General features: G+C 40.1%; 2 protein-coding genes and 1 pseudogene across 3 annotated transcripts in view; all 3 read right to left on the reverse strand.

Moving 5' to 3' along the window:
• Window positions 1-42578: 42578 nt before the first annotated feature.
• LOC309613913 (protein phosphatase 1 regulatory subunit 3G pseudogene) lies at window positions 42579-115961 on the reverse strand (annotated as a pseudogene). The gene is made up of 2 exons (XR_014249784.1): window positions 115808-115961; window positions 42579-49374 (listed from the first exon to the last, which is right to left on the reverse strand). The product of XR_014249784.1 is annotated as a protein phosphatase 1 regulatory subunit 3G pseudogene (transcript).
• On the reverse strand, window positions 67435-104032 carry LOC309613915 (signal-regulatory protein beta-1-like). The gene is made up of 6 exons (XM_082361460.1): window positions 103904-104032; window positions 85396-85749; window positions 79319-79639; window positions 78404-78733; window positions 68203-68311; window positions 67435-67578 (listed from the first exon to the last, which is right to left on the reverse strand). The coding sequence occupies exons 1-5, from the start codon at window positions 103974-103976 to the stop codon at window positions 68205-68207; spliced, it is 1185 nt and encodes a 394-aa protein (XP_082217586.1). The 5' UTR covers window positions 103977-104032; the 3' UTR covers window positions 67435-67578; window positions 68203-68204.
• Window positions 115962-143168: 27207 nt separating the features above from the next.
• LOC309613918 (tyrosine-protein phosphatase non-receptor type substrate 1-like) overlaps window positions 143169-144179 on the reverse strand; it is a 24224-nt gene continuing 23213 nt past the window's right edge. The window contains exon 4 of the mRNA XM_082361465.1: window positions 143169-143851. Within this exon, the coding sequence (XP_082217591.1) occupies window positions 143433-143851 (419 nt within the window). The 3' untranslated portion in view covers window positions 143169-143432. The remainder of the gene's footprint in view (window positions 143852-144179) is intronic.

Here is a 144179-nt window from a genome sequence, read left to right on the forward strand (position 1 = left end):
CTTTATTATGTTGAGGTAGGTTCCCTCTACACCAACTTTCTGGAGAATTTTTTACCATAAATGGGTACTGAATTTTGTCAAATGTTTTTTCTGCATCTATTGAGATGACCATATGGTTTTTATTCTTTAATTTGTTGATGTGATGTATCACACTGATTGTTTTTTGGGTATTAAGGAATCCTTGCATCCTTGGAATAAATCCCACTTGATCATGGTGTATAACTCTTTTAATGTGTTGTTGGATCCTATTTGCTAATATTTTGTTGAGGATTTTTGCTCTTATGTTCATCAGTAATTTTGGCTTGTAATATTCTTTTTTTGTGACATCTTTGTCTGGTTTTGGTATCAGGGTGGTGGTGGCCTGGTAGAATGTCTTTGGGAGTGTTCCTTCCTCTGCAATTTCTTTGGAAGAGTTTGAGAAGGATAGGTGTTAGTTCTTTAAATGTTTGATAGAATTCGTCTGTGAAGCCATCTGGTCTTGGGCTTTTGTCTGTTGGAAGATTTTTAATCAGAGTTTCAATTTCAGTACTTGTGATTGGTCTGTTCATATTTTCTATTTCTTCCTGGTTCAGTCTTGGAAGGTTGTACCTTTCTAAGAATGTGTCCATTTTTTTCTAGATTGTCCATTTTATTGGTGTATATTTGCTTGTAGTAATCTCTTATGATCTTTTGTATTTCTGTGGTGTCCATTGTAACTTCTCCTTTTTCATTTCAAATTTTATTGATTTGAATCCTCTCCCTTTTTTTCTTGATGAGTCTGGCTAAAGGTTTATCAGTTTTGTTTATCTTCTTAAAGAACCAGCTTTTAGTTTCATTGATTTTTGCTGTTGTTTTCTTCATCTCTATCTCATTGATTTTCACTCTGATCTTTATGATTTCTTACCTTCTACTAACTTTGGGTTTTGTTTGTTTTTCTTTCTCTAGTTGCTTTAAGTGTAATGTTAGGTTTCTATATGAGATTTTTATTGTTTCTTAGGTAAGATTGTATTGCTATAAACTTCCCTGTTAGAACTTCTTTTGCTGCATCCTATAGGTTTTAGGTCATCGTGTTTTCATTGTCATTTGTCTCTAACTATTGTTTGATATCCTTTTTGATTTCTTCAGTGATCCATTGATTACTTAGTAACATGTTTTTTAGCTTCCATGTGTTTGTGTTTTTACATTATTTTTCCTGTAATTGATTTCTAATCTCCTAGCGTTGTGTTCAGAAAAGATGCTTGATACAATTTCAATTTTCTTAAATTTACTGAGGCTTCATTTATGACCCAAGATGTGATCTATCCTGGAGAATATTCCGTGTGCACTTGAGAAGAAAATGTAGACTGCTGCTTTTGGATGGAATTTCCTGTAAATATCAATTAAGTATATCTGGTCTCACATATCATTTAAGGCTTGTGTCGTCTTATTAATTTTCTGCCTGGGTGATCTGTCCATTGGTGTAAGTGGGGTGTTAAAGCCCCCCACTATTATTTTGTTACTCTCGACTCCCCCTTTTATGGCTGTTAGCATTTGCCTTATGTATTGTGGTGCTCCTATGTTGGGTGCATAAATATTTACAATTGTTATATCTTCTTGGGTTGGTCAATTGATCATTATGTAGTGTCCTTCCTTGTCTCTTATAATAGCCTTTATTTTAAAGTCTATTTGTCTGACATGAGTATTGCTACTCCAGTTTTCTTTTGATTTCCATTTGCATGGAATATCTTTTTCCATCTCCTCACTTTCAGTCGTATGTATCCCTAGGTCTGAAGTGGGTCTCTTGTAGACAGCGTATATATGGGTCTTGGTTCTGTATCTAAGCAGCCAGTGTGTCTTTTGGTTGAAACATTTAATCCATTTACAGTTAATGTAATTATCAATATGTATGTTCCTTTTACCAATTTCTTTAATGCTTTGGGTTTGTTATTGTAGGTCTTTTTCTTCTCTTCTGTTTCCTGCCTAGAGAAGTTCCTTTAGCATTTGTTGTAAAGCTGGTTTGGTGTTGCTGAATTCCCTTACCTTCTGCTCTTTGTAAAGCTTTTGATTTCTCCATTGAATCTGAATGAGATCCTTGCTGGGTAGAGTAATGTTTGTTGTAGGTTTTTCTCTTTCATCACTTTCAATATATCCTGCCACTCTCATCTGGCCTGCAGAGTTTCTGTTGAAAAATCAACTGATAACCTTATGGGGGTTCCCTTGTGTGTTATTTGTTGCTTTTCCCTCACTGCTTTTAATATTTTTTTTGTATTTAATTTTTGTTAGCTTCATTAATATGTACCTCAGCATGTTTCTCCTGGGGTTTATCCATTATGGGACTCTCTGCACTTCTTGGACTTGAGTGACTATTTCCTTTCCCATGTTAGGAAAGTTTTTGACTATAATCTCTTCAAATATTTTTCTCAGCCCCTTTCTCTTTCTCTTCTTCTGGGACCCATACAATTTGAATGTTGGTATGTTTAATGATGTCCCAGAGGTCTCTGAGACTGTCTTCATTTTTTTTCATTCTTCTTTCTTTATTCTGCTCCATGACAGTTATTTCCACCATTCTATCTTTCAGCTCACTTATTCGCTCTTCTTCCTCAGTTTTTCTGCTATTAATTGCTTCTAGTGTGTTCTTCATTTCAGTTGTTGTGTTGTTCATCACTGATTTTTTATTTCTTCTAGGTCCTTTTTAAACGTTTCTTGTATTTCCTTGATCCATGCCTCCATTCTATTTCTAAGATCTTGGATCATCTTTACTATCCTTACTATGAATTCTTTTTCAGGTAGATGCCTATTTCCTCTTCATTTATTTGGTCTTGTAGGTTTTCACCTTGCTCCTTCATCTGCAACATATTTCTCTGTCATCTGATTTTGTCTAACTTACTGTGTTTGTGGTCCCTTTCCACAGGCTGCAGGGTAGTTGTTCCTCTTGCTTCTAGTGTCTGCCCCTGGTGGGGAGGTTTGTCCAGTGGCTTGTGTAGGCTTCCTGGTGGGAGGGACTGGCGCCTGCACTCTGGTGGGTGGAGCTGAGGCTTTTCCCTCAGATGGGTAGGGCCACATCAGGTGGTGTGTTTTGGGGTGTCTGTGAGCTTAGTATGATTTTAGGCAGCCTGTCTGCTGTTGGATGGGGCTGTGTTCCTGTCTTGCTGGTTGTTTAGCATGAAGAATTCCAGCACTGGCACTTGCAGGCTGTTGGGTGGAGCTGGGTGTTGGTGTTGAGATGGAGCCCTCCAGGACATCACATGCCATTTAATATACCCTGGGGCTGGGAATTCTCTGATGGTCCAGCATCCTGGACTTGGCACTCCCACCCTGGAGGACCAGGCCTGACCCCTGGTCAGGGAACCAAGACCCCGCAAGCCACAAGGTGAGGCCAGAAAAAAAAAGGAAAAGAAAATAGACAAAGAAAACCAAGAGAAATAGCAAAAACAAAACCATAAAACTGCAACAACAACAAAGAAAAAAAAAAGAAAGAAAACAAAGAAAACCAAAGAGAAACGATAAAAGCAAAACCAAACAGAACAAACAGAAAAAACAAAAGAGAAAAAAAAGAAGAGAACACCCAAACAAATGAATGAACCTCCAAATGAAAACAATCAATAAAGACTAAATTAACAAAAGCAAAAAATAAACAGAACAAAAACAGAAAGCAAACTAAAAAAAAAGCACAGAAAACAAAAAACAAACACAAAAACAATAAAAAAAGATAAAAGCAAAACAGAACAAAGAACAAAAACAATATAAAAAACACAACGGAACAAAAAAGTAAAGTGAAATAGAAAAATTAAAAATATATTAAAACTTAAAAAAAGAAAAATAAATAAAAAATAATAACAGCAACATAACAATACAAAACAAAGAATAATATTAATAATAATATTTTCTTGGTGCCTCTGCTCTCAGTGTCCTTGCCCCCACAGTGAGTCACAGCCAACCCCTGCCTACCCAGGAGGCTGTCCAATACCTCCAGGTAGGTCTCTGGACCCACTGTGGGCACTGTGGGGGCAGCTCAGACTCTCACCTGGCTCAACTCCCTTGTGTACCTATCCCCAGAGTCCACCAGTCTAGCTTTAGACTTGTCTAAAGCTAGACTGGTCTTAGCTGTGGGAGCACTTGTTGTCCATTCAGATATACCACAGACTCAGTTTTTACCATTCAGATTGCAGGGATTTAATCTGCAGTTTGTGCAGCTGCACAGAGAGATTTCCATTCCTCTTCTTTAGTCGCACCACCTGTGGGACTCAGCTTTGGTTTTGGCCCCACCTCTGCATATGGGCCACCCTCAGTCATCTGTTCCCTGTCCAGGTAAGAGGGGGTGAAAGTAGCAGCTGATTTGGGCACACTTACTCACTCAGGCTGGGGAGGCATAAGGCAGCCACATTTGGGGTGTGCATGAAATGCCTGAGGCAGCAGAGACCTGAAGGTAGTTGCAACAGACTGGGGTGTGCTCGATCTAGTGGGAGTCCCTCCCAGTGCCCATGGTGGCAGGGGCTGGTGTGTGGCAGCGATGGCAGACCCACCCCTTGCACACCACTAAACAGTGGTGTCTCATTTCCAAGGCCGACCACGCTTCCTCTAGGAGCATTCCTGACCATGGAGCCCTTCACTTCCTTCCCCTCAAGTTGTCTCCATGCAGCCAGCATCGGTCCTCTCCCCAGATCTGATCTCTTAACCCCACGTTTTAGCACTCAGCCCCTGCCAGCACTGATAGATTCTTGTCTCAGGCTGGGGTGCCCAGGGCTGATTCCCGAGGAGGCTTTGGCATGGGTGACACTCAGGACCCTGAAGCCTGCATGGGAAGAGGAGGCCTTGGTTTGAGGGTCAGGTGAGCCTGCTCAGATGGGTGCCCCTCTCAGTGCTGGCAGAGGCAGAAGCAAGAAGTTGGGGGAGGGGGTTCCAATGGTGGCCCTGCCCTTTGCACACCACTCAACAGTGGTGCCTTGCTTCTGTGGTGGTCGGGGCTTCTTCCACAAACTTTCTTAGTTGTGGAGCTCTTACTCGTGTCCCTTCAGACTGTCTCTTCACAGCCAACAGCTGTCCCCTCCCTGGGTCCACGTTCCAAACCCCACTTTCCAGCACCCAGCCCCCCTTTGCAACAGGAGACACACAGCTCAGGCTGAGGTGTGCAGGGCTGCAGCTCAGACCATGTGTGCAGTTCTTACTTTGCCCTGCCTTTCACAGGCCGGCCACTGCATTCCCCTCTGATCTCTCGAAGGTATCTTTCTGCCCCAGCTGATTTCCCCACTGTGAGGGGGTTTTTCTGAGTGCAGGAACCTCTAATCACCTTCAGCTCCATGCCAGGGTGCTGGTCCCTTCTCATTTCCTCTTCTTTTTTTTTTTTTCTGTCATCCTACCCAGTTGTGTGGGGATTTTCACTGTCCTTTTAGGTGTCCGAAGTCTTCTGCTAATGTTCAGCAGGTGCTCTGTGAGAATTGTTCCATTTGCAGATGTATTCTTGATGTACTTGTGAGGAGAGATGAATTTCACATCCTCCTATTCCACCATCTTGACTCCTCCCCCCTTGGTCCCCATTTTAAAGATGAGAAAACTGAGGCTCAGAGAGGGGAGGTGATTCCCTCCAAGACCAAGGTGTAGTCTTGGTACTTGAGTCTGGGGTGGACTGAGCCTCCCTGGTGGTTGAGTGATGGGAGCAGGAAGCCAGGTTCATCCTGATATCTTCCTGTCACCAGGTGCCAGAGCATCCAGCTCTCTCTTTGGGACCCTCTTCCTGCTTGGCTGGAAGTTGTTTCCCCTGACTATAATTTCCATCATCTATGCCTTCAAGAGGACCCTCCCTTCCAGGTAAATGGGGGACCCCAGATAAGGCTTGGGCTCCTAGGGGTGGAACTGCAGGCCAACAGGGGGCACTATGAGGAGAAGACATGAGGTGCTCCCATTTCTCCTCTGCCTTGAAGGCATGTTGGATCCAGAGGATTCCTGAGAGCTGCACCCCAATTCCTTCAACCTTCCTCTGCCTCTCATAGCTCCAGTCTGAGGATGCACAAAGATGCAGGCTCTCCTGACCTGGGCAGTTTTGGTGGGGGGGGGGAGCATTTAAAGAGGGAGATAGAGAGGGAGAGAATATTGATGAGGTGGTCTCTGAGGAGAAGTTTGAGAAGAACAAAGGCTTTGCCCAGCTCCCTGCTTACTCTGCAGGTCACTGACACTGCAAGTCCCTCCTCAGTGACATGGGACCCTTGTCCCCTCCTGTCTTATTCTAAAGGACCGATCCAGGAGGCCCACTTCCCATGATGCCTGTAGCCTCTGCCCCAGCTTCTCCTGCCTCATCAGCCTTCTGAGACCTGTCCAGCACTGGCTGCCCCTCCCTGTCTCCTGCAGCCCTGGAGGAGCTGAGAGCCTGGACCGGGAAGGTCAGCAGTGAGAGGTGGCCTCTCATGCCCTACCAGGAAAGAAACTTCTGTGGACACCCGACCCTGAACAAGAAACCCAGCAGAGGCAGGACAGGCTCTTATCTAGGAGGAAACATACCTGCATTTCTGAAGGCCTCTTTCAGCTCCTCAAGGAAAGCTCATTGTGGGCACCCAAGGTAGCATGAAACCTTTAAAGTTCCTTCATTAAAATGGGATCAAAGAAAACATGTATGACCAATAGAGATATGCAGTCTCATTAGTGATAATAAAAAAGCCAAAGACCATGCTGAGATGCCATTTTGTCCCTATTCAAATAGTAAAAACAAAGAAGCGACTGACTCTTTCTTACATTGCTGATGGCCATGTAACTTGACACAGTTGCTTTGGAAAACAGTCTGGAAAATTTTAAGTTGAACATTCACATACCCTACAACCAGGCATTTCCTCACTTTGGTCGTACACCCCCTTCCAAAAAGAAAAAAAAAAAAAACTCCTGTACGTGTACACAAGGAGATATGTACAAATATATACATGGTAACATAGTTTAAAATTACCAAAACCTGAGAAAAATCCAAATTCTCATGTACAGGAAGATGATCAAGTATTTAAGGAAAATCACAGAATTAAGTTTACTACAATAATAAAAATAAATCAACAATAGCTACACACAATAATATGGATAAATCTTAGCAAAAATATTAGGTATGTAAGCCTCAAAAGATTTTATACAACATGATATATGATAAAACCATATTTTCAAAAATGGAACAATGAACCCAAGATTTTAAATAGTAGTTGTTGAGGTAGAAAAAGGCAGAGGAATGAGAAGGGTGGGTACATATAGGTAAGTTAAGTTAATATCAGGATTCTAGATGACAGGCTGGGTGCTGGCTTTATGAATATATATATCATTATAAACAACAACAACAACAAAACAAATAGAGAGAGTAAGAGTAAAAGATTAATAAACAGGTATGTAAGTAAATTGGTACATAAATGGATGGATGATTGGAAAGAAGAGATGAAGAGAGTGATGGAGGAAGGATGGATAGATGGATACATAGGTAAGTAGATTAATAAATGAGGGTCAAGCCTGGATCAATGATGTGGGTGTCATGAAGCAAGAGTTATGAGAAACACAATTGTATGTACTCAAGATCCAAGGAAAACAATAAGGGAAGGAATAAATGTCCTGTAAATTTACACAGAAAATGCAAGTAGATCTGTTGACTAAAACACTAATGGATTAGAAAACCCACATATCCATGGGAATTTGGGAATCACTAAAAAAAGTGGGCCAGCCACCAGCGGTGCTGGGGACAGTTATTTTTTTAAATAAATCTCATTGAACAAGAAATGAATTCCAGACAGATTAAATTCTTAAATCTAAATCTGATAAACTATTAGAGTAAAACTAATAAAAATTTTATGTCTTTAGGATGAGAAAAAACTTTAAGATCCTAAAAACAAAACTCATTGAGATTTGTAAAGTTGATTTTAAAGATTTATAAAGATGACTATAACAATGATAAAAATTATGTATGATGGAAACACCAAAAACAAAATTTAAAAGTATGCAATAAATAGGGAAGAAGAAGGAAATAATAAATATGAGTAAAAATTAATATAACAGAGAACAAGTGTAAAACAGAGAGATTCAATTTAACCAAAAAGTAATTCTTTAACTTTGTATAATCCTCTGGTGTGATGAAAAGAAAGGGAAAGATAAAGAGAGAGAGAGAGAGAGAGGAATCTACATGAGGAATGGAAAAGGGGCATTACTATAGATCCTGCAGTTAATAAAATGGTAAAAGAGGATATCATGAACAACTTTGCCAATATAATATATAACATTTAGATGAAAGGGAGACCACCTGGAAAATGTAACTGATCAAAACAGAATAAGAGAAATAGGAAACATGGGGAGTCCTAAACCATTAAAGTAACTGAATCAGTAATTAAATAAAAATCTTCCTATAATGAATACTGTAGATATACATGACTTCACAGGCAAGATCTGCCAAACATTCAAGTAATACAATTTTGGTCTTACACAAGCTTTTTTTAGAGAATAGATAAAGAGGGTACACTTCCCTAGTCATATTTTTGAAGCTAGCATAACCTCAATAATAGAACTCCAACAAGAATAATATAAAGAAGGAAAATCATTGTAATTCTCACTTATGAATATGGATGAAAAATCCCAAGCCAAATTTTAACAAAACCAAATATTATACCATCACAAGTGAGTTTTATTCCAGGAATGGAAAATTAGAAAAATCAAATTATATAATTCATCACATTTACAAATTGAAAGAAAGACAATAGAAACCATATGATCATCTCAATAGATGCAGGAAATCATTAAATTATCAATATTCATCTTTAAATAGTCTTGGAAAATAGAGTGAATTACTTAATCTGATAAAGCTAATCTGTTAAAATGACACAATTTCTATTTCTGTTAAAATGGTAGAATATTGGTTATATCATGGTTCATTCTAATTTAAAAAATATAGCAAAGCAAACATCATACTCAGTGGTGAAACATTGAAGGCTTTGTAATCAGAACAATATAATCTGGTTGCTACCACTTCAATTCATTGTTTTATCAGAGATTCTAGGTTGCTGATTAAGTCATGAAGGGGATATAAAACTATAAATATTATGATATTATTAGTGATATGACATCACTGTACATTGAGAAAGTCCAAAAGAACTCATGGAAGAATTTTTAGAAAAATGTGAAAATTTAGCAAGGGTGCTAGATACAAAATCAATACACATAAATCAATTGTAACAAACATTAGAAAATGAAAAAAAGTTTTAATGATGTTATTTTTAATAGTATCAAAATATCAAGTATATTTTAATCAATTTAACAAGTGTCTATAGGCAAAACCTGCAAAACATTATTGAATGACATTATAGAGGACTGAAATGAATAAAAAGATATATTATGTTCATTGATAGAAAGATGACATTGTAATGATATGTATGATATTGTAAAGAGATATATGTTTAGCCATATATAAAGATATAAACATTTCAATTGTTCCCAATTAATGGTCAATGTAATCCCAATTAAAATACCAAAAGTTGTTGTTCTTGTTGTTGTGTGTGTGTGTTTGTGCTCCATTTGACAAAGATATTCTAAATTTTTCATGTAAATGAAAAAGTCCAAGTGTAGCTAAGAAGAAAAATGAGGTGGAATGAATTGTTCTACCAGGTGTGAAAACTTACTATAGAGCTGTAGTTATCAAGATAGTGGTGTTAGTGCAGGAATGAACATAGAAAACACGGAAAAAATTACAGAGTCCCAACTCAGACACACTTATCTGTAGATGCTTCATTTCTGACAAGTTTGCACCACAGAGTAGTGAGAAAAAGGACAATTTTTTCACTAAATGAGAGTGGGACAATTCGATATTCATATGGGAAAAAATACAATTGGACTCCTATGTTACATCACAAACGTGCATTACAGACATGTTTCACAGGCACAACTATAAGGCTTTCATAAGTTATATAAAAGTGTTTTCGGGACTTTGTTTGTAAGGAAAGTTTTCTTAAGCACTAAAAGCTGTAACCATAAAGGAAATGATTGATAAGGGAACAATGATTCTCCTCGTTGTCAGTTTACTTGGTTGTTGCAGGAACAGCAGGGCCTGTGACTAGCTTGAGCAGTTAGTCTAGATTGTTTTCAACAGAGGCACCTGACTTACATGTAAAACACAAGTCTACACTTACATTGGCTTTTTTCCCCCACTGGCAAAAATAGAACTTTGTAAGACAACAGCTTCTTCATTGTTTACAACAAAATGGAAAACCCAGTAAGCAATTCTAGGGAAAATCTTCAACGTCATCAATAATAAATAAATATCATTTAAAAAATAGCACTACTGTTTTTTATAATCCACGTTTATCTCCATTCCTTTCTCTGTTCTTTCCTATCAGAGGGCTAAAAGCCTGGGAACCACATTTTCTAGAATTCCTTTCCAGGTTTGCTCTGGATTCCATTCTACTGAGGAGAGATGCTTGCAGTAGATTTGGAAGGTGAAAGAGAAGGAGAGGCATGATTTCTCCTCTGGAAATGGAGAGGGGAAGACGCATGGGCATCAGAAGATGGAAAATCTGAAGTTTTACAGTGGACTCCACCATAAATCTTCCATAAATCAGAGGCAGTTGTGATCATTGGTGACGGGTTCCTATGAATCTTACAGATTCTAGATTCTCCAAGTGCTAAGAGTAAACTTGGGAGTTAAAGCAGTGAGGATTTCCAGTGGTCTGTAAACACCAAATTCCACGATTCCCATGAGAACAAAGCAGGAGTGCATGGGTTTTTATGACCTGACCTTGAAGTCACCTTACATCATTTCAGCCATTCTCTTTATTTAGGAGAAACATTTGGTGTCTCATTAATACTGAAGTCTCTAGGTCCTTGAACCTGACTTTCTGCTGTTTGTCAGTTGCCCTGTCATGTGGCTTGTTTTGCCTTTCTTTTCCATTTTTTCCTATTTTATGTGAAATCCTATGACATGCTTGTTGGTGTTGTTTTAATTTTTATTGAGGTATGACATAAAATACTGTATGTAATTGCACAAATATTATGCATGGCTTACTACATGTTTAGACATTTTATGTCCTTATACACCCATGTAATCACCACCTCAAGACATAGAAGTTTTTCTTCTTGCTCCTTTTCATTCAATCTCTTCCCCATAGGCAACCACCAATCTGATTTCTATCACCATAGATTGGTTTTGTGGTTTCTTGAATTTCACATAAGTAAAGTCTTACAGTGACTTGTGTATGGCTTCTTTCACTCCTCTTAAGGGTTTGTGTGTGTGTGTGTGTTTCTTTATTGTGGTAAAAATAGCTCACAAAATTAAATGTACCACATTAACTATTTTTAGTGTACTGTTAAGTAGTGTTAAGTATATTTATAGTGTTGTGCAAAAGATCACTAGAACTTTTTCATCTTGCAAACCTGAAACCCTAGATCCACGAAACACTAGTTCACTCTCTACTCTCCCCTTAGCCCTGGAAACCATCTTTCTTTTTGTTTCTATGATTTGGCTACCTTAGATGAGTGGAGTCATGCAGTAATTGTCCTTCTGTGGATGGCTTATTTTATTTAGCATAATGTCCTCGAGGTTCATCCATGTCCTAGCATGTGATGGGATTTCCTTCCTTTATAAGGCTGAATAATATTCCATTGTATGGACAGACCATGTTTTCTTTATCCCTTTATCGGTAAGTGGACATTTGGTTTGCTTCCATCTCTTGGCTATTGAGAATAATGCTGTGATGAATGTGAGTGTGCAAATATCTCTTTAAGATCCTGCTTTGAATTTTTTTGAATATATACCTAAATGTGGGATTGCTGGATCATATAATAGTTCTATTCTTAATTTTTTGAGAAATCTGTATACTGTTCCCTATTTTACAATCCCATCCACAGTGCCCAAGGGCTCCATTACTCCACATCCTTGTTAGCTCCTGTTATTTTTTTGTTATTTTAATAGTCGCTATTGTAGAGCCTGTGAGGTGATATCTCATCGTGGTTTTGATTGCATTTCTGCTTGGTGATGTTGAGCATCTGTTCATATGCTTTCAGGCCATTTGTATATTTTCTTTGGAGAATTGTTCATTCAAGTCTTTTACCCATTTTTGATCAGGTTATTTTTGTTATCGTTGAGTTGTTGGAATTCTCCTATAGTCTAGATATTAACACTTTAGTAGATTTATGATTTGCCAATATTTCCTTTCATTCCATAGGTTATTTTACAACTTGTTGATTGTTTTCTTTGGCATGATGATGTTTTAAAGTTTACAGTAGTCCCATTTGTCTATTTTTGCTTTCTTTTTGCCTTGGATTTTGGTGTCATATTCAAAAAGTCATTGTGAAATCCAGTGTTATAAACATTTTCTTATATTTTTTCCTCTAGGAGCATTGTAGTTTTAAGTCTTACTCTAGTCAATTTTTGTATATGGTGTAAAGTAAGGGCCCAACTTCATTCTTTTGTGTTTGGGTTTGCAGATTCCCTAACTACATTTGTTGAAGAGAATATCGTTTCCCCATTGAGTGATCTTGGCACCCTTGTTGAAAATCACATGGATATGTGTGGAAGAGTATATTTTTGGTGTCTCTATTCTATTCCATTGTTTTATATATCTATTTTTTTTGTGTGCCAGTACCACACTGTGTTACGACTGTTGCTTTGAGTATCTTTTGATATCAGGAAAAGAGAGGTCTGCTACTTTATTCTTCATTTTCAACATTGTTTTTACTTTTCAGGGTCCCTTAAGATTCTGTGTGAATTTTATGATAGTTTTTTCTATTTCTGCAAAAAAAAAAAGAAAGAAAAAAAAGAAAAGGGCCATTGCCATGTTGATAGGAATTGCGTTGAATCTTTGGGTAGATTGCTTTGGGTATTATGGACATATTAACAATATTAAATCTTTCAATCTATGTGTAGAATGACTCCAAGTATTTGTACCTCCTTTGATTTCTTTCCACAATGTTTTGTAGTTTTCACTGTGTGAGTCTTTAACCTCCTTGGTTAAATGTATTTGTAAGCATTTTATCCTTTTTGATGCTATATTAAATTCATTTGTTTACTTCATTCCCTTTTTGGATTGGTCATTGTTATGTTATAGAAGTGCAATCAATTATCGTGCATTTATTTTGTATCATTTATTAGTTGTAAAGTTTTTGTGTGTGTAGTCCAGAGGGCGTTTACGTATGTGGTCAAGTCATGTGAGAATAGAGATAATTTTACATCCTCGTTTACATATGGATTCCTTTTTTTTTCTTTCTTATCTAACTGATCATCCTGTATTATGTTTCAATTTAGTGGCAAGAGAGTGTGTCCTTCCTTCCTTCCTATCGTGGAGGAAAATATTTTAGCCTTCAACATTGAGTATGATGTTAGCTTCAGCTTTTCATATATGACTTTTAATTTTTTTCTTTTTTTAAAGTTTTATTGGAGTACAGTTGATTTACAATGTTGTGTTAGTTTCAGATGTACAGCAAAGTGATTCAGCTATACATATACATATATTCATTATTTTTAAGAATCTTTTCTCATATAGGTTATCACAGAATATTGAGTAGAGTTCCCTGTGCTATACAGTAGGTCCTTGTTCATTATCTATCTTATATATAGTAGAGTGTGTATGTTAATCCCAAGCTCCTGATTTATCCCTCCCCCTCCACCATGCACATTTCCCCTTTGGTAACCATAAGTTTGTTTTCAATATCTGTAAGTCTATTTCTGTTTTGTAAGTAAATTCATTTGTATTATTTTTAAAAATTAGATTCCACATATGAGTTATATCATATGATATTTTTCTTTCTCTGTCTGACTTACTTCACTTGGTATGATAATCTCTTGATCCATCCATGTTGATGCAAATTACATTATTTCACACTTTTTATGGCTGAGTAATATTCCATTGTATATATGTACCACATCTTCTTTATCCATTGTTCTGTTGATGGACATTTGGGTTGCTTCCATGTCTTGACTATTGTAAATAGTGTTACAGTGAACATTGGTGTGCATGTATCTTTTCGAATTATGGTTTCCTCTGGATATATACCAGAGTGGGACTGCTGGATCATATTGTAGTTCTATTTATAGTTCTTTAAGAAACCTCCGTACTGTCCTCCATAGTGGTTGTATCAATTTACATTCCCGCCAACAGTGTAGAAGGGTTCCCTTTTCTCCACACCTTCTCCAGCATTTATTTTTTGCAGACTTTTTGATGAGGGCCATTCTGACCAGTGTGAGGTGAAACCTCATTGTAGTTTTGATTTGCATTTCCCTTATAATTAGTGATGTTGAGCATCAAAAGAATGAAATTAGAAATTCCCTAACACCATACACAAAAATAAACTCAGAATGGATCAAAGACCTAAATGTAAGGCTGAACACTATAAAACTCTTAGAGGAAATCATAGGCAGAACACACTTTGCCATAAATTGCAGCAATAACTTCTTTGATTCACCTCCTAGAGTAATGAAAATAAAAACAAAAATAAACAAATGGAACCTAATTAATCTTAAAAGCTTCTGCACAGCAAAGGAAACCATAAACAAAATGAAAAGACAACCCACAGAATGGGAGAAAATATTTGCAAATGAAGTGACCGACAAGGGATTAGTCTCCAAAATATATAAACAGCTCATGCAGATCTGTATGAAAAAAACAAACAACCCAATCAAAAAATGGACAGAAGATCTAAATGGACTTTTCTCCATATATGCCTTTTATTATGTTGATGTAGTCTCTTCCTGTTCCTAGTTAGTTTAGTGTTTCTATCATGAAAGGGTAATGAATTTTTTTCAAATGATTTTCTCCCTCAGTTGAGATGATCATGTGGTTTTTGTCCTTCATTTGTTATTATAGTGTGTTTCATTGATGATTTTCATATGTTGAATCATCTTTGCATGTCAGGTATAAATTCCACTTCTTCATGGTGTATACTCCTTTGCTTTCCTGTTGATTTGGTTTGCTAGTAGTTTATTGAGAAGTTTTGGCATAAATATTCCTCAGGCATATTGGTCTGTATTTTTCATGTTGTGTCTTTGTTTTGGTTTCAGACTAATGTTGGCATCATACACTAAGTTTGGAAGTGTTTCCTCTTCTCGAATTGTTTGGAGAGTTTGAGGAGGATTGGTATTCATTCTTTTTTATATATTAGGTAGAATTCTCCAGAGATACCATCTGGTTCTGCGCTTTTCCTTATTGGGAGGTTTTGACTACTACTTCATTTTCCTTTCCTTCCTACTTGTTAGAAGTCTGTTCAGATTTTTTCTTTCCTTATGATACAGTCTTGGGATGTTGTATATTTCTAGGTTTTTTCTATTTCTTCTAGGTTATCCAATTTGTTGGCATATAATTTTATACTAGTCTCCTGCCATCTGTTTTATTTTTGTGACATCAGTTGTAATGTACCTTCTTTCATTTATAAATTTAGGTATTTGATTCTTTTCTTTTGATATTTTTATTTATTTATTTATTTATTTTTTAAGGAGGAAATTACATTTATTTATTTATTAAACGTCTTTATTGGAGTATAATTGCTTGACAATGGTGTGTTCGTTTCTGCTTTATAACAAAGTGAATCAGTTATACATATACATATGTCCCCATATCTCTGCCCTCTTGCATCTCCCTCCCTCCCACTCTCCCCATCCCACCCCTCTAGGTGGTCACAAAGCACTGAGCTGATCTCTGCATTCTATGTGGCTGCTTCCCACTAGCTATCTATTTTACATTTGGGAGTGTATATATGCCCATGCCACTCTCTCACTTTGTCCTAGCTTACCCTTCCCCCTCTCCATATCCTCAAGTCCATTCTCTAGTAGGTCTGCATCTTTATTCCCTTCTTGCCTCTAGGTTCTTCTGATCATTTTTTCTTCTTTTTTTTAGATTCCACATATATGTGTTAGCATACTGTATTTGTTTTTCTCTTTTTGACTTACTTCACTCTGTATGACAGTCTCTAGGTTCATCCACCTCACTACAAATAACTCAGTTTCGTTCCTTTTTATGGCTGAGTAATATTCTATTGTATATATGTGCCACATCTTCTTTATCCATTCATCTGATGGTGGACACTTAGGTTGCTTCCATGTCCTGGCTACTGTAAATAGAGCTGCAATGAACATTTTGGTACATGACTCTTTTTGAATTATGGTTTTCTCAGGGTATATGCCCGGAAGTGGGATTGCTGGGTCATATGGTGGTTCTATTTTTAGTTTTTTAAGGAACCTCCATACTGTTCTCCATAGTGGCTGTATCAATTTACATTCCCACCAACAGTGCAAGAGTGTTCCCTTTTCTCCACACCCTCTCCAGCATTTATTGTTTGTAGATATTTTGATGATGGCCATTCTGACTGGTGTGAAATGATATCTCGTTGTAGTTTTTTTTTTTTATTTTTATTTATTCATTTATTTATTTATTCATTCATTCATGGCTGTGTTAGGTCTTCGTTTCTGTGTGAGGGCTTTCTCTAGTTGCGGCAAGTGGGGGCCGCTCTTCATCGCGGTGCGCGGGCCTCTCACTATCGCGGCCTCTCTTGTTGCGGAGCACAAGCTCCAGACGCGCAGGCTCAGTAGTTGCGGCTCACGGGCCTAGTCGCTCCGCGGCATGTGGGATCTTCCCAGACCAGGGCTTGAACCCGTGTCCCCTGCATTGACAGGCAGATTCTCAACCACTGCGCCACCAGGGAAGCCCTCTCATTGTAGTTTTGATTTACATTTCTCTAATGATTAATGATGTTGAGCATTCTTTCATGTGTTTGTTGGCAATCTGTATATCTTCTTTGGAGAAATGTCTATTTAGGTCTTCTGCCCATTTTTGGATTGGGTGGTTTGTTTTTTTGATATTGAGCTGCATGAGTTGCTTGTATGTTTTGGAGATTAATCCTTTGTCAGTTGCTTCATTTGCAAATATTTTCTCCCATTCTGAGGGTTGTCTTTTGGTCTTGTTTATGGTTTTCTTTGCTGTGTAAAAGCTGTTAAATTTTCTTAGGTCCCATTTGTTTATTTTTGTTTTTATTTCCATTTCTCTAGGAGGTGGGTCAAAAAGGATCTTGCTGTGATTTATGTCATAGAGTGTTCTGCCTATGTTTTCCTCTAAGAGTTTGATGGTGTCTGGCCTTACATTTAGGGCTTTAATCCATTTTGAGTTTATTTTTGTGTATGGTGTTAGGGAGTGTTCTGATTTCATTCTTTTACATGTACCTGTCTAGTTTTCCCAGCACCACTTATTGAAGGGGCTGTCTTTTCTCCACTGTATATGCTTGCCTCCTTTATCAAAGATAAGGTGACCATATGTGTGTGGGTTTATCTCTGGGCTTTCTATCCTGTTCCATTGATCTATATTTCTGTTTCTGTGCCAGTACCATACTGTCTTGATTACTGTAGCTTTGTAGTGTGGTCTGAAGTCAGGGAGTCTGATTCCGCTAGCTCCGTTTTTCTTTCTCAAGATTGCTTTTGCTATTCGGGGTCTTTTGTGTTTCCATACAAATTGTGAAATTTTTTGCTCTAGTTCTGTGAAAAATGCCAGTGGTAGTTTAATGGGGATTGCATTGAATCTGTAGATTGCTTTGGGTAGTAGAATCATTTTCACAATGTTGATTCTTCCAATCCAAGAACATGGTATATCTCTCCATCTGTTGGTATCATCTTTAATTTCTTTCATCAGTGTCTTATAATTTTCTGCATACAGGTCTTTTGTCTCCTTAGGTAGGTTTATTCCTAGATATTTTATTCTTTTTGTTGCAATGGTAAATGGGAGTGTTTTCTTAATTTCACTTTCAGATTTTTCATCATTAGTGTATAGAAATGCAAGAGACGTCTGTGCATTAATTTTGTATCCTGCAACTTTACCAAATTCATTGATTAGCTCTAGTAGTTTTCTGGTAGCATCTTTAGGATTCTCTATGTATAGTATCATGTCATCTGCAAAGAGTGACAGCTTTACTTCTTCTTTTCCGCTTTGTATTCCTTTTGTTTCTTTTTCTTCTCTGATCGCTGTGGCTAAAACTTCCAAAACTATGTTGAATAATAGTGGTGAGAGTGGGGAACCTTGTCTTCTTCCTGATCTTAGTGGAAATGGTTTCAGTTTTTCACCATTGAGGACGATGTTGGCTGTAGGTTTGTCATATATGGCCTTTATTATGTTGACGAAAGTTTCCTCTATGCCTACTTTCTGGACGGTTTTTATCATAAATGGGTGTTGAATTCTGTTGGAAGCTTTCTCTGCATCTATTGAGATGATCATATGGTTTTTTTCCTTCAATATGTTAATATGGTATATCACGTTGATTGATTTGTGTATATTGAAGAATCCTTGCTTTCCTGGGATAAACCCCATTTGATCATAATGTATGATCCTTTTAATGTGCTGTTGGATTCTGTTTGCTAGTATTTTGTTGAGTTTTTTTGCAGCTATGTTCATCAGTGATATTGGCCTGTAGTTTTCTTTCTTTGTGACATCTTTGTCTGGTTTTGGTATCAGAGTGATGGTGGCCTTGTAGAATGAGTTTGGGAGTGTTCCACCCTCTGCTGTATTTTGCAAGAGTTTGAGAAGGATAGGTGTTAGCTCTTCTCTAAATGTTTGATAGAATTCGCCTGTGAAGCCATCTGGTCCTGGGCTTTTGTTTGTTGGAAGATTTTTAATCAGTTTCAATTTCAGTGCTTGTGATTGGTCTGTTCATATTTTCTATTCCTTCCTGGTTCAGTCTTGGCAGGTTGTGCATTTCTAAGAATTTGTCCATTTCTTCCAGATTGTCCATTTTATTGGCATATAGTTGCTTGTAGTAATCTCTCATGATCCTTTGTATTTCTGCAGTGTCAGTTGTTACTTCTCCTTTTTCATTTCTAATTCTATTGATTTGAGTCTTCTCCCTTTTTTTCTTGATAAGTCTGGCTAACGGTTTATCAATTTTGTTTATCTTCTCAAAGAACCAGCTTTTAGTTTTATTGATATTTGCTATCATTTCTTTCATTTCTTTTTCATGTATTTCTGATTTGATCTTTATGATTTTTTTCCTTCTACTAACTTTGGGGTTTTTTTTTTTTGTTCTTCTTTCTCTAATTGCCTTAGGTGTAAGGTTAGGTTGTCTATTTGAGATATTTCTTGTTTCTTAAGGTAGGCTTGTATAGCTATATACTTCCCTCTTAGAACTGCTTTTGCTGCATCCCATAGGTTTTGGGTCATTGTGTTTTCATTGTCATTTGTTTCTAAGTATTTTTTGATTTCCTCTTTGTTTTCTTCAATGGTCTCTTGGTTATTAAGTAGTGTGTTTTTTAGCCACCATGGGTTTGTATTTCTTACAGATCTTTTCCTGTAATTGATATCTAGTCTCATAGAGCTGTGGTCAGAAAAGATACTTGATATGATTTCAATTTTCTTAAATTTACCAAGGCTTGAGATGTGACCCAGGATATGATCTATCCTGGAGAATGTTCCATGAGCACTTGAGAAGAATGTGTATTCTGTTGTTTTTGGATGGAATGTCCTATAAATATCAATTACGTCCATCTTGTTTAATGTATCGTTTAAAGCTTGTGTTTCCTTATTTATTTTCATTTTGGGTGATCCGTCCATTGGTGAAAGTGGGATGTTAAATTCCCCTACTATGATTGTGTTACTGTCGATTTCCCCTTTTATGGCTGTTAGTATTTGCCCTATGTATTGAGGTGCTCCTATGTTGGGTGCAAAAATATTTACAATTTTTATATCTTCTTGGATTGAGCCCTTGATCTTTATGTAATGTCCTTCTTTATCTCTTATAATGGTCTTTGTTTTAAAGTCTATTTTGTCTGATATGAGAATTGCTACTCCAGCTTTCTTTTGATTTCCATTTGCATGGAATATCTTTTTCCATACCCTCACTTTCAGTCTGTATGTGTCCCTAGGTCTGAAGTGGGTCTCTTGTAGACAGCATATATATGGGTCTTGTTTTTGTATCCTTTCAGCCAGTCTATGTCTTTTGGTTGGAGCATTTAATCCATTTACCTTTAAGGTAATTATTAATATGTATGTTCCTATTACCATTTTCTTAATTGTTTTGGGTTTATTATTTTAGGTCTTTTCCTTCTGTTGTGTTTCCTGCCTAGAGAAGGTCGTTCAGCATTTGTTGTAAAGCTGGTTTGGTGGTGCTGAATTCTCTTAGCTTTTGCTTGTCTGTAAAGGTTTTAATTTCTCCATCAAATCTCAATGAGATCCCTGCTGGGTAGAATAATCTTGGTTGTAGGTTTTTCTCTTTCATCACTTTAAATATATCCTATCTCTCCCTTCTGGCTTGCAGAGTTTCTGCTGAAAGTTCAGCTGTTAACCTTAAGGGGATTCCCTTATGTGTTACTTGTTGTTTTTCCCTTGCTGCTTTTAATATATGTTCTTTGTATTTAATTGTTGATAGTGTGATTAATATGTGTCTTGGCATGTTTCTCCTTGGATTTATCCTGTATAGGACTCTCTGTGCTTCCTGGACTTGATTAACTATTTCCTTTCCCATATTAGGGAGGTTTTCAACTATAATCTCTTCAAATATTTTCTCAGTCCCTTTCTTTTTCTCTTCTTCTTGTGGGACCCCTATAATTCGAATGTTGGTGCATTTAATGTTGTCCCAGAGGTCTCTGAGACTGTCCTCAGTTCTTTTCATTCTTTTTTTCTTTATTGTGCTCTGCAGTAGTTATTTCCACTATTTTATCTTCCAGGTCACTTATCCGTTCTTCTGCCTCAGTTATTCTGCTATTGATCCCTTCTAGAGAATTTTTAATTTCATTTATTGTGTTGTTCATCTCTGTTTGTTTGCTCTTTAGTTCTTCTAGGTCCCTGTTAAACGTTTCCTGTATTTTCTCCATTGTATTTCCAAGATTTTGTATCATCTTTACTATAATTATTCTGAAATCGTTTTCAGGTAGACTGCCTCTTTCTTCTTCATTTGTTAGTTCTGGTGGGTATTTGCCCTGCTCCTTCATCTGCTGTGTGTCTCTCTGTCTTCTCATTTTGCTTAACTTACTCTGTTTCAAGTCTCCATTACACAGGCTGCATGTTTGTAGTTTCCATTGTTTTTGGTGTCTGTCCCCAGTGGCTAAGGTTGGTTCAGTGCGTTGTGTAGGCTTCCTGGTGGAGGGGACTAGTGCCTGTGTTCTGGTGGATGAGGCTGGATCTTGTCTTTCTGGTGGGTAGTTCTACATCTGGTTGTGTGTTTTGGGGTTTCTGTGACCTTATTATGATTTTAGGCAGCCTCTGTGGTAATGCATGGGGTTGTGTTCCTGTCTTGCTAGTTGTTTGGCATAGGGTGTCCAGCACTGTAGCTGTCTGGTCGTTGAGTGGAGCTGGGTCTTGTTGTTGTGATGGAGATCTCTGGGAGATTTTCACCGTTTGATATTATGTGGAGCTGGGAGGCCGCTTGCGGCCCAGTGTCCTGAAGTTGGCTCTCCCACCTCAATGGCACAGCCCTGATGCCTGTCTGGAACACCAAGAGCCTGTCCTCCACATGGCTCAGAATAAGAGGGAGAAAAAAAAGAAAGAAAGAAAGAAGATAAAAGAAAAATAAAATAAAGTTATTAAAATGAAAAATAAAAAATAATTATTAAGAAAAAATAATTTTTTTAAGTAATTAAAAAAAATGCACAGAGAGAACCCTAGGGCAAATGGTAAAAGCAAAGCTATACAGACAAAATCACACACAGAAGCATACACATACACACACAGAAAAAGAGAAAAAGGGAAAAAAATATATGTATCATTGCTCCCAAAGTCCACCTCCTCAATTTCGGATGATTCGTTGTCTATTCAGGTATTCCACAGATGCAGGTACATCAAGTTGATTGTGGAGATTTAATCCGCTGCTCCTGAGGCTGCTGGGAGAGATTTCCCCTTCTCTTCTTTGTTCGCACAGCTCCCGGGGTTCAGCTTTGGATTTGGACCCGCCTCTGCATGTAGGTCGCCTGAGGGCGTCTGTTCTTCGCTCAGACAGGACAGGGTTAAAGTAGCAGCTGATTAGGGGGCGCTGGCTCACTCAGGCCGCGGGGAGGGAGGGGTACGGAGGAGGCGGGGCGAGCCTGCGGCGTCAGAGGCCGGCGTGACGTTGCACCAGCCTGAGGTGCCGTGCGTTCTCCTGGGGAAGTTGTCCCTGGATCACGGGACCCTGGCAGTGGTGGGCTGCACAGGCTCCCGGGAGGGAGGTTTGGATAGTGACCTGTGCTTGCACACAGGCTTCTTGGTGGCTGCAGCAGCAGGTTTAGTGTCTCATGCCCGTCTCTGGGGTCTGTGCTGATAGCGGCGGCTCACGCCCATCTCTGGAGCTCCTTTAAGTGGCGCTCTGCGTCCCCTCTCCTTGCGCACCAGGAAACAAAGAGGCAAGAAAAAGTCTCTTGCCTCTTCGGCAGCTGCAGACTTTTTCCCGGACTCCCTCCCGGCTAGCTGTGGCGCACCAGCCCCCTTCAGGCTGTGTTCATGCAGCCAACCCCATTCCTCTCCCTGGGATCCGACCTCCGAAGCCCAAGCCTCAGCTCCCAGCCCACACCTGCCCCGGCGGGTGAGCAGACAAGCCTCTCGGGCTGGTGAGTGCTGGTCAGCACCGCTCCTCTGTGCGAGAATCTCTCCGCTTTGCCCTCTGCACCCCATTGCTGCGCTGTCCTCCGCGGCTCCGAAACTTCCCCCCTCCGCCATGAGGAGTCTCCGCCCGCAAAGGGGCTTCCTAGTGTGTGGAAACCTTTCCTCCTTCACAGCTAGCTCCCACTGTTGCAGGTCCCGTCCCTATTCTTTTGTCTCTGTTGTTTCTTTTTTCTTTTGCCCTACCCAGGTACGTGGGGAGTTTCTTGCCTTTTGGGAGGTCTGAGGTCTTCTGCCAGCGTTCAGTAGGTGTTCTGTAGGAGTTGTTCCACATGTAGATGTATTTCTGATGTATTTGTAGGGAGGAAGGTGATCTCCACGTCTTACTCTTCCGCCATCTTGAAGCTCCTCCTAGGTATTTGATTCTTTCACCTTTTTTTCTTAGTGTAGTTAAGGGTATGTTGATTTTGTTTATCTTTAAAAAATTAATTCTTGGCAGTGTTTATTTTTTCCCCATTCTTTTTCTGTTCTCTATTGCATTTCTCTCTGTTGTAATATTTATTAGTTACTTCCTTGTGCTAATTTTGGTTTGAGTTTCTTCTTTTTACCTTATTTGAGGAATAAAATTAGATTGTTGATTGTGATGTTTCTTGTTTTTAATGTAAACATTCACCACTATGAATCTGTTTACTTTCACTGCATTTCATAAATTTTAGTATATTGTATTTTCATTTTAATTTGTTTTCAGTTATTTCAGTTATTTCAAATTTCCCTGCGATCTTTTGCTTATTTAAGAATAAGTTGTTTTTTTCTACACACTTATGAATTTTCTTGTTTTATTTCTGCTATTAATTTCCTTTAGTTTATTTAAAAATTTATTTTTTGAAGTATAATTGATTTACAATGTTGTTTTAATTTCTACTGTACAGCAAAGTGGTTCATATATATATGAATATATATACATATACATTCTTTTTCATATTCTTTTCCATTATGGTTTATCACAGGATATTGAATATAGTTCCCTGTGCTATACAGTAGAACATTTTTGTTTATCCAATCTGTATATAATAGTTTGCTGCTGTTAATTCCAAACTCCCAGTCCATCCTCCCAACAATCCCTGGCAACCGCAAGTCTGTTTTCATTGTCTGTGAGTCTGTTTCTGTTTCATAGATAGGTTCATTTCTGTCATACTTTAGATTTCACATATAAGTGATATCATATGGTATTTGTCTTTTTCTTTCTGACTTACTTCATTTAGTATGATAATCTCTAGGTCCATCCATGTTGCTGCAGATGGCATTATTTCATTCTTTTTATGGCTGAGTAGTATTCTATTGTATATGTGTATTACATCTTCTTTATCCATTCATCTGTTGATGACATGTAGGTTGTTTCCCTGTCTTGGCTATTGTGCATACTGCTACTATGAGCACAAGGATGCAGCATGTATCTTTTTGAATTATAGTTTTGTCCAGATATATGACCAGGAATGGGATTGCTGGATCATATGGCAACCCTATTTTTAGTTTTTTGAGGAAACTCCATACTGTTTCCATAGTGGCTGCAGAAATTTACATTCCCACCAACAGTGTAGAAAGGTACTTATTTCTCTACACCCTCTCCAGCATTTATTACTTGTAGATGTTTTGATGATGGCCACTCTGACCACAGTGAAGTGGTACCTCATTGCAGTTTTGATTTGCATTTCTCGAATAATTACCTGCTATTAATTTCTAATTTTATTTCATTGTGGTCGGAGGAGATACTCTGTGTGCATTCAATCTTCTTCTATTTGTTAAGACTTGTTTTGTAGCCTAACTTATGTTCTAACTTGGACAATGTTCCATGTTGCAGGAGTATATTTTGTATTCTCCTCTGCTGTGTGGAGTGTTCTGAATATGTCTGTTCAGTCCAGTTTGTCTATAGCATTATTTAAGTCCCCTGATCTTCTGTCTGGCTTTTCTATCTGTAAATGTAAGTTTTGAAGGCTCCTATTATTAATGTATTTCTGGCTAGATATTACTATGTTCTGACCATTATTGCTATATTCTTCAATATGTGCTTTATATATTTGGAGTTTCAAATGTTAGATACATATGTATTTGTAATTATTAAATCTTCCAGGTCAATTGCACCCTTTATCACAGTAAATATCCTTCTTTATCTCTTGTGATATTTTTTGGTCATAAAGTCTATTTGTCTGATATGAATATGGCTACACATACTATCTTTCGGTTCCTGTGTGTGGAATAGCTTTTTCTATTATTGCAGTTTTAGCCTATGTATATCCTTATATCTGAAGTGAGGCTCTTGTAGATGTCATATAGTTGGCATAAAGTTAAAAAAAAATCTATACGGTTAATCTATGTATTTTTTTAATTTAATTTTTTAATTTATTATTTATTTATTATTTTTATTTTTGGCTGTGTTGGGTCTTCGTTTCTGTGTGAGGGCTTTCTCCAGTTGCGGCGAGTGGGGGCCACTCTTCATTGCGGTGCGTGGGCCTCTCACTATCGTGGCCTCTCTTGTTGCGGAGCAGAGGCTCCAGACGCTCAGGCTCAGTAGTTGTGGCTCACGGGCCCAGTTGCTCCGCGGCATGTGGGATCTTCCCAGACCAGGGCTCGAACCCGTGTCCCCTGCATTGGCAGGCAGATTCTCAACCACTGTGCCACCAGGGAAGCCCTTAATCTATGTATTTTAATTAGTGTGTTTAATCCATTTACATTTAAAGTAATTACTCATATGGAAGAACTTCCTACTGCATTAAAAATTTTTTTTTCTGTATGTCTTGTAGCTTTTTTGACCATCTTTTTCTCCCTTGTTGCCATCTTAGTGCTTCACTGATTTTGTTTACTTATGTATTTTGGTTCCCTTCACATTACCCTTTGTGTACATTTTCCATTTTCTTTGTGGTTACCAATGCAACTACATAAAATATCTTAAAGTTAAGTCAAACTGTTTTAAAGAGATGGCCACTTAATTTCAATTGCATATAAAAACTCTACCTCTTTACATTCCTGTCCTATCTTATTGATGACACAAATTACTTCATTTTATATTGAAGTATGTATTTATTAACATAGACTTATAATTACTTTTTATGCTTTTCTTTTAAAAATTCCATTACAGTTAAAAATGATTTACACGCCTACATTACAAACTAAAGGTTTCTATATTTATATATATACTTAGGTATATTAGAGAGTTGTATTGCTGCTCATTGTCATGTCAATTCACCTTGAAATATTTCCTGCAGCATTTCTTTGAGTGTAGGTCTAGTGGTGACGAAGTACCTCAGCTTTTGTTTATCTGCAAAAGTCTTAACTGATCCTATGATTTTGAAGGACAGTTTTGCTGGGTTTAGTATTCTTCATTGGAAATTTTTTCCACTTCTTTGAATATATCATAGTACTGTGGGCTGGCCTGTGAAATTTCTGCTGATAAGTTGGCTAATAGGAACACCTTTGTACAAGTGAGTCACATTTTCTTTTCCTCTTTTTATGAGTCTCTGTTTGCCTGCGACTTTTGACAGATTCATCATCATATGTCTTAGTGTAGGTCTTTTAAATTGTATCCTAGTTGGATTTCTTTGACCTACCTGAATTTGTATGTCCATTTCTCTCCTTAGATTTGAGAAGTTTTTGGCCACGATTTCTTCAAATAGTGTCTCTGCCCTTTTCTCTCCTTCTTCTCCTTCTCAGACTCCCATAATGTTTATGTTGTTCCACTTGATGGAGTTGTATAAGTCTCCTAATCTCTTTTTGTTTTTCCTAATTCTTTTTCCCTTTTGCGCTCCTGCCTTGTTAACTCTGAAAAATAAATCTTGTCTTTGGGTTCACTGATTCCATCTTCTGCCTGGTCAAGTCAGCTTTTGGTCACTAAGTGAATTTTTCAATTCAATTTTTGTATTCTTCAGTTTCAGGATTTCTGTTTGTTCCTTTATAGTTTCTGTCTTTGTGTTGGTATTCTCACTTTGCTCAAGCATCATTTTCCTGATTTCATTTAGTTGTCTCTTTGTTCTCTCTTTTAATTCATCAAGCATTTTATTATTGCTATTTTGAATTATTTGGTTATTCATATGTCTATGTTTCCTTAGGGTTAGTTTCTGGAGATTTAATTTGTTTCTGTGGCTAGGTCACATTTCCATGTTATTTCTGTATCTTGTTATCTTCTGTTGGCACTTTGGAATTTGACAACCCAGCTAACTCTCCAGTCTTTGCAGTCTTGTTTCCTCTAGGAAGGACTTTCTCCACTCAGTCCTGCTAGAGACTCGGGAGACCTCTCAAGCGTTTTCTGGGTTTGTTTCCTCTCTGGGTTTGTGCATGCACTCTCCTAATTGAAGAGGTTGCTTGTGTCTACTCAGGTGCTCCCCCTGGTGTCTACCTGCAATACTGCAGCCTCTCTTTCTGCAGTAAGCCATGGTTCTGGAGCTCCACGTAAGGTCTATTTTTGGTACTGCATGTTCCGGTGCTAGAACCACCTTGGCTGTCTTTCTCTCAAGGGCCCCCATCTTGGTGCCCCTTTCCTGTCAGTATTTAAATTTTGGCAAGATAGAAACCAGTATCTCTGGCAGCACCAAGAAAAGTCAGGCTGTTGATTAGTTCCATTTCTTTCACTTCCCAGGGAAAAGTTTGTGGTTAGGGTTTCCTTCCTCTTAGCAGAAGCAAGATTCTGGTGAGCACATACCAAGAATTTTCTTACAGGCTTCAATGTGGTGAGCTTCCAGCTCTCCTGAGGCACAGGAACCTCTTAACTGCTTCCTGGATTTCTCACAAAGGAATTAGTCCCTGGTTTTCTGTCAAATACGTATCTGTGGCAGAAGGGGAGTCTGAGGTTTCCTATTTCACCAACTTGGTGATGTTGGTCCTTCTCATGTTCAAGTTTTGAGAGTTATCTATGTTGTTAAATGTCACATTTAGGTTAGTCTTTTTTTTCAGTTGTTATATCATTGTGGTGACTATTTGCTTTTCCATAGTGTTAGTGAGGTTCAGCATTGTTTCACATATTACTTGACCAGAACTCTTTCCTCTTCCAAGAACTGCATGTTCAAATTTTTGTTCATTTTTCTATTGGATTGCCTTAATGCTTTTCTTACACTGTTTCAAAATTTTGGGGTTCTTTAAAAAAAACTTTGTAATTTAGAAATAATTATAGATTCACAAGAAATTGCAAAAATACAAAAGGGAGGTTCCTTATACCCTTAACCCAGTTTTTACCAATGGTTACATCCTACATAACTAATGCACTACAGGAAACCAGGCAGTTTACAATGGTACAATGTGTTTTGTAGTTCTTTGTCACATTATCACATGATAGATTCGTGTAACCACCACCCTAGTCAAGGTACAGAAGTATTCCTTCCTCACAAAGATCTCCCTTGTGCTGACCCCTTGTAGTCATACCTACCCTCCACCATTATCCCTAATACCCAGCACCACTAGTCTGCTTTCCATGTCTATAATTTTGTTATTTGATAATGATATATAAATGGAATTATATGGTATGTGAATAGGGACGGGACCTGAACCAGTGGGCGGGAGCTGTGAAGGAGAAAAGGTTTCCACATACTAGGAAGCCCCTTCGTGGGCGGAGACTGCGGGTGGCAGAGGGGGGAAGCTTCAGAGCCACGGAGGAGAGCGCAGCAACGGGGTGCAGAGTGCAAAGCGGAGAGATTCCCGCACAGAGGCTCGGCACCGACCAGCACTCACCAGCCCGAGAGGCTTGTCTGCTCACCTGCTGGGGCAGGCGGGGGCTGGGAGCTGAGGCTCGGGCTTCGGTCGGATCGCAGGGAGAGGACTGGGGTTGGCGGCGTGAACACAGCCTGAAGGGGTTAGAGCACCACAGCTAGCCCGGAGGGAGTCCGGGAAAAAGTCTGCAGCTGCCAAAGAGGCAAGAGACATTTTCTTGCCTCTTTGTTTCGTGGTGCGCAAGGAGAGGGGATTCAGAGCGCTGCTTAAACGAGCTCCAGAGATGGGCGCGAGCCGCGGCTATCAACGTGGACCCCAGAGACGGGCATGAGACGCTAAGGCTGCTGCTCCCGCCACCAAGAAGCCTGTGTGCGAGCACAGGTCACTATCCACACCGCCCCTCCCGGGAGCCTGTGCAGCCCGCCACTGCCAGGGTCCCGTGAAACAGGGACAACTTCCCCGGGAGAATGCACGACGCGCCTCAGGTTGGTGCAACGTCACACCAGCCTCTGCCACCTCAGGCTCGCCCTGTATCCATACCCCTCCCTCCCCCTGGCCTGAGTGACCCAGAGCCCCCGAAGCACCTGCTCATTTAACCCCGTCCCGTGTGAGTGAAGAACAGACGCCCTCAGGCGACCTACACGCAGAGGCGGGTCCAAATCCAACGCTGAACCCTGGGAGCTGTATGAACAAAGAAGAGAAAGGGAAATTTCTCCCAGCAACCTCAGAAGCAGCGGATTAAAGCTCCACAAACAACTTGAGGTACCTGCATCTGTGGAATACCTGAATAGATAACGAATCATCCCAAATTCAGGCGGTGGACTTTGGGAGCAGGATATATTAATTTTTCCCCTTTTCCTTTTTTTGTGAGTGTATATGTGTATGCTTCTGGATGAGAATTTGTCTGTATAGCTTTGCTTCCACCATTTGTCCTAGGGTTTGGTATGTCCGTTTTTTTGTTTTTTATTTTTTACTTAAAAAAGTTTTTTTTCTTAATACTTTTTTCCTTATTTTTTATTTTAAAAAATTAAAAAATTTTTTCTGAATAATTTTTTCCTTTTTTTTATTATAAAAAATGAATAAATTTATTGTAAAAAATTAAAAAAAAATTTTTCTTAAAAATTTTTTTCTTAATAATTTCTTTCTTATTTTTTAGTATAATAGCTTTATTTTATTTGATTTTATCCTCTTGCTTTCTTTCTTTCTATTTTTTCTCCCTTTTATTCTGAGCTGAGTGGATGAAAGGCTCTTGATGCTCCAGCCAGGCATCAGGGCTGTGCCTCTGAGGTGGGAGAACCAACCTCAGGACACTGGTCCACAAGAGACCTCCCAGCTCCACGTAATACCAAATGACGAAAATCTCTCAGAGATCTCCATCTCAACATCAAGACCCAGCTTCACTCAATGACCAGCAAGCTACAGTGCTGGACACCCTATGCCAAACAACTAGCAAGACAGGAACACAGCCCCATCCATTAGCAGAGAGGCTGCCTAAAATCATAATAAGGCCACAGACACCCCAAAATACACCACCAGATGTGGACATGCCCACCAGAAAGACAAGATCCAGCCTCATCCACCAGAACACAGGCACTAGTCCCCTCCACCAGGAAGCCTACACAACGCACTGAACCAACCTTAGCCACTGGGGACAGATCCCAAAAACAACGGGAACTACGAACCTGCAGCCTGTGAAAAGGAGACCCCAAACACAGTAAGATAAGCAAAATGAGAAGACAGAAAAACACACAGGAGATGAAGGAGCAGGGTCAAAACACACCAGACCTAACAAATGAAGAGGTAATAGGCAGTCTACCTGAAAAAGAATTCAGAATAATGATAGTAAAGATGATCCAAAATCTTGGAAATAGAATAGATAAAATGCAAGAAACATTTAACAAGGACCTAGAAGAACTAAAGAGGAACAAAGCAATGATGAAAAACACAATAAATGAAATTAAAAATACCCTAGAAGGGATCAATAGCAGAATAACTGAGGCAGAAGAATGAATAAGTGACCTGGAAGATAAAATAGTGGAAATAACTACTGCAGAGCAGAATAAAGAAAAAAGAATGAAAAGAACTGAGGACAGTCTCAGAGACCTCTGGGACAACATTAAACATAACAACATTCGAATTATAGGGGTCCCAGAAGAAGAAGAGAAAAAGAAAGGGACTGAGAAGATATCTGAAGAGATTATAGTTGAAAACTTCCCTAATATGGGAAAGGAAATAGTTAATCAAGTCCTGGAAGCACAGAGAGTCCCATACAGGATAAATCCAAGGAGAAACATGCCAAGACACATATTAATCAAACTGTCAAAAATTAAATATAAAGAAAACATATTAAAGCAGCAAGGGAAAAACAACAAATAACACACAAGGGAATCCCCATAAGGTTAACATCTGATCTTTCAGCAGAAACTCTGCAAGCCAGAAGGGAGTGGCAGGATATACTTAAAGTGATGAAGGAGAAAAACCTACAGCCAAGATTACTCTACCCAGCAAGGATCTCATTCAGATGTGATGGAGAAATTAAAACCTTTAATGACAAGCAAAAGCTGAGAGAGTTCAGCACCACCAAACCAGCTTTACAACAAATGCTAAAGGAACTTCTCTAGGCAAGAAACACAAGAGAAGGAAAACATCTACAATAACAAACCCAAAACATTTAAGAAAATGGGAATAGGAACATACATATCGTTAATTACCTTGAATGTAAATGGATTAAATGTTCCCACCAAAAGACACAGACTGGCTGAATGGATACAAAAACAAGACCCATATATATGCTGTCTACAAGAGACCCACTTCAGACCTAGGGACACATACAGACTGAAAGTGAGGGGATGGAAAAAGATATTCCATGCAAATGGAAATCAAAAGAAAGCTGGAGTAGCAATACTCATATCAGACAAAATAGACTTTAAAATAAAGACTATTACAAGAGACAAAGAAGGCCACTATATAATGATCAAGAGATCGATCCAAGAAGAAGGTATAACAATTGTAAATATTTATGCACCCAACATCGGAGCACCTCAGTACATAAGGCAAATACTAACAGCCATAAAAGGGGAAGTTGACAGCAACACAATCATAGTAGGGGACTTCAACACCCCACTTTCACCAATGGACAGATCATCCAAAATGAAAATAAATAAGGAAACACAAGCTTTAAATGATACATTAAAAAAGATGACTTAATTGATATTTATAGGACATTCCACCCAAAAACAACAGAATACACATTCTTCTCAAGTGCTCATGGAACATTCTCCAGGATAGATCATATCTTGGGTCACAAATCAAGCCTTGGTAAATTTAAGAAAATTGAAATCATATCAAGTATCTTTTCCAACCACAACGCTGTGAGACTAGATATCAATTCCAGGAAAAGATCTGTAAAAAATACAAAGACATGGAGGCTACACAATACACTACTTAATAACGAAGTGATCACTGAAGAAATCAAAGGGGAAATCAAAAATACCTAGAAACAAATGACAATGGAGACACGACGACCCAAAACCTATGGGATGCAGCAAAAGCAGTTCTAAGAGGGAAGTTTATAGCAATACAAGTCTACCTCAAGAAACAGGAAACATCTCGAATAAACAACCTAACCTTGCACCTAAAGCAATTAGAGAAAGAAGAACAAAAAACATCCCAAAGCTAGCAGAAGGAAAGAAATCATAAAGATCAGATCAGAAATAAATGAAAAAGAAATGAAGGCAACAATAGCAAAGATCAATAAAAATAAAAGCTGGTTCTTTGAGAAGATAAACAAAATTGACCATTAGCCAGACTCATCAAGAGAAAAAGGGAGAAGACTCAAATCAATAGAATTAGAAATGAAAAAGGAGAAGTAACCACTGACACTGCGGAAATACAAACTATCATGAGAGATTACCACAAGCAACTCTATGCCAATAAAATGGACAACCTGGAAGAAATGGACAAATTCTTAGAAATGCACAACCTGCCAAGACTGAACCAGGAAGAAATAGAAAATATGAACAGACCAATCACAAGCACTGAAATTGAAACTGTGATTAAAAATCTTCCAACAAACGAAAGCCCAGGACCAGATGGCTTCACAGGCGAATTCTATCAAACATTTAGAGAAGAGCTAACACCTATCCTTCTCAAACTCTTCCAAAATATTGCAGAGGGAAGAGCACTCCCCAACTCATTCTACTAGGCCACCATCACCCTGATACCAAAACCAGACAAAGATGTCACAAAGAAAGAAAACTACAGGCCAATATCACTGATGAACATAGATGCAAAAATCCTCAACAAAATACTCGCAAACAGAATCCAACAGCACATTAAAAGGATCATACACCATGATCAAGTGGAGTTTATTCAAGGAATGCAAGGATTCTTCAATATACGCAAATCAATCAACGTGATACATCATATTAACAAATTGAAGGAGAAAAAACATATGATCATCTCAATAGATGCACAGAAAGCTTTTGACAAAATTCAACACTCATTTATGATGAAAGCCCTGCAGAAAGTAGGCATAGAGGGAACTTTCCTCAACATAATAAAGGCCATATATGACAAACCCACAGCCAACTTTGTCCTCAATGGTGAAAAACTGAAACCATTTCCACTAAGATCAGGAACAAGACAAGATTGTCCACTCTCACCACTATTATTCAGCATAGCTTTGGAAGTGTTAGCCACAGCAATCAGAGAAGAAAAAGAAATAAAAGGAATCCAAATCAGAAAAGAAGAAGTAAAGCTGTCACTGTTTGCAGATTACATGTTACTGTACATAGAGAATCCTAAAGATGCTACCAGAAAACTCCTAGAGCTAATCAATGAATTTGGTAAAGTAGCAGGATACAAAATTAATGCACAGAAATCTCTTGCATTCCTATACACTAATGATGAAAAATGTGAAAGGGAAATTAAGAAAACACTCCCATTTACCATTGCAACAAAAAGAATAAAATATCTAGGAATAAACCTACCTAAGGAGACAAAAGACTTGTATGCGGAAAATTATAAGACACTGATGAAAGAAATTAAAGATGATACAAATAGATGGAGAGATATACCATGTTCTTGGATTGGAAGAATCAACATTGTGAAAATGACTCTACTACCCAAAGCAATCTACAGATTCAATGCAATCCCTATCAAACTACCACTGGCATTTTTCACAGAACTAGAACAAAAAAATTCACAATTTGTATGGAAACACAAAAGACCCCGAATAGCCAAAGCAATCTTGAGAACGAAAAATGGAGCTGAAGGAATCAGGCTCCCTGACTTCAGACTATATGACAAAGCTACAGTAATCAAGACAGTATGTTACTGGCACAAAAACAGAAACATAGGTCAATGGAATAGGATAGAAAGCCCAGAGATAAACCCCCGCACATATGGTCAACTTATCTTTGATAAAGGAGGCAAGCATATACAGTGGAGAAAAGACAGCCTCGTCAATAAGTGGTGCTGGGAAAACTGGACAGGTACATGTAAAAGTATGAAATTAGAACATTCCCTAACACCATAGAGAAAAATAAACTCAAAATGGATTAAAGACCTAAATGTAAGGCCAGACACTATCAAACTCTTAGTGGAAAACACAGGCAGAACACTCTATGACATAAATCACAGCCACATCGTTTTTGACCCACCTCCTAGAGTAATGGAAATAAAAACACAAATAAACAAATGGGACCTAATGAAACTTAAAAGCTTCTGCACAGCAAAGGAAACCATAAACAAGACCAAAAGACAACCCTCAGAATGGGAGAAAATATTTGCAAGTGAAGCAACTGACAAAGTATTAATCTCCAAAATTTACAAGCAGCTCATGCAGCTCAATAACAAAAAAACAAAGAACGCAATCCAAAAATGGGCAGAAGACCTAAATAGACATTTCTCCAAAGAAGATATACAGATTGCCAACAAACACATGAAAGAATGCTCAACATCATTAATCATTAGAGAAATGCAAATCAAAACTACAAGATATCATCTCACACTGGTCAGAATGGCCATCATGAAAAAATCTAGAAACAATAAATGCTGGAGAGTGTGTGGAGAAAAGGGAATCCTCTTGCACTGTTGGTGGGAATGTAAATTGATACAACCACTATGGAGAACAGTATGGAGGTTCCTTAAAAAACTAAAAATAGAACTACCATATGACCCAGCAATCCCACTACTGGGCATATATCATGATAAAAGCATAATTTAAAAAGAGTCATGTACCACAATGTTCATTGCAGCTCTATTTACAATAGCCAGGACATGGAAGCAACCTAAATGTCCATCATCGGATGAATGGATAAAGAAGATGTGGCACATATATACAATGGAATATTACTCAGCCATAAAAAGAAACGAAATGGAGTTATTTGTAGTGAGGTGTATGGACCTAGAGTCTGTCATACAGAGTGAAGTAAGTCAGGAAGAGAAAAACAAATACAGTATGCTAACACATATATATGGAATCTAAGGGCAAAAAAAAAGGTCATGAAGAACCTAGTGCCAAGATGAGAATAAAGACACAGACCTACTAGAGAATGGACTTGAGGATATGGGGAGGCGGAAGGGTACGATGTGACAAAGTGAGAGAGTGGCATGGGCATATATACACTACCAAATGTAAAATAGATAGCTAGTGGGAAGCAACCGCATAGCACAGGGAGATCAGCTCTGTGCTTTGTGACCACCTAGAGGGATGGGATAGGGAAGGTGGGAGGGAGGGAGATGCAAGAGGGAAGAGATGTGGGAACATATGTATATGTATAAGTGATTCACTTTGTTATAAAGCAGAAACTGACACACCATTGTAAAGCAATTATACTCCAATAAAGATGTTAAAAAAAAAAAAGATTACACTATGATCAAGTGTGATTTATCCCAGGGATATCAGAATGGTTCAATATCCACAAATCAATCAATGTGATACAACACATTAACAGATTGAGAAAGAAAAATTATAAGATCATGGCTTACACATAATTTTAGCATTTGTAGTTCTTATAAAATATTTTATAATGTGCTTTAGTATTGAGGTACTTACTATGTAAACTACGTATTCACTGGTAATGTGTACACCTTATAAAAAGAGTTAGTATTAAAGAGTAAATATGTCTTAAGTAAACAAAAAAAATTATATGATCATCTCAGTAGTTGCAGAAAAAGCTTTTGATAAAAATCAACATCTAGGCCAGCCACGGTCTGCAGCGCCTGCTACGCCACTGCCGCCATCACTGTAGCCCATTACAAAGCCGCCAACTTGAAGGGCGAGCAGTTCCAGGGGTACTTGGAGAAGTCAGGGGTGCTTGACACGCTGACCAAGGTTTTAGTAGCCTTATATGAAGAACCAGAGAAACCTAATAGTGCTTTGGATTTTTTAAAGCATCACTTAGGAGCTGCTACAACAGAAAATCCAGAAATAGAGCTGCTTCGCCTAGAATTGGCAGAAATGAAAGAAAAATATGAAGCTATTGTAGAAGAAAATAAAAAAATGAAAACAAAGGAGAAAGTTCGGTAAACTTATGGTGGAGAGGAAGAAAGTACCTCACTATAAGTCACAACATCTTTGGGACGATATAGATTATTGCATATCAAGTATTTGTGCAGTGCAGTCATGAATGTGAATTAAGTTTTAGTTTCCCAGTAATTTTAAAGGTTTATATAAAAAGAACTTTCACTAGGTTTGATTGTATTAAATATTAAAATCACTGAGTGGTTTAAAAAGGACAGGATTTTAATATAGACTTACTGATTCAGTAATTAAATTGAATATAATAGTTAAACTGTTTTGTTACTATTAAGTTTTTTACCCAATTTAGAATAAAATTCACTTAAACTCCTCTGTCCTTGCCCTATAGCTTGCTCAGTATGAACCACCTCAGGAGGAGAAGCGTGCTGAATAGGATTCTTCTCAGTTGAAAAGACACTGAAAAATGGTTCTGTATTACTTGAATAGTTTGTATAGTATATAATCTTTTCTGAACAGATGCTATAGCACTCTTTTAATATGTTAAATTCACCTATCACACTTTGTTATAAACACATATACTTAGAAGCACCAATAAAAACTCAATATAACTTTCTTTGGGTCTTAAAAGCAGGAGAATCAAAAGGGAATCCTGAAAAAAATCTAAACACAGCCATCTAATTCATTACCTTAGTCTTACTAGGAATGATGGTACTGGTTGTATTTTAGCCAAGGAAGTTTAGCATGGAGTTATTCCTTGGTTTATCTCAGGATATGAACACAGTTATGGTCATTCTTTAAAATGAAGATGACACTGTTGTTTATATTCTCTGTAGGCAGCTGGAGAGATCTGTGTTATTATAAGATACTGTTGCATGGGGTCTCATGAATCTTCTGCTCTTATTTATATAATGTGGAACAAATGACTCTTTTTTGCCACCACTTTGCCTTAGATAATTGTGTGTGTGCCAGTGTGAACTCTGACACCACGTTTCCTTCTATGCAATCATGCCCTACCTGATGATGTTGCCTTGCTTTGCTGTGTGCTTCCGTGGGTCCCAGTTGCACATTGGCCTTTCTGTGTTGTTTTTCAATTTGCTGTAATAGCAGTTACCCTGATTGTAATTTATATAACTTTAAAGAGGATCACACCATTCCTCTGCCTTACTCAGTTGCTTAGCTGAACACAGAACAGAGGCAATATAAAATTCTGGTTCACGCACAACCTGGGACAAGAAGGGGAATGAGCCATACATATATCGTGGAAAATTATAGTTTGCGGGTATAATTATATAGTGCTTTTTTCCCTAAAAGTATTTTTCTAGCCTTGAATTCATTTTATCTTCATTATCCCTGTGAATTAAGTTGGCAAGTATAAGGGGAGGTGGGGTGCTGAATTTTTAGGTCAAAGACTGATATGAATACAAATTATTTACTAAATGTAGAACCTTGGGCATATCAGTTAATTGCTCTGAGATTCACTTACCTCATCTGTTAAATGGGAATAATATCTGTGCTGCCTACCTCACAAGGTTTTGTGAGGGTCAAATGGAATGTATGTGAAAGATTTGTAAATGGTAAGGTACTATATTCTTTTAAAAAATCTATTTATGATAAAAATTCTCAACAAAGTGGGTATAGAGGAAACATACCTCAACATAATAAAGGCCATACATAACAAACATAAAGCCAACATCATACTCAAGGGTGAAAAGCTGAAAACATTTTCTCTAAGATCAGGAACAAGACAAGGATGCCCACTCTTGCCACTTTTATTCAACATAGTATTGGTAGTCCTAGACACAGCAATCAGACAAGAAATATAAATAAAATGAATCCAAAATAGAAAGGAAGGGTGGTGGGGGGCAGTGGTGGGATGAACTGGAAGATTGGAATTGACATATATACACTAATATGTATAAAATAGATAACTAATAAGAACCTGCTGTATTAAAAAAATAAAATTAAATTTAAAAAAAAATAGAAAGGAAGAAGTAAAACTGTTAGTTTGCAGATTACATTGTATTATACGTAGAAAATCCCAAAGATGCCACCAAAAGAGTATTAGAATTCATCAAAGAATTCAGTAAAGTTGCAGGATACAAAATTAATATACATAATTTGTTGTGTTTCTTTGTGCTAATAACATAGTTATTCAGAAGTTTTCTTGATTTCTCTTTCTGAGCACAGAAGTTCAGAAAGAGAAATCAAGAAAATAATCCCATTTACAATTGCATCAGAAAGATTAAGATGCCTAGGAATAAATCTAACCAAGGAGGTAAAAAGTTATACTCAGAAACCTATAAGACATTTTTGAAAGGAGTTGAAAATGACACAAAAAATAATATTGTAATAACTTTGTATGGGGACAGACTTATTGTGGTGATCATCCCATAATGTATGTGAACATCAAATCATTATGTAGTACACATGAAACTAACATAATATTGTACATCAACTATACTTCAATTAAAAAATAAACTGGTCCAGGAAAGCTTACCCTGGGGAGGGTGACACATTTAGCGTCACAGCCTTGTTGGGTGACTGGGCTAACTGAGTGCCTCAGGTTTAATGAAAGGAACCATAGGTCACAGTGGTGATGGGTAATTCTGAGAGGAAAGAACCTTGTTTGCAGAAGATCTTTGAATTTCCAAAGGCTGGGCTGGTAAGATAAGTTCTGGAAGGAGAGAGAACATTTATATTTGAGGTGACAGAAGCCTAAGAATAGGGTGCTGTTTAAATTTATCTGAGATCTATCTCTGGGTGGACAATGTGTTGATTGCTCTCTGCTTGTCACCACCCACAGACCCACTCTGCACCCTACTCCATCCAAGGTGTGCCCTGAGGCCGACGTCTATGCCCTTCACAGATTCCCTTGGTTGGCCTCTGCTTGGGTTCAGTCAGTGGGAGGGGCCAGCAGGCATGGGTGCTGCTGGGAGGTGAGAAAGAAGGCCAGGGTATTTACTCCTCTAGCTCTTTGCCTACTGGGCCACACCACCTGACTGCCTCCTCTCAGCAGCTGCAGCTTTTGCCTGGTTCCAGACACAGGTCCTTCGCTTTGCCCTACTGGGGTAGCAATGGTTCCCCCAAAGAGTCACTTGTGGGTTCCCTTAGCCCTGTCCACACCCTTGCACATGGCTCCTTCCTTAAACATTTTTTCAACTTGGATGGTCCCACTGCTTCCTCCAGGACTCTGCCAATACAGGGCCCGAGAAAGGGCCCAAAGCTTCACAAAACATTCAGCTGTTAACCTCAAGAGTCTTGTTCAGTCTCCATGGCAGGGGAAAGGGGGAACTTCAATTGCAGAGCCTACAAGATGACCATACAGACTGCCAAACATTGAAAAAAATTTAATTAAAAATGGACAATGGTCTTGATCAGATATTTCACCAAATAAAATATACAAATGGTAAGTAGGCACATGAAAAGATACTCAACATCACTGGTCATTAGAAAAATATGAATCAAAACCACAATAAGATACCCCTTCACATCCCTTAGGATGGCTAATATCAAAACAAATGAAACAAAACAAAACAAAATAAAAAACAGAAAATAAGTACTGGCAAAGATGTGGAGAAATTGAAACCCTGTGCCTTGCTGGTAGGAATATAAAAATGATGCAGCCGTTGTGGAAAACAGTGGTGGTTTCTTAGAAAGTTAAACACAGAATTTAGCATATGACCTAACAATTCCACTACTAGGTATATATCTCCCTCCCTCCATATTAAAAGCAGGGACTCAAACAGACACTTGTACATTAATGTTTATAGCAGCATTTTTCACAATAGCCAAACATAGTAGAACAACCCCTAAATTTATCAACAGATGGATGTATAAACAAAAGGGGTTCAAAAGAACATTATTCAGCCCTAATAAGCAATGATATTTTGATATGTCCCATAACATGGGTGAACCTTGAAAATATTATGCTAAGTGAAGTAAGCCAGATACAAAAGGACAAATAGATGATTCCACTTCTATGAAGTGCCTAGAATAGGCAAATTCATAGAGACAAAAAGTAGAATAGAGGTTACCAGGGTCTGACGGGAAGGAGTAATGGGGAGTTATTGTTTAATGGGTACAGAGTTTCTGCTTAGGATGTTGAAAAAGTCTGGAACTGTATACTGGTGATGGTTTCATAACATTGTGATTATACTTAACACCATTGAATTTTATCCTTAAAACTGGAAAATTTCATGTTCTCTGTATTTACCATGATAAACAATACAAACCAAAACAAGGTGATCGCCCCATGTAGAGCCTTTGAATTGGACTAAATGGCTCAAGGTAAAAGATAAAATGGGTGGTTTCAAAGGCTGATAGATATGAGAAACATATACTTGAATGGGGAGAGAGAACCATGGGGGCAGCAAGCAAGGAAACAGCTGACTTCAAAGTTGTGTTTTGAAAGAACTATATTTGGACAATGAGTTATGAGTTGAAGGGACATAGTCACTGCTGGGCCAATCATTTAACTGCAGGTCCAAGAATTTCCAGTTTGATTTCACTGCCTCAGTGACTAGGCAGTTTCTGGAGACAGACAAATACAAAAACATTCTTAAGTGGTCTTTAAAATAGGCATGGGTCTGGTGACATGGATATTAATCAGAGGAGCAGGCTGTTGTGGCTCCAGAAATAAATTCTGTATTCTTTTCTGTTTCTTAGCTACCTCTCAAGGAGAACATTTATGGTTCATCTTTGCAGAGTGTGAGCTGGTAAACCTATCCACTAAGCATGATTTGTCACCAAACATGCCTCCTATGGAGGGTGCATGCTATTACAGGGCAGGTCCAGTGGTGTGCCAAAAACATCAGGTGGTTTGGGTTTTTAAGTCTGGAGAAGATAATTGAGGTCAGGGAAGATGAACTGCTAAGACAAAAATGGGAAGAAATATGAAGGAATGATTCTTGGAAGGAGAATCAGAGGGAATAGAGGAGGGAGGAGAGAAGAGGGATCAGAGATTTGAAAGGAGCCAGGGAATAGCAAAAATTCTACAGTCTGTGTATTTATAATTGTCATATTTACATCTCTGGTCCAGGCCTTTCCCCTGGATTCTGGACTTGTATGTCCAGCCATCGACTCATCATGTTCCTTGGATGGAAATAAACATCTCAGTTAACATGTCCAAAACTGAACTCATTTCCCCTACACCCTCTATATCTCATCTGAGCCACCATTATTCTTCCAGACACTCAGGTTCCAAACCTGAGGAGTCTTTATCTCCCACCCAAAATCCTATGCATCAGGAATTCCTGTTGTCTCTCCTTCAGTGTCCACCCAAATTCTGACCTCCTTCCCCTGGTACTACCATCCTGGTACAAGCCACTTCTTGTTTGCATGAATGAAAAGACCTCCAATGCTCTAGTCGCTTCTGTCTATGTCCTGTGTAGTCTATTGTCTACCAAACACCAGAATAAGTTAAAACTCGTGTTAGATCATGTCACTTCTCCCTTCAAAACTTTGCAATGGCAACCATTTCACTCAGAGCAAAAGCCCAAATCCTTGGTCTCGGGAAGAAGATTCTATTCTCATGGCCTTTGCACATGCTGTTCCCTGTCAGGAAGGCTCTTCCCTCAGATAATCACATGGCTCACTCCAGAACCTTCTTTCAATCTTTGCTCACATTTCCCCTCTTCAGGGATGCTCACCCAAGACTACGGGTTTAAAATACATCCCACCCTACAGATTCTCTCAATTCTCTTATCTAGCTATACTTACATTTTTTCCTTAACTCTTATCACTTTCTAATATACTATATCATTTACTATTACATTATGTCTATTGTTTATTGTCATACCCCTACTAGGATAGATGCTCCATGAGGGCAACTACTTTGTCTTACTCACCAATGCACCCCAAGTTCCTAAAACAGTTCCTGGCACATAGTACGTATCTAACAAATACTTGTACGATGTGTGAATTGCCTAGCATGGCACCTCCCTGATATCCTGAAGTCTATTTTAAGTGGGTAATCTCTGTGGAAATTATGTCAGAAACTGTTTCCCATGTAGATGACTTGGTGAAAAACAGAAGCAACCTGCATACAAGCAGGAAGCAGAAGAGCCCAGGAGAAGAAAACCACAAACCCTCTTCCCCACACCCCACTCTTCTCCACACCCCACCCTTCCCCACACCTACTGTCAGAAGCTGCAGAAATCTCATGGGATGGAAGTGAGGCCACAATACTGAGAAGAGCAATGGTCAAGTCTGTGAGCCCCAGAACCAGACAGCCTGAGTTCAAGTCATGGGTCTTCCATTTACCACTCAGTGACTTTGAAACTCTCAGTGTTTTCATTTTCTTATCTGTAAGGCAAGGGTAACGAAGAGAATATACTTTAGATGTAATAATCACATGAGATAACCGCTGTAAGCATTTCCAACAGAGTCTGGCACATGCTCAGTGTGCAAGAAATTGAAAAGTTATTACTCATTGTATTTCCTGAGGCATGGAGGCTTCAACTGGCATTAGATGATATAGATATAACTATAACTATAGATACAGATCTTATAGGCAGGAGTCTCTATATCTTTATTTTTGTAGCTCAGAGAACCATGAATGATGAGTATATTTTTTCCATCCATATGTGAGTACAGTTAATACAGAACCTATGAAATTTACCTGGAGAAAGCATTAATATACACACATCTAGCATCAGAATAGGCATTCCTGATATTTTTCTGAAATATTTATACTAAAAGGCAAATACCTCCAATAAAATCTGCATTTCACCTAAACAAATAACAGCAAAATACTTTCTTCTAGATCAATAATAAAGAAAAATAACATAAAAATTTTAAACTAAACTTAATGTAGAATCAAGGGAGGAAAGAGATTGAGATATGTATTAGTAGTTTCTTAAAGTCTATATAAAGGTTATGTAAAATCTATTAGTAAACCAGACTCCTCAGTTCCCAGCACATTATTATCATTGATCCGTGCAAGATGCCTCTTACGTATGTATATATGTGTTTAATGTGTATCTTTTTATTTGTATATATTCTTGCACAGTGATTACTGTCTTTGTATTTTAATTTATGTAATGCAACTGTTACATACCTCTCACTGATTCTCGCTTTTGTCATTCAGCTCTGTTTTTAAGATCCATCCATGCTTTGTGTACATGGCTACTCTCTTGCTGCATAGTTCTCCACGGTGTCAATTTCCCAGTTAGGGACACAAGCTTGCTTCCATAAATAATGGCACAATGAACATTCTCAAGATGTATGACAATATCTTTGGGATACTCTTGGGATATATAGCTCCAGGAGAACTGCTCAGTCAGAGACTTTGTTCTTTTTGATATGACAAGGTACTACCAGCTAGTTCTTCAGAATGACTGAACCAGTCTCCATTCCCACCAGTATTTCTACCAGGTTTCCTATATCCCCACACTGTGGATAGACTTGGCATTATTTGCTCTTTACATTTTTGAGAATCCAATAGGTGTTAAGTGGGATCTTGCTTTAATTTACACTTATTATTGGGTTGGAGTATCTCTTCATAGGCTCACTTTTTCCTTTTCTGTCATTTACTGTTCATATACTTTAGCCTATTTTCCGATTAGGCTGCTTTTCCTTTTTTTTTTTTTTCTTTTTCTTATTTTGTTATTGCCATTACTTTTATTTATTTATTTACCTATAAATTTTTATTGGACCCGATGTTTATTGCAGCACTATTTACAGTAGCCAGGCCATGGAAGCAATCTAAATGTCCATCGACAGAGGAATGTATAAAGAAGGTGTAGTACATATACACCGTGAAATATTACTCAGTCATAAAAAGGAACGAAATAATGCCATTTGCAGTGATACAGAAGGACCTAGAGATTGTCAAACAGAGTGAAGTAAGTCAGAAAGAGAAAGACAAATATTGTATAATATTGCTTATATGTGGAATCTAGAAAAGTGGTACAGATGAACTTATTTGCAAAGCAGAAAAAGAGTCACAGATGTAGAAAACAAACTTATGGTTACCAAGGGGGGAAGAGGAGGTGGGATGAACTGAAAGATTGGGACTGACATATATACACTACTACATATGAAATAGATAACTAATGAGAACCTACTGTATAGCACACAGAACTCTACTCAATGTTCTGTGGCAACCTAAATGGGAAGGAAATCTAAAAAAGACTGGATATATGTATATGTATAACTGATTCACTTTGCTATACAGCAGAAACTAACACAACACTGTAAAGCAACTATACTCCAATAAAAATTTTTTAAAAAGGAGTCTCTATATCTTTTATGCCCTTCTTTCCTCCTCACACCTATCCAGCATGAAAGAGGAGCTGGCTCCAAGATAGTAACACAAAATTCTACTCATTCACCAAGCGAGAAGTTTGTTTGCCTTAGAGAGTGGGAGAGGGTAAGGGCTAAATTTAGAGAAGTAGGAAAGGAGGAATGTCAGCTGAGACAGCAAAAAACTAAACATCTATTCATGTGTATTTCTTCTAAACTGAAAAATGCTTTGAAGAGAACAATACAGAAGACTTTAAAAAAATCTCATGTATCTGTGTACACTTCCTCACACCCACTCATACACATACACACATGAATACATGCATTCACAAACATATATAAAAGTGTAGCCTAGCTTGCTTGTATACAGGTGTTTTGAGGATTAAATGAAATTATAACATATATTAAAAGCTCAGTAAAAAAAAATTGGCACATAGGAACCATCCAAACACATCATTAACAAAAGTTTGGGAGTACACACAGCAGGATTTGAACTCTGGTGATCTCTGAGTGACTATTCTTCTAATTGCTTCTGTGTATTTTCTGATGTTTCTGCAATTAGCCCCCACTGAGAAACTGAGCAGCACAATACAGTTCAAAGAACCAACTCAGGAGCTTGTTGGCCTGGGTTTGAATGCGTGCTCCCTGCCTTAGGTAGGTGACATCATGCAAGTTACTCTCTCTGCCTCAGTTTCCCCATCTGTAAATCAGGGGTAATAGTCGTAGCTATCACACAGGGATGCTGTGGGGATTAGATGAGTTATTATGCAGAAAGTTGCTATTTTGGAGGTTGAACTACATCTATTTTGATGCCTCTGGTAACCTGCAGGTGATGGATAGACAAAGAAAACACTCAGGTCCCTGATTTCATGCTCTCAGATAATGTCCAGTCCTTGGCCTTCTGTGGCTCTCCTAGGCGTCATATCCATGTTTGCATGGTAGGGGGAGGTCCAGGGGGCAGGGAGAAGGGGATTCTACCCCAAGGAATGCTCACCTGTGAGTCCCAGCAGTAGAGTCAGCAGCAGGCAAGGAGGAGGAGGGTAAAACCAGGAGGTAGGGATGGGCATCATGCAGGCCTGATGTGCCTGCTCTGTCCAAATGTGTGAGCTGGGGAGAACCTGGACTTCCGTGCTCTGTGGAGAGGAGAGAAGCCCCCACTTCCTGTGATATAAGAAGTACCTATGATGGGGTGAAATCTAGACAGTAACCTGCTTCTAGATTCTAACAGTTCCTCCTTCTAGATGGTGAAATAGAGATCAGGCAGAGAAGGTGAGGAGTTACTTATCTTATGTTTTCAGAGAGATTGGACAATCTTAACAGAAATAAGGTTTCCTCCCCATCTGAAGTCTCTGCTCTCTCCACTGGGCCCCTCACCCCATTCATGGTGATTCCCCATTTGGAAGCCCCAAACCAAGAAGGATCTGTAGTTGTGGGCTGTGTCCCAAAGTCCCAAGCCCAGGACTCTAGGATGTGGCTGGCTTGTGGCCTCATTCTGCACCTGCTATAACCAAGAGATACTCACATGGAAAAAGGAAGAAGGATCGTAAGGGCATCTCAGCTTTGGGATAGAACCAGGTCTGCTCGTGAAAACAGTCCCTATTCCAACCCTTTACTGATGTAGCTGGTAAAACTTAGCCCAAATGCATCATGCAATGTGAACCTTAGAACTTGTGTGGCCTCCATCCAACAAAGGAATCATTTCCTGACTTCTTTCAGGAGAGGAAGTGGGTTATATGACCCAGGAATTACACTCCCAGGCATTTTTTTCAAAGAAATGAAGACTATGTCCACATAAAACCTGTGCATGAATGTTACAGCGGATTTCTTTGTGTTTTTTTAAATGTTTTTAATTTTAAAAACATTTTTACCTTTACCCAATGGAAGTTTATTTCAAGTGGCAAATTTTACTAAAATTTAACTGCTTTATTAAGAAAAACTCTAAACATATAGTTATAAAAATACTACTTCTTTAGAAGTAGGGGTTGGCAGACTTTCTATAAAGGGCCAGATAGTAAATGTTTTAGACTTTGCCATATAGTTTCTCAACTCTGCTCTTGTAGCAGAAAAACAATTATGGATAATATGTAAATGAATGTGCATGGCTGTGTTCCTATAAAACTTTATTTATAAACATTGAAATTGGAATTTCACACAATTCTCATGTGTCACAAAAATAGTATTCTTCGTTTGAATTTTTTCAATTGTTTAAAAATGTAGAAAACATTCTTAGCTCTCAGGCCCTACAAGAACAGGCTTCAAGCTGAATTTGGCCCATGGGCTGTAGGATGTCTACCCTGGTTCTTATAAAGCGGCAGTGAAACCATCCCTCCTTAAAGATTAGCACTACAAAACGAATTGATTGTACTAGTCATGTGCTTGAACATGTGAAAACCAAAGAAAGACAAATTACCAAGGGATGACCTAGGTGTGAAGAAATCAAGTCCTCAGGAGGCTCACGGGCCCTGGTCATGCATGGCCACCTTATCTTGGCATCCACGGTCATCAGCAGTGAATGAAGAAGGCCAGCTGGACTGATGCCCACAGTCCTGACCTGTGCTGGGTGCCCACCGGGTTCCCAGCAGGATTTTCTTGCTGGTCAGCCTTCATCATTCAAGTCACCACTTCCTGCTGTGGCTCCAAGAGGAACAGAAAGCCACCTTTCTATTCCTCATCTCCTGGCTTGGAGTCCAGCCTCGGAGAGTCCAGCTTCTCTGACTGCTAATGGCTCAGGAGTCTAGCAGCTACAGTGTGCTTTGCCTACACAAAGGGGACTGCAGGCCACGGACCGGCTCTGGTGGCTCACAGCCAAGGCCTACAAATTACTCTGGCATTTCAACTCACCAAGCATCTTATCCTGCCGGGGGAAAGAACGACTTCTACAAAATATTTTTAAGAACACTCTAGCCCGTTATGGGAAATCTGGGCCTTTCCACATCAGAGAGGAAGAATGGAAGAATGGAATTTTGAAAATACTGTTGTTTGACTATTTTAAAGTGTAGCATCATCCGCTGAAGAAGATGGCCCGACTGCCAAGACCTCCCAAACTGACAGGAGCTGAAATATCAAGTAGTATCAGACGTGCCTGCGGCCTATACTTTTCAAAAGGACATTTGTACGCAAGCGCACAAGTCTCGGCAAACATTTCCCATATCCCAGTTAAGAGAAAAGGACAGCTCGGCCAAGGCCCCACCTGGTTTTCTCCCGCGGGCCCACAGGCCACACCTTCCCTCTGCGCGATGCAGCGGGATGCTTTGACCTCTCCCTGAGACCCGACGGGTCTCCTGCAGGGTGCAGGGCCTAAAACACGAAGTCCACAGTTGAAAACAAATCCCTAGGGTTTGCAGCCTCGCTCAGGGGTCAGGAGTCTTTTTTCGTGGAGAAAGCCACTGCTCGGAATCTTGAGGATGTCTTCCCATTCGAGGCAGGGTGAGAATTCCAGAGGCCTAAGCCACGGGAAATCGGCCGGGAAGGTAGGGCGCTATGCCTGGGCTCCGTGCCTGCTGGCGGAATCTGGGGTGCGAGCTTGTGGTGAGCGGCTCTTTCTCTCTAGGGGGATAGCGCTCAGCAAAGCGTCGCGGCTGCCTGAGCTCCACGTGTCGGTCGGCCCCTTCCCGCGGTCCCTGAGAGCGCTGCGGGGCTGAGGGCAGCGTGCTCAGAGCGCGTCTGTCAGGCTCACGTAGCGCAGCGTGTAGTTGGCCCCGCGTTGTTGGCCCCTGGGCGCAGCGGTAGCAGACGGCGAAGTGGGCGGTGACTCCCGGCGCGTCCGCGTCTTCTCCCTACTTGGGCTGCAGGCCCGGGGACAGGCACAGTGCGAAGCGGAAGCTCTCGGCGCCCGGCACCTCCTTCGCGTCCCCGAGCTCCACTGAGGGCGCGTCCTGCGGCGGAGGCTCCCCTGGCTCGGGCCGCAGCTCGGCCGGCAAGTCCAGGAAGGAGCGCCCCTCGACGAAGGTGTAGCGCACGGCCACGGCGCACGGCCCCGAGCAGCCCAGCACTCGGCCGGAGCCGGTCACCTCCGAGCCCCAGGGCGCCGAGCAGTGCGCGCGTTCCATGCACACGCGCTGCTACCGCAGTCGCTCGGCTTGGGGAGCTCGAAGAGAGGCCGCAGCAGGGGAGGCGGCACGTGCCGGGGGTGGCGGGGTGGGGGGGCGCGGTCCCCGCCGCCGCGGCCAGCAGGCCCGGGAGGTACTCCAGGTCCTCGGTGCGTGCCGGGAAACTTCGGAGGCGGGAGAGCACGGCGGGCTGTACCTGCGGCTCCTCGGCCTCGCTGAAGTGCTTCATGCTGTCCAGGCTCAGTCCCAGCGCGTCCGCGAACTGCACCCGCTTCTTGCACTTGGCGCAGCAGCCGCCTGGCTGTGCGGCACGCCCTCCGCCCTCTCGCCGCCCTCCGCGCCCGGCCCGGGGCAGGCGGCTGCCAGCTGCTGCAGGAACCTGGCCGCCTGCAGGATCAGGTCGGGGGGCAGGAAGAAGGAGCGCGCGCGGCGGCTGCTTTCCAGCATCTCCTCCTGCTCCCGGAGGGCAGCCTCTTCCTGCGGGGACAGGGGCTCGGCATCTGGGCTCTGGGCCTCCGACCCTCCGCCGCTGTCACCGCCACCTTTTGTGCAGATCCCCGAGGCGGGCAGCTCCTCAGCTGGCGGGGGATCTTTAAAGGGCGCAGGTCCTGGCGTCTTCAAACTTAGCAGCTGCGTCTCCCCCCCCACCCCCCCACCCCCGGACTCCAGGAAGTCATCTGGCCCCAGGGCTTGTCCTCTGGAGACATGATGCCTGGGTGGTGGAAAGAGCGCACCGTAGCAGATTTCTTGTAAAGCAATATACCTGAAGCATCCAAAATACAATACAATGATAAGTGAACAGTTTAATAAACTGTGATGCATCCATACGAAGAAATACTACTCAGAAATACAAAGGAATGAGTTAGTTATATGGACAACAGCTTGTAATTTTCTTAAAGGCATTATGTTGAGTGAACAAAGTCAATCTCAAAATGTCACATACCGTAAGATAAGACATATTACATTCCTGAACTTATATAGAGAACAGATTGGCATTTGCCAGAGTTTTGGGTTGGTGGGGATGGGCATCACTGTAAGGGGCTAGCACATGGGAGACTTTGTGGTCAGGGAATGTTCTGCATCCTGACCATGGTGGTGGTTGCACAAACGTACACATGAGAGGATCAACATAAGTCAAATCTGGGAATGTTACAAACTCAGCTATCAATAACAATCTCACAATCATTATACCATATTTACTGACTATTAAGTTACCAAAATTATAATATAATTATATTAGGGTGATGGGGATAGAAAGTGAGAATGTGTGGCATGAGGTCAGGAGTAACAGAACATTACTTCCACATCTTCCATAGTGGGATGTCAATTAAAAATGCCTAAGTGAGAGACCTTCAAGATGGCGGAGAGATCACCTTCCTCCCCACAAATACATCAGAAATATATCTACACGTGGAACAACTCCTACAGAACACCTAATGAACGCTGGCAGAAGACCTCAGACTTCCCAAAAGGCAAGAAACTCCCCATGTACCTGGGTAGGGCAAAAGAAAAAAGATAAAACAGAGACAAAAGAATAGGGATGGGACCTGCGCCTCTGGGAGGGAGCTGCGAAGGAGGAAAGGTTTCCACACACTAGGAAGCCCCTTCACTGGCAGAGATGGGGGGGTGGGGGGAAGCTTCGGAGCCACAGAGGAGAGCGCAGCAACAGGGGTGCAGAGGGCAAAGTGGAGAGATTTACGCACAGAGGAGTGGTGCCGAACAGCATTCACCAGCCTGAGAGGCTTGTCTGCTCACCCGCTGGGGTGGGCGGGGCTGGGAGCTGAGGCTTGGGCTTCGGAGGTCAGATCCCAGGGAGAGGACTGGAGTTGGCTGCGTGAACACAGCCTGAAGGGGGCTAGTGCACCACAGCTAGCCGGGAGGGAGTCCAGGAAAATGTTGGACCTGCCTAAGAGGCAAGAGAACATTCTTTAGGGGTGCGCAAGGAGAGGGGATTCAGAACACCGCCTAAATGAGCTCCAAAGATGGTCACGAGGCACGGCTATCAGCGTGGACACCAGAGACGAGCATGAAATGCTAAGGCTGCTGCTGCAGCCACCAAGAAGCCTGTGTGCAAGCACAGGTCACTATCCACACCTCCCCTCCCAGGAGGCTGTGCAGCCCGCCACTGCCAGGGTCGCGTGATCCAGGGACTACTTCCCCGGGAGAACACATGGTGCGCCTCAGGCTGTTGCAATGTCATGCTGGCCTCTGCAGCCACAGGCTCACTCTGCATTCTGTACCCCTTCCTCCCCCAAGCCTGAGTGAGCCAGAGGCCCCTAATCAGCTTCTCCTTTAACCCTGTCCTGTCTGAGTGAAGAACAGACGCCCTCAGGTGACCTACAGGCAGAGGCGGGGCCAAATCCAAAGCTGAACCCCAGGAGCTGTGCGAACAAAGAGAGAAAGGGAAATATCTCCCGGTAGCCTCAGGAGCAGCGGATTAAATCTCCACAATCAACTTAATGTACCCTGCAACTGTGGAATACCTGAATAGACAACGAATCATCCCAGAATTAAAGCGGTGGATTTTGGGAGCAACTGTAGACTTGGGGTTTGCTTTCTGAATGTAATTTGTTTCTGGTTTTATATTTATCTTAGTTTACTATTTAGAGTTTATTATCATTGGTAGATTTGTTTATTGATTTAGTTGCTCTCTTCCTTTTTTTAAATATATAGATATATATTTTTTTCCATTTTTCTTTTTGTGTGTATGTGTATGCTTCTTTGTGTGATTTTTTCTGTAAAGCTTGGCTTTTACCACTTGACCTAGGGTTCTCTCTGTCCTTTTTTTTTTTCTGTCCTATAGATTTTAGCACTTGTTATCATGATGGCTTTGTTTTCTGGTTTGATTGCTCTCTTCCTCCTTCTTTTCTTTCTTTTTTAATTAGTTTTAATAATTTTTTTATTTTTTATTTTAATAACTTGTTTTTATTTTATTTTTCCTTTCTTTCTTTCTTTTATTCTCCCTTTTCTTCTGAGCCGTGTGGCTGACAGGGTCTTGGTGCTCTGGATGCGTGTCAGGCCTGTGCCTCAGAGGTGGGAGAGCCGAGTTCAGGACATTGGTCCACCAGAGACTTCCCAGCTCCACGTATATCAAATGGCAAAAGCTCTCTCAGAGATCTCCATCTCAACGCTAAGACCCAACTACACTCAACGACCAGCAAGCTACAGTACTGGACACCCTATGCCAAACAACTAGCAAGACAGGAACACAACCCGACCTATTAGTAGAGAGGCGAACTAAAATCATAACAAGGTCATAGACACCCCCAAACACACCACCAGATGCGGTCCTATGCAGCAGAAAGACAAGTCCAGCCTCATCCTCCAGACCACAGTCACCAGTCCCCTCCACCAGGAAGCCTACACAGCTCACTGAACCAACCTTAGCCACTGGGGGCAGACACCAAATACAACAGGAACTACGAACCTGCAGCCTGTGAAGAGGAGACCCCAAACACAGGAAGTTAAGCAAAATGAGAATACAGAGTAACAAACAGCAGATGAAGGAGCAAGGTAAAAATGCACCAGGCCAAACAAATGAAGAGGAAATAGGCAGTCTACCTGAAAAAGAATTCAGAGTAGTGATAGGAAAGAAGATCCAAAATACTGGAAGTAGAATGGAGAAAATTCAAGGACCTAGAAGAACTAAAGAGCAAACAAACAATGATGAACAACACAATAAATGAAATTAAAAATTCTCTAGAAGGAATCAATAGCAGGATATTTGAGGCAGAAGAACGGATAAGTAACCTGGAAGATAAAATAGTAGAAATAAGTACCACAGAGCAGAATAAAGAAAAAAGAATGAAAAGAATTGAGGACAGTCTCAGAGATTTTGGGGACAACATTAAACGCACCAACATTCGAATTATAGGGGTCCCAGAAGAAGAGAAGAAGAAAGGGACTGAGAAAATATTTGAAGAGATTATAGTTGACAATTTCCCTAGTATGGGAAAGGAAAGAGTCAATCAAGTCCAGGAACCACAGAGGACCAATACAGAATATATCAAACGAGAATCATGCCAAGACATATTAATCAAATTATCAAAAATTAAATACTCAGAACAAATATTAAAAGCAGCAAGGGAAAAACAACAAATAACACCCAAGGGAATCCCCAAAAGGTTAACATCTGATCTTTCAACAGAAACTCTACAAGCCAGGAGGGAGTGGAAGGACATATTTAAAGTGATGAAGGGGAAAAAACTACAACCGAGATTACTCAACCCAGCAAGGATCTCATTCAGATTTGACGGAAAAATTAAAACCTTTACAGACAAGCAAAAGCTAAGAGAATTCAGCACCACCAAAGCAGCTTTACAACAAATGCTAAAGGAACTTCTCTAGGCAGGAAACACAAGAAAAGGAAAAGACCTATAATAACAAACCCAAAACAATTAAGAAAATGGGAATAGGAACATGCATATCAATAATTACCTTAAATGTAAATGGATTAAATGCTCCCACCAAAGGACATAGACTGCCTGAATGGATACAAAAACAAGACCCATATATATGCTGTCTACAAGAGACCCACTTCAGACCTAGGGACACATACAGACTGAAAGTGAGGGGATGGAAAAAGATATTCCATGCAAATGGAAATCAAAAGAAAGCTGGAGTAGCAATTCTCATATCAGACAAAATAGACTTTAAAATAAAGACTATTACAAGAGACAAAGAAGGACACTACATAATGATCAAGGGATCAATCCAAGAAGAAGATATAACAAATGTAAATAGTTATGCGCCCAACCTCGTAGCACCTAAATACATATGGCAAATGGTAACAGCCAGTAAAGGGGAAATCGACAGTAACACAATCATAGTAGGGGACTTTAACATCCTCCTTTCACCAATGGACAGATCATCCAAGATGAAAAAAAATAAGGAAACACAAGCTTTAAATGATACATTACACAAGATTGACTTAATTGATATTTATAGGACATTCCACCCAGAAACAACAGAATACATTTTCTTCTCAAGTGCTCATGGAACATTCTCCAGGATAGATCATATCTTGGGTCACAAATCAAGCCTTAATAAATTTAAGAAAATTAAACGTGTATCAGCTATGTTTTCCGACCACAAAGCTATAAGACTAGATATCAGTTACAGGAAACAATCTGTAAAAAATACAAACACATGGAGGCTAAACAATACACTACATAATAAGCAAGAGATGACTGAAGAAATCAAAGAGGAAATCCAAAAATACCTAGACACAAATGACAATGAAAACACGATGATCCAAAACCTATGGGAGGCAGCAAAAGCACTTATAAGAGGGAAGTTTATAGCAATACAATCCTAACTTAAGAAACAAGAAACATCTCAAATAAACAACATAAAATTACACATAAAACAATTAGAGAAAGAAGAACAAAAAAACCCTAAAGTTAGCAGAAGGAAAGAAATCATAAAGATCAGATCAGAAATAAATGAAAAAGAAATGAAGGAAACAGTAGCAAAGATCAATAAAACTAAAAGCTTGTTCTTTGAGAAGATAAACAAAATTGATAAACCATTAGCCAGACTCATCAAGAAAAAAAGGGAGAAGTCTCAAATCAATAGAATTAGAAATCAAAAAGGAGAAGTAACAACTGACACTGCAGAAATACAAAAAATCATGAGAGATTACTACAAGCAACTCTATGCCAATAAAATGGACAACCTGGAAGGAATGGACAAATTCTTAGAAATGCACAACCTGCCGAGACTGAACCAGGAAGAAATAGAAAATATGAACAGACCAATCACAAGCACTGAAATTGAAACTGTGATTAAAAATCTTCCAACAAACAAAAGCCCAGGACCAGATGGCTTCACAGGCGAATTCTATCAAACATTTAAAGAAGAGCTAACACCTATCCTTCTCAAACTCTTCTAAAATATTGCAGAGGGAGGAACACCCCCAAACTCATTCTATGAGGCCACCATCACCCTGATACCAAAACCAGACAAAGATGTCACAAAGAAAGAAAACTACAGGCCAATATCACTGATGAACATAGATGCAAAAATCCTCAACAAAGTACTAGCAAACAGAATCCAACAGCACATTAAAGGATCATACACCATGATCAAGTGGGGTTTATTCCAAGAATGCAAGGATTCTTCAATATACGCAAATCAATCAACGTGATACACCATATTAACAAATTGAAGGAGAAAAACCATATGATCATCTCAATCGATGCAGAGAAAGCTTTCGACAAAATTCAACACCCATTTATGATAAAAGCCCTGCAGAAAGTAGGCATAGAGGGAACTTTCCTCAACATAATAAAGGCCATATATGACAAACCCACAGCCAACATCGTCCTCAATGGTGAAAAACTGAAACCATTTCCACTAAGATCAGGAACAAGACAAGGTTGCCCACTCTCACCACTATTATTCAACATAGTTTTGGAAGTGTTAGCCACAGCAATTAGAGAAGAAAAAGAAATAAAAGGAATCCAAATCGGAAAAGAAGAAATAAAGCTGTCACTGTTTGCAGATGACACGATACTATACATAAAGAATCCTAAAGATGCTACCAGAAAACTACTAGAGCTAACCAATGAATTTGGTAAAGTAGCAGGATACAAAATTAATGCACAGAAATCTCTTGCATTCCTATACACTAATGATGAAAAATCTGAAAGTAAAAAGAAGAAAACACTCCCATTTACCATTGCAACAAAAGGAATAAAATATCTAGGAATAAACCTACCTAAGGAGACAAAAGACCTGTATGCAGAAAATTATAAGACACTGATGAAAGAAATTTAAGATGATACAAATAGATGGAGAGATATACCATGTTCTTGGATTGGTAGAATCAACATTGTGAAAATGACTCTACTACCCAAAGCAATCTACAGATTCAATGCAACCCCTATCAACCTACTACTGGCATTTTTCACAGAACTAGAGCAAAAAAATTCACAATTTGTATGGAAACACAAAAGACCCCGAATAGCCAAAGCAATCTTGAGAATGAAAAATGGAGCTGGAGGAATCAGGCTCCCTGACTTCAGACTATATGACAAAGCTACAGTAATCAAGACAGTATGGTACTGGCACAAAAACAGAAATATAGATCAATGGAACAGGATAGAAAGCCCAGAGATAAACCCACGCACATATGGTCACCTTATCTTTGATAAAGGAGGCAAGAATATACAGTGGAGAAAAGACACTCTCTTCAATAAGTGGTGCTGGGAAAACTGGACAGGTACATGTAAAAGTATGAAATTAGAACACTCCCTAACACCATACACAAAAATAAACTCAAAATGGATTAAAGACCTAAATGTAAGGCCAGACACTATCAAACTCTTAGAGGAAAACATACGCAGAACACTCTATGAAATAAATCACAGCAAGATCCTTTTTGACCCAGCTCCTAGAGAAATGGAAATAAGAACACAAATAAACAAATGGGACCTAATGAAACTTAAAAGCTTTTGCACAGCAAAGGAAACCATAAACAAGACCAAAAGACAACCCTCAGAATGGGAGAAAATATTTGCAAATGAAGCAACTTACAAAGGATTAATCTCCAAGATTTACAAGCAGCTCATGCAGCTCAATAACAAAAAAACCAACAACCCAATCCAAAAATGGGCAGAAGACCTAAATAAACATTCCTCCAAAGAAGATATACTGATTGTCAACAAACACATGAAAGAATGCTCAACATCATTAATCATTAGAGAAATACAAATCAAAACTACAATGAGATATCATCTCACACCAGTCAGAATGGCCATTATCAAAAAATCTAGAAACAATAAATGCTGGAGATGGTGTGGAGAAAAGGGAACACTCTTGCACTGTTGGTGGGAATGTAAATTGATACAGCCACTATGGAGAACAGTATGGAGGTTCCTTAAAAACTAAACATGGAACTACCATACGACCCAGCAATCCCACTAATGGGCATGTAACCTAAGAAAACCATAATTCAAAAAGAGTCATGTACCAAAACGTTCATTGTAGCTCTATTTACAATAGCCTGGACATGGAAGCAACCTAAGTGTCCATCATCGGATGAATGGATAAAGAACATGTGGCACATATATACAATGGAATATTACTCAGCCATAGAAAGAAACGAAATGGAGTTATTTGTAGTGAGGTGGATGGACCTAGAGTCTGTCATACAGAGTGAAGTAAGTCAGAAAGGGAAAAACCAATATCATATGCTAAAAGATATATATAGAATCTAAGAAAAAAAAAAGGTCATGAAGAACCTAGGGGCAAGACGGGAATAAAGACACAGACCTACTAGAGAATGGACTTGAGGATCTGGGTAGGGGGAAGGGTAAGATGTGACAAAGTGAGAGAGTGGCATGGACATATATACACTAACAAACATAAAATAAATAGCTAGTGGGAAGCAGCCGCATAGCACAGGGAGATCAGCTCGGTGCTTTGTGATCACCTAGAGGGGTGGGATAGGGAGGGTGGCAGGGAGGGAGATGCAAGAGGGAAGAGATATGGGAACATATGTATATGTATAGCTGATTCCCTTTGTTATAAAGCAGAAACTAACACACCATTGTAAAGCAATTATACTCCAATAAAGATGTTAAAAAAAAAAAGAATTTCCTTTGCATACTGACTTTCAAGTGAAGACTGACAATGCATTCCTAGGATCACAGCCTTTTCATCCACTCATACAACCAATATTTATTGAATGCTTTCTGGATGCCAAGTCCTGGGAGCTAAGCAGAAGGACCACAGTGGTGAATAGAATACAGTTGCCTTTTGGCTAAAGCTACCTGTCATTCAGTGTTGTTCAATTCTGCATAATGATGATGCTCTGCATCTGTTCAGAGTAATCTTTCATGTTACTTCCCTTCTGGGCTTGAATGCTACAGAAGATAATTATGTCATTCTTGAAAAATCCATGACAAGATTCTTCTGAGACATTTCTTCCTGGAGCCAAGTGGCTTCTTTGACTTGATGTCTATTTGAGACAGTAGGCATATGAATTAGGCAGGGGCTTTAGACAGCAATTCAGGATAGTGTTCCTGACACCTTCATAATGATCAAGTTTCACTGTTTGGGACAGTTGAAAAGAAATCACCACCTGTGTTTGTAATCATCTGATATTATTTACTTTCTTGCATAAATGCATAGAACATATGTTAAGATATAATTCTCCATGGATCTTTCTGTAGGTTTAAAGCCTAAATCTAATACTTGGGCAATATATTTCTCACTTTGTAATATTATTATTATTACCTCAGATTGCACTCTATTCTAATTATTGCAAACACATCACTTTCCTTTCAGCCTTTTTCAATATCCTCCCATATTAATTAATTCTTCCCATTTGTTACTTCAATCATTTGCTCTTCACAAATGCATCCATCTCAGCCAATGAATATTAAACATACTCGAATTTCCTACACCTTAAAAAAATCCACCTCAACTTATCTTTCTCCTGAATGTGTTGCTTTCTCTCTTTCCTTCCTTGCGCAGTCAACTAACTTTCTTGAATGAGCAGTCAGAACCTAGTGTCTCCATTTATTCACTTTCTGTTTACTTCTCAGTCCTTTGGTATATGGATATCACCAGAACCACTCAACTGGAACTCGTCTTGGTAAGGTCTCTGGTCACCAGTGAGTTTTCTCTGCTGTGATAGTAAATTCTATGTATCAACTTGCCTGGGCAATGAGGGGGTTCAGATATTTGATTAAACATTATTCTTGGTGTGTCTTGGGAGGATGCTTCTAGACAGAAGCAACACTTGAATTGGGAGACTGAGCAAAGCAGATTGCCCTCCCCAGTGTGGGTGGGCCACATCCAATCTATTGAAGGCCTGATTAGGACAAAAAGGCTGAGTACGAAGAAGTCGCTCTCTCTGCTTGACACTATCTTTGAACCAGGGCATCCGTCTTCTCCTGCCTTCAGACTCAGACTGGACTGGACCCTCAGGTCTCCTGAGTCTCCTGCTTGCCAAGTGTAGATCTTGGTACTTCTCACTTTCCATAATTGCATCAACCAATTCATATATATATATATATATATATATATATATATACATACACACACACACACACACACACACACACACACACACACACACACACACACACACTGTTAGTTCTGTGTTTCTGGGGAACCGCAACTAATACAATCACTAGGTCCAACTTAGTTCTGCTTCACATCCTTATGGCATATGAAGTCATTCACCAAACTCTTCCTCTTCAAACTCTTTCCTCTCTTAGTATTGTCACACCCCTTTCTTCTACTTCTTATCTTATCTTTCTGACTCCAATTCTTTGGCTCTCCTTCTCTGAAATGTTCACTAAATTTGATATTTTAAAGTGATTCCTTTTTCTTTTTCTGTACTCTGTTCCCCAGTGGAATATTATTTCAACTTCAACTACTGTGTATTTGCTTTGTCTTCCAAGTCTTCACCTTTGTAAGTATTCATCCATCTGATCCATACACATTCTCCCTGTTGTCTAGGAGATGTTTCTCTTTGGATGCCTGCATGCACTTCAGACTTAACGCATTCAAGAGTAAGCACCTTGCTTTGTGACCACCTAGAGGGGTGGGATAGGGAGGGTGATGCAAGAGAGAAGAGATATGGGGATATATGTATATGTATAGCTGATTCACTTTGTTATAAAGCAGAAACTAACACACCATTGTAAAGCAATTATACTCCAATAAAGATGTTTAAAAAAAAAATTGGCTTGCAATAACTTCCAGCTGAATCAGTCTTCATTAAAGCCTTCCTGGAAGGGATTTTGGTGCACACCTGTCCTTAGTGTCTACTGTTTCCTGCAGTCAAGTGCTAAGACAGAGAACTTTCAACCCAAAGAGTGCACGGACTTGGAGACAGAAGTCTGACTCCTTCTCCTTGAAGAGGATGTAGGGGATGGAGGAATGGAATTTGGGGATGAATGCCTGAGAGTTTTATTATTAGCCCAGCGTGTCCTCCCTTCCTTCACCTTCATCCCTTGCTACCCTGAGTCCTTGACCTACTACTGTCTGCACCCCAGGCATATGGAAGGTGTTTTCACACCAGATATTCCCAGCCATGCTGCCCAGAGGGGCTGGCGAGAGGCTGCATCCACCTTTTCCCACCCTGGGTGCCTGAGCCCTCAGGGTGATGTCGGTCTGGCCTGGGGGCTGCTCATCCTGGACCACCCAGCAGACAAACTTCTTGCCATCCAGAGTAACCTCTGCCTGCAAGGTGTGTTCCAGAGAGTAGGTCCCGTCTGGGCTTCTGATGACCTGAGGGGACTTCATGGTTTGTGTCTTATGCTTGTTCTCCATCTGGGTGATGTGCAGGTTGGAAGGGTAGAAGTGGCTCACATGGGTACAGCCACTATGGAGAACAGTTCGGAGGTACCTTTAAAAACTAAAAATAGAACTACCATAGGCTCCAGCAGTCTCACTCCTGGACATTATCTGGAGAGAACCATACTTTAAAAAGAAACATTCACCCCAACGTTCATTGTAGCACTATTTACAATAGCCAAGACATGGAAGCAACCTGAATGTCCATCGACAGAGGAATGGATAAAGAAGATGTGGTACATATATACAGTGGACTGCTAGTCAGCCATAAAAAAGAACGAAATAATGCCATTTGCAGCAACATGGATGGACCTAGAGGTTAACATACTAAGTGAAGTAAGTCAGACAAAGACAAATATCATAGGATATCACTCATATGTGGGGTCTAATTTTAAAAACAATACAAATGAACTTATTTACAGAACAGAAACAGACTTACAGATATCAAAAACAAACTTATGGTTACTAAGGCAGAAACGTGGGAGGGGGGAGCGATAAATCAGGAGTTTGGGATTAACATACACGCACTACTATATATAAGATAGATAATCAACAGGGGCTTATTATATAACACAGGGAACTCTACTCAATATTCTGTGATAACCTATATGAGAAAAGAATCTGAAAAAGAATGAATATATGTATATGTATAACTGAATCACTTTGCTGTACACCTGAAACTAACACAACATTGTAAATCAACTATACTCCAATAAAATTTAAAAACTAAAATAAAATACAGACCATAACACTAATAAAGACTATTGAAAACACTGGAAAGAAACAAAGAAAAGTGGTTCACATGGCACGTGAGATTCACTCTCTGATGCATATGGATTTGCATCCCAGAGGGCTTGGTGGCGATCTTCAGGGTGGGGACAGCTAAAGACAGAAACAGAAAGAAACATCCATTGAAATTACCCCAGCCTGCCTGCCCTCTATGTCTTCTTTTCCCAGGAACCAGCCACAAGATCTCTCACGCTCAAAAAAGTTACCTTTTTAAAAAAATTAAAGAAATACTTTTTTCTTTGATGCTCAGTGTAAGGCAAATAGAGCTAAATGTTAAATTAATTAAATAGGTGTAGGGTATTAGAGCACTGCTTTCTGTATCTATAATCTTTGGTATGTTGTGTTTTTGTTTTTATTTATCTCAAGGTATTATTTAACTTCCCCTGTGATTTCTTCTTTCACATACTGGTTATTTGAGAGTGTGTTGTTAAATTTGCACATATTTTTGATTTTCCTGTTCTTCTTCAGCTATTGATTTGTAATTTCATTCAATTGTAATCAGAAAAGCTATTTTCTATAATTACAATCTTTCAAAAAATCTTAAGACTTTTCTTGCTGCCTACCATGTGTTCTATCCTGGAGGATGTTCCATGTGCACTTGAGAGGGATGTATATTAGGGTCTTGTTCAGTGGAATGTTCTGTACATGTCGGTGAGGTCCAATTGATCTGTAGTGTTATTAAAGTCCTCTCTATCCTTATTAATATTCATTCTGGTTGTTCATTTATTATGGAAAGTAAGATATTAAAATCTCTTTCTATTGTTTTATTTCTCTGTAATTCTCCCTTCCATTCTGGAAATATTTGCTTCTTATATTTAGAGTTCTGACATTTGATATACAAATATTAGTTATATTTTCTTGGTTGAATTGACCCTTTTACCACTATATAATGTCCTCTTTGTCTATTGTATCCATTTTTTACTTAAATTCTATTTTATCTACTATTAGTATAGCTACCCCTGCTATCTTTTGGTTACAATTTTCATGGACATGTTTTTCCTTTCTTTCACTTTCAGCCTTTGTATGCTCATAGATCTAAAGTGAATCTCTTATAGATAGCATGTACTTGGATCCTTGTTGTTTTTTCCCCATTTAGTCAATCTATGTCTATTTATTGAGGAGTTGAATCCATTTACATTTAAAATAATTACAAATGGGGAAGGACTTCCTATTGCTATTTTGTGAATTATTATCTGTATGTCTTGTATCTTCTCCCCTCCTTTCCTCTCTTAATACCTTCTTTTGACTTTCATTGGTTTTGTTTATTTCTGCTCCAATCTACTCTAATCTTTTTATTTTCTTCCTTCTGCTGGCTTTGTATTCTGAACAGAGGAACATACTCACCTCAGAGTATTTCACAATTTTAATTCAGATGCTGGCAATGGGAAGGACACACTGATTGTCCCCAGAGAATAAAAGAACAGCAGAGCTTGGGGTACAATTCTCAGAGCAGACCAGGTAAATGGCAAGTGGCAGGAGAGTTAATTAACCCCTCCTGGAGGGCTTTTCTGGAAGAAAAGTTCTGGAAGTGGGTGACACTCACAACCCCTCCTTCTAGTCTCATGATTCCCCAGACCTACTCCTGGCCATAGTAGGAAGACACACTCACTCATTGACTTCCTGTGGGTGGGACAAGGTCCCTGACTGAATTGTGGTGACCCCTCAGGTACTTGCCACCATGTTCCAATCACATTCCAGTTGGAAATAGGTGAGTGGAATTGTGCAGGCTAGAAGAGATTCTGCTTGCCTGATGATTCCTTTGTTTTGGCTCAGTCGATATTGGGCATTTGGGGGCAAACTTCACCCAGGTTGAGATTTCATCCTGAATCCAGAAGCTAAGATATAGCTACAAGTATCTGTTTCTAATATTCAGGATCAGAAAATAGGTCATAATAGACACAATGCATATTTCTGAGCCCAGGTTTGTCCTGAAATTTCAGAATGACTAGTCAGCCTTCCAGGTCCCAGTTTTCCAACTTTTTGGACCATGCAATGCACACATTTAGTTGCCTTTTTCCTACCCCCAATTTTTTTACTTCAGAATGTCCATGTCTTATGTTCAGTTTCTGGTGGTGTTGGCCATCACAGAAGGGCCCTAGCCTCTCAACCTGGCTTGATTGAATATTAGACCTAGGACCCCAGAATGAATAACCAGAAGGGTCATCAGCAGGATACCAGCTTACTGGGTTGTTTGTGAATGAAGGGGCCCAGGACCCAGTATGTGATAACGATGTAGTGCATATTGCAGAGTTTGTAAAAGTCTACTTTTAGCAGACAAGGGGATGGAGTTTATCAGATAATTTTCACCGTTCATGGACACATAGTTGCCTGGGCCAGATATATGGACATGTCAGGATGCCCTTTCATTAACTTCACACAGTATAGGTGCTACCATCCCATGTGACACATCACTGATGCAGATGGAATCAATCTGTTTGGTTGGTCATTGTGCTTTCCATTTAGAATACTTTGGGGAATTGTCTTCCACTGAAACCATAGATTACTTATCGTTCTGGCCCAGTCCCATTGAACCACTAGACAGGCGCTTGTGGGGACAAAGAAGACATTTTGCAGCCCCGGTTTACAGTACCTCCAGCTTTGACTGACACTGAACTCTCAGGTTGTTTTACCGGAACTCTTCACCTGAAGTTCCTGTAAGAAATGTCAAATCATTGATCATGTTCCTTGCCTTGGCCCAAGATGTTCTGAGGTTTGGTATAGATCAAGATGAGGTCTCATTACACATCCTTTCAGCCATGTGTACTGGCACAAAACTATAAAAATTATAAATGTGGTTGCCGTATGGGTGAGAAGGAGACCAATGCACAGAAAGGAGGATGGCACCTTCCTTCGGCATCAGGATATGAGGACGGCCAGCAGAATAGCAGGCAATTAAATAAACATATTTACAATGAGGACAAATACATTTCTATTAAATGAGAAATGTCAAATAGAATTTGTGTCAGATTTTTCTTTATGTTCTGGGATCAGAGACAAGGCCTCAAGCTAAGGACAAGGTGTTCATAACCAACATACTGTGTTCAAAGAGTGACCTGGAGAAAGAGCCATCTCCCATTTTCTGCAAGCTCTTTTATGATGCAAAAGCCCACTCATCCAAAATAAGTGTTGATACTTGCATTCTCCATGAAATTGATATTTTTCCTAATGGGTGAAAATTGGTTCTTAGAGTGTGAAAAAATCTTAACTATCACAATGTTTCATGGTAATGTTCAACCCTATCCAACAAAATCTTATTCCTCAGTATTTAATTGCTCTTGGTATGTGTTCTTGGGGATCACACAAGCAGCAGCATTATCACTGAGTTCATGGAAGATACACAGAGTGTATGCAAGATGAATTCTACAAAACTATGGAGGACTTTCTCTTGATGGATTTCTCAAATATAATGCATTTGTTTTCTATTGCTGAATAACTTATTACCAAAAACATAGTGGCTTAAAAAAAAACAAGTCTATTATTTCATAGTTTGTGTGAATCAAGAGTTCAGGAACAGCTTAACTTAGCTGTCATTCACAGAAAGAAGATGAGGTGGAGACACAGGGAAATGCCATCTACAATCCAAGGAATATCTGAGGTTACCAGGGGCTGGGAGAGAGGCCTGGAAAAGATTCTCCCTGAAGTTCATAGTAGCTTTATTCATACTTGCAAAACCTTGAAAACAACCAAGATGACCTCCAGTAGGTGAACTGGTAAAGAAATTGGTAAATCCAGATAATCAAATATTATTCAGAACTAAAATGATATGCGCTCTCAAGCCCTGAAAAGATGTGGAGGAATCTTAAATGCTTATTAGTAACTGAAAGGAAAAATCTATATGCTGCATGATTCCAACTATGCAACCTTCTGGGAAAGGGCTCCACCCCATGACTTAATTCATTCCCAAAGACCCACCTCCAAATACCATCACTTCAGGGGTTAGACTTGAACATATGAATTTCAGGGGGATACAAACATTCGGTCCATAACAGACTTCCTTAAGTTGTACATAAAGTCCTTGTCTGTGGCAAGGTCCCATGCAGGATACCACACACATTTACTTGTCGTGTCTCCTCTCAGCTGTGACACCTTCTCTGACTGTCCTTGTTTTTGATGATTTCTACAGATTTGATGAATACTGCTCAGATGTATTGTAGGATGCTCCTCTGTTACATTTTGTCTGATGCTTTTCTCATAATTAATCTAGGGTTATGGGTTTTGGGAAAGGTCCCAGAGGAGAAGTGCATTTCCATCAAATCTACATGATTTATGCCTATTGATATTGATTTATTGTTGGTGAACCCTTGATGACCTGGCTAACTTGTATTAGTTAGGTTTCCCCACTGTAAAGTAACCCTTTTTCCTCCTTCCATTTGTCCCCTTTGGAGGGGAGTCACCACGTGCAGCCCATACTTCAGGGGTAGTGAATTGGGTTTCCCCTTATTTAGAGTGAAGTGTCTTCACAAATTGAAACTTTCCTGCAAAGAAGATTTTTTTAAATTCTCCATTTATTAATTTATTAAATTACTTATTTACATCTATATGGACTCATAGATATTTATTATATTTTGGTTTATAATCTGTCTTAGTCTATTTGGGTGCTATAACAAAATATCACAGACTGGATGGCTTACAACAGAAATTTATTGCTCACAGTTCTGGATGCTTGAATTCCACTATCAGCTTGGCAGTATGATTGGGTGAGGGCCCTCTTTTGGATTGCAGATTTCTCATTGTAGCTTCACATGGCAGAAGGAAGTAGGATGATCTTGGGGGTCTCTTTTAGAAGGGTACTAATCCCATTCATGGCAGAGGATCCCTTATGAACTAGTCATGTTCCAAATGCCCCAACTTCTAACATGGTCACACTGGGCATTAATATCCTAAAATGTGAATTTTGAGGGGACAAAAACATTCAGAATATGAATATATATATATATACATACATATATATATGTGTATATATATATACTTATATATATATCCAATATTTTATATATTTCTTGCCCAAATTGTTCCAGCTTTGTCCATTGGGGCCTCTTTCAGTTTGTTCCTGAGCCCCTTTGACAAACTCTTATCAATGTCAGTTTTTGCTTTTTGGTTTTGTTTTCTTTTGGTTTTTCACTTCCTTGGTTTCTGAAGAATATTGAATTTTTGATAGGATTTCTGAACACAAAGAAGAGAGATTAGCCTTTAATGAAAAAACTTTAGAACACAAGAGCCAGGTGATTGAATTAGATAATTTTTATTTTGAAATCCAACATCTAGTAAAAACTAATTCATTCATTTATTAAATTAAACAATGGCCTAGTATGTGGCAGTCACTGTTCTAGCACCTGAGGATTCAGAGTCCCTTCTCATAGAACTGGTGTCCTGTTTGAGGAAGAGAAAACACATACATCAGGGTTCATTTTGTCTGGTGCATGAATAACATCAATCCCCCAACACAGGGTTCAGATTTCAGTTACCACAGAAACTTTACTGTGAACAATACATAAAGTACAACTTTGCTGCTAAGTATACTTCATTCCACAAATCATTATGTACTAACAGATGCTCATCGTGATCAGTCACCAATCATATCAATTCTTTGAAAGTCTGTAGTGATTGGTCACTGTGACTCTGTTACACAGTTTAGGCACAGACAGCAAAATAGGTAGTTGTGTTTTCTCCTGTCTCCCAGTGATAAACCCACATGACATTTACAAAAGTGAATAATTATAAAAGGGAATTGGCAACAAAGATGAAAGTACCATGGAGAGACAAAATATCATGATGCGAGAAGTTATATTCAAACAATATAAATGGATTACAGAAGAAATAGCTGACCAAGGAATGGTACCTTAATAGTGTTAGAAAGATTCTAGATATGCAATCAGAAGAACTTAGTAAAGACAAACTTACCACATAAATGAGGAAAATGGTGGTGAGGAAAGGGGTGAAAACGTCCCAGAGGAAGTGACAACAGCAAATACTTTGAATTAAAGAAAGTTTGTAAAGATTTAACAACATTGAGAGTACAAGGCATAAAATGTCGGAAACTGATCCAAACTTCGCAAGGAGCATAATCACCAAGTTGTAAAAAAGATGTTCTTATATTATAAATTATGCAAGAAGAAGAAGGCAAGCACTGTTCAAACACTTTGGATACGTTTTTATAACGAAATAAATTGCTTTAATTCTCACTGTTTCTAATTTGTCAAACTACATATTATTAGTAGCTGACAGTAAGAGAGTTCCTAATATTTTGAAATCAAATTTTAATGATCACAGAACAATCTTTATTTATCCCATTGATTACTGAGATCACTTTCCATGATTCAGTTTACACAGTAATTTTTATGGTCCTTCTCTACCATGCAAAGTGAGAACTGCCTATGCTTTGTATGTCAGATGGTAATAAGTGTTCAGGAAACAAATTAATCAGGTTAAGAGGTCATGGAATGCGAGGCTGAGAGAGGAATTGATACTTTATACAGGGTGGTATATGGAAGATGCCTTGATAAAGTGATATTTGAGCAGAGGCTGGAATGAAGGAAGAGAGTGAGCCAGGCAGACATGTTGGAGGAGGAAGCAGAGGAATGATAGGATTTGACTTACATTCCCAAGGAATCACTGAGGCTGAACAGGAAAGCCAGTCAGAGACTATAGCAATGGTGCAGGAAGAGATGATGGTGGCTGGAACCAGGGAGCAGTGGTGGGGGTGAGAATGTGCAGATTATGGATGCAATTCAGAAGTGTGCTGGAGGGGATTGGACTGGCTCATGAGAGCTGATATTTACGTTTTCAGGAATTTTGCAAACTAGTTGTTAAACTGTTGCTAACTTGAAATTGACCACATTGGGAGTATTTATACCAAGAAATTTTCTTTATTTTTTTTTTCCTTTTGGATAGTCAATTGTTGAAGAGTTCCATCTCACCACTGGACATAAACATTTTGAAGGCAGAATTGAATATGTGATATAAAAGAAAGAGAAATCAAGGATGATTCCAGGCTTCTGGAGACAGTATATTTATCATGAGCAATAGGGTTGGGAAGGATGCAAGATGATAGAAAAACTACTCTTCCTATCACGGAGAGAGGAGGGAACACTACTTTATGGGTTTGAGAAGTTGGCTATTTAGACAACGAGGAAGGAGAATAATTTTTCTTAAAACTAAGATGGGGAGTCATTTTTACTAAATAGGCACCTCAAAGGGTGGGGAGTCAGGTGAAGGCAGGAATCCAGAGGAGAGAATAACTCCTCAGCACAGGGCATTATTGTGTAGTTCATGGCTGAGTCCAAGGTGATGGATAAGAGATAACCTGATCTGTGTTGATCTGACTTATTTCTCACATTCCAGGGAAATATCCTGAGTCAGCCGCCAGAGCTACTTCCCATGATCCTTGCTCAGGACCATGTATGAGACCCAACTCTGGGGGCTTCAGGGGCATGTGGGCAGGCAAGTCTCCATGGAGGGGAGGCATTTGGAGCAGAGTCATGGAAGCTCCCAGCTGAGTCCTTCTCCTGGGCTGGGCCCCTCAGGAAGGGAAGGAGGCAGCAGACACTGAGGGTGACACCAGCAGGGAGGAAGGAAGGAGCTGTGGGAAACATGTCCATATTTAATTATCTGCTCATCACTCAGGAAACGTTCCTTGCATGCCTCCTATGTGCCCAAGTGTTCTCCTCCCAGGATGTCTGTCTTGAGAGGATGGGCAGCCCCTGGGATAGCACTCTGACCCCTCAGCCTCCTCCCCAGGTCCTGATGCCCCATCCCCAGCCCTTCTATTCTGTCACACGGAGGGTCAGAGCAGAAGCCACTCTCAGAATAGCCAATCCAGGGTTCTCAACATTACCCGAAAATGTGGATTCCTTTTGCCCCAAGGAGCCCCAGGACTCAAGTGTCTAGAAATGGTCTCCAAGGGAACCACCCACTCAACTCCTCCTCATTCAGCACCCTCTGCCCACTTCCTCCATAGAACTGCTAAGAGACACCCTTTGAAAACCCCTGATCCAGCCCACCTCCTCCAGGACCTTACACACCTCCTGGGAGTTGGGCACCTCTTAGAGGGAAACAGGATACTCGAGGGTATTGAGGGAAGTGTGCCCCCTTCTCTTATCTCCCCGTGGGCCCTGACCATGTGTGACCTGTGAGCTGGCTCCCTTACTGACCTTATTTCATCTAGGACAGATCTTGTCCTGCCCTCCCTCCTACCCCAACTTACAGTCAGGCCAAATGCTTCCTGTGGACAAAGATGACAGAGACACCGACCACCAGCAGGACTTTGGGGCCTAGGAGGAGAACCACCAGGAGAGGAGAAGACAGCTCTGGGCCTGGAAATCAGGGGACAAGAGGAGCGATTAGAGGGATCACACTGGAGCCATTCCAAGAGGCCTCCACTTACTCCATCTGAGGCCCCCTGGGCCTATCAGCACTCTGAGGCTTTGCCCTGCATCCTGGTCTCAAGCTTGAGGCAGAAATCCGCATACAGGAGTCCCTCATTCTCCCACTGTATTTTCTCAGGCTGCAAGGGTGTTATTACTTGAAGAGAAAATGTCAGAAGTGAACATAACTGTGAGACAAGAGAAAATTCAGCAAATCCTAATTGTCTCTCACTAGGCTGCCATCCCATCTTCAACCAGCCACCAGGAAAATTATGGAGAAATAGACAAGGCAGCTAGAGTTATTGGGAAATACCACCACCAATATAAATTTGTCTAAACTTTGAAAATATTGGAAAAGTGTCCTAAGGAGCACAGATCATAGAAAGGGGTTTAAAAGTATGTGTGATTTAAAAGGGTTGGAACAGAATCCCCAGAATCTGTGCATATGTTACCTTACATGTCAAGAGGGATTAGCAGCAGTGATTTGTTAAGGATCTGGAGATGGGCACATTTTCTTAGTGGAGGCCATGTAATCACAAAAATTCTTATAAGTAAAAGATTGAGGCAGAACAGTTGGAGGAGATGTGATGTCAGAAGCAGAGGTCAGATTGATGTGAGGCCATTTGTCAAGGAGTGTGGGAAGCTCTGGGACTTGGAAAAGGCAAGGAAATGGATTCTTCTCTAGAGCCTTCTGAAGGAGCAGAGTCCAGCCACCCATTGTAGACTTCTGACCTCTACAACTGTATGATAATGCATTTGTCTTGTACTAAATCACTAAATGTGGTAATTACTTACACTGACTATAGGAACCTAATTCAAGGAGAACAGATGTGAATAAATGGATATGCATGAGTTAAGGTGCATAACTTCTGGGTAGAAAAATTGAAAAGAAGGAAGACATGCTGATGGCAATTGAGAGGTAAAGGGAAAAAGAAAAAAGTAGGGGGAAGGGATTAGGTTCCTGAAAGACAAAAGAGAACCAAAGTATTAGAGGACTCAGAACATTTCTCCACTATCAAAACCGACCAACCAACCAAAAACTCCGTTAACATCTTGATTTATGCTGTACTAGGGAAGAGAGGTCCATTAGGCTAGAAATATTGTAAAAAAAAAAAACCCTATACCATAAAAACAAACAATAAGATGTGCATCCTCACACCAGACCCACTGGATGCAGGCCTGCAGTGGCTGGAGCCCTCAGATGCCCAGGGTAGGCTTTGGATCTGGGGAGAAGGATCACATCAGCATCTTACACTTCTCTGCAGCCTGCCAACCTAGATGCTCCAAAAAACATTTCCAGCCTTACTACACTAGCAGGCATCATGGGTCAGGCACCCTGCAGCACCCAGAAGTACCAGCCCTGGTTGAGCCTGAGCAGAAGATGGAAGATTAAAAAGCATTTACAGGCCATGCCAGACAAGATGGCATGGACTCTTCTCTCCTACTCTCCTCGTTCAGGACAACTTGAACCCTAGAAATAACACACAGGACAAGCCTAGAAGGACTCTGAGGTGGAAGAGGAGGTAGACTGTCTAGGGACCTGAGGACTGGAGGAAGAACACAGTACTCAGGAACCAAGCACAAGAGGAGACACAGGTGTGGCACTAGGAAAAAGAAAAAGTCTAAATCAATAATCTAAATTCCTGCCTCAAGAAATGAGAAATAAAGGAGCAAAATAAACCCAAAGCAAGCAGAAGGGAGGAAATAATAAAGAAAGAAGAAAAATCAGTGAAAATGAAAACAGATAAACAATAGAGAAAATAACTGAAACAAAGAGTGGGTTCTGAGATAGCCTTATCCACCAGAGGGCAGACAGCAGAAGCAAGAAGAACTACAATCCTGCAGCCTGTAGAACAAAAACCACATTCACAGAAAGATAGACAAGATGAAAAGTCAGAGGGCTACGTACCAGATGAGGGAACAAGATAAAACCCCAGAAAAACAATTAAATGAAGTGGAGATAGGCAACCTTCCAGAAAAAGAATTCACAATAATGATACTGAAGATGATCCAGGACCTCGGAAAAAGAAAGGAGGCAAAAATCGAGAGGATGCAAGAAATGTTTAACAAAGACCTAGAAGAATTAAAGAACGAACAAACAGAGATGAACAATACAATAACTGAAATGAAAACTACACTAGAAGGAATCAATAGCAGAAAAACTGAGGCAGAAGAATGAATAAGTGACCTGGAGGACAGAATGGTGGAATTCACTGCTGTGGAACAGAATAAAGAAAAAAGAACGAAAAGAAATGAAGACAGCCTAAGAGATCTCTGGGACAACATTAAACACAACAACATTCACATTATAGGAGTCCCAGAAGGAGAAGAGAGAGAGAAAGGACCAGAGAAAACATTTGAAGAGATTATAGTCGAAAACTTCCCTAACATGGGAAAGGAAATAGCCACCCAATTCCAGGAAGCACAGAGAGTCCCATACAGGATAAACACAAGGAGAAACACTCCGAGACACATAGTAATCAAACTGGCAAAAATTAAAGACAAAGAAAAATCATTGAAAGCAGAAAGGGAAAAATGACAAATAATATACAAGGGAACTCCCATAAGGTTAACAGCTGATTTCTCAGCAGAAACTCTACAAGCCAGAAGGGAGTGGCATGATATACTTAAAGTGATGAAAGGGAAGAACCTACAACCAAGATTACTCTACCCAGCAAGGATCTCATTCAGATTCGATGGAGAAATCAAAAGCTTTACAGACAAGCAAAAGCTAAGAGATTTCAGCACCACCAAACCAGCTTTACAACAAATACTAAAGGTACTTCTCTAAGTGGGAAACACAAGAGAAGAAAAGGACCTATAAAGACAAACCCAAAACAATTAAGAAAATGGTCATATGAACATACGTATCTATAATTACCTTAAAAGTGAACGGATTAAATGTTCCAACCAAAAGACACAGGCTTGCTGAATGGATTAAAAAACAAGACCCATATATATGCTGTCTACAAGAGACCCACTTCAGACTTAGGGACACATACAGACTGAAAGTGAAAGGATGGAAAAAGATATTCCATACAAATGGAAAACAAAAGAAAGCTGCAGTAGCAATACTCATAACAGAAGAAACAGACTTTAAAATTAAGAATGTTACAAGAGACAAAGAAGGACACTACATAATGATCAAGGGATCAATCCAAGAAGATATAACAGTTATAAATATATATGCACCCAACATAGTAGCTCCACAATACATAAGGCAACTGCTAACAGCTTAAAAGAGAAAATCGACAGTGACACAATAATAGTGGGGGACTTTAACACCTCACTTACACCAATGGACAGATCATCCAAAATGAAAATAAATAAGGAAACAGAAGCTTTAAATGACACAATAGACCAGATAGATTTAAATGATCTTTATAGGACATTCCATCCGAAAAGAGCAGATTACACTTTCTTCTCAAGTGTGCATGGGACATTCTCCAGGAGAGATCACATCTTGGGTCACAAATCAAGCCTCAGTAAATTTAAGAAAACTGAAATCTATCAAGCATCTTTTCCGACCACAATGCTATGAGATTAGAAATGAATTACAGGGAAAAAAACGTAAAAAACACAAACACATGGAGGCTAAACAATACGTTACTAAATAACCAAGAGGTCACTGAAGAAATCAAAGAGGCAATGAAAAAATACCTAGAGACAAATGACAATGAAAACACGATGATCCAAAACCTGTGGGATGCAGCAAAAGCAGTTCTAAGAGCGAAGTTTATAGCTATACAAGCCTACCCCAAGAAACAAGAAAAATCTCAAGTAAACTATCTAAGCTTACACCTAAGGGAACTAGAGAAAGAAGAACAAACAAAGCCCAAAGTTAGCAGAAGGAAAGAAATCATAAAGATCAGAGCAGAAATAAATGAAATAGAAACAAAGAAAACGATAGCAAACATCAATAAAATTAAAAGCTGGTTCTGGAAAAGATAAACAAAATTGATAAACCATTAACCAGACTCATCAGGAAAAAGAGGGAGAGGACTCAAATCAATAAAATTAGAAATGAAAAGGAGAAGTTACAACAGACACCACAGAAATAAAAAGCATCCTAAGAGACTACTACAAGCAAGTCAATGTCAATAAAATGGACAACCTGGAAGAAATGGACATATTCTTAGAAAAGTATAACCTTCTAAGACCGAACCAGGAAGAAATAGAAAATGTGAACAGACAAATCACAAGTAATGAAATTGAAACTGTGATTAAAAATCTTCCAACAGTCAAAGGTCCAGGACCAGATGGCTTCACAGGTGATTTCTATCAAAAGTTTAGAGAGGAGATAACACCTATCCTTCTCAAACTCTTCCAAAAAATTGCAGAGGAAGGAACACTCCCAAACACATTCTATGAGGCCACCATCACCCTGATACCAAAACGAGACAAAGATACTACAAAAAAAGAAAATTACAGACCAATATCACTGATGAATATAGATGCAAAAATCCTCAACGAAATACTAGCAAACAGAATCCAACAACACATTAAAAGGATCACACACCATGATCAAGAGGGATTTATCCCCAGGATACAAGGATTCTTCAAAATATGCAAATCAATCAATGTGACACAATATATTAACAAACTTAAGAATAAAAACCATATGACTATCTCAAGAGATGCAGAAAAAGCTTTTGACAAAATTCAACACTGATTTATGATAAAAACTCTCCAGAAAGTGGGCATAGAGGGAAGCTACCCCAACATAATAAAGGCCATATATGACAAACCCAGAGGAAACATTCTCAATGGTGAAAAACTGAAAACATTTCCTCTAAGTTCAGGAACAAGGCAAGGATGTCCACTTTCACCACTATTATTCAACATAGTTTTGCAAGTCCTAGCCACAGCAATCAGAGAAGAAAAAGAAATAAAAGGAATACAAATTGGAAAAGAAGGAGTAAAATTGTCACTGTTTGCAGATGACATGATACTATACATAGAGAATCCTAAAGATGCTACCAGAAAACTCCTAGAGCTAATCAATGAATTTGGTAAAAAATTCATTGCAGGATACAAAATTAATGCACAGAAATCTCTTGCATTCCTATACACTAATGATGAAAAATCTGAAAGAGAAATTAAGGAAACACTCCCATTAACCATTGCAACAAAAAGAATGAAAAACCTAGGAATAAACCTACCTAGGGAGACAAAGACCTGTATGTAGAAAACTATAAGACACTGATGAAAGAAATTAAAGATGATACCAACAGATGGAGAGATATACCATGTTCTTGGATTGGAAGAATCAATATTGTGAAAATGACTATACTACCCTAAGCAATCTACAGATTCAATGGAAACCTTATCAAATTACCAATGGTATTTTTTATGGAACTAGAACATAAAATCTTAAATTTTGTATGGAGACACAAAAGACCCCAAATATCCAAAGTAGTCTTGAGGGGAAAAAACAGAGCTGGAGGAATCAGACTCCCTGACTTCAGACTATACTACAAAGCTACAGTAATGAAGACAATATGGTACTGGCACAAAAACAGAAACATAGATCAATAGAACAAAATAGAAAGCCCAGAGATAAACCCATGCACCTATGGTCAACTAATCTATGACAAAGGAGGCAAGGATATACAATGGAGAAAAGACAGTCTCTTCAATAAGTGGTGCTGGGAAAACTGGACAGCTACATGTAAAAGAATGAAATTAGAACATTCCCTAACACCATCCACAAAAATATACTCAAAATGGATTAGAGACCAAAATGTAAGACCGGACACTATAAAACTCTTGGCGGAAAACATAGGAAGAACACACTGACATAGATCACAGCAAGATCTTTTTTGATCCACCTCCTAGAGTAATGGAAATAGAAACAAAAATAAACAAATGGGACCTAATGAAACTTCAAAGCTTTTGCACAGCAAAGGAAACCATAAAGAAGACGAAAAGACAACCCTCAGAATGGGAGAAAATATTTGCCAACGATTCAACGGACAAAGGATTAATCTCCAAAATTGAATTCATGCAGCTCGATATTAGAAAAACAATAACCCAATCCAAAAATAGGCAGAAGACCTAAATAGACATTTCTCCAAAGAAGACATACAGATGGCCAAGAAGCACATGAAAGCTGCTCAACATCACTAATTATTAGAGAAGTGCAAATCAAAACTGCAAGGAGGTATCACCTCACACTAGTTAGAATGGGCAACATCAGAAAATCTACAAACAACAAATGCTGGAGCGGGTGTGGAGAAAAGGGAACCCTCTTGCACTGTTGGTGGGAATGTAAATTGATACAGCCACTATGGAGAACAGTATGGAGGTTCCTTAAAAAACTACAAATAGAACTACCATACGACCCAGCAATCCCACTACTGTTTATATACCCTGAGAAAACCATAGTTCAAAAAGAATCATGTACCAAAATGTTCATTGCAGCTTTATTTACAATAGCCAGGACATGGAAGCAACCTAAATGTCCATCGACAGAAGAATGGCTAAAGAAGATGTGGCACATATATACAATGGAATATTACTCAGCCATAAAAAGAAATGAAATGGAGGTATTTGTAATGAGGTGGATGGAGTTAGAGTCTGTCATACAGAGTGAAGTAAGTCAGAAAGAGAAAAACAAATACAGTATGCTAACACATATATACGGAATCTAAGGGAAAAAAAAAAAGGCCATGAAGAACCTAGTGGCAAGACGGGAATAAAGACACAGACCTACCAGAGAATGGACTTGAGGATATGGGGAGGGGGTGGGGTGAGATGTGACAGGGTAAGAGAGTGTCATGGACATATATACACTACCAAATGTAAAATAGATAGCTAGTGGGAAGCAGCCTCATAGCACAGGGAGATCAGCTCGGTGCTTTGTGACCACCTAGAGGGGTGGGATGGGGAGGGTGGGAGGGAGGGAGATGCAAGAGGGAAGAGAAATGGGAACATATTGTATATGTATAACTGATTCACTTTGTTATAAAGCAGAAGCTAACACACCATTGTAAGGCAATTATACTTCAATAAAGATGTTTAAAAAAAAAATAGACAACTGATGGGAACATACTGTATACCACAGGGAACTCTACTTAATGCACTGTAGTGTCCTAAATGGAGGGGATATATGTACATGTATTGCTGATTCATTTTGCTGTGCAGTAGAAGCTAACACAATATTGTAAAGCAACTATACTCCAATAAAAATTAATTAAAAAAAAAAAAAAAAGAACTACCATACTACCCAGCAATCCCTCTACTGGGCATATACCCTGAGAAAACCATAGTTCAAAAAGTGTCATGTACCAAAATGTTCATTGCAGCTCTATTTACAATAGCCAGGACATGGAAGCAACCTAAGTGTCAATCATCAGATGCATGGATAAAGAAGATGTGGCACATATATACAATGGAATATTACTCAGCCATAAAAAGAAATGAAATGGAGGTATTTGTAGCGAGGTGGATGGAGTTAGAGTCTGTCATACAGAGTGAAGTAAGTCAGAAAGAGAAAAACAAATACAGTATGCTAACACATATATATGGAATCTAAGGAGAAAAGAAAAAAGGCCATGAAGAACCTAGCGGCAAGACGGGAATAAAGACACAGACCAACTAGAGAATGGACTTCAGGATATGGGGAGGGGGAGGGGTGAGATGTGACAGGGTGAGAGAGTGTCATGGACATATATACACTACCAAATGGAAAACAGATAGCTAGTGGGAAGCAGCTAGCCCAGCACAGGGAGATCAGCTCGGTGCTTTGTGACCACCTAGAGGGGTGGGATAGGGAGGGTGGGAGGGAGGGAGATGCAAGAGGGAAGAGATATGGGAACATATGTATATGTATAACTGATTCACTTTGTTATAAAGCAGAAACTAACACACCATTGTAAAGCAATTATACTTCAATAAAGATGTTTAAAAAAAAAAAAGACACATGCACCCCAATGTTCATTGCAGCATTATTTACAATAGCCAGGTCATGGAAGCAACTTAAATGCCCATCGACAGATGAATGGATAAAGAAGATGTGGTACATATACAGAATGGAATATTACTCAGCCATAAAAAGGAGTGAAATTGGGTCATTTGTTGAGACATGGGTGGATCTAGAGACTGTGTCATACAGAGTGAAGTAAGTCAGAAAGAGAAAAACAAATATCGTATATTAACGCATATATGTGGAACCTAGAAAAATGGTACAGATGAACCGGTTTGCAGGGCAGAAATTGAGACACAGATGTAGAGAACAAATGTATGGACACCAAGGGGGGAAAGCGGAGGGGGTTTGGGGGTGTTCGTGTGATGAACTGGGTGATTGGGATTGACATGTATACACTGATGTGTATAAAATTGATGAATAATAAGAGAAAAAAAAAGAGTGGGTTCTTTTAAAAGACCAATAAAATTGAAAAACTTCTAGTACAACTGCAAAGAAAAAATGAATGACACATATCCAATAACAGGAATGAAACAGAGGACATCACTACAGACCCTTCAGACATCAAAAGGATAGTAAGGGAATGTTATGAACAACTAAACTATACAAGCATAAATTTGACAACTTAGAGACAATGGAACAAATACCTCAAAAGCAGAACCTACCACAGCTCGCACTATATGAAATGAATAATCTGAATAGTCTTAAACAATTCAAATTGTTTTTCAAATAAAAAAATAGTTTCTCAAGGCCCAGATGGAGTCATGGAAAATTTTTGCCAAGAACTTACAGATGAATTAAAAACAATTTTGGTGCACAAAAACAACAATAAAATATATTTTGGAAAATTTGAATTTATACTCCATTATCAATGATATTAGGGAATTAGTATTGATTATATATTAAGTGTGCACTGGTATTAGTTTTGTAGAAAATCAAGGTCCTTAACCGTATGACCACACAATTGTGGACTCCACTGACAACTGGTTGTGCACACAAGAGTAAGTTAAAGTGAACACAATTATGCAACTTCTCTATATCTCTTGTTTAAGGGAAGTTGTTTGTTCTCCCCTTCCTCTCTTTATTCTTCCAGCAGGCAGGGCCATGGCCACTCAGTGACCCAGCATTGACCCAGAAGATGAGGACACCACCACGGGCATGTTGGAAGGAACGTGGGACATTGAAAGGTCTTCTGGAGGAAAGACTCTTGGATGTGACTCGACCCTGTCTTGATGTTACATGATAGCCTATAAGACATGTTTTATTCATAGAAAGGGGGACTGTCCTTGGGACAATGCCCAGCTGAGGGGGAACCTGTCTTTAATTAGCACATATCTGTTATAAAGGCTGGTGGGTCCTGTCCTCAGGGACTCAGATTCACCTTTATTAGTTTAGCCCAATCATCTGAACTAAAGGCAACAAATCTTCAACAACATCGCCCGTCCCTCACTTCTCCCTGAGTCTCTTCTGTAAACTCCAAACCCTCTGCGTTGTTGAAGCAGGAAAGGAGATCACAGCTGAACTGAGATCTGCATTTAGAAAATGTGCAGTGAGCGACTGTGATCATTGCTGGTCCATTGTCACACATCAGGGGACAAAGGAGCCCTGTGCAGTGACAACTCATGGTCACCTGGGTGCCAGGTTCAGACTCAAACTTCATGTCCTCAGGGCTACCATTCCAAAATTTCACAGAGTATTAGGTGCAGATGTCTACTGGGGTGATGTTACTGATATGGATGGAAAAGTCTAGGCTGGAGAGAGACTAAGCAGAGGTTAGAAAGAACAAGGAGGAGGGAGGTGGGTGGGTGGACAGGGAATGAGGAACATAATTACTGTTAGTTGAAGAAAGTGAGAGGCAGGACTCTATGAACAGGAAGATCTCCCTCCTTCCTACTTTCTTTCATGGATATTTCTGTCAAAAGATCTATAAAGAATATGCCAAACTCTTACCAGTGGTCACTCTTGGGGGTGTGGGATTTGGGGGAGGGAACTTATTTTAAAATTCTATTTTACACCTATTGACTTCTAGATTGTTCTATAATAGACATGAATTACTACCTTTAATATTAAATAAAAAAGATAAAGAACTGGGTCAGTTGGAGTGGAGGCCTCACCCAGAGGTTCGTCTGCATCCTGGTTCTTCTGGTGAGCAGAGGCCTCCAGCGTATGGTTTTTGGTGACCGCCGGCTGTCCGTCATGCTCCACCTGGCAGGTGAGCAGCACAGCCTCCCTGTGGGCAGATGAGTTCACCAGGAGCCAGCTCGTCCAGTTAAAGGTCCCGTCCTTGTTCTCTATGAGGGTCGAGGCCATGTCTATTCGGGACACATTTCCATTCTCCAACCAGGTCAGCTGTAGGCGCTGGGGGTAGAACTTGCTCACCTGGCAGGTGACATTCACCTGGTTCCTCACCATGGGGTGTTGGGTAATCGTCAAGGTAGGCGGAACTGAAACAGCATAGGCAGAAGCTCTGACCTTATGGAACCAGCAGGTCACAGGAGAGGGGCTGGATAACAGCTTCCAGCACAGCAAGGGAGTCACCAGAGGACAGAGTCAGGCATGCAGCAGGTGCTCAAACACCGAGGGTCTCTTTGCATATAAATGAAATCATAAGCACACTGCAGGGCACACAGTAGGTGCTCAAGGACTGGGCTCCTATTAAGTTAATAATGTGTGTCATCTACAAGCACAGCCCCTGGCATGCAGTTGGAATATAATAACCGCAGCAAAATATATGAAATCACCAAGCACATAGGGGCCTGGCTTATAGTAGGAGCTCAGTAGTTGGAGAAACAATTGATAAAGTAAAGGAAACTACTTAGCACAGTGCTTGGCACATGATGGGTGTCCACCTGGCAGCTGCCATTAAAACAGTAGTGAGTGACCAGCTCCCCTAGGAGCCCGGTGATTGGGCAGGACTGTCAGGAAGTAGATTCCAGGCAATTTGAGGCCTGGAGCAAAAAGCAGGGAGGAGGAACAGGCTGGGGCCTTGAGGGCAGGTGCGGGCTTAGGCTGGCGTGAGGGGCATCTACCTCGGATGGTCTCAAACAAGTTGGCTGTCCCACGAAGAGGAGGGTCTCCCTGCAGGGTGATGTGGGTCACCTCGCAGATGACCTGGGAGCGAACATCCCCCGGGGCCAGCACCACCTTGGTTGTGCTGGAGATGCTGTAGGAAGCGCTGTTTTCCTCTGGTTCCACGTTGGTCTGGGAGGCTGAGAGCTCATTGCCATTTTTGAACCATTTCAGGGAGATGTTTCTGGGGGAGAACCCATGGGATTTGCAGGTGAAGCTCACTGTCTGCTCAGGTGTGACCCTCACTGCGGGGCCTGATACCACAGGAGGAGAGGGTTTGGCTACAAAAAGAACATTTATAAATGATGGACATGATTGTAATTATCATCCCTAATGATAAAAATGTGACACCGTTAAGAACCACCACACATATTATTTTTTAAATTCTTCAAATAGTTCTGGGAGGGCAGTGTCATCATGCTCATCTGACAGAGGAGACGCACAGGTTCCCAGAGGTGACTCTGAGTCAGGGGCAGGGCTGACATCGAATTCCAGGCCTGAGTTCAAAGTCCACCTTCTTACATCAGCCAGGTGATTTCCCACCAGTTTGGGCAAAGGAACAAAAGTACTGATTGGTCTTACTCTCCTATTAACTGTTCCTAGCTGGGCTCCCCCTGGAAAACTTAGATAAGTTCGGAGAAGTGTTTACAGAAGTAAATGCATGGGAAACAGGGTCATAGCGGGACCACATGAAAGCTGAACCAGGCTGGCCATCCAACGAGAGGTGTGGCCATGGCACCTCCCAGCTCCTCGTCTGTGAAAGGGGAGAGCAGGCATTATCCTTCCTGGGCTGCACTGAGGGTTAAATCAGACAGTGGGAGCATTTTTGCTATGAGTAAAACACAAGATGCTTCACAAAATTAAACAAACACAGATCTCTCTTTAACCCAGACTGTATTTATATCCAGAGCTGTCCCTTCAGGTGTTTATGAATTTACTTCATAATTTTCATTCTTTCCATGAATATTCCAGTAGGACTAATGTATCAATCCCTGAATTTCAAAGGAAAGGGGCAAATGGATGTTTTTCTGAGTCTGGGTTCTTCTCTTGGTTCAGTTTTGGGTTGAGAAGAAAGATCACTGAGTGCTGAGAAACCAGTGGTGGTTAATTTCTTAATTATTATTAAATCTGTACAGACACAGACACCGGCCTATAAAGCACCCAGAAGCACACAAATCGGTAAATCAAATGTGAGGGTGGTTTCTCTCTTTAGAAAGTTCCTGTAGGGTGTTTCCCAATTGTTCACTGTTACTCAACACCTCCTGTAAAACTCGGCAGACAGCAAACATTACAAATATTTGCACTTGTAAATACTTAACTTGCTTCCTAAAACTCATCAAACCTTTGAGGACATAGCAAGGAGTTACCTTACTATGTCAAATTGTATAAACACCAGCATCCTGGACACCCCTAAAGGGACAAGATACTCTGATCAGTTACCACTTGTCCAGAATTTCCTCAGAGCCTAAAGATGGCCTGATCTCTCCATCACCCTCAGCACTTTAATGCCCTCACCAGCCCTGTGAGGGAGGCCCAAGAGTGACTCCATATATGGGATGAGGCTCAGGGAGGACGAAGCTGGTCAAGGGCATCCAGCAAGTAAAGGTCAGAGCTCATCTCACTGCATGCAGGACAGATTGATTTTAGTGTCACTGTTCTTTATCCTTGATCCTCAGTGTCTGTTTCTGGACAAAGTAGATACAAGCACCACCTGGTAAGGTGAGCGAGGATATATGTAAAACACAGAGCCTGACATACAGTTGGTGCTTAATCAATAACACCCCTAATTTTAAAAAAATGAATAACACCCATGATTGTTATCATAAGATCTGGCCATTCTAGTTCTAAAACTACCCATTTATTTTTTAGGCAGTAAGAAGGCAAAGCAAAAGCACAACAGAAACACCAAGAAGAGTCTCAAATCATGCTCCATGCAGCTGTCATGCAAAAAGCCGCATGAAAAAACTAGTAGAAACACCAAATTGTAAATCTGTTCCCATTTTTAAAAATAATTCCCTCAAGAAACAAGTTTGGGGAATTGGCTTTCAAAACACACAAGAGATCACAGGCATTTTCCGCAGATCAGCTCTTTACAGAAGCTGGAAGCATTTTGAAAGGAGGAAGAACAGATTTTGTCAGTGTCACTGTGGTGTGTTGAGGCAGGAGGTCTCCAGCCTGAGCAGGGAGCATTTGCAGGCATTCCAGAGCCTGTTTACACACACACGTGTGTAAAGATGGGAAGGTTTCCCCAGCGATGAAGGTCGGGTCTGAACAGGGTGGTCTGAGTTGGGAGGATGCCCATCTCAGTCCAGGTGAGCTCTGTTGGAGGTGGGGTGGTGCCTGCCAATCGACCCCGAATGACTTTCTTGGGCATCCTAAGAGCTGTCACTGTCACGGGCTATTCTGAAGCACTCACACCCAGGAGAGCTGTTCTTACAACCCAGGCACCACGGGGGACCCACCTCTGTCCTGGAAAAACCACAGCCTTCCCTCTGACCTCAGAGAACACGTGACTCAGGGCTCCTCTGTCCTAGCTGGGCACCAGCATCCTCTGCAGGAGTGAAAACACTCAGCTGCCCAGGCCCACGTCTGACCAATTAAATCAGAATTCTAGGGTGGAACCAGGGTCTGGGGATCTTTTTACCATCTCCCAGGTGATTCTAATAAGCAGCCAAGGTCAAAAGGAACACAGCTCCACCCCAACCCCAGTTGTACTTAGTCCCGTATAGAAAGCGACCCCATCCGACGTCCTCTGTCTCCAGCACATCAGAGCTCACGTTGGTGGAACACGTACCATATGCCAGGATCTGCTCTAAGCTCTTGACATGCGTCCCTCATTCAGTTCCTGCAGCAGCTCTGTAAGGGCAGTTCTGTCACTGATGGACGAGGACCCCGAGCCCCAATGTGGGGAGGGACTCGTCAGAGGTCCCAGAGCCGGGACGGGGCAGAGCTGGGATGGAGGCCCAGGCAGGGGGGCTCTGCCCGTGCTCTCAACCGCTGTGCACTGAGCTCAGTGATACCCAGCCCACCCCATCCAGGACTTCCTAGATCCCATTGAGTCATCACAGACCCCTGAAAGGCAGCATGATTACCACCATTTTACAGATTGGGAAACTGAGGACTAGACGGAACTGAGACTTGCCAAGATCACACAGTCTGGAAGGCCAGCACCATCACTCCCTGAGGGGCTGTCCTGTCACCAGGTCATTGTACGCTCAGGACATCATGCAAAGGCTGTGTGATTATCCTCTTTCTACACATGAGGAAATGGGACCCAGCACAGGGAACTGGGTCAGAGCCTTGAAATAACACCTCGATTTGGGGGGCCCCTACCCTGTGCTGGTGATTTAGACAGAGCACCTCAAATCCTTCCAACTCTCCTGAAAGGAGAACATGATGATCACCATTTTACAGATGAGAAAACTGAGGCTGAGAGAAATGAAGGGACTGTCTCCTCACCCACCCACCGTGTCCCAGAAGTATTTCCTGTCGCCTCCAAGCTTTCATGTCCGTCAGCAGAGCAAGCGTCCCACCTTCACAAGCCCCCACACTGACCACCACCCTCCCCTTTTTTCCCTCGGAGATTCTTGACTTCAAGCAACTACAGGGAGGAGTGGCCTCTGAGTGCCCAGGCCTGGGGACCCTGTAGCTACAAGGGAAGACATGGGGTCCTGACCCCTGAGTCTAGAATATGAACTCTTGCTCATGCAGGGGCCCCAGCACCCGCTAGGGGACACCTCCCCCTCCTCCTCCTCAGTCTGCAGAGCCAGGAATGGGCGTGCATGGTGCTGATTGGATTGCACTGGTCCCTCTTTGCTCTGTCCATTCTACGCTTCCCAGAGCTGCTCCCACATGAGGCCTAGTGAAGGAGCAAGATCGCAACAACAGAGAGAAAAACTCCTGATGCTTTTAAGTGTGTTGAGCCCTGCATTTTAGGAACATTCAGCACATCATGAGACACTGTAGTATCTGCCTGATCTGTGGTAAAGCTAGACTTGCCTCCCATGCAGGACTTTTTAAAATGCTTATTGCTAAAGAACAGAACAATACAAGGTTTTAAGAGGACAGGCCTGGAGTTTTCTCCACACTTTGACAAGCACAGTGGTGTGTGCAGAGAGCAGGGCCGTGAGTCTAAGTACTTGGGTTCAATCTCGGCTCCCCTACCTGCTCACAAATCAGGTCCTCTCTCTGAGCCTCAGTGTCCTCCTATGTGAAAGGGACAACAGACGACCCTACCCTCAGAGCGCTGGTTATAAGGAGTAAGGGCCATGAGGAGGATTCAGCATCTGACAGGCTGCTGCTCCCCTCCCCCTCCCTCCTTTCTCATCCAGGGAATCCTCTGGGCAGGCGGCCTGGGGAAGAGGATGAGCAGCCTCCTGGGAGGCAGCAGATCTGAGCGGCAGTGGAACCACTTATTAGCTGTGATTGGCTGAGCAAGGAACCGACAATCTGGGAAGTTTAGTAATATCGGCAAAATCAGGATAAAGCCAACTTCCCTGCTAATGCCTGAAGCTCTGGGAAGATTCATTTGCTACCATGACTAGGAGGGAAATTTGGCAATATAATCACACAAATTAAAATACACATACTCTCTGATCTAACAATGCTATTTCCAGTGGGTATTTCCCCTTTGAGGAGAGTGACACATGGAAAGGTTATCCACTGCAGTGCTGTTTCAATAGCCCGAGGTTAGGAACACCTTAGTATCCTTCAACAGGAGACTGTAAAATGAAAACGATTGTCTCCATACCCTGAATGTTAAGTAGCTATTGAAACAATGGGCAGCTCTAGGTGCCAATATGGAATGAGGGATTTGGGATCATGTGGCTGAAAGTAGGGAGAAGTTGCCAGTCACCTCAGGACTTAGGGCCTGAATGCGAGGAGCCTTCTGAACCTATGGGAAAGCAATGAAGACATCATGTTCAATGGTTAATTCAAGGAGCTTTCGTTCTTCAACTTCCATGCACCAGGCTCTTCCATGAAACTAGTTCCAATGCTGGTACAGGAAAGAGCTTGGCCTGGAATCAGATTGGGTTCTGGAAGGATCCCCTCACTCATTGACCATGGGACTGTGGTCTGGGTTCCAGTCACCTCTTGGCCTCAGGCCGCCATCTGTACATGGAGGGTTGGGCAGACAGTGTCAAAGGTCCCTCCTGTGTCACAGTCAGGATTCCGGAGTTAGAAAGAGGATCCAGGGTCTTTGTCAGAAAACTCTTAATGAGTGCCTTTGCTGCCTCAATGGGGCAGCCCCTAAGTCACCCACATGGGGAACCTCTTCCCTGGGGAGGGACCTTCTGAGATGACCCAACTCTGCTGGGAACCTTCAGTGACTGTGTGAGTTGGTCCCTGAATCACAGGAGGGTTTTCCCAACAGACCCCCAGGAAACACCCAACCTCTGGGCATCTCCTCTAGCCCGGGCCATCAGAGTAAACACTGAACCTGTGCCTCTAGGAATTTCTTCTCAGTGTGATGTTTCTGAAGAGGAAATAAAGAAACCCTGCCCTGGAGAGACTTCTCTTTGGAAGGGGAAAGAACATAAGTTTCATGGGAGAAGAGCCCTTGTCTGCTTTGTTCACTGCTGCTTCCACAACATCTGGAGCAGGGCCTGGCACACAGTAGGTGCTCAATAGGTGCTGAATAAAGAGAAGACTCAGCCACATGGAGGGGAGCACTCTCTGGAGGCAGGAGGTGATACCTGGGCTGTGACGGGGCGAGTCACTCAGACTTTCAGTTCCCTCATCCCTGGAACCAAAGGGCCGGACGGGGGGGAAAAGGCAAGGGCTGTGGAGCCAGGCAGACTGGGGTTCCAGACTTTCCCAGCTTTACCAGTTGCGGGGCCTTTGGCAAGTAGCACGACCTCTGCAGGCCTCAGTTTCCCTGATCTGCAGAAGGGAGTGAAATCAGATCATGATATAAGCACCCACTGCTGCACTTGATTCTTTTTTTTTTTTTTCTTTCTTCTCAAAGGGTGGAGGGCATTCTTGTTGACTTGCTGTCACAGACCAGGGGGACAAAGGAGACCCAGGCCATACTCACCACTCACAGCGAGATGAGTGCCTGGTCCAGACTTCATCTCCACGTCAGGGCTTGCTCTCCAGAACTTCACACAGTAGTACATACCGGTGTCTGCTGGGGTGATGTTACTGATGCGGATGGAGAAGTCCGTGTTGTTTCTCCTTGTAGTATCTGCAACATCTGTTACTCGAGGGAAGGCGCCTCCTTTTAAACTGTAGATTAACTCTCGGCCTGGCCCTGTGCCCCTGAACCACTTGACGGGCCCCACGGGGAGCAGGGAGGTCACGTTGCAGTGCAGAGTGGCCGTCTCTCCTGCTGCAACTGAAACTGACCGCTCAGGCTGAATCACCTGCAGCTCGTTCTCACCTGCCACTCCTGGAGGGAAACACAATCCAGTTATTTATTCATCCTTAGGTGATCCAGTAGGTTTTCTCAATTATTTATCAACAACAGTTTTCATTAACTTAGTACACCATGAGCCAGCCTTGAACTCAGCCCATTGCGTGTATATTGCATGCAACCTGCACAATGAGCCTATAACGTGAGACCCTAATACAAGAGAGGAATTGAGGCACAGAGAGGTTAAATGATGTGGCAGAGAATGGGTTTGAGTACTTGAGCCCTCTTTGGAAGTGTCATACTTCACCTAATATTTCTGGCTGTTCACTTTGTGGCCTCCTGGAGAGCTGCACTTCTGGCCTTTGCATTAGGTGGGACCACATGACTTCTTTAGACCACTGAGTTGTGAGGAAAAGTGATGGATATATTTCGTAGGTTATTCATTTAACTGCAAGAGCCTTTATGGACCAACTTCCGTCTTCCACAGAGATCCTCATTCTCATGATGAGGTCGGCTCCAACAACCTGGATACTTGAGTGGCAGTGATGTGCAGAGCTCCCAACACAATGAACATTTAGTTTAAGAAGAAAGTAGAATATTGTTTCAAGTCCCTAGCATTTTTTTCCAATGACATAGTCATGTTTTATTAGTTACCTAAGGCTGCTGTAATAAATTATCTAAAATTTAGTGCCTTGAAGTGACAGCTTTATTATAATTCTGGATGTCAAAGGACCAGAAATGGTATTACTGGACTAAAATCAAGGAGTTAGTTGGGCTACATTTCTTCTGGAGGCTCTGATCATTGTCTCTCCAAATTTTTGAGACTGTCTATGCTCCTTTTCTCATGGTTTCCATCTTCTTATGACTCTAATGTTGCTTCCATTGTCACTTGTACTTCTCTAACTTTGGCTTTCCTGCCTCCTTCTTATAAGATTATATTGGGCCCCCACTGATAATCTAGGATATTCTCCCCATACCAAGAGTCTTAATCACTTTTACAAAATCTCTTTTTCCAAGTAAAGTAAAATATTCACAGGTGAGTATAGGACATAGATCTCTTTGGGGGGTTACTTTCTGTTTATTTTTTTTACTTGATTTATAACTTTTTTGTACTGAAGTATTGTTGATTTACAATGTTTTGGTAATTTCTGCTGTACAAAAATTGACTCATTTATACATATATATATTCTTGTATATACATATATACATTCTTTTTTTAATATGTTCTTTTCCATTATGGCTTATCATAGCATACTGAATATAGTTCTCTGTGCTATATAGTAGGACCTTGTTGTTTATCCATTCCATATATAATAGATTACATTACCCTTACCCTCTCCCCCTTGGCAACCACAAGTTTGTTCTCTATGTTCGTGAGTCTGTTTCTGTTTTGTGGATAGGTTCATTTGCCTCATTTTTTTTCGTGGGGGGCCATGTGGCGTAGCTTGTGGGATCCTAGTAACCCGACCAGGGATCGAACCCAGGCCCCCTGCAGTGGAAGTGTGGAGTCCTAACCACTGGACCACCAGAGAATTCCCTGTGTCATCTTTTAGATTCCACATATAAATATCATATGGTGTTTCTTTTTTCTCTTTCTGACTTACTTCACTTAGTATGATAATCTCTAGTTGTGTTCATGTTGCTGCAAATGACATTATTTCATTCTTTTTTATGGCTGAGTAGTATTCCATTGTATATAGGTACCACATCTTCTTCATCCATTCATCTGTCAATGGACTTTTAGGTTGTTCCCATGTCTTAGTTATTGTGAATACTGCTGCTATGAACATAGGGGTGCATGTATCTTTTTGGATAAGAGTTTTGTCAGGATATACGCCCATGAGTGGGATTGCTGGATCATATGGTAATTCTATTTTTATATTTTTATTTTTCTGAGGAGCCTCCTTATTGTTTTCCATACTTACATTCCTGCTAACAGTATAGGAGAGTTCTCTTTTCTCCATATCCTCTCCAGCATTTGTTATTTGTAGAGCTTTTAAGGTTGACCATTCTGACTGATGTGAGGTGGTACCTAATTTTAGTTTTGATTTGCATTTCTCTAAAAATTAGTAAGCATCTTTTCATGTGCCTATTGGCCATTTGTATTTATTCTTTGCAGAAATGTTGTTGAGTTGTATGAGCTGTTTGTATATTTAGGAAAGCAAGCCCTTGTTGGTCAAATCCTTTGTGAATATTTTCTCCCATTCAATAGGTTGTCTTTTTGTTTTGTTTATGGTTTCTTTTGCTATGCAAAAGCTTGTAAGTTTGATTAGGTCCCATTGTTTGTTTTTATTTCTATTGCCTTGGGAGACTGACCTAAGAAAACTTTGGTACAATTTATGTCAAAAAATGTTTTGCCTATGATCTCTTCTAGGAGTTTTATGGTGTCACGACTTATGTTTAAGTCTTTAAGGTATTTTGAGTTTATTTTTTTGTATGGTGAAAGGGTATGTTCTAATTTCATTGATTTACATGCAGCTGTCCAACTTTCCCAACACCACTTGCTGAAGAGACTATCTTTTTCCCATTATATATTCTTGCTTCCTTTGTCAAAGATTAATTGACTGTAAGTGTGCGGGTTTATTTCTGGGCTGTCTATTCTGTTCCATTGATCCATATGTTTGTTTTTGTGCCAGTACCATGTTGTTTTGAGTACTGTAACTTTGTAGTATTGTCTGACGTCTGGGAGGGTTATGCTTCCTGCTTTGTTCTTTTTCTTCAGGATTGCTTTGGCAATTCTGAGTCTTTTGTGGTTCCATATAAATTTTAGTAGTATTTGTTCTAGTTCTGGGAAAAATGTCATGGGTAATTTGATAGAGACTGAATTAAGTCTGTAGATTGCTTTGGGTAGTATGGCCATTTTAACAATATTAATTCTTCCAATCCAAAAGCATGGGATATCTTTCCTTTTCTTTGAATAATCTTCAATTTCCTTTATTAATGTTTTATAGTTCTCAGTGTATAAGTCTTTCACCTCCTTAGTCAGGATAATTCCTAAGTATTTTATGTTTGGGGGTGTGAGTTTTAAAGGCATTGTTTGTTTTACATTCCCTTTCTGATATTACATTGTGAGTGTAAAGAAATGCAACCAATTTCTCTGTATTAATCTTGTATCTTGCTACCTTGTGGCATTTGTTGATCAGTTCTAGTAGTTGTAGTGTGGAGTCTTTAGGATTTTCTATATATAGTATCATGTCATCTGCATATAATGACAATTTTACCTCTTCCCTTCCAATTTAGATACCTTTTATTCCTTTTTCTTGTCTGATTTCTGTAGCTGGGACTTCCAATACTATGTTGAATAGAAGAGGTGAGAGTGGACATCCTTGTCTTTTTCCAGATTTTAGTGGAAAGTCTTTCAGATTTTCACCATTGAGTATTATTTTAGCTGTGGGTTTGTCATAAATAGTTTTGTTCCCTGTATACCCACTTTAGCAAGAGTTTTTATCATGAATTGATGTTGAATTTTGTGAAACGTTTTTTCTGCATCTATTGACATGATCATGTGGTATTGTTTCTGGGGTGTATCATATTGATTTATTTCTGTATGTCGAAACACCCTTGTAAACTTGAGATGAATCCAACTTGTCTGTGGTGTATGATCTTGTTTGCTTGTTGTTGGATTTGGTTTGCTAATGTTTTGTTGAGAATTTTTGCATCTATATGCATCAAAGATATTGGTTTGTAATTTTCTTTTTTGGTGGTGTCTTTGTGTGGTTGTGATATCAGGGTAATGGTGGCTTCATAGAATGTCTTTGGGAGTGTTCCCTCCTCTTCAACTTTTTGGAAGAGTTTGAGAAGGATCAGTATAAGTTCTTCTATGTATGTTTGGTAGAGTTCACCTGTGAAGCCATCTGGTCCTGGACTTTTTTTTGTATGACGTTTTTAATTACAGATTCTACTTCACCTCTCATGATCAGTCTGTTCAAATTATCTGTTTCTTCTTGATTCAGTATTGGTGGGCTGTATGTTTCTAGAAACTTGTCCATGTCTTCTATGTTGCCGAATGTGTTGGCATGTAATTGTTCATAGTATTCCTTTATGTTTTTTTGTATTTCTGCAGTATCAGATGTAATGTCGTCTTTTTCATTTCTTGTTTTGTTTATTCAGGATCTCTCTCTTTTCTTCTTGGTGAGCCTGGCCAAAGGTTTGTCAATCTTGTTACCCTTTCAAAGAACCAATTCTTGGTATTTTTGATTTTTTCTAATTTTTTTTAATCTCTATTTTATTTCCTCTCTGATATTTATTATTTCCTCCCTTCTGCTGGCTTTACATTTTGTTTGTTCTTTTTTTCTAATGCTTTTAAGTGGTAGGCTATGTTGTTTATTTGAGAATTTTCTTGTTTTTTTGATGAAGGCTATGAACTGTAATGCTATAAACTTCCCTCTAAGGACTGCATTTGTTGCATCCCATAGATTTTGTATTATTGTGTTTTCATTGTCATTTGTCTCAAGGTATTTTTTAAATTTCCTCTTTGATTTCATCATCGACCCATTGGTTTTTTAGTAACATGTTAATTGGTCTCCATGTAATCTTTTTTCTCATTTCCTTTTCTGTGGTTGATTTTTAGTTGAATGCTGTTGTGTTCAGAAAAGATGTTTGAGATAATTTCTATATCTTAAATTCCTTGAGGTCTGTTTTGTGCCCCAATATGTGATCATTCCTAAAGAATGTTTCATGTGCACTTGAAAAGAATGTGTAGTCTGTTGGGTTTTTTTTAGTGTAAAGTCCTGAAAATATCAATGAAGTCTAACTGTTCTATTGTATCATTTAGGACATTCTGTCTAGAAGATCTGTCCATTGGTGTGAGTGGAGTGTTAAAGTCTAAGTATTGTATTCCTGTCAATTTCTCCCTTTATTCCTGTTAGTATTTGTTTTATGTATTTGGCTGCTCCTATATTAGGTGCATATATGTTGACTAGTGTAAAATCCTCTTCTTACGTTGAGCCTTTTATCATTATATAGTGTCCTTCTTTATCTTTAGGGTCTTTGTTTTAAAGTCTATTTTGTCTGATATGAGTATTGTGACCCCCACTTTCTTCTCATTTCTGTTTGCATGAAATATCTTTTTCCATCCCGTTACTTTCAATCTATGTGTGTCCTCTGCCCTAAACTGGGTCTCCTGTAGACAGCATATTGTAGGCTCTTGTTTTTTAATCCAATCTGCCACTCTGTACCTTTTTGATTGGAGCTTTCATTCCATTGATATTTAACGTAATTATTGATAGCTATGTATTTATTGCCATTTTAAGCCTGTTTTCCCATTGATTTTGTATTTCTTCTTTGTCCCTTTCATTTTATTTTTGTGGTTTGAAGATTTTCTTTTGTATTATACTTATTTATCTTCTTTGTGGTTTTTGTGAGTCTATTGTATGTTTTTTGATTTGTGGTTACCCTTTTTTTCAAGTATATTAACCCCATCTATATCTACTTGCCTTAGACTGGTAGTCATAGAGGCTCAAAGACATTCTAGGAAATGAAAACAAATGTACATTTTCTTACTCTCCTCTTCCACATTCTATCAGTATGATTCTGATGTCCTCTTTTACATGTTCATGTTCATCCTTTTGCTGTTCATGGTGGTTATCATCACTTTCACAGAATATTTTTGATTTTTAACATCTGCATACTAGCTTATTTAAGTGATTTGCTTTCCAACTGTGATTTTCTCTTTCCTATATATTCTTACTTCTTTTCTAGAGAAGACCTTTCAATATTTCCTTTGGAATAAGTTTAGTATTGCTGTTTTCTTTTAGCTTTGCTTGTCTGAGAAATTCTTTATCTCTCCTCCTATTCTAAATGATAATCTTGCTGGGTAGACTATTCTAGGTTGCAGATTTTTCCTTTTCAGGGCTTTGAATATATCTTGCCACTTCCTTCTGGCTTTCCAAGTTTCTGTAAAGAAATCTGCTGATAGCCTTATAGGGGTTCCCTTGTAATTAAATCTTTCTTTTTCTCTTTCTGCCTTTAGAATCCCCTCTTTATCAATTTTGCCATTTTTTTACTAGAATACGTCTTAGTGTAGGTCTCTTTGGGCTTACCTTGTTTGGGACCCTCTGTGCTTCCTGTACCTGGATATCTGTTTCCTTCTTTAGGTGCGGGAAGTCTTCAGCCATAATTTCTTCAAATACATTTTTGATGCCCTTTTCTCTTTCTTTCCTTTCTGGAATTCCTATTATGTGTAGATTGGTAAGCTTTATATTATCCCATAGGTCTCTTATATTGCTTTCATTTTTTTTTTTCGTTTGGCTTTCTGTCTGCTGTCTTGATTGGGTGATTTCCATCGTTCTATCTTCCAGATTACTTATTTGTTCTTCTGCATTATTCATTCTGCTCTTCATTGCCTTTAGTTCACTTTTCATCTCAGCAAATGAGTTTTCTATTTTTTCTTGGTTCCTCTTCATAGTTTCTAGTTCCTTTTTACAGTGTACTGCATTTCTGTTGATACCCTTTCTTAATTCCTTCAGTATTTTCATTATCTCCTTTTTGAAATCTGTGTCTATCACACTAAAGAGGTCTGTTTCATTGTTTATTCTTTCAGGAGAATTCTCTTGGTCTTTTAACTGGGATTGGCTCCTCTCCTTCATTTTACTTATATTTTTCTTATTCTGTGAGTTTAGGAGAAAAAATTATTTACTGTGGTCTTTGAAGACTCTTTATATGTGGGAGTGTCCCTGTGTAGCATGTGTGAGTTTAACATTTTTGGTGTGAGGGCTATTTTTAGTATGGATGCCTGCCAACTCTTTCCTCAGTGTGTGTTGGTCATTATCCCCTTGGTAGGGGGTGTGCAGATGCAGTGGTTGGTGCCTGGTCCTGGGGTTCTTGGCAGCAGTGTTGTCTCACACGTGCCTTGGAGCATGTGATGGGAGTGGAGGCAGCTCTCAACCACACCTGTAGCCCCAGGGGGCAGCAGTGACATCTTGTAACTGCTCCTCATGACTGCTCCTGAAGCAAGGGGTTAGTGGTGGTGACTGACAATAGCTCCTAGAGCTTGTGTAGGCAGTGTCCTGCCACCTGAAAGCATGCATGGGGAAAAAGGCTGCAATGGCATGTCCTGCTCCTCCCCTCACACATCCCCCAAACAATGGTGCCTGGCCTCTAAGGTGGCCCTGCCTTCCTCTGCATACACCCTCAGGTGGGGTTGCACCAGGCTCCAGGACCTTCAGGCTGTTTCCACGCAGACCGCCCCAATCCTTTCCCGAGGTTTGATCTCTGAATCCCAAGCTTCAGCACCCAGCCACCCCCCACATGGGCAGATGAACATCTCAGGCTGGGGAGTGCAGGGCTGTGGCACTGACCATCTGTGCCGGTCTCTCTCCATTCTAGCTGCTGTAAACCAGTTGTTGCATTCTCTTCTGAGGCTCTGAAGCTCCTCATCTGTCCTAGCTGATCTCCCCACTTGTGAGGGGACTTGCCAGGGTGCAGAACCTTTCCTCTTTCACAGCTCCCTCCAAGGGGTACAGGTCCCATCCAGATTCCTGTCTCATTTTCATTATTTTTTCTTTTGTCCTACCCGGTTACATGGAGAATTTCTTGCCCTTTCAGAAGTCTAAGTCCTTCTGCCAGTGTTCATTAGATATTCTGTGAGAATTATTCCACATATAGATATATTTTTGATGTATTTGTGTCGGGGTTCGGTCAGATCGCAGGGAGAGGACTGGGGTTGGTGGCATGAACACAGCCTGAAGGGGTTAGTGCACCACAGCTAGCCGGGAGGGAGTCCGGGAAAAAGTCTGCAGCTGCCGAAGAGGCAAGAGACTTTTTCTTACTGCTTTGTTTCATGGCGTGCAAGGAGAGGGGATTCAGAGCGTCGCCTAAACGAACTCCAGAGACGGGCGCGAGCCGTGGCGATCAGCGCGGGCCCCAGAGACGGGCGTGAGACGGTAAGGCTGCTGCTGCTGCCACCAAAAAGCCTGTGTGTGAGCACAGGGCACTCTCCACACCGCCCCTCCCGGGAGCCGGTGCAGCCTGCCACTGCCAGGCTCCCGTGATCCAGGGACAACTTTCCCAGGAGAACGCATGGCGCGCCTCAGGCTGGTGCAATGTCACGTCGTCCTCTGCGGCCGCAGGCTCGCCGCGCCTCCTCTGTACCCCTTCATCCCCCCAGCCTGAGTGAGCCAGAGCCCCCGAAGCAGCTACTCCTTTAACCCCGTTATGTCTGGGCGAGGAAGAGAGGCCCGCAGGCGACCTACACTCAGAGGCGGGTCCAAATCCAAAGCTGAACCCCGGGAGCTGTGCAAACAAAGAAGAGAAAGGGAAATCTCTCCCAGCAGCCTCAGAAGCAGCAGATTAAAACTCCACAAACAACTTGATGTGCCTGCATCTGTTGAATACCTGAATAGACAACGAATCATCCCAAACTCAGGAGGTGGACTTTGGGAGCAGGATATATTAATTTTTCCCCTTTTCCTTTTTTTGTGAGTGTATATGTATATGCTTCTGGGTGAGATTTTGTCTGTATAGCTTTGCTTTATAATAGCTTTATTTTACTTCACTATATTATATCCTCTTTCTTTCTTCCTTTGTATTTTTTCTCCCTTTTACTCTGAGCCGTGTGGATGAAAGGCTCTTGGTGCTCCAGCCAAGCATCAGGGCCGTGCCTCTGAGGTGGGAGAGCCAACTTCAGGACACTGGTCCACAAGAGACCTCCCAGCTCCATGTAAGACCAAACGGCAAAAATCTCTCAGACATCTCCATCTCAGCATCAAGACCCAGCTTCACTCAACGACCAGCAAGCTACACCCTATGCCAAACAACTAGAAAGACAGGAACACAGCCCCATCCATTAGCAGAGAGGCTGCCTAAAATCATAATAAGGCCACAGACACCCCAAAACACACCACCAGACGTGGACGTGCTCACCAGAAAGACAAGATCCAACCTCATCCACCAGAACTCAGGCACTAGTTCCCTCCACCAGGAAGCCTACACAACCCACTGAACCACCCTTAGCCAATGGGGACAGATCCCAAAAACAACAGGAACTACGAACCTGCAGCCTGTGAAAAGGAGACCCCAAACCCAGTAAGATAAGCAAAATGAGACGACAGAAAAACACACAGCAGATGAAGGAGCAGGGTCCAAACACACCAGACCTAACAAATGAAGAGGAAATAGGTAGTCTACCTGAAAAAGTATTCAGAATAATGATAGTAAGGATGATCCAAAATCTTGGAAATAGAATAGACAAAATGCAAGAAACATTTAACAAGGACATAGAAGAACTAAAGAGGAACCAAGCAACTATGAAAAACACAATAAATGAAATTAAAAATACTCTAGATGTGATCAATAGCAGAATAACTGAGAAAGAAGAAAGGATAAGTGACCTGAAAGATAAAATGGTGGAAATAACTACTGCAGAGCAGGATAAAGAAAAAAGAATGAAAAGAACTGAGGACAGTCTCAGAGACCTCTGGGACAACATTAAAAGCACCAACATTCGAATTATAGGGGTCCCAGAAGAAGAAGAGAAAAAGAAAGGGACTGAGAAAATATTTGAAGAGATTATAGTTGAAAACTTCCCTAATATGGGAAAGGAAATAGTTAATCAAGTCCTGGAAGCACAGAGAGTCCCATACAGGATAAACCCAAGGAGAAACACGCCAAGACACATATTAATCAAACTATCAAAAATTAAATATAAAGAAAACATATTAAAAGCAGCAAGGGAAAAACAACAAATGACACACAAGGGAATCCCCATAAGGTTAACATCTGATCTTTCAGCAGAAACTCTGCAAGCCAGAAGGGAGGGGCAGGATATACTTAAAGTGATGAAGGAGAAAAACCTACAGACAAGATTACTCTATCCAGCAAGGATCTCATTCAGATGTGATGGAGAAATTAAAACCTTTACAGACAAGCAAAAGCTGAGAGAGTTCAGCACCACCAAACCAGCTTTACAACAAATGCTAAAGGAACTTCTCTAGGCAAGAAACACAAGAGAAGGAAAACACCTAAAATAACAAACCCAAAACATTTAAGAAAATGGGAATAGGAACACACATATCGATAATTACCTTGAATGTAAATGGATAAAATGCTCCCACCAAAAGACACAGACTGGCTGAATGGATACAAAAACAAGACCCATATATATGCTGTCTACAAGAGACCCACTTCAGACCTAGGGACACATACAGACTGAAAGTGAGGGGATGGAAACAGTTATTCCATGCAAATGCAAATCAAAAGAGAGCTGGAGTAGCAATTCTCATATCAGACAGAATAGACTTTAAAATAAAGACTATTACAAGAGACAAAGAAGGACACTATATAATGATCAAGGGATCGATCCAAGAGGAAAGTATAACAATTGTAAATATTTATACACCCAACATAGGAGCACCTCAATACATAAGGCAAATACTAAAAGCCATAAAAGGGGAAATCGACAGTAACACAATCATAGTGGGGGACTTTAACACCTCACTTTCAACAATGGACAGATCATCCAAAATGAAAATAAATAAGGAAACACAAGCTTTAAATGATACATTAAACAAGATTGACTTAATTGATATTTATATGACATTCCACCCCAAAACAACAGAATACACATTTTTCTCAAGTGCTCATGGAACATTCTCCAGGATAGATCATATCTTGGGTCACAAATCAAGCCTTGGTAAATTTAAGAAAATTGAAATCGTATCAAGTATCTTTTCCGACCACAATGCTATGAGACTAGATATCAATTACAGGAAAAGATGTGTAAAAAATACAAACACATGGAGGCTACACAATACACTACTTAATAACGAAGTGATCACTGAAGAAATCAAAGGGGAAATCAAAAAATACCTAAAAACAAATGACAATGAAAACACGACGAACCAAAACCTATGGGACGCAGCAAAAGCAGTGCTAAGAGGGAAGTTTATAGCAATACAAGCCTACCTCAAGAAACAGGAAACATCTCGAATAAACAATCTAACCTTGCACCTAAAGCAATTAGAGAAAGAAGAACAAAAAAACTCCAAAGCTAGCAGAAGGAAAGAAATCATAATGATCAGGTCAGAAATAAATGAAAAAGAAATGAAGGAAACAATAGCAAAAATCAATGAAACTAAAAGCTGGTTCTTTGAGAAGATAAACAAAATTGATAAACCATTAGCCAGACTCATCAAGAGAAAAAGGGAGAAGACTCAAATCAATAGAATTAGAAATGAAAAAGGAGAAGTAACCACTGACACTGCAGAAATACAAACGATCATGAGAGATTACTACAAGCAACTCTATACCAATAAAATGGACAACCTGGAAGAAATGGACAGATTCTTAGAAATGCACAACGTGCCGAGACTGAACCAGGAAGAAATAGAAAATAGGAAGAGACCAAACACAAGCACTGAAATTGAAACTGTGATTAAAAACCTTCCAACAAACAAAAGCCCAGGACCAGATGGCTTCACAGGTGAATTCTATTAAACATTTAGAGAAGAGCTAACACCTATCCTTCTCAAACTCTTCCAAAATATTGCAGAGGGAGGAACACTCCCAAACTCATTCTACGAGGCCACCATCACCCTGATACCAAAACCAGACAAAGATGTCACAAAGAAAGAAAACTACAGGCCAATATCACTGATGAACATAGATGCAAAAATCCTCAACAAAATACTAGCAAACAGAATCCAACAGCACATTAAAAGGATCATACACCATGATCAAGTGGGGTTTATCCCAGGAATGCAAGGCTTCTTCAATATACGCAAATCAATCAATGTGATACACCATATTAACAAATTGAAGGAGAAAAACCATATGATCATCTCAATAGATGCAGAGAAAGCTTTCGACAAAATTCAACACCCATTTATGATAAAAGCCCAGCAGAAGGTAGGCATAGAGGGAACTTTCCTCAACATAATAAAGGCCATATATGACAAACCCACAGCCAACATTGTCCTCAATGGTGAAAAACTGAAACCATTTCCACTAAGATCAGGAACAAGACAAGGTTGCCCAGTCTCATGACTATTATTCAACATAGTTTTGGAAGTGTTAGCCACAGCAATCAGAGAGGAAAAAGAAATGAAAGGAATCCAAATCAGAAAAGAAGAAGTAAAGCTGTCACTGTTTGCAGATGACTTGATACTATAGATAGAGAATCCTAAAGATGCTACCAGAAAACTCCTAGAGCTAATCAATGAATTTGGTAAAGTAGCAGGATACAAAATTAATGCACAGAAATCTCTTGCATTTCTATACACTAATGACGAAAAATCTGAAAGTGAAATTAAGAAAACACTCCCATTTACCATTGCAACAAAAAGAATAAAATATCTAGGAATAAACCTACCTAAGGGGACAAAAGACCTGTATGCAGAAAATTATGACACTGATGAAAAAAATTAAAGATGATACAAATAGATGGAGAGATATACCATGTTCTTGGATTGGAAGAATCAACATTGTGAAAATGACTCTACTACCCAAAGCAATCTACAGATTCAATGCAATCCCTATCAATCTACCACTGGCATTTTTCACAGAACTAGAACAAAAAATTTCACAATTTGTATGGAAACACAAAAGACCCTGAATAGCCAAAGCAATCGTGAGAACGAAAAATGGAGCTGGAGGAATCAGGCTCCCTGAATTCAGATTATATTACAAAGCTACAGTAATCAAGACAGTATGTTACTGGCACAAAAACAGAAACATAGATCAAGGGAACAGGATAGATAGCCCAGAGATAAATCCACGCATATATGGTCACCTTATCTTTGATAAAGGAGGCAAGCATATACAGTGGAGAAAAGACAGCCTCTTCAATAAGTGGTGCTGGGAAAATTGGACAGGTACATGTAAAAGTATGAAATTAGAACACTCTCTGACAGCATACACAAAAATAAACTCAAAATGGATTAAAGACCTAAGTGTAAGGCCAGACACTATCGAACATTTAGAGGAAAACATAGGCAGAACACTCTATGACATAAATCACAGTAAGATCCTTTTTGACCCAGCTCCTAGAGAAATGGAAATAAAAAGACACATAAACAAATGGGACCTGATGAAACTTAAAAGCTTTTGCACAGCAAAGGAAACCATAAACAAGACCAAAAGACAACCCTCAGAATGGGAGAAAATATTTGCAAATGAAGCAACTGACAAAGAATTAATCTCCAAGATTTACAAGCAGCTCATGCAGCTCAGTAACAAAAAAACAAACAACCCAATCCAAAAATGGGCAAAAGACCTAAATAGACATTTCTCCAAAGAAGATATACAGATTGCCAACAGACACATGAAAGAATGCTCAACATCATTAATCATTATAGAAATGCAAATCAAAACTACATTGAGATATCATCTCACACCAGTCAGAATGGCCATCATCAAAATATCTAGAAACAATAAATGCTGGTGAGGGTGTGGAGGAAAGGGAACACTCTTGCACTGTTGGTGGGAATGTAAATTGATACAGCCACTATGGAGAACAGTATGGAGGTTCCTTAAAAAACTACAAATAGAACTACAATACGACCCAGCAATCCCACTACTGGGCATATACCCTGAGAAAACCATAGTTCAAAAAGAGTCATGTACCAAAATGTTCATTGCAGCTCTATTTACAATAGCCAGGACATGGAAGCAACCTAAGTGTCCATCATCGGATGCATGAATAAAGAAGATGTGGCACATATATACAATGGAATATTACTCATCCATAAAAAGACATGAAATGGAGGTATTTGTAAAGAGGTGGATGGAGTTAGAGTCTGTCATACACACATACAGAGTGGAGTAAGTCAGAAAGAGAAAAACAAGTACAGTATGCTAACACATATATATGGAATCTAAGGAAAAAAAAAAAGGCCATGAAGAACCTAGTGGCAAGACGGGAATAAAGACACAGACCAACTAGAGAATGGACTTGAGGATATGGGGAGGGGGAGGGGTGAGATGTGACAGGGTGAGAGAGTGTCATGGACATATATACACTACCAAATGTAAAATAGATAGCTAGTGGGAAGCAGCCGCATAGCACAGGGAGATCAGCTCGGTGCTTTGTGACCACCTAGAGGGGTGGGATGGGGAGGGTGGGAGGGAGGGAGATGCAAGAGGGAAGAGATATGGGAACATATGTATATGTATAACTGATTCACTTTGTTATAAAGCAGAAACTAACACACCATTGTAAAGCAATTATACTTCAATAAAGATGTTTAAAAAAAAAGACTAAAGGAAAATTGAAGATTATAAAGAAACATTAAATACTTTATAATGTTACAAAAAATAAATTGTGAATCACTATATTGTACACCTGTAACTTATGTAATATTTTACAGCACTTATAGTTCAATAAAAATGGGTAGTATAAACAACCCAAAATTCCATTAATGGATGAAAGGATAAACAAAATGTGATATATATATATATATATAAAATATATACACATATACATATAAAATATATATGAAATATGTATGAAATATATACAATAAATTTCAGCCCTAAAAAACAATGATATTCTGACACCTTCCACAGCATGTATGAACATTAAAAATACGCTCAGTGAAATAAGCTAGATTCAAAAGGAAAATAGATGATTCCACTTATATCAAGTCCATAGAATAGGCAAATTCACACAGAAAAAGTAGAATACGGGTTACCAGTGGCTGCAGGGAAGGAGAAATGGGGAGTTATAGCTTAATGGATACAGAGTTTCTGCTACATATGTTGAAAAAGTTCTGGAAATGTATACTGGTGATGGCTTCACAACATTGTGAAGGAACATAGTGCCACTTTGTAACCTTCTAAATAGTTAAAATGGTAAATTTCATGTTATGTATATTTTACTGCAATAAAAGATGTGAACCAAAATAAGATGATTGCCCCATGCAAGAAAACAAAATGTGTGGTTCTAAACGCTGATACATTTGAGAAACCTACAAGTGAATGGGGAAATAGAACAAAGGAGGCAAGCAAAGAAACAATAAACTCCAAAATCGTGTTTTGAAAAGAATTGTGGGTGGTTGACTATGTTTGGACAATGAGTTATGAGTTAAAGAGACATGAGTCACTGCTGGGCCAATCATTTAACTACAGTTGCAAGTTTTCCAGGTTGAGTTCACAGCCTCACTGACTACCAAGTTTCTGGAGATACAGAGAAATGTAAACACATTCCATCTTCTCTGAAATGTCCTATTACACAGGCATGGGTCTAACTGCAGAGATATAAACCAGAGGAGCAGGCTGTTGTGGCGCCACAAGTAAATCCTGTGTTCTTTTCTATTTCTTCCCTACTCCTTAGGGAGAAAATTTGTGGCTCACCTTTGCAGAGTGTGAGCTGGTAACCCCACCCACTAAGCACTGTTTCTAACCAATCATGCCACCTAAGGAGGGCACATGCTATTACTGGGAAGGTCCTGCGATGTGTCAAGAATATCAAGTGGTTTGGATTTTTAAGTCTGGAGAAGAAGAGTGAGGTCAGGGAAGCTGAACTGCTAAGACAAAAATGGGGAGAAATATGAAAGAATGTTGGAGGGAGAAATGAAAGGAGAGGAGGAGAAAAGAGGGATAAGAGGGTTGAGAGGAGCCAGGGGATAGCAAAAACTCTACAATCTGTGTATCAATAATTCTCCTACTACCTCTCTGGTCTAGGCCTTTATCCTGAACTCTGGACTTGTATGTCCAACTATCCACTCGTCATCTTCTTTGGATAGAAATAAACATCCCACAGTTAACACATCTAAAACTGAACTGAATTTCCCCTACACCCTCTTTATCTCACCTGAATCCCCTTTCTTCTTCCAGATTCTCAGGTCTCAAAACCTTGGAGCTTTTCTCTCCCACCACAAATCCTACACATCAAGAAATCCTGTTGCCTCCTCTTCGGCGTGCATCCAGAATCTGAACTCTTTCTCTTATCTCTACTAGCTACTCTCCAGGTGCAACCCACTTTTACTTTTTTTGCATGAATGTCATGACCTCAAATGCTCTAGTTGCCTCTGTCTGTGTCCTCTGCAGTCTATTCTCAACGAAATGCTAAAATAAATTAAAATTCGTGTTAGATCATGTCACTTCTCCCTTCAAAACTTTGCAATGGCAACGATTTCACTCAGAGCAAAAGCCCAAATCCTTCAACACAGGAGGATGATTCTACTTTCAGGACCTTTGCACATGCTGTTTCCTGTCAGGAAGGCTCCGCCCCCAGATAACCACATGGCTCACTCCAGAACCTTCTTTCAATCTTTGCTCACATTTCCCCTTCTAAGTGATGCCCCCCCACACACACAACACTACCAAGTTTAAAATGCATCCCATGCTACAGATTCTCCGAATTCTGTCATGCCACTACTTTTTTTTTTTTGACACTTATCACTTTCTAATATACTATATTATTTACTTAATTATAAGTCTATTGTTTATTGTCAGTTCTTCCACTAAGATAAATACCCATGCAGGTAACTACTTTCACTTGTATTCACCAAGGCACCCCATGTTCCTATAAGAGTTCCTGGCATATTAGTATGCAAAAAATATATGTATGTTGTGGGAATTGGCCAGTGTGACATCTCCCTGAGGCACTTAATTCTAAGTGGGTAATCTCTGTGAAAATTATGTCAGAAACTGAGTTTCCCATGTACATGAGTTGGGGAAAAACAAAAAGGAACTTGCATGTAGGCAGGAAGCAGAAGAGCTCAGAAAAAAGAAAGCCACAAGCCGTCTTCCTCACACTCCACCCTTCTGCACACCCATTGGCAGAAACTGCAGAAATCTCATGGGATGGAAGCAGGGCCACAGTATCAAAAAGAGCAATTATTAAAATCATGAGCTCTAGAATGAGATTGCTTGAGTTCAAATCATACCTCTACCATGTACCACTGAGTGACCTTGAACTTCTCCTTGCTCAATTTTCTTATCTGTAAGGTAGGCGTGACAAGAGGATCTAGCTTCGATATAATGATTACATGAGTTAACAGCTGTGGGCATTTCCAGCAGTGTCTGGCACACGATGAGTGTTCAAGAAAATGAATAGTTATTACTCATTAGATTTCTTGAGGCATGGAGGCTTCAACTAGCATTCAATGATATAGCTATAGATAGTTATAGATATGGATATAAATATAATTACAGATACAGATATGAATATGGATATGAATATATAGGTCATATAGGCAAGAGTCTCTGTGTCTTTGATACCCTCTTTTCTTCCTCACCCTTATCCAGCATGGAAGAGTGGACTCCAAGTTAGCAATGCACAAAATTCTACTCATTTACTAGGAGAGAAGTTTTCTTGTCTTAGGTGTGGGTAAGGGGTAGATTTATAGAGAAGTAGAAAAGGAGAGATGTTGCTGAAAGGCAGCAAAGACTAAACATCTGATCATGTCATCTCATGTAGACTGAAAAATGATTTAGGGGAAAAATAAGGAAGTCTTTTTGAAATCCAATGTGTCTGGGAACAATTCCTCACACCCACATATACACATACATACACACACGCACACATCAATACATGCATCCACAAACATGTATTAAAGTGTAACCTAGTACGCTAGTGTACTGGTTGTTTTGAGGATCAAACGAAATTATAACACATGTTAAAAGCTTAGTGAAAAAAAAATTAGCACATAGAAAAACCATCCAACACATCATTGACAAAAGTTTGGGAGTACACATTGCAAGATTTGAACTCTGCTGTTCTCTGAGTGGCATGATGGGTGATGACAAATCTATTGTTTCCTTCTCAGAATTTTCTGATTTTTCTTCCATTAGCCTTCTCTGAGAAACTGAGCAGCACAACATGGTTAAAAATATCAACTCTGGAGCTGTACGGCCTGGACAAGAATCCTGTGCTCCACTGCCTTAGATAGGTGATGTCAGGCAAGTTACTGTCTCTGCCTCAGTTTCCCCATCTGCAAATCAGGGATAATAGTCATAGCTACCACACTGGGATGTTGTGAGGATTAAACAAGTTAATACACACAAAGCTGTTATCGTTGGTGTTTGAAGCATCATCTGTTTCAATACCTCTGGTAACCAACTGCTGGCAATGGATCCACAGAGAAAATGCTGAGATCCCTGATTTCATGCTCTTGAATAATGCCCAGTCCTTGGACTTCTGTGGCTGCCCGGGTGGCACACCCATGTTTACATTTAAGACCTAAAAGTGCAGGGGTAGGTGTAGGTCCAGGGGTCAGGGAAAAGGGATTCTACCCCAAGGAATGCTTACCTGTGAGTCCCAGCAGTAGAGTCAGCAGCAGGCAAGGAGGAGGATGGTGGGACAAGGAGACAGGGATGGGCATCGTGGAAGCCTGAGGAGCCTGCTCTGTCCAAATGTGTGTCCTGGGGAGAACCTGCACTTCCATGCTCTGTGGAGAGGAAGGAAGCCCCACCTCCCAAATATGTAAGAGGAAGTGCCTATGATGGGGTGAAATGGCTGTGAGATCTTAATCTGCTTCTAGGTTCTAGACAGTTCCTGCTTCAGGTGGTGAAATGGAAATCAGGCAGAGAAAGCCGATGGAAAGTGAGAAGTTACTCATCTTATGTTTTCAGAGGGATTGGACAAGCCTAACAGAAATAAACTTGCTCCCTACTTGGGGTCTCTGTTCTCTCCACTGGGCCCCTCACTCCATTCAGGGTGAACCCCTATTTGGAAGCCCCAGGCAAACTCACAGATCCCAAGAAGGATCTGTGGTTGTGGGCTGTGTTCCAAAGTCCCAAGCCCAGGAGCCTAGGATGTGGCTGGCTTGTGGCCTCATTCTGGAACCTACCTCAACAAAGACCAACTCAACTGAAAAAAGGAAGAGGGTTCTCCAGGGTATCTCAAATATGGGATGGAACTCGATCTGCTCCTGAAATGACTTTCTATTCCAACACTTTATTGATATAACTGGTAAAACTTAGCTCAAAAGCACAATACAATGAGGACCTCAGAACTTGTATCACCTGCATCTAAAAGGAGCAGTGACCCCATAGGAGACTGAACCAGACCTACCTGCTAATGTTGGAGGGTCTACTACAGAGGTGGGGTGTGGCTGTGGCTCACAGCAGGGACAAGGACACTGGCAGCAGAAGTTCTGGGAAGTACTCTTTAGCATTAGCCTTCCTGGAATCCGCCATTAGCTCCACCAAAGAGTCTGTAGCCCCCAGTGCTGGGTCACCTCAGGCCAAACAACCGTCAGGGAGGGAACTCAGCCCCACCCAACAGCAGTCAAACGGATTAAGGTTTTACTGATCTCTGCCCACCAGAGCAACACACAGCTCTACCCATCACCAGTCCCTCCCATCAGGAAGCTTACAGAAGCCTCTTAGATAGCCTCATCCACCAGAGGGCAGACAGGAGAAGCAAGAAGCACTACAATCTTGCGGCCTGTGGAATGAAAACCACATTCAGAGAAAGATAGACAAAACGAGAAGGTAGAGGAGTATGTACCAGCTGAAGGAACAAGATAAAACCCCAGAAAAACAACTAAATGAAGTGCAGATAGGCAACCTTCCAGAAAAGGAATTCAGAATAATGATAGTGAAGATGATCCAGGACCTTGGAAAAAGAATGAGGCAAAGATCGAGAAGATGCAAGAAACGTTTAACAAAGACCTAGAAGAATTAAAGAATAAACACCTAGAAGAATTAAAGAACAAAGAAACAGAGATGAACAATAAAATAATTGAAATGAAAAATACAGTAGAAGGAATCAATAGCGGAATAACTGGGTCAGAAGAACGAATAAGTGACTGGAAGACAGAATGGTGGAATTCACTGCCATGAAACAGAATAAAGAAAAAAGAATAAAAAGAAATGAAGACAGCCTAAGAGACCTATGGAACAACATTAAACGCACCAATATTCACATTATAGGGATTGCAGAAGGAGAAAAGAGAGAAAGGACCTGAGAAAATATTTGAAGAGATTATAGTAGAAAACTTCCCTAACATGGAAAAGGAAATAGCCACCCAAGTCCAGGAAGTTCAGAGAGTCCCAGGCAGGATAATCCCAAGGAGAAACACTCCAAGACACATAGTAATCACATTGACAAAAATTAAAGACAAAGAAAAATTATTAAAAACAACAAGGGAAAAACAACAAGTAACATACAAGGGAACTCCCATAAGGTTAACAGCTGATTTCTCAGCAGAAATTCTACAAGCCAGAAGGGAGTGGCACGATATACTTAAAGTGATGAAAGGGAAGAACCTACAACCAAGATTACTCTAGCCGGCAAAGATCTCATTCAGATTCGACAGAGAAATCTAAAGCTTTACAGACAAGCAAAAGCTAAGATAATTCATCACAACAAAACCAGCTCTACAACAAATACTAAAGGAACTTCTCTAAGTGAGAAATATAAGAGGAGAAAAGGACCTACAAAAACAAACCCAAAACAATTAAGAAAGTGGTAATAGGAACATACATATTGATGACTATCTTAAATGGGAATGGATTAAATACTCCAACCAAAAGACACAGGCTTGCTGAATGGATACAAAAACAAGATCCATATATATGCCACCTATAAGAGACCCACTGCAGACCTTAGGACCCATATAAACTGAAAGTGAGGGGATGGAAAAAGATATTCCATGCAAATGGAAATCAAGCGGAAGCTGAGGCAAAGTGAGAGTAGCACTGACATATATACACTATCGAAGGTAAAATAGTTAGCTAGTGGGAATCAGCAGCATAGAACAGGGAGATCAGCTCGGTGCTTTGCAATGACCTAGAGAGGTGGGATAGGGAGGGTGGGAGGGAGGCTCAAGAGGGAGGGGATATGGGGAAATACGTATGCATATGGCTGATTCACTTTGTTGTACAACAGAAACTAACACAGTATTGTGAAGCAATTATACTCCAATAAAGATCTATTTTTAAAAGAAGAAAAAGAAAATGAAAAGAAAGCAGGATAGCAATACTCATATCAGATAAAATAGACTTTAAAATAAAGAATGTTACAAGAGACAAAGAAGAACACTACATAATGATCAAGGGATCTATCTGAGAAGAAGATATAACAAGTATAAATATATATGCACACAACATAGGAGCACACCACTACATAAGGCAACTGCTAACAGTTCTAAAAGAGGAAATCGTTAGTAACACAATAATAGTGGGGGACTTTAACACTTCACTTACACGAATGGACAGATCATCCAGACAGAAAATTAATAAGGAAACACAAGCTTTAAATGACACAATAGACCAAATAGATTGAATTGATATTTATAGGACATTCCATCCGAAAACAGCAGATTACACTTTCTTCTCAAGTGCACACAGAGCATTCTCCAGGATAGATCACATCTTGGCTCACAAATCAAGCCTCAGTAAATTTAAAAAAATTGAAATCATATCAAGCATCTTTTCTGACCACAACGTTATGAGATTAGAAATAAATTACAGGGGAAAAAAACATAAAAAACACAAACACATGGAGGAAAAACAATACATTACTACATAACCAAGAGATCACTGAAGAAATCAAAGAGGAAATAAAAAAGTACCTAGAGACAAATGACAACAAAAACACGATGATCCAAAACCTATGGGATGCAGCAAAAGCAGTTCTAAGAGGAAAGTTTATAGCACTACTATCTTACTGCAAGAAACAAGAAAAATCTCAAATAAACAATCTAACCTTACACCTAAAGGAACTAGAGAAAGAAGAACAAACAAAACCCAAAGTTAGCAGAAGGAAAGAAATCATAAAGATCAGAGCAGAAATAAATGAAATAGAAACAAAGAAAGCAATAGCAAAGATCAATGAAACTAAAAGCTGGTTCCTTGAGAAGATGAACAAATTGATAACTTTAGCCAGACTCATCAAGAAAAAGAGGGAGAGGACTCAAATCAATAAAATTAGAAATGGAAAGGGAGAAGGTACAACAGACACTGCAGAAATACAAAGCATCAGGGCTTCCCTGGTGGCACAGTGCTTGAGAATCTGCCTGCCAATGCAGGGGACACGGGTTCGAGCCCTGGTCTGGGAAGATCCCACATGCCATGGAGCAACTAGGCCCGTGAGCCACAACTACTGAGTCTGCGTGTCTGGAACTTGTGCTCTGCAACAAGAGAGGCCACGACAGTGGGAGGCCCACACACCGCCATGAAGAGTGGCCCCCACTCGCTGCAACTAGAGAAAGCCCTCACACAGAAATGAAGATCCAACACAGCCAAATAAATAAATAAATAGCGTTCTCTTTAAAAAAAAAAAAGGAAAAGAAATACAAAGCATCATAAGAGACTACTACAAGCAACTCTATGCCAATAAAATAGACAACCTGGAAGAAACGGACAAATTCTTGCAAAGATATAACCTTCCAGACTGAACCAGGAAGTAATAGAAAATATGAAGAGACCAATCACAAGTAATGAAATTGAAACTGTGATTTAAAATCTTCCAACAAATAAAAGTCCAGGACCAGATAACTTCAGAGGTGAATTCTATCAAACATTCAGAGAAGAGCTAACACCCATCTTCTCAAACTCTTCCAAAAAATTGCAGAGGAGGGAACACTCCCAAATTCATTCTTTGAGGCCACCATCACCCTGATACCAAATCCTGAAAAAGATACTACAAAAAAGGAAAATTACAGACCAATATCACTGATGAATATAGATGCAAACATCCTCAACAAAACACTAGCAAACAGAATCCAACAACACATAAAAGGATCATATACCATGATGAAGTGGGATTTATCCCAGGGATCCAAGGATTCTTCAATATGTGCAAATCAATCAATGTGATACACCATATTAACAAACTGAAGAAGAAAAACAATATAATCATCTCAATAGATGCAGAAAAAGCTTTTGACAAAATTCAACACCCATTTATGATAAAAATGGGTGGGCAGAAAGTGGACATAGAGAGAACCTACCTCAACATAATAAAGGCGATATATGACAAACCCACAGCAAACATCATTCTCAATGGTGAAAAACTGAAAACATTTCCTCTCAGATCAGGAACAAGGCAAGGGTATCCACTCTTACGACTATTATTCAACATGGTTTTGGAAGTCCTAGTCAGCAATCAGAGAAGAAAAAGAAATAAAAGGAATACAAATTGGAAAAGAAGAAGTAAAACAGTCCCTGTTTGCAGATGATATGATACTATACATAGATAATCCTAAAGATGCCACCAGAGGGCTTCCCTGGCAGCACAGTGTTTAAGATTCTGCCTGACAATGCATAGGACACAGGTTCGTGTCCTGGTTCAGGAAGATCCCACATGCCGTGGAGCAACTAAGCCTGTGCACCACAACTACTCAGCCTGCTCTCTAGAGCCCACAAGCCACATCTACTGAAGCCCGCATGCCTAGAGCCCGTGCTCCGCAACAAGAGAAACCACCGCAATGAGAAGCCCACGCACTGCAATGAAGAGTAACCCCTGCTCACTGCAACTAGAGAAAGCCAGGGTGCAGCAGCAAAGACCGAACTCAGCCAAAAATAAATAAATAAATAAATAAATAAATAAATAAATAAATAAATAAATAAATTTTTAAAAAAGATGCCACCAGAAAACTACTAGAACTAATCAATGAATTTGGTAAATTTGCAGGATAGAAAATTAATGTACAGAAATCTCTTTCATTTCTATACACTAACAATGAAAGATCAGAAAGAGAAATTAAAGAAACAATCCCATTCACCATTGCAACAAAAGAATAAAATACCTAGGAATAAACCTACCTAAGGAGGTAAAAGACCTGTACTCAGAAAACTATAAGACACTGATGAAAGAAATCAAAGGTGGCACAAACAGATGGAGAGATATACCATGTTCGTGGATTGGAAGAATCAATATTGTGAAAATGACTATACTACCCAAAGCAATCTACAGAGTCAATGCAATCCCTATCAAAATACCCATGACATTTTTCATACAGGTAGAACAAATAATCCTAAAATATATATGGAACCACAAAAGACCCTGAATTCCCAAAGCAGTTTTGAGAGAAAAGAACAAGGCTAGAGGTATCATGCTTTCTTACTTCAGACTATACTACAAAGCTACAGTAACCAAAACAGCATGGTATTGGCACAAAACAGCCATTTAGCTCAATGGAACAGAATAGAAAGCCTAGAGATAAACCCACACACTTATGGTCAGTTAATCTATGACAAAGAACGCAAGCATATACAATGGAGAAAAGACAGGCTCTTCAGTAAGTGGTGCTGGGAAAACTGGATAGCAACATGTAAAAGAATGAAATTAGAACATTCCTTCACACCATACACAAAAATAAATTGTAACTGATTAAAGAACTAAATGTAACACCCGAAACCATGAAACTCCTAGGCAGAACACTCTTTGACATAAATTGTAGCAATATTTTTTGGATCTGACTCCTAAAGCAAAAGAAAGAAAAGCAAAAACAAACAAATGGGACCTAATTAAAATTGAAAGCTTTTGCACAGCAAAGGAAATCATTGAAGAAACAAAAAGACAACCTACTGAATGGCAGGAAATATTTTGCAAATAATATGACCTATAAGGGGTTAATTTCCAAAATATATAAACAGATCATACAACTCAATACCAAAAAAAACCCGATTAAAAAATGGACAGAAGACCTGAATAGACATTTTTCCAAAGAAGACATACAGATGGCCAACAGGCACATGAAAAGATGCTCAACATTGTTAATCACCAGAAATGCAAATTAAAACCACCATGAGACATCACCTTCCAACTGTCAAAATGGCTATCATCAAAAATTCTACAAATAACAAATATTGGTGAGGATGTGGAAAAAAGGGAACCATAGTACACTATTGGTGGCACTGTAATTTGATGCAGCCACTATGTAAAACAGTATGGAGGTTCCTCAGAAAACTGAAAATAAAACTACCATATACCCAGCAATTCCACTCCATTCAAAGAAAACAAAAACATTAATTTGGAAATATACATGAACCCCAATGTTCATAGCAGCATTATTTATAATAGCTGAGATATGGAAGCAACCTACGTGTCTATCATCAGATGAATGGATAATAAAGATGTGGTATATATATAATATATTATGTATATTATATACATATATATAATGGAATGTTACTCAGTTATTTTTAAAAATGAAATTCTGTCATTTGCAACAATGTGGATGGACCTGCAGGGTATTATGCTTAGTGAACTAAGTCAGACAGAGAAGGACAAATACTGTGTTAGCACTTATACATGGAATGTAAAAAATAAAAAAATGAATGAATATAATAAAACAGAAAGAGACTCATAGATATAGAGAACAACCTGGTAGTTACCAGTGGGGAGAGGGAAGGGGATTAAGAGATAAAAACTACTACGTAAAAAAAAATTAAGCAACAAGGATATATTGTATAGCACAAGAAAATATAGCCATTATTTTGTAATAACTTTAAATGGAGTACAATCTATAAAAATCTTGAATCACTATGTTGTACACTTAAAACTAACATAATATTGTAAATCAACTATACTTCAATTTCTGAAAAGCAGAAAATAAAGTAAAATAAAACACGTGGGGGCCAAAAATAACCATGACAGCTTTGAACAACCAGAAAAGGTGGGAAGATTTACCCAACTGAGGTACTAAAACTTATTATAAAGCTATTCTAACTAAGAGAGGGTAGTTTGGTCAGAGAGATAGACAAGGAGCTCAGTGGAACGAAAACCGCATTAAAAGAACCAGAAATTTATGGAAACTTGATGTACGGCAAAGGGGCAGTGCCGATCAAAATAATAATAATAATAATAATAATAATAATAATAATAATAATAATAATAATAATATCTCAATAAGATCCCCACCTGTAATACACACAAACACACACATACACACACACGAAAAATAAAGTGAGATCAAAGGCATTAATGGAAAGAGCAAAACTTGATCAAGAAGTGAAAACCACTAGGATTGACACATATACTCTATTGATACTACGTATAAAATAGACAAGTGATGGGAACATACCGTATAGCACAAGGAACTCTACCTAACGCACTGTGGAACCTAAATGGGAGGGAAGTCCAAAAGGGAGTGGATATCTGTATGTGTATGGCTGATTCATTTTGTTGTGCAGTGGAGGTTAACACAACATTGTAAAGCAACCATACTCCAATAAAAATGTTTTTAGAAAAAGAATTGAAAACCTTTTTTAAAAAATATATAACAAAATCTCCAAATGATACCAATAGTCTGCTTTGTGGACCGCACCAAAGGAAGAGGGACTCTCCCATATGTGCCAAGGAAGTAAAGATAAGAATATTTGTGCAAAATTGTACTAGCAAAACATTAAAGATTTAATATACATCACAAAAATATCAATACATTGTAGCATACTCTTATAATAGAAGCTATAGAGCAGTGGAAATGAAGAAAATGAAGCTACATATACTAACATAAATAAATCCCACAAACTGTGTTAAGTATAAAAATAAAACTTCAAGGATGCTGTATACAGTATAATAGCATTTATATAAAAGTTAAAACATGCAAGTAGTATTATATATTGCTTAAGGATTTATACATATGTTGTAGAAGTACGAAATCATGATTGAGATTATAAATACCAAATCCAGGACAGTAATTTTAAAAGGAATAACAGATCATAATAAAATGTGAACAGTTTGCAAAGATAGCATGGTAGATAGGTCCATGGATATTTTTATATTATTTTTTATAAATTTCAGAATAGAAAAATGCTTATTCAACTTAGAGGTTTTAAATATATATCTGGTAAAATGAAATCACACTTGCGAAAGCTCTGGATGTAAGTAAGAAGTGCTCTGAAAATTAAAGTTTGTTCACGTTCAGGGGCACAATGGAAATCCATTTTCTGGATCTACTTGTTTCTCTTTTGGGTGCAGGCAGTTTGAAGCTCAATGCATCAGGGTCAGACATTACGGATCTCCATGACCTACGTCCATCCTTGACTCAGCTCCAAAGCTCAGACAGAAGGAACATAGGAGGGTGTGTGGAAGGGAGCATGTGAATGGTAGAGGTGGGGACAGCAGAGTGAAGGGGGTCAGTCTTGGGTCACCTCCAGTCCTTACAGCTTCTCTCCACTTGAGCCCCTTGCACAGGGCAGGAAGCAGTGCATCGAAGAGTATGCAATAACTATTGGGGAAATCATTCATTCATTAATTCCACAAATGTTTTTTGAGTACATACTATGTGGCAGGCACTCAGCACGGCCTGGGTTCATGGCACTCAACAGAAATGAAGTCCCTACTCACTACACCCAACACCACTTTCTAAGTTGTGAACTCTCTCCCGTACCCACATTCATCTGTGTTACTAGTCAGCACATCCAAGTCCCCCAGATAGGTTCCATTAGTTGATTTTAATAATACTTTCCTTATTCATTCCTAGGATATACCATGTGATAACTGAATATACAATGGTTTATGGAGGGACTCTTTGGAGTTTGGGTCTCAAATCTTGGACCTTTATTGCAACTCCATACCTTGGCTCCTCACCTCCAGGGTCCCAACGAACATAATTGTAAAAACTTCAGATTGCAGGGTACTAAATAATGTATGAGAGTTGAAAGCCTCTGAGAATTCCAAGACACATTGGGAGGAAATAAGATTGTTCAGAACTCTTCCTTGAGGCTGGATTGCTGTGTGACTTTTGGGCTCGCCCTGGATTCCTCTTGCCAGCTCAGGAAGGTGGCCCTGATCTCCCTCTCTAAGGATTAAGGCTGCCATCAACTCACCTGTTATAGGCTCCACCACCTGTGGAAATAGGTGACTATGAAACTGATTACCAGCAGAATCGTGAAGGCCAGGAGGAAAGCCACAAAGATAAGGGCAGGCATCTCTGGACCTAGGTGACAATAGGCAGAGAAGATATCAAATGGGACTCTGTGAGTTAATACCTCACTCCACTTGGAGACAGAGGTCACCCAGTTTCTCACAGGTGTAGAGGTCAGCTTACCTGGGCTCCCAGTACATTTGTATGTGCCCGGGGCACATACAATGGGTCTGTATATGCAGTGAACAGTATGAGGCTGGCCTGGATGCGAGACTGTGCCTCATGCTGCACCTTACAGGTGAGCACACGCTCAGACCCCTGCAGCGAGGCATTCACCAAATGCAAGCTTTCCAGGGTGTAGGTCCCATCACTATTCTGCTTTGACTTGGGCTGCTCAGCTCCCTTGAACATATGGAAGTTCTTCAACCAGGTGAGATGCATACTCTGTGGATAGAATCTCTGCACAAGGCAGGTAACAGCCACCAAGTCCAAGGAGGGTGAAGACTGGGAAACGGTCACTGCAAGGGGAAACTGACACAGCCCAGAGAAAGCAGACAATTACTGTAGGACGTTCACTGTGGGAACCTGGGGGCTCCTTGAGCATGGGGTCGTCTGTCCAGGGCCTGCCACAGAGGAGGAGTTAGATATTGGTTAACAGATGCATGCATAAGTAATCTCATGGTTGAATGAGAGTGGGAATGCATGAGTGAATGCATGCTTGGATGGAAGCATGGAATGATGAAGCTGTCCTAATCTTTCCTTTCCTTTCCACTGTGGCCATTAAATAGGAAAAGGTGAACCTGAATTCTATTTAAGGACCTATATATCAGTTGACATACTCTATGACTTTATGAAGATTCCTAGCCTCTAATCTTCATGACTCCACAATACTAATATTTGACAGAGGAAGAAACTTAGGTTTGGAGAAGTTAAGTATTTACGCAAGGTCACAAGTGGCAAAGCAGGGGTTACACCAGACACACGGTTTAACCATTTGCTATTCTGACACCCAAACTATAAGGCTATAAGCACGTATGATTGCAGGCTGCTGGAATTATTACCTAAAATCTTCTGGAATTTTTTTCAACCAGATTTTTCAGCTATGAAGTAGAATATATGTATACTGAAGAACTTTTGGGAGATTTCTAAAGCCATTAAGGGTTTCAGTAGAATTCATAGGAACACACAGCATGGTGCAGTTTTCACACTAAACCAAGGGTTGGGAGAACAAGATTCTGGTCCCTGCACTGACACCACAGCCAAATGCAAGACCCTGTGCAGGTCACCTTCCCTCTGTTTCCAAGACCCTTATTATGAAATTGTCTAAGGTCAGATCAGCTTTCAGGGGTCCAGTTAAGACAGACTTCAGCTCTTGGTCTAGGGTAGAGAAACTCCTTTTATGGAGTGCAATTTGAAAGAACTAAGGGTATGTTTGTTCCCCAAATATTGTTTCTTTATACTCAACCCACCTCGACCTATATGGTTACATCAATGATGCTGCTAATGGGTGGGACCGCCAAGCAAGACACCATCCCCAGAAGGTCACTGTCTGTTCTCAATCATTCCCCTTCAGCACACAGGCAGGGATTCCTACCAAGCAAAGAGCAGAACCCTGAGAACAGATTGTGAAGGTCTGGTAACTAGGTGGTGCCTGTGGAGAACAGGCCAGGGCAAGGTACCACCAAGCAAGTGCCATTGTCTCCAGAGGGTGACAAGGACCAATAAAAGGATGGAGGGTCTCAGCGAGACCACTCCCATCACCAGTGAGTTCTCTGGGCTGTAAGGGGTCCAGGACACTGTTGGGAGGACAGAGACCCAGGCACAGCTGATGGTAACTGCTCCCATGCACTGGGAGAGCAGTGTTTGAGTCACTGCACATGCGTTAGCTTATTTATTCTTCACAACCAAATGATATAAACACATACAGCTATTTGGTATTAGAAAAGACAACAAAAAGCCAATAGAAGGACCCTACAAAATCATGTCCCAGTTTCAGTGAAATTGTCAAAGAGGAATTGATTCAAATTTGAACTTGAAAAACACTTCAATTATAAAAATAATTTTATTTAAGTTATATTTTAATTAAGCATAGAATATAGTGACAACTATGCACCAACTCTTGGAAGGAACAAGTGTTGGGAGGGTAAGGAAGTTGGCATAATTTTTTTCCTAAAAATTTATACCATGTACCATCAAACCCTTCATTTAAAATTTCACATTCACACACAATCATTACAAGGTAATTTTGAGGGAGGAGCTTCAAGATGGAAGAAGAGTAGGACGTGGAGATCACCTTCCTCCCCACAAATACATCTACATGTGGAATAACCCCTACAGAACACCTACTGAACGCTGGCAGAAGAATTCAGATCACCCAAAAGGCAAGAAACTCCCCCACGTACCTGGGTAGGGCAAAAGTAAAAAGAAAAAAACAGAGACAAAAGAATAGGGACAGGACCTGCACCAGTGGGAGCGAGCTGTGAAGGAGGAAAGGTTTCCACACACTAGGAAGCCCCTTCACAGGCGGAGAGTTCGGGTGGCGGAGGGGGGATGTTTCGGAGCCACGGAGGAGAGCGCAGCCACAGGGGTGCGGAGGGCAAAGCAGAGAGATACCCACACTGAGGATCGGTGCTGGCCATCACTCACCAGCCCAAGAGGCTTGTCTGCTCACCTGCCAGGGCGGGTGGGGGCTGGGAGCTGAGGCTCGCACTCTGGAGGTTAGATCCCAGGGAGAGGACTGGGGTTGGCTGCGTGAACACAGCCTGAAGAGGGCTAGTGCACCACAGCTAGACGGGAGTGTGTCCAGGAAAAGGTCTGGAGCTGCCAAAGAGGCAAGAGACTTTCTTGCCTCTTGGTTTCACAGTGCACGAGGAGAGGGGATTAAGAGCACCGCCTAAATGAGCTCCAGAGACCGGCGTGAGCTGAGCGGCAGGTATGAGTGTGGCCCCCACAGACAGGCAGGAGACTCTAAGGCTGCTGCTGCCGCCACCAAGAAGCCTGTGTGTAAGCACAGGTCACTATCCACACTTTCCTTCCCAGGAGCCTGTGCAGCCCGCCACTGCCAGGGTCGCGTGATCCAGGGACTACTTCCCCGGGAGAACACACGGCACACCTCAGGCTGTTGCAACATCATGCAGCCTCGCCCCGCATTCCATACCACTCCCTCCCCCCCCTCCCCCCGCCTGAGTGAGCCATAGCCCACTAATCAGCTGCTCCTTTAACCCCGTGCTGTCTGAGCGAAGAACAGATGCCCTCAGGAGACCTACATGCAGAGGCGGGGCCAAACCCAAAGCTGAACCCCCCCGAGCTGTGCGAACAAAGAATAGAAAGGGAAATCTCTCCCAGCAGCCACAGGAGCAGCAGATTAAATCTCCACAATCAACTTGATGTACCCTACATCTGTGGAACACCTGAATAGACACTGAATCATCACAAATTGAGGAGGTGGACTTTGGGAGCAACAATATATATATATATATATATATATATATATATATATATATATATATATATATATATATTTTCCTTTTTCTCTTTTTTCTGAGCCGAGTGGACGACAGGGTCTTGGTGCTCTGGCCGGTGGTCAGGCCTGTGCCTCTGAGGTGGTGAGCCGAATTCAGGACATTGATCCACCAGAGACCTCCCAGCTCCACATAATATCAAACAGCAATAATCTCCCAGAGATCTCCACCTCAACGCCAAGACCCAGGTCCACTCAACGACCAGCAAGCTACAGTACTGGACACCCTATGCCAAACGACTAGCAAGACAGGAACACAACCTGACCCATAAGTAGAGAGGTGACCTAAAATCATAATAAGGTCATAGACACCCCCAAACACACCACCAGACGTGGTCCTACACAGCAGAAAGACAAGTCCAGCCTCATCCTGCAGACCACAGGCACCAGTCCCCTCCACCAGGAAGCCTACACAACTCACTGAACCAACCTTAGCCACTGGGGGCAGACACCAAATACAACAGGAACTACGAACCTGCAGCCTGTGAAGAGGAGACCCCAAACACAGGAAGTTAAGCAAAATGAGAATACAGAGTAACAAACAGCAGATGAAGGAGCAAGGTAAAAATGCACCAGGCCAAACAAATGAAGAGGAAATAGGCAGTCTACCTGAAAAAGAATTCAGAGTAGTGATAGGAAAGATGATCCAAAATATTGGAAATAGAATGGAGAAAAAAGAAGGAACTAGAAGAACTAAAGAGCAAACAAACAATGATGAACAACACAATAAATGAAATTAAAAATTCTCTAGAAGAAATCAATAGCAGAATATTTAAGGTAGAAGAACGGATAAGTGACCTGGAAGATAAAATAGTGAAAATAAGTACCACAGAGCAGAATAAAGAAAAAAGAATGAAAAGAATTGAGGACAGTCTCAGAGACTTCGGGGACAACAGTAAACGCACCAACATTCGAATTATAGGGGTGCCAGAAGAAGAAGAGAAAAAGAAAGGGACTGAGAAAATATTTGAAGAGATTATAGTTGACAATTTCCCTAGTATGGGAAAGGAAAGAGTCAATCAAGTCCAGGAACCACAGAGGACCAACACAGCATATATCAAACGAGAACCACGCCAAGACACATATTAATCAAATTATCAAAAATTAAATACTCAGAACAAATATTAAAAGCAGCAAGGGAAAAACAACAAATAAAACCCAAGGGAATCCCCGAAAGGTTAACAGCTGATCTTTCAACGGAAACTCTACAAGCCAGAAGGGAGTGGAAGGACATATTTAAAGTGATGAAGGGGAAAAAACTACAACCGAGATTACTCTACCTAGCAAGGATCTCATTCAGATTTGACAGAAAAATTAAAACCTTTACAGACAAGCAAAAGCTAAGAGAATTCAGCACCACCAAAGCAGCTTTACAACAAATGCTAAAGGAACTTCTCTAGGCAGGAAACACAAGAAAAGGAAAAGACCTATAATAACAAACCCAAAACAATTAAGAAAATGGGAATAGGAACACACATATCAATAATTACCTTAAATGTAAATGGATTAAATGCTCCAACCAAAGGACATAGACTGCCTGAATGGATACAAAAACAAGACCCATATATATGCTGTCAACAAGAGACCCACTTCAGACCTAGGGACACAAACAGACTGAAAGTGAGGGGATGGAAAAAGATATTCCATGCAAATGGAAATCAAAAGAAAGCTGGAGTAGCAATTCTCATATCAGACAAAATAGACTTTAAAACAAAGACTATTACAAGAGACAAAGAAAGACACTACATAATGATCAAGGGATCAATCCAAGAAGAAGATATAACAATTGTAAATATTTATGCACCCAACATAGGAGCACCTCAATACATAAGGCAAATACTAAAAGCCATAAAAGGGGAAACCAACAGTAACACAATCATAGTAGGGGACATTAACACCCCATTTTCACCAATGGACAGATCATCCAAAATGGAATTAAATAAGGAAACACAAGCTTTAAATGATACATTAAACAAGATGGACTTAACTGATATTTAGAGGACATTGCATCTAAAAACAACAGAATACACTTTCTTCTCAAGTGTTCATGGAACATTCTCCAGGATCGATCACATCTTGGGTCACAAATCAAGCCTCGGTAAATTTAAGAAAATTGAAATCATATCAACTATGTTTTCCGACCACAATGCTACGAGACTAGATATCAGTTACAGGAAACAATCTGTAAAAAAATACAAACACATGGAGGCTAAACAATACACTACATAATAAGCAAGAGATCACTGAAGAAATCAAAGAGGAAATCAAAAAATACCTAGACACAAATGACAATGAAAACACGATGATCCAAAACCTATGGGAGGCAGCAAAAGCACTTCTAAGAGGGAAGTTTGTAGCAATACAATCCTACCTTAAGAAACAAGAAACATCTCAAATAAACAACATAAAATTACACCTAAAACAATTAGAGAAAGAAGAACAAAAAACCCCAAACCTAGCTGAAGGAAAAAAATCATAAAGACCAGATCAGAAATAAATGAAAAAGAAATGAAGGAAACGATAACAAAGATCAATAAAACTAAAAGCTGGTTCTTTGAGAAGATAAACAAAATTGATAAACCATTAGCAAAACTCATCAAGAAAAAAGGGAGACGACTCAAATCAATAGAATAAGAATTAAAAAAGGAGAAGGAACAACTGACCCTGCAGAAATACAAAGGATCATGGGAGATTACTACAAGCAACTCTATGCCAATAAAATGGATAGCCTGGAAGAAATGGACAAATTCTTAGAAATGCACAACGTTCCGAGACTGAACCAGGAAGAAATAGAAAATATGAACAAACCAATCAAAAGCATTGAAATTCAAACTGTGATTAAAAATCTTCCAACAAACAAAAGCCCAGGACCAGACGGCTTCACAGGTGAATTCTATGAAACATTTAGAGAAGAGCTAACACCTTTCCTTCTCAAATTCTGCCAAAATATAGAAGAGAGAGGAACACTCCGAAATTCATTCTATGAGGCCACCATCACCCTGATACCAAAACCAGACAAAGATGTCACAAGGAAAGAAAACTACAGGCAAATATCACTGATGAACATAGATGCAAAAATCCTCAACAAAATACTAGCAAACAGAATCCAACAGCACATTAAAGGAGCCAACACCATGATCAAGTGGGGTTTATCCCAGGAATGTAAGGATTCTTCAATATATGCAAATCAATCAATGTGATACACCATATTAACAAATTGAAGGAGAAAAACCATATGATCATCTCAATAGATGCAGAGAAAGCTTTCGACAAAATTCAACACCCATTTATGATAAAAACCCTGCAGAAAGTAGGCATAGAGGGAACTTACTACAACATAATAAAGGCCATATATGACAAACCCACAGCCAACATCATCCTCAATAGTGAAAAACTGAAACCATTTCCACTAAGATCAGGAACAAGGAAAGGTTGTCAACTCTCACCACTATTTTTCAACATAGTTTTGGAAGTTTTTGCCTCAGCAACCAGAGAAGAAAAAGAAATAAAAGGAATCTAAATTGGAAAAGAAGAAGTGAAGCTGTCACTGTCTGCACATGGCATGATACTCTACATAGAGAATCCTAAAGAGGCTACTGGAAAAGTACTAGAGCTAATCAATGAATTTGGTAAAGTAGCAAGATACAAAATTAATGCACAAAAAGCTCTTGCATTCCTATACACTAATGATGAAAAATCTGTAAGTGAAATTAAGAAAACACTCCCATTTACCACTGCAACAAAAGGAATAAAACATCTAGGAATAAACCTACCTAAGGAGGCAAAAGACCTGTATGTATAAAATTATAAGACACTGAAGAAAGAAATGAAAGATGATACAAACAGATGGAGAGATATATCATGTTCTCGGATTGGAAAAATCAACATTGTAAAAATGACTATACTACCAAAAGTAATCTACAGGTTCAGCGCAATCCCTATCAAACTACCAATGGCATTTTTCACAGAACTAGAACAAAATATTTCACAATTTGTGTGGAAACACAAAAGACCCCGAAAAACCAAAGCAATCTTGAGAAAGAAAAACGGAGCTGGAAGAGTCAGGCACCCTGACTTCAGACTATACTACAAGGCTAGAGTAAACAAGACAGTATGGTACTGGCACAAAAACAGAAATATAGATCCATGGAACAGGATAGAAAGCCCAGAGATACACCCACGCACATATGGGCATTTTATCTTTAATAAAGGAGGCAAGAATATACAGTGGAGAAAAGACAGCCTCTTCAATAAGTGGTGCTGGGAAAACTGGAGAGGTACGTTTAAAAGTATGAAGTTAGAACACTCCCTAACACCATACACAAAAATAAGCTCAAAATGGATTAAAGACCTAAATGTAAGACCAGACACTATCAAACTCTTAGAGGAAAACACAGGCAGAACACTGTATGACATAAATCACAGCAACATCGTTTTTGACCCAGCTCCTAGAGAAATGGAAATAAAAAAGAAAATAAACAAATGAGACCTAATGAAACTTCAAAGCTTTTGCACAGCAAAGGAAACCATAAACAAGACGAAAAGATAACCTGCAGAATGGGAGAAAATATTTGCAAATGAAGCAATTGACAAAGGATTAATCTCCAAAACTTCAGGCAGCTCATACAGGTCAATATTGAAAAAACAAACAACCTAATCCAAAGATGGGCAGAAGACCTAAATAGACATTTCTCCAAAGAAGATATACAGATGGCCTACAGACACATGAAAGAATGCTCAACATCATTAATCATTAGAGAAATACAAATCAAAACTACAATGAGATATCATCTCACACCGGTCAGAATGGCCATCATCAAAAAATCTAGAAACAATAATTGCTGGAGATGGTGTGGAGAAAAGGGAACACTCTTGCACTGTTGGTGGGAATGTAAATTGATACAGCCACTATGGAGAACAGTATGGAGGTTCCTTAAAAAACTACAAATAGAACTACAATACGACCCAGCATTCCCAATACTGGGCATATACCCTGAGAAAACCATAGGTCAAAAAGAGTCATGTACCAAAATGTTCATTGCAGCTCTATTTACAATAGCCAGGACATGGAAGCAACCTAAATGTCCATCGACAGATGAATGGCTAAAGAAGATGTGGCACATATATACAATGGAATATTACTCAGCCATAAAAAGAAATGAAATGGAGGTATTTGTAATGAGGTGGATGGAGTTAGAGTCTGTCATACAGAGCGAAGTAAGTCAGAAAGAGAAAAACAAATACATTATGCTAACACATATATACGGAATCTAAGGAAAAAAAAAAAGGCCATGAAGAACCTAGTGGCAAGACGGGAATAAAGACACAGACCTACCAGAGAATGGACTTGAGGATATGGGGAGGGGGTGGGGTGAGATGTGACAGGGTAAGAGAGTGTCATGGACATATATACACTACCAAATGTAAAATAGATAGCTAGTGGGAAGCAGCCGCATAGCACAGGGAGATCAGCTCGGTGCTTTGTGACCACCTAGAGGGGTGGGATGGGGAGGGTGGGATGGAGGGAGATGCAAGAGGGAAGAGAAATGGGAACATATTGTATATGTATAACTGATTCACTTTGTTATAAAGCAGAAGCTAACACACCATTGTAAGGCAATTATACTTCAATAAAGATGTTTAAAAAAAAAAAAAAAGAGTCATGTACCAAAATGTTCATTGCAGCTCTATTTACAATAGCCAGGATATGGGAGCAACCTAAGTGTCCATCGGCAGATGAATGGATAAAGAAGATGTGGCACATATATATAATGGAATATTACTCAGTCATAAAAAGAAACGAAATTGAGTTATTTGTAGTGAGGTGGATGGACCTAGAGTCTGTCATACAGAGTGAAGTAAGTCAGAAAGAGAAAAACCAATACCGTATGCTAACAGATATTTATGGAATCTAAGAAAAAAAAAAAAAGGTCATGAAGAACCTAGTGGCAAGACGGGAATAAAGACACAGACCTACTAGAGAATGGACTTGAGAATATGGGGAGGGGGAAGGGTAAGCTCTGACAAAGTGAGAGAGTGGCATGGACATATATACACTTACAAACGTAAAATAGATAGCTAGTGGGAAGAGGCCGCATAGAACACGGAGATCAGCTCGGTGCTTTGTGACCACCTAGAGGGGTGGGATAGGGAGTGTGGGAGGGAGGGAGATGCAAGAGGGAAGAGATATGCGAACATATGTATATGTATAACTGATTCACTTTGTTATAAAGCAGAAACTAACACACCATTGTAAAGCAATTATACTCCAATGAAGATGTTAAAAAAAAAAAAAAAAGAATTTTCTTTTCATATTGACCTTCAAGTGAAGACTGACAATGCATTCCTAGGATCACAGCCTTTTCATCCCCTCATACAACCAATATTTATTGAATGCTTTCTGGGTGCCCAGTCCTGGGAGCTAAGCAGGAGGACCACAGTGGTGAATGGAATAGAGTCGCCTTTTCGCTAAAGCTACCTGTCATTAAGTGTTGTTCAGTTCTGCGTAATGATGATGCTCTGCATCTGTTCAGAGTAATCCTTCATGTTACTTCCCTTCTGGGCTTGAATGCTGCAGAAGATAATTATGTCGTTCTTGAAAAATCCATGACAAGATTCTTCTGAGACATTTCTTCCCGGAGCCAAGTGGCTTCTTTGACTTGATGTCTATTTGAGACAGTAGGCATATGAATTAGGCAGGAGCTTTAGACAGCAATTCAGGATAGTGTTCCTGACACCTTTATAATGATCAAGTTTCACTGTTTGGGACAGTTGAAAGAAAATCACCACCTGTGTTTCTAATCATCTGATATTATTTACTTTCTTGCATGAATGCATAGAACATATGTTAAGATATAATTCTCCATGGATCTTTCTGTAGGTTTAAAGCCTAAATCTAATACTTGGGCAATGGAATATATTTCTCACTTTGTAATATTATTATTATTACCTCAGATTGCACTCTATTCTAATTATTTGCATACACATCACTTTACTTTCAGCCTTTTTCAATATCCTGCCATATTAATTAATTCTTCCCATTTGTTACTTCAATCATTTGCTCTTCACAAATGCATCCATCTCAGCCAATAAATATTAAACATACTCGAATTTCCTTCACCTTAAAAAAATCCTCCTCAACTTATCTTTCTCCTGAATGTGTTGCTTTCTCTCTTTCCTTCCTTGCGCAGTCAACTAACTTTCTTGAATGAGCAGTCCGAACCTAGTGTCTCCATTTATTCACTTTCTGTTTATTTCTCGGTCCTTTGGTATATGGATATCACCAGAACCACTCAACTGGAACTCTTCTTGGTAAGGTCTCTGGTCACCAGTGAGTTTTCTCTGCTGTGATAGTAAATTCTATGTATCAACTTGCCTGGGCAATGGGGGGGGGGTTCAGATATTTGATTAAACATTATTCTTGGTGTGTCTTGGGAGGATGCTTCTAGACAGAATCAACACTTGAATTGGGAGACTGAGCAAAACAGATTGCCCTCCCCAGTGTGGGTGGGCCACATCCAATCCATTGAAGGCCTGATTCGGACAAAAAGGCTGAGTAAGAAAGAAGTCTCTCTGCTTGACTATCTTTGAACCAGGGCATCCGTCTTCTCCCGCCTTCAGACTCAGACTAGACTAGATCCTCAGCTCTCCTGAGTCTCCTGCTTGCCAAGTGTAGATCTTGGTAATTCTCACTCTCCATAATTGCATCAACCAATTCTTTTATATATATATATATAAAATATATATATATATAATATATATATCATATATATATATCATATATATATATCATACACTGTTGTGTGTGTGTGTGTGTGTGTATATATATATATGTATATATATATATACACACATTGTTAGTTCTGTGTTTCTGGGGAACCGCAACTATTACAGTCACTAGGTCCAACTTAGTTCTGCTTCACATCCTTATGGCATATGAAGTCATTCACCAAACTCTTCCTCTTCAAACTCTTTCCTTTCTTATTATTGTCACACTCCTTTGTTCTACTTCTTATCTTATCTTTCTGACTCCAATTCATTGGCTCTCCTCCTCTGAAATGTTCACTAAATTTGATATTTTAAAGTGATTCTTTTTTTTTCCATACTCTGTTCCCCAGTGGAATATTATTTCAACTTCAACTACTGTGTATTTGCTTTGTCTTCCAAGTCTTCACCTTTGTAAGTATTCATCCTTCTGATCCATACACATTCTCCCTGTTGTCTAGGAGATGTTTCTCTCTGGATGCCAGCATGCACTTCAGATTTAACGCACTCAAGAGTAAGCACATTGCTTTGTGACCACCTAGAGGGGAGGGATAGGGAGGGAGATGCAAGAGGGAAGAGATATGGGGATATATGTATATGTATAGCTGATTCACTTTGTTATAAAGCAGAAACTAACACACCATTGTAAAGCAATTATACTCCAATAAAGATGTTAAAAAAAATTGGCTTGCAATAACTTCCAACTGAATCAGTCTTGATTAAAGCCTTCCTGGAAGGGATTTTGGTGCACAGTTGTCCTCAGTGTCAACTGTTTTCTGCAGTCAATTGCTAAGACAGAGAATTTTCAACCTGAAGAGTGCATGGACTTGGAGACAGAAGTCTGACTCCTTCTCCTTGAAGAGGATGTAGGGGATGGAGGAATGGAATTTGGGGATGAATGCCTGAGAGTTTTATTACTAGCCCAGCATGTCCTCCCTTCCTTCACCTTCATCCCTTGCTACCCTGAGTCCTTGACCTACTACTGTCTGCACCCCAGGCATATGGAAGGTGTTTTCACACCAGATATTCCCAGCCATGCTGCCCAGAGGGGCTGGCGAAAGGCTGCATCCACCTTTTCCCACCCTGGGTGCCTGAGCCCTCAGGGTGATGTCGGTCTGGCCTGGGGGCTGCTCATCCTGGACCACCCAGCAGGCAAACTTCTTGCCATCCAGAGTGACCTCTGCCTGCAAAGTGTGTTCCAGAGAGTAGGTCCTGTCTGGGCTTCTGATGACCTGAGGGGACTTCATGGTCTGTGTCTTATGCTTGTTCTCCATCCGGGTGATGTGCAGGTTGGAAGGGTAGAAGTGGCTCACATGGGTACAGCCACTATGGAGAACAGTACGGAGGTACCTTTAAAAACTAAAAAGAGAACTACCATACTATCCATCAGTCTCACTCCTGGACATTATCTGGAGAGAACCATACTTTAAAAAGAAACATGCACCCCAACGTTCATTGTAGCACTATTTACAATAGCCAAGACATGGAAGCACCCTGAATGTCCATCGACAGAGGAATGGATAAAGAAGATGTGGTACATATATACAATGGGCTGCTAGTCAGCCATAAAAAAGAACAAAATAATGCCATTTGCAGCAACATGGATGGACCTAGAGGTTAATATACTAAGTGAAGTAAGTCAGACAAATACAAATATCTTAGGATATTACTCATATGTGGGGTCATTTTAAAAACAATACAAATGAACTTATTTACAGAACAGAAACAGACTTACAGCTATCAAAAACAAACTTATGGTTACTAAGGCAGAAACGTGGGAGGGGGGAGGGATAAACCAGGAGTTTGAGATTAACATACACGCACTACTATATATAAGATAGATAATCAACAGGGGCTTATTATATAACACAGGAAACTCTACTCAATATTCTGTGATAACCTATATGAGAAAAGAATCTGAAAAAGAATGAATATATGTATATGCATAACTGAATCACTTTGCTGTACACCTGAAACTAACACAACATTGTAAATCAACTATACTCCAATAAAATTTAAAAAATAAAATAAAATACAGACCATAACACTAATAAAGACTATTGAAAACACTGGAAAAAGCAAAGAAAAGTGGTTCACATGGCACGTGAGATTCACTCTCTGATGCATATGGATTTGCATCCCAGAGGGCTTGGTGGTGATCTTCAGGGTGGGGACAACTAAAGACAGAAACAGAAAGAAACATCCATTGAAATTACCCCAGCCTGCCTGCCCTCTATGTCTTCTTTTCCCAGGAACCAGCCACAAGATCTCTCATGCTCAAAAAAGTTACCTTTTAAAAAAAATTAAAGAAATACTTTTTTCTTTGATGCTCAGTGTAAGGCAAATAGAGCTAAATGTTAAATTAATTAAATTGGTAGAGTATTAGAGCACTGCTTTCTGTATCCATAATCTTTGGTATGTTATGTTTTTGTTTTTATTAATCTCAAGGTATTATTTAACTTCCCCTGTGATTTCTTCTTTCACATATTGGTTATTTGAGAGTGTGTTGTTAAATTTGCACATATTTTTGATTTTCCTGTTCTTCTTCAGCTATTGATTTGTAATTTCATTCAACTGTAATCAGAAAAGCTACTTTCTATAATTACAATCTTTCAAAAAATCTTAAGACTTTTCTTGCTGCCTACCATGTGTTCTATCCTGGAGGATGTTCCATGTGCACTTGAGAGGGATGTATATTAGGCTCTTTTTCAGTGGAATGTTCTATACATGTCGGTGAGGTCCAATTGATCTGTAGTGTTATTAAAATCCTCTCTGTCCTTATTAATATTCATTCTGGTTGTTCATTTGTTATGGAAAGTGGGGTATTAAAATCTCTTTCTATTGTTTTATTTCTCTCTAATTCTCCCTTCCATTCTGGAAATATTTGCTTCTTATATTTAGAGTTCTGACATTTGATATACAAATATTAGTTATATTTTCTTGGTTGAATTAACCCTTTTACCACTATATACTGTCCTCTTTGTCTATTGTATCAGTGTTTTACTTAAATTCTATTTTATCTACTATTAGTATAGCTACCCGTGCTATCTTTTGGTTACAATTTTCATGGACATGTTTTTCCTTTCTTTCACTTTCAGCCTTTGTATGCTCATAGATCTAAAGTGAATTGCTTATAGATAGCATGTACTTGGATCCTTGTTGTTTTTTCCCCATTTAGTCAATCTATGTCTATTTAATGAGGAGTTCAATCCATTTACATTTAAAATAATTACAAATGGGGAAGGATTTCCTATTGCTATTTTGTGAATTATTATCTGTATATCTTGTATCTTCTCCCCTCCTTTCCTCTCTTAATACCTTCTTTTGCCTTTCATTGGTTTTGTTTATTTCTGCTCCAATGTAATCTTTTTATTTTCTTCCTTCTGCTGGCTTTGTATTCTGAACAGAGGAACGTACTCACCTCAGAGTATTACACAATATTAATTCAGATGGTGGCAATGGGAAGGACACACTGATTGTCCCCAGAGAATAAAAGAACAGCAGAGCTTGGAGTACAATTCTCAGAGCAGACCAGGTAAATGGCAAGTGGCAGGAGAGTTAATTAACCCCTCCTGGAGGGCTTTTCTGGAAGAAAAGATCTGGAAGTGGGTGACACTCACAACCCCTCCTTCTAGTCTCATGATTCCCCAGAGCTACTCCTGGCCATAGTAGGAAGACACACTCACTCATTGACTTCCTGTGGGTGGGACAAGGTCCCTGACTGAATTGTGGTGACCCCTCAGGTACTTGCCAGCATGTTCCAATCACATTCCAGTTGGAAATAGGTGAGTGGAATTGTGCAGGCTAGAAGAGATTCTGCTTGCCTGATGATTCCTTCGTTTTGGCTCTGTTGATATTGGGCATTTGGGGGCAAACTTCACCCAGGTTGAGATTTCATCCTGAATCCAGAAGCTAAGATATAGCTACAAGTATCTGTTTCTAATATTCAGGATCAGAAAATAGGTCATAACAGACACAATGCATATTTCTGAGCCCAGGTTTGTCCTGAAATTTCAGAATGACTAGTCAGCCTTCCAGGTCCCAGTTTTCCAACTTTTTGGACCATGCAATGCACACACTTAGTTGCCTTTTTCCTACCCCCAATTTTTTTACTTCAGAATGTCCATGTCTTATGTTCAGTTTCTGGTGGTGTTGGCCATCACAGAAGGGCCCTAGCCTCTCAACCTGGCTTGATTGAATATTAGACATAGGACCCCAGAATGAATAACCAGAAGGGTCATCAGCAGGATACCAGCTTACTGGGTTGTTTGTGAATGAAGGGGCCCAGGACCCAGTATGTGATAACGATGTAGTGCATATTGCAGAGTTTGTAAAAGTCTACTTTTAGCAGACAAGGGGATGGAGTTCATCAGATTATTTTCACCGTTCATGGACACACAGGTGCCTGGACCAGATATATGGACATGTCAGGATGCCCTTTCATTAACTTCACACAGTATAGGTGCTACCATCCCATGTGACACATCACTGATGCAGATGGAATCAATCTGTTTGGTTGGTCATTGTGCTTTCCATTTAGAATACTTTGGGGAATTGTCTTCCACTGAAACCATAGATTGCTTATCGTTCTGGCCCAGCCCCATTGAACCACTAGACAGGCGCTTGTGGGGACAAAGAAGACATTTTGCAGCCCTGGTTTACAGTATCTCCAGCTTTGACTGGCATTGAACTCTCAGCTTGTTTTACCGGAACTCTTCACCTGAAGTTCCTGTAAGAAATGTCAAATCATTGTTCATGTTCCTTGCCTTGGCCCAAGATGTTCTGAGGTTCTGGTATAGATCAAGATGAGGTCTCATTACACATCCTTTCAGTCATGTGTACTGGCACCAAAGTATAAAAATTATAAATGTGGTTACCGTATGGGTGAGAAGGAGACCAATGCACAGAAAGGAGGATGGCACCTTCCTTCGGCATCAGGATATGAGGATGGCCTGCAGAATAGCAGGCAATTAAATAAACATATTTACAATGAGGACAAATACATTTCTATTAAATGAGAAATGTCAAATAGAATTTGTGTCAGATTTTTCTTTATGTTCTGGGATCAGAGACAAGGCCTCAAGCTAAGGACAAGGTGTTCATAACCAACATACTGTGTTCAGAGAGTGACCTGGAGAAAGAGCCATCTCCCATTTTCTGCAAGCTCTTTCATGATGCAAAAGCCCACTCATCCAAAATAAACGTTGATACTTGCATTCTCCATGAAATTGATATTTTTCCTAATGGGTGAAAATTGGTTCTTAGAGCGTGAAAAAATCTTAACTATCACAATGTTTCATGGTAATGTTCAACCCTATCCAACGAAATCTTATTCCTCAGTATTTAATTGCTCTTGGTATGTGTTCTTGGGGATCACACAAGCAGCAGCATTATCACTGAGTTCATGGAAGATACACAGAGTGTATGCAAGATGAATTCTACAAAACTATGGAGGACTTTCTCTTGATGGATTTCTCAAATATAATGCATTTGTTTGCTATTGCTGAATAACTTATTACCAAAAACATAGTGGCTTAAAAAAAAACCCAACAAGTCTATTATTTCATAGTTTGTGTGAATCAAGAATTCAGGGACAGCTTAACTTAGCTGTCATTCACAGAAAGAAGATGAGGTGGAGACACAGGGAAATGCCATCTACAATCCAAGGAATATCTGAGGTTACCAGGGGCTGGGAGAGAGGCCTGGAAAAGATTCTCCCTGAAGTTCATAGTAGCTTTATTCATACTTGCAAAAACTTCAAAACAACCAAGATGACCTCCAGTAGGTGAACTGGTAAAGAAATTGGTAAATCCAGATAATCAAATATTATTCAGAACTAAAATGATATGCGCTCTCAAACCCTGAAAAGATGTGGGGGAATCTTAAATGCTTATTAATAACTGAAAGGAAAAATCTATATGCTGCATGATTCCAACTATGCAACCTTCTGGGAAAGGGCTCCACCCCATGACTTAATTCATTCCCAAAGACCCACCTCCAAATACCATCACTTCAGGGGTTAGACTTGAACATAAGAATTTCAGGGGGATACAAACATTCGGTCCATAACAGACTTCCTTAAGTTGTACATAAAGTCCTTGTCTGTGGCAAGGTCCCATGCAGGATACCACACACATTTACTTGTCGTGTCTCCTTAGGCTCCTCTCAGCTGTGAGCCATACCATACCAAGGAATGGTACCTTAATAGTGTTAGAAAGATTCTAGATATGCAATCAGAAGAACTTAGTAAAGGCAACTTACCACATAAATGAGGAACGTGGTGGTGAGGAAAAGGGTGAAAATGTCCCAGAGGAAGTGACAACAGCAAATACTTTGAATTAAAGAAAGTTTGTAAAGATTTAACAACATTGAGAGTACAAGGCATAAAATGTCAGAAACTGATCCAAACTTCGCAAGGAGCATAATCATCAAGTTGTAAAAAAGATGCTCTTATATTATAAATTATGCAAGAAGAAGAAGGCAAGCACTATTCAAACACATTGGATACGTTTTTATAAAGAAATAAATTTCTTTAATTCTCAGTGTTTCTAATTTGTCAAACTACATATTATTAGTAGTTGACAGTAAAAGAGTTCCTAATATTTTGAAATCAAATTTTAATGATCACAGAACAATCTTTATTTATCCCATTGATTACTGAGATCACTTTCCATGATTCAGTTTATGAATCAGTTTACCAATGATTCAGTTTCAGTTATGATTCAGTTTACCAATTTTTATGGTCCTTCTCTACCATGCAAAGTGAGAACTGCCTATGCTTTGTATGTCAGATGGTAATAAGTGTTCAGGAAACAAATTAATCAGGTTAAGAGGTCATGGAATGTGAAACTGAGAGAGGAATTGACACTTTGTACAGGGTGGTATATGGAAGATGCCTTTGATAAAGTGATATTTGAGCAGAGGCTGGAATGAAGGAAGAGAGTGAGCCAGGCAGACATGTTGGAGGAGGAAGCAGAGGAATGATAGGATTTGACTTACATTCCCAAGGAATCACTGAGGCTGAAACAGGAAAGCCAGTCAGAGACTATAGCAATGGTGCAGGAAGAGATGATGGTGGCTGGGACCAGGGAGCAGTGGTGGGGGTGAGAATGTGCAGATTATGGATGCAATTCAGAAGTGTGCTGGAGGGGATTGGACTGGCTCATGAGAGCTGATATTTACGTTTTCAGGAATTTTGCAAACTAGTTGTTAAATTGTTGCTAACTTGAAATTGACCACATTGGGAGTATTTATACCAAGAAATTTTCTTTATTTTTTTTTCTTTTTGGATAGTTAATTGTTAAAGAGTTCCATCTCACCACTGGACATAAACATTTTGAAGGCAGAATTGAATATGTGATATAAAAGAAAGAGAAATCAAGGATGACTCCAGGCTTCTGGACACAGTATATTTACCATGAGCAATAGGGTTGGGAAGGATGCAAGATGATAGAAAAACTACTCTTCCTATCACGGAGAGAGGAGGGAACACTACTTTATGGGTTTGAGAAGTTGGCTATTTAGACAACGAGGAAGGAGAATAGTTTTTCTTAAAGCTAAGATTGGGAGTCATTTGTACTAAAGAGGCACCTCAAAGGGTGGGGAGTCAGGTGAAAGCAGGAATCCAGAGGACAGAATAACACCTCAGCACAGGGCATTATTGTGTAGTTCATGGCCGAGTCCAAGGTGATGGATGAGAGATAACCTGATCTGTGTTGATCTCACTTATTTCTCATATTCCAGGGAAATATCCTGAGTCAGCCGCCAGAGCTACTTCCCATGATCCTTGCTCAGGACCATGTATGAAGACCCAACTCTGGGGGCTTCAGGGGCATGTGGGCAGGCAAGTCTCCATGGAGGGGAGGCATTTGGAGCAGAGTCATGGAAGCTCCCAGCTGAGTCCTTCTCCTGGGCTGGGCCCCTCAGGAAGGGAAGGAGGCAGCAGACACTGAGGGTGACACCAACAGGGAGGAAGGAAGGAGCTGTGAGAAACATGTCCATATTTAATTATCTGCTCATCACTCAGGAAACGTTCCTTGCATGCCTCCTATGTGCCCAGGTGTTCTCCTCCCAGGATGTCTGTCTTGAGAGGATGGGCAGCCCCTGGGATAGCACTCTGACCCCTCAGCCTCCTCCCCAGGTCCTGATGCCCCATCCCCAGCCCTTCTATTCTGTCACACGGAGGGTCAGAGCAGAAGCCGCTCTCAGAGTAGCCAATCCAGAGTTCTCAACATTACCCGAAAATGTGGATTCCTTTTGCCCCAAGGAGCCCCAGGACTCAAGTGTCTAGAAATGGTCTCCAAGGGAACCACCCACTCAGCTCCTCCTCATTCAGCACCCTCTGCCCACTTCCTCCACAGAACTGCTAAGAGACACCCTTTGAAAACCCCTGATCCAGCCCACCTCCTCCAGGATCCCACACACCTCCTGGGAGTTGCGCACCTCTTAGAGGGAAACAGGATACTCCTGAGGGTATTGAGGGAGGTGTGTCCCCTTCTCTTATCTCCCCGTGGGCCCTGACCCTGTGTGACCTGTGGGCTGGCTCCCCTACTGACCTTATTTCATCTAGGACAGATCTTGTTCTGCCCTTCCTCCTACCCCAACTTACAGTCAGGCCCAATGCTTCCTGTGGACAAAGATGACAGAGACACCGACCACCAGCAGCACTTTGGGGCCTAGGAGGAGAACTACCAGGAGAGGAGAAGACAGCTCTGGGCCTGGAAATCAGGGGACAAGAGGAGCGATTAGAGGGATCACACTGGAGCCATTCCAAGAGGTCTCCACTTACTCCATCTGAGGCCACCTGGGCCTATCAGCACTCTGAGGCTTTGCCCTGCATCTTGGTCTCAAGCTTGAGGCAGAAATCAGCATACAGGAGTCCCTCATTCTCCCACTGTATTTTCTCAGGCTGCAAGGGTGTTATTACTTGAAGAGAAAATGTCAGAAGTGAACATAACTGTGAGACAAGAGAAAATTCAGCAAATCCTAATTGTCTCTCACTAGGCTGCCATCCCATCTTCAACCAGCCACCAGGAAAATTATGGAGAAATAGACAAGGCAGCTAGAGTTATTGGGAAATACCACCACCAATATAAATTTGTCTAAACTTTGAAAATATTGGAAAAGTGTCCTAAGGAGCACAGATCATAGAAAGGGGTTTAAAAGTATGTGTGATTTAAAAGGGTTGGAACAGAATCCCCAGAATCTGTGCATATGTTACCTTACATGTCAAGAGGGATTAGCAGCAGTGATTTGTTAAGGATCTGGAGATGGGCACATTTTCTTAGTGGAGGCCATGTAATCACAAAAATTCTTATAAGTAAAAGATTGAGGCAGAACAGTTGGAGGAGATGTGATGTCAGAAGCAGAGGTCAGATTGATGTGAGGCCATTTGTCAAGGAGTGTGGGAAGCTCTGGGACTTGGAAAAGGCAAGGAAATGGATTCTTCTCTAGAGCCTTCTGAAGGAGCAGAGTCCAGCCACCCATTGTAGACTTCTGACCTCTACAACTGTATGATAATGCATTTGTCTTGTACTAAATCACTAAATGTGGTAATTACTTACACTGACTATAGGAACCTAATTCAAGGAGAACAGATGTGAATAAATGGATATGCATGAGTTAAGGCGCATAACTTCTGGGTAGAAAAATTGAAAAGAAGGAAGACATGCTGATGGCAATTGAGAGGTAAAGGGAAAAAGAAAAAAGTAGGGGGAAGGGATTTAGGTTCCTGAAAGACAAAAGAGAACCAAAGTATTAGAGGACTCAGAACATTTCTCCACTATCAAAACCGACCAACCAACCAAAAACTCCGTTAACATCTTGATTTATGCTGTACTAAGGAAGAGAGGTCCATTAGGCTAGAAATATTGTAAAAAAAAAAAACCCTATACCATAAAAACAAACAATAAGATGTGCATCCTCACACCAGACCCACTGGATGCAGGCCTGCAGTGGCTGGAGCCCTCAGATGCCCAGGGTAGGCTTTGGATCTGGGGAGAAGGATCACATCAGCATCTTACACTTCTCTGCAGCCTGCCAACCTAGATGCTCCAAAAAACATTTCCAGCCTTACTACACTAGCAGGCATCATGGGTCAGGCACCCTGCAGCACCCAGAAGTACCAGCCCTGGTTGAGCCTGAGCAGAAGATGGAAGATTAAAAAGCATTTACAGGCCATGCCAGACAAGATGGTATGGACTCTTCTCTCCTACTCTCCTCGTTCAGTACAACTTGAACCCTAGAAATAACACACAGGACAAGCCTAGAAGGACTCTGAGGTGGAAGAGGAGGTAGACTGTCTAGGGACCTGAGGACTGGAGGAAGAACACAGCACTCAGGAACCAAGCACAAGAGGAGACACTGGTGTGGCACTAGGAAAAAGAAAAAGTCTAAATCAATAATCTAAATTCCTGCCTCAAGAAATGAGAAATAAAGGAGCAAAATTAACCCAAAGCAAAGCAAACAGAAGGGAGGAAATAATAAAGAAAGAAGAAAAATCAGTGAAAATGAAAACAGATAAACAATAGAGAAAATAACTGAAACAAAGAGTGGGTTCTGAGATAGCCTTATCCACCAGAGGGCAGACAGCAGAAGCAAGAAGAACTACAATCCTGCAGCCTGTAGAACAAAAACCACATTCACAGAAAGATAGACAAGATGAAAAGTCAGAGGGCTATGTACCAGATGAGGGAACAAGATAAAACCCCAGAAAAACAATTAAATGAAGTGGAGATAGGCAACCTTCCAGAAAAAGAATTCACAATAATGATACTGAAGATGATCCAGGACCTCGGAAAAAGAAAGGAGGCAAAAATCGAGAGGATGCAAGAAATGTTTAACAAAGACCTAGAAGAATTAAAGAACGAACAAACAGAGATGAACAATACAATAACTGAAATGAAAACTACACTAGAAGGAATCAATAGCAGAAAAACTGAGGCAGAAGAATGAATATGTGACCTGGAGGACAGAATGGTGGAATTCACTGCTGTGGAACAGAATAAAGAAAAAAGAACGAAAAGAAATGAAGACAGCCTAAGAGACTTCTGGGACAACATTAAACACAACAACATTCACATTATAGGAGTCCCAGAAGGAGAAGAGAGAGAGAAAGGACCAGAGAAAACATTTGAAGAGATTATAGTCGAAAACTTCCCTAACATGGGAAAGGAAATAGCCACCCAATTCCAGGAAGCACAGAGAGTCCCATACAGGATAAACACAAGGAGAAACACTCCGAGACACATAGTAATCAAACTGGCAAAAATTAAAGACAAAGAAAAATTATTGAAAGCAGAAAGGGAAAAATGACAAATAATATACAAGGGAACTCCCATAAGGTTAACAGCTGATTTCTCAGCAGAAACTCTACAAGCCAGAAGGGAGTGGCATGATATACTTAAAGTGATGAAAGGGAAGAACCTACAACCAAGATTACTCTACCCAGCAAGGATCTCATTCAGATTCGATGGAGAAATCAAAAGCTTTACAGACAAGCAAAAGCTAAGAGAATTCAGCACCACCAAACCAGCTTTACAACAAATGCTAAAGGTACTTCTCTAAGTGGGAAACACAAGAGAAGAAAAGGACCTATAAAGACAAACCCAAAACAATTAAGAAAATGGTCATATGAACATACGTATTTATAATTACCTTAAAAGTGAACGGATTAAATGTTCCAACCAAAAGACACAGGTTTGCTGAATGGATTAAAAAACAAGACCCATATATATGCTGTCTACAAGAGACCCACTTCAGACTTAGGGACACATACAGACTGAAAGTGAAAGGATGGAAAAAGATATTCCATGCAAATGGAAAACAAAAGAAAGCTGCAGTAGCAATACTCACAACAGAAAAAATAGACTTTAAAATTAAGAATGTTACAAGAGACAAAGAAGGACACTACATAATGATCAAGGGATCAATCCAAGAAGATATAACAGTTATAAATATATATGCACCCAACATAGTAGCTCCACAATACATAAGGCAACTGCTAACAGCTTAAAAGAGAAAATCGACAGTAACACAATAATAGTGGGGGACTTTAACACCTCACTTACACCAATGGACAGATCATCCAAAATGAAAATAAATAAGGAAACAGAAGCTTTAAATGACACAATAGACCAGATAGATTTAATTGATATTTATAGGACATTCCATCCGAAAAGAGCAGATTACACTTTCTTCTCAAGTGTGCATGGGACATTCTCCAGGAGAGATCACATCTTGGGTCACAAATCAAGCCTCAGTAAATTTAAGAAAATTGAAATCATATCAAGCATCTTTTCCGACCACAATGCTATGAGATTAGAAATGAATTACAGGGAAAAAAACGTAAAAAACACAAAAACATGAAGGCTAAACAATACGTTACTAAATAACCAAGAGGTCACTGAAGAAATCAAAGAGGAAATGAAAAAATACCTAGAGACAAATGACAGTGAAAACACGATGATCCAAAACCTGTGGGATGCAGCAAAAGCAGTTCTAAGAGCAAAGTTTATAGCTATCCAAGCCTACCCCAAGAAACAAGAAAAATCTCAAATAAACAATCTAACCTTACACCAAAGGGAACTAGAGAAAGAAGAACAAACAAAGCCCAAAGTTAGCAGAAGGAAAGAAATCATAAAGATCAGAGCAGAAATAAATGAAATAGAAACAAAGAAAACGATAGCAAAGATCAATAAAATTAAAGGCTGGTTCTGGAAAAGATAAACAAAATTGATAAACCATTAACCAGACTCATCAGGAAAAAGAGGAAGAGGACTCAAATCAATAAAATTAGAAATGAAAAAGGAGAAGTTACAACAGACACCACAGAAATAAAAAGCATCCTAAGAGACTACTACAAGCAAGTCAATGCCAATAAAATGGACAACCTGGAAGAAATGGACATATTCTTAGAAAAGTATAACCTTCTAAGACTGAACCAGGAAGAAATAGAAAATGTGAACAGACAAATCACAAGTAATGAAACTGAAACTGTGATTAAAAATCTTCCAACAGTCAAAGGTCCAGGACCAGATGGCTTCACAGGTGAATTCTATCAAAAGTTTAGAGAGGAGATAACACCTATCCTTGTCAAACTCTTCCAAAAAATTGCAGAGGAAGGAACACTCCCAAACACATTCTATGAGGCCACCATCACCCTGATACCAAAACGAGACAAAGATACTACAAAAAAAGAAAATTACAGACCAATATCACTGATGAATATAGATGCAAAAATCCTCAACGAAATACTAGCAAACAGAATCCAACAACACATTAAAAGGATCATACACCATGATCAAGAGGGATTTATCCCCAGGATACAAGGATTCTTCAAAATATGCAAATCAATCAATGTGACACAATATATTAACAAACTTAAGAATAAAAACCATATGACTATCTCAAGAGATGCAGAAAAAGCTTTTGACAAAATTCAACACTGATTTATGATAAAAACTCTCCAGAAAGTGGGCATAGAGGGAAGCTCCCCCAACATAATAAAGGCCATATATGACAAACCCACAGCAAACATCATTCTCAATGGTGAAAAAGGGAAAACATTTCCTCTAAGTTCAGGAACAAGGCAAGGATGTCCACTTTCACCACTATTATTCAACATAGTTTTGCAAGTCCTAGCCACAGCAATCAGAGAAGAAAAAGAAATAAAAGGAATACAAATTGGAAAAGAAGGAGTAAAACTGTCACTGTTTGCAGATGACATGATACTATACATAGAGAATCCTAAAGATGCTACCAGAAAACTCCTAGAGCTAATCAATGAATGTGGTAAAAAATTCATTGCAGGATACAAAATTAATGCACAGAAATCTCTTGCATTCCTATACACTAATGATGAAAAATCTGAAAGAGAAATTAAGGAAACACTCCCATTTACCATTGCAACAAAAAGAATGAAAAGCCTAGGAATAAACCTACCTAGGGAGACAAAGACCTGTATGTAGAAAACTATAAGACACTGATGAAAGAAATTAAAGATGATACCAACAGATGGAGAGATATACCATGTTCTTGGGTTGGAAGAATCAATATTGTGAAAATGACTATACTACCCTAAGCAATCTACAGATTCAATGGAAACCTTATCAAATTACCAATGGTATTTTTTATGGAACTAGAACATAAAATCTTAAATTTTGTATGGAGACACAAAAGACCCCAAATAGCCAAAGCAGTCTTGAGGGGAAAAAACAGAGCTGGAGGAATCAGACTCCCTGACTTCAGACTATACTACAAAGCTACAGTAATGAAGACAATATGGTACTGGCACAAAAACAGAAACATAGATCAATAGAACAAAATAGAAAGCCCAGAGATAAACCCATGCACCTATGGTCAACTAATCTATGACAAAGGAGGCAAGGATATACAATGGAGAAAAGACAGTCTCTTCAATAAGTGGTGCTGGGAAAACTGGACAGCTACATGTAAAAGAATGAAATTAGAACATTCCCTAACACCATCCACAAAAATATACTCAAAATGGATTAGAGACCAAAATGTAAGACCGGACACTATAAAACTCTTGGCGGAAAACATAGGAAGAACACACTGACATAGATCACAGCAAGATCTTTTTTGATCCACCTCCTAGAGTAATGGAAATAGAAACAAAAATAAACAAATGGGACCTAATGAAACTTCAAAGCTTTTGCACAGCAAAGGAAACTATAAACAAGACGAAAAGACAACCCTCAGAATGGGAGAAAATATTTGCCAACGAATCAACGGACAAAGGATTAATCTCCAAAATTGAATTCATGCAGCTCGATATTAGAAAAACAATAACCCAATCCAAAAATAGGCAGAAGACCTAAATAGACATTTCTCCAAAGAAGGCATACAGATGGCCAAGAAGCACATGAAAGCTGCTCAACATCACTAATTATTAGAGAAGTGCAAATCAAAACTGCAAGGAGGTATCACCTCACACTAGTTAGAATGGGCAACATCAGAAAATCTACAAACAACAAATGCTGGAGAGGGTGTGGAGAAAAGGGAACCCTCTTGCACTGTTGGTGGGAATGTAAATTGATACAGACACTATGGAGAACAGTATGGAGGTTCCTTAAAAAACTACAAACAGAACTACCATACGACCCAGCAATCCCACTACTGGGCATATACCCTGAGAAAACCATAGTTCAAAAAGAGTCATGTACCAAAATGTTCATTGCAGCTCTATTTACAATAGCCAGGACATGGAAGCAACCTAAATGTCCATCGACAGATGAATGGATAAAGAAGATGTGGCACATATATACAATGGAATATTACTCGGCCATAATAAGAAATGAAATGGAGGTATTTGTAATGAGGTGGATGGAGTTAGAGTCTGTCATACAGAGTGAAGTAAGTCAGAAAGAGAAAAACAAATACAGTATGCTAACACATATATACGGAATCTAGGGAAAAAAAAAAAAGGCCATGAAGAACCTAGTGGCAAGACGGGAATAAAGACACAGACCTACCAGAGAATGGACTTGAGGATATGGGGAGGGGGTGGGGTGAGATGTGACAGGGTAAGAGAGTGTCATGGACATATATACACTACCAAATGTAAAATAGATAGCTAGTGGGAAGCAGCCGCATAGCACAGGGAGATCAGCTCGGTGCTTTGTGACCACCTAGAGGGGTGGGATAGGGAGGGTGGGAGGGAGGGAGATGCAAGAGGGAAGAGAAATGGGAACATATTGTATATGTATAACTGATTCACTTTGTTATAAAGCAGAAGCTAACACACCATTGTAAGGCAATTATACTTCAATAAAGATGTTTAAAAAAAAAATAGACAACTGATGGGAACATACTGTATACCACAGGGAACTCTACTTAATGCACTGTAGTGTCCTAAATGGAGAGGATATATGTACATGTATTGCTGATTCATTTTGCTGTGCAGTAGAAGCTAACACAATATTGTAAAGCAACTATACTCCAATAAAAATTAATTTAAAAAAAAAAAAAAAAGAACTACCATACTACCCAGCAATCCCACTACTGGGCATATACTCTGAGAAAACCATAGTTCAAAAAGTGTCATGTACCAAAATGTTCATTGCAGCTCTATTTACAATAGCCAGGACATGGAAGCAACCTAAGTGTCAATCATTGGATGCATGGATGAAGAAGATGTGGCACATATATACAATGGAATATTACTCAGCCATAAAAAGAAATGAAATGGAGGTATTTGTAGCGAGGTGGATGGAGTTAGAGTCTGTCATACAGAGTGAAGTAAGTCAGAAAGAGAAAAACAAATACAGTATGCTAACACATATATATGGAATCTAAGGAGAAAAGAAAAAAGGCCATGAAGAACCTAGCGGCAAGACGGGAATAAAGACACAGACCAACTAGAGAATGGACTTCAGGATATGGGGAGGGGGAGGGGTGAGATGTGACAGGGTGAGAGAGTGTCATGGACATATATACACTACCAAATGGAAAACAGATAGCTAGTGGGAAGCAGCTAGCCCAGCACAGGGAGATCAGCTCGGTGCTTTGTGACCACCTAGAGGGGTGGGATAGGGAGGGTGGGAGGGAGGGAGATGCAAGAGGGAAGAGATATGGGAACATATGTATATGTATAACTGATTCACTTTGTTATAAAGCAGAAACTAACACACCATTGTAAAGCAATTATACTTCAATAAAGATGTTAAAAAAAAAAAAAGACACATGCACCCCAATGTTCATTGCAGCATTATTTACAATAGCCAGGTCATGGAAGCAACCTAAATGCCCATCGACAGATGAATGGATAAAGAAGATGTGGTACATATACAGAATGGAATATTACTCAGCCATAAAAAGGAGTGAAATTGGGTCATTTGTTGAGACATGGATGGATCTAGAGACTGTGTCATACAGAGTGAAGTAAGTCAGAAAGAGAAAAACAAATATCGTATATTAACGCATATATGTGGAACCTAGAAAAATGGTACAGATGAACCGGTTTGCAGGGCAGAAATTGAGACACAGATGTAGAGAACAAACATATGGACACCAAGGGGGGAAAGCGGAGGGGGTTTGGGGGTGTTCGTGTGATGAACTGGGTGATTGGGATTGACATGTATACACTGATGTGTATACAATTGATGAATTATAAGAGAAAAAAAAGAGTGGGTTCTTTTAAAAGACCAATAAAATTGAAAAACTTCTAGTATAACTGCAAAGAAAAAATGAATGACACATATCCAATATCAGGAATGAAACAGAGGACATCACTACAGACCCTTCAGACATCAAAAGGATAGTAAGGGAATGTTATGAACAACTAAACTATACAAGCATAAATTTGACAACTTAGAGACAACGGAACAAATACCTCAAAAGCAGAACCTACCACAGCTCGCACTATATGAAATGAATAATCTGAATAGTCTTAAACAATTCAAATTCTTTTTCAAATAAAAAAATAGTTTCTCAAGGCCCAGATCGAGTCATGGAAAATTTTTGCCAAGAACTTACAGATGAATTAAAAACAATTTTGGTGCACAAAAACAACAATAAAATATATTTTGGAAAATTTGAATTTATACTCCATTATCAATGATATTAGGGAATTAGTATTGATTATATATTAAGTGTGCACTGGTATTAGTTTTGTAGAAAATCAAGGTCCTTAACCGTATGACCACACAATTGTGGACTCCACTGACAACTGGTTGTGCACACAAGAGTAAGTTAAAGTGAACACAATTATGCAACTTCTCTATATCTCTTGTTTAAGGGAAGTTGTTTGTTCTCCCCTTCCTCTCTTTATTCTTCCAGCAGGCAGGGCCATGGCCACTCAGTGACCCAGCATTGACCCAGAAGATGAGGACACCACCACGGGCATGTTGGAAGGAACGTGGGACATTGAAAGGTCTTCTGGAGGAAAGACTCTTGGATGTGACTCGACCCTGTCTTGATGTTACATGATAGCCTATAAGACATGTTTTATTCATAGAAAGGGGGACTGTCCTTGGGACAATGCCCAGCTGAGGGGGAACCTGTCTTTAATTAGCACATATCTGTTATACAGGCTGGTGGGTCCTGTCCTCAGGGACTCAGATTCACCTTTATTAGTTTAGCCCAATCATCTGAACTAAAGGCAGCAATTCTTCAACAACATCGCCCGTCCCTCACTTCTCCCTGAGTCTCTTCTGTAAACTCCAAACCCTCTGCGTTGTTGAAGCAGGAAAGGAGATCAGAGCTGAACTGAGATCTGCATTTAGAAAATGTTCAGTGAGGGACTGTGATCATTGCTGGTCCATTGTCACAAATCAGGGGACAAAGGAGCCCTGTGCAGTGACCACTCATGGTCACCTGGGTGCCAGTTTCAGACTCAAACTTCATGTCCTCAGGGCTACCCTTCCAAAATTTCACAGAGTATTAGGTGCAGATGTCTACTGGGGTGATGTTACTGATATGGATGGAAAAGTCTAGGCTGGAGAGAGACTAAGCAGAGGTTAGAAAGAACAAGGAGGAAGGAGGTGGGTGGGTGGACAGGGAATGAGGAACATAATTACTCTTAGTTGAAGAAAGCGAGAGGCAGGACTCTATGAACAGGAAGATCTCCCTCCTTCCTACTTTCTTTCATGGATATTTCTGTCAAAAGATCTATAAAGAATATGCCAAACTCTTACCAGTGGTCATCCTTGGGGGTGTGGGATTTGGGGGAGGGAACTTATTTTAAAATTATATTTTACACCTATTGACTTCTAGATTGTTCTATAATAGACATGAATTACTACCTTTAATATTAAATAAAAAAGGTAAAGAACTGGGTCAGTTGGAGTGGAGGCCTCACCCAGACGTTCGTCTGCATCCTGGTTCTTCTGGTGAGCAGAGGCCTCCAGCGTATGGTTTTTGGTGACCGCCGGCTGTCCGTCATGCTCCACCTGGCAGGTGAGCAGCACAGCCTCCCTGTGGGCAGATGAGTTCACCAGGAGCCAGCTCGTCCGGTTAAAGGTCCCGTCCTTGTTCTCTATGAGGGTCGAGGCCATGTCTATTCGGGACATATTTCCGTTCTCCAACCAGGTCAGCTGTAGGCGCTGGGGGTAGAACTTGCTCACCTGGCAGGTGACAGTCACCTGGTTCCCCGCCATGGGGTGTTGAGTAATCGTCAAGGTAGGCGGAACTGAAACAGCATAGGCAGAAGCTCTGACCTTATGGAACCAACAGGCCACAGGAGAGGGGCTGGATAACAGCTTCCAGCACAGCAAGGGAGTCACCAGAGGACAGAGTCAGGCATGCAGCAGGTGCTCAAACACGGAGGGTCTCTTTGCATATAAATGAAATCATAAGCACACTGCAGGGCACACAGTAGGTGCTCAAGGACTCGCTCCTATTAGGTTAATAATGTGTGCCATCTACAAGCACAGCCCCTGGCATGCAGTTGGAATATAATAACCGCAGCAAAATATATGAAATCACCAAGCACATAGGGGCCTGGCTTATAGTAGGAG

Source organism: Balaenoptera borealis (assembly GCF_965194805.1).
Source record: "Balaenoptera borealis genome assembly, chromosome: 16".
NCBI classification, from domain to species: Eukaryota; Metazoa; Chordata; class Mammalia; order Artiodactyla; family Balaenopteridae; genus Balaenoptera; species Balaenoptera borealis.

Excerpts from the sequence above, each read along its gene's own strand:
- LOC309613915 (XM_082361460.1), bottom strand. The coding sequence starts at position 103,976 with ATGCCCATCCCTGTCTCCTTGTCCCACCATCCTCCTCCTTGCCTGCTG. Across the intron at positions 85,750-103,903 it reads TCTACTGCTGGGACTCACAG|GAGTGGCAGGTGAGAACGAG; the intron begins GTAAGCATTCCT and ends GTTTCCCTCCAG. Across the intron at positions 79,640-85,395 it reads CACTCATCTCGCTGTGAGTG|CCAAACCCTCTCCTCCTGTG; the intron begins GTGAGTATGGCC and ends TTCTTTTTGTAG.